The sequence below is a fragment of the Salvia splendens genome, chromosome 3 (genome assembly GCF_004379255.2).
Source record: "Salvia splendens isolate huo1 chromosome 3, SspV2, whole genome shotgun sequence".
Classification (NCBI taxonomy): domain Eukaryota; kingdom Viridiplantae; phylum Streptophyta; class Magnoliopsida; order Lamiales; family Lamiaceae; genus Salvia; species Salvia splendens.
In genome coordinates this window covers 20,490,537-20,613,261 of record NC_056034.1, presented here as the reverse complement: position 1 = coordinate 20,613,261, position 122,725 = coordinate 20,490,537, and the positions used below count along the sequence as shown (strand labels likewise).

At 39.4% G+C, this 122,725-nt stretch overlaps 9 protein-coding genes and 1 pseudogene across 9 annotated transcripts; 8 read left to right on the top strand and 2 right to left on the bottom strand.

The window, feature by feature from the left end:
- The first annotated feature begins 34,473 nt into the window (after positions 1–34,473).
- LOC121794468 (putative late blight resistance protein homolog R1C-3) lies at positions 34,474–36,970 on the top strand. Its single transcript, XM_042192641.1, has 2 exons — positions 34,474–34,853; positions 34,960–36,970. The coding sequence occupies exons 1-2, from the start codon at positions 34,544–34,546 to the stop codon at positions 36,006–36,008; spliced, it is 1,359 nt and encodes a 452-aa protein (XP_042048575.1). The 5' UTR covers positions 34,474–34,543; the 3' UTR covers positions 36,009–36,970.
- A 1,976-nt stretch (positions 36,971–38,946) lies between these two features.
- On the top strand, positions 38,947–41,802 carry LOC121795418. Its single transcript, XM_042193947.1, has 2 exons — positions 38,947–39,688; positions 41,457–41,802. The coding sequence occupies exons 1-2, from the start codon at positions 39,024–39,026 to the stop codon at positions 41,461–41,463; spliced, it is 672 nt and encodes a 223-aa protein (XP_042049881.1). The 5' UTR covers positions 38,947–39,023; the 3' UTR covers positions 41,464–41,802.
- A 157-nt stretch (positions 41,803–41,959) lies between these two features.
- LOC121795419 (histone H2B.9-like) lies at positions 41,960–42,489 on the bottom strand. The gene has a single exon (XM_042193948.1). The coding sequence runs from the start codon at positions 42,461–42,463 to the stop codon at positions 42,062–42,064; it is 402 nt and encodes a 133-aa protein (XP_042049882.1). The 5' UTR covers positions 42,464–42,489; the 3' UTR covers positions 41,960–42,061.
- Positions 42,490–46,273: 3,784 nt separating this feature from the next.
- LOC121793455 (histone H2A-like) lies at positions 46,274–47,093 on the bottom strand. Its single transcript, XM_042191460.1, has 2 exons — positions 46,782–47,093; positions 46,274–46,673 (listed from the first exon to the last, which is right to left on the bottom strand). Exons 1-2 carry the CDS (start codon positions 46,989–46,991, stop codon positions 46,428–46,430), a joined length of 456 nt encoding a protein of 151 aa, XP_042047394.1. The 5' UTR covers positions 46,992–47,093; the 3' UTR covers positions 46,274–46,427.
- Positions 47,094–53,029: 5,936 nt separating this feature from the next.
- On the top strand, positions 53,030–55,754 carry LOC121795417 (annotated as a pseudogene).
- A 352-nt stretch (positions 55,755–56,106) lies between these two features.
- Positions 56,107–56,466, top strand: LOC121796725. Its single transcript, XM_042195515.1, has one exon. It carries the CDS (start codon positions 56,107–56,109, stop codon positions 56,464–56,466), a length of 360 nt encoding a protein of 119 aa, XP_042051449.1.
- A 17,129-nt stretch (positions 56,467–73,595) lies between these two features.
- On the top strand, positions 73,596–74,096 carry LOC121793622 (histone H4). Its single transcript, XM_042191655.1, has one exon. It carries the CDS (start codon positions 73,647–73,649, stop codon positions 73,956–73,958), a length of 312 nt encoding a protein of 103 aa, XP_042047589.1. The 5' UTR covers positions 73,596–73,646; the 3' UTR covers positions 73,959–74,096.
- Positions 74,097–74,538: 442 nt separating this feature from the next.
- Positions 74,539–77,692, top strand: LOC121795415 (heat shock cognate 70 kDa protein 2-like). The gene is made up of 2 exons (XM_042193945.1): positions 74,539–74,872; positions 75,788–77,692. The coding sequence occupies exons 1-2, from the start codon at positions 74,659–74,661 to the stop codon at positions 77,518–77,520; spliced, it is 1,947 nt and encodes a 648-aa protein (XP_042049879.1). The 5' UTR covers positions 74,539–74,658; the 3' UTR covers positions 77,521–77,692.
- Positions 77,693–78,509: 817 nt separating this feature from the next.
- On the top strand, positions 78,510–81,601 carry LOC121795416 (beta-glucuronosyltransferase GlcAT14C-like). Its single transcript, XM_042193946.1, has 4 exons — positions 78,510–79,172; positions 79,230–79,305; positions 79,388–79,503; positions 80,992–81,601. The coding sequence occupies exons 1-4, from the start codon at positions 78,671–78,673 to the stop codon at positions 81,507–81,509; spliced, it is 1,212 nt and encodes a 403-aa protein (XP_042049880.1). The 5' UTR covers positions 78,510–78,670; the 3' UTR covers positions 81,510–81,601.
- A 9,673-nt stretch (positions 81,602–91,274) lies between these two features.
- LOC121796724 (protein FAR1-RELATED SEQUENCE 5-like) lies at positions 91,275–94,934 on the top strand. Its single transcript, XM_042195514.1, has 4 exons — positions 91,275–91,284; positions 92,523–93,285; positions 93,461–93,719; positions 93,861–94,934. Exons 1-4 carry the CDS (start codon positions 91,275–91,277, stop codon positions 94,932–94,934), a joined length of 2,106 nt encoding a protein of 701 aa, XP_042051448.1.
- The last annotated feature ends 27,791 nt before the right edge of the window (positions 94,935–122,725 follow it).

The following is a 122,725-nucleotide window of genomic DNA, read 5'->3' as shown; positions in this document are numbered from 1 at the left end:
AACAAATAAATTAATCCCACAAGTAATTAAAAGGCATATGGGCGAAAATTAAGTAGAATAGCATAGGGATAATTTGGTTTGGATTTAATTTTGATAAATATCCCAAAGCAATTAATTAAATCTAAGAAAGAAAGTATTATTTCCAATGGATAGGAGGGCCGAAAATTCCAAATAATATGTCTAGAAATATATGCATGATCCCACTTAATTTAATACACACATTGGAAGCTTAATCACATTAACTCACATAACCCACAATAACTAATTTTACATAATTAACTCAAACACATAGAGACTCAATTTCCACAAGAGAAATTCTTATTCAACATCCACATTAATAAAAAAATCCATCAAATAAAAATAAAAAAATAAAAAGTCACAATTTTCCGGGGTGCTACATCCTTTCACACATATAACACATACTTAGTCATCATACTAATCTTGCTCATGCTCCATATAATTACACTATAACAAATACATAACCAACATACAACACGTGCTTAGATCATCTTGTCAATCATTCTCATACTTCACATAATCATATCATCACAATTCATCTTCACGTATAACATTTATTCGCAACATCCCGCTCAACCTGCAAAATTTTAAAAAGAAATGCAGGGCTGAGTACTTGTTGTACTCAATGGGCTCATTCCGAAAACATTTTATAACAGTTATGTCATCCATACCAGTGAACTTGAGTATTACATGTAGTTAAGAAATATCATCGAGAACACAAAAACATTTTCATAGACTGGCCAGACAAAACAATCTCCCCACTTTCTCATCAATCAATCAATCATTCACATCCTCTTACCATAGTGCGACGAAAGTGTGGCCACACTATTCGCCCACGAGACCGGCCGACTTGCAAGGACGGCTCCCGATCCCACCTGTGTACATAGCCTGATAGGGTTTGCGGCCCTACTCAGACCCGAATTCGTTTATCATAGCCCAATAGCCTAATGGAGCGAACTCACAAACTATGCATCAAGCACAATCTCAACATAGCTTTATAGCTTATCGGAGCAAGCTCAAACGAACTAGGCATCAAGCACAATCTCAACATAGCCCTATAGCCTAACGGAGCTAGCTCAAACGAACTAGGCATCAGGCAACAATCTCAACATCGAAACAATCATGGCATGACATAACACTTTAAACCACCCTTGTTACACCACATCATATTTTCAGAAAATAAAATATTTGTAAAAGAAAGCCCACCTCGATCGTTTAAACAACATAAAAACCAACTTATGGAAACTCTTGTTCCTCGAGCTCACGTATCCACAATCACCCTTGCCAAACCACAATACAAATCAGCCTTCCATCAATTCACATTATCATGCATGTCCCAGCATTCCTCTTATCATTCTCTTAAATTTACCTATCCCAACATTCATCAACATAAGAAAAACATGCCATAATATTTCTCAACGTGTCGCACATAATCACGTCATAGGATACCTTCCCAAATCATACATGCATCATATATATCATTAAAACATGGCAACAAGTAATATTTCCACATAACAACAAATCTGGCAGAACTGCACGGTTGGTTTGTAAAATCACCCAAAAATCCATCCGACCTCATATGAAGCTAAAATTTGGTCACAACACAGTATACACCTTCAAGTTTATCCAGTTAAAAATTCTCACTCAAATCATGTCATTTGGTCAGTCAAACCATTAATGCAACTCTCTGGTTGGAACATAAAATTTTGGCAGCACTGCGCAGTTCATTTGAAAAATTCACCAACCTTTCATCTAATGTCCAATGAGGCTGAAATTTTCACACAACTCAGAAGACACATCAAATTTCATCTAGTTCAAAATTTACATCAAAAGGAGGTCATTTGGTTGTCAAATCGAAAACGAAATTTTCTGGGCGAGAAGACAAGTTTCTGGCAGAATTGCGCAATCGACTTCAAAAATTCATTACAAGTTCATCTTTCATCAACAAGGGCTGAAATTCACACACAACACAGAAACCACCTTGAATTTTACTCAGTTAAAATTTTGTGTCATAATTCGATTGTTTGGTTGGTCAAAAGCACGTCGGAATCCACTGTCCGACATCACAGATTTCAGGCTTAAGAATTTCAAAAATAGGGTTTCTTCCTCAATCATCCCAACACCAATTTTTTTTCATGCTTATAACACACAATAATGCGTAAAAGTTTATCACAATCATGTTTGCACATAAACTCACATCGTTTACCAAAGATTCAAATCAAACTTCACATAAACTCATTCAAAATCGCATATTCATCAAATCTCCTCATACAAAACACAAATTCCCACCGATTAATTATGCGATCTATGATTCTGAAAGAGCAGGTTTGCGTAGGTGTCGTTCAAACAAGGACGTATCCTACTGATCAGGATGAACAATTCCCTGCTAAGCCTAAAACCTGGTATCAATAATTCCTCAACCCTCTTCTACTGGGTAGTATAGCGAAGGTAGGGGTCGAATCCCACAGAGATGGTGACGGTTGGAGTGATTGTGGTGATATTCTGGAGAGTTTGGTTAGCTACCACGCTTGGGTTGAGTCTCTACCTAGGCAAGAAATTGAAGGTGGTATCCTACTGGCTAGGAGGTGTGAGAGGATTCTGATATGCAGCTGTGTACGTGGACATGGTGAAACAGAAAATATTCGGTGTGAGAGGATTCTGATATGCAGCTGTGTACATGGACATGGTGAAACAGAAAATATTCGAAAAGTACTGGGTTTCTATTTTGGGCTAAACGGAATATCAGAAGGTAGTGGTAGTTGTGGTGACTAGGCTGACAGGTCTGCAGGGTATAATTAAAAGTGAAGGACGAAAAGCAAAAAGCATTTTTAAAGAAACAAGTGGTCCCCAACATTTGATATGGACTTCATCTTCTTCATCAAACACAAACTAAAATCAGATAACAAATAAACCAGATTAAACACCATTTAAACACATATTACCAACTCACGATTCCAGATCTACCACTAAAAATTCTAAATCTAAGATTGAACACCGAAACTGAAACTCCGCCTACTGGTCAACATAAACGAATATATGAAACACATAACCACACCTTGCATGAAACAAAACTCTACGCAATTAAACAGTAAACGAGCTATACTAACTCGGAGCAATAAACCACGGAAATGGAAACACACGATTCGATACTCAACTCAACCAGAAACACTAGATCTAAACTAACTGGGCAGAAGGGAAAGAAAATCAGCGAAGTGAACTGAACAGAAAACAACTTCATAGCATAAAACATGTTCGGATCTTCAATCAAAGTACTTCTAAGCAGCGAAATTCAAAAGTAACAAGATCCAACGCAAAGGAAAACAAGCAATTTAAACTACGAAAGCGAAATAAAAAGTGTTTTGCCACGCCGGGCGATGGAACTTTCTAACTACGATCTTGCTGACTGGATGAAGAACGTCTGGAACTCCAGAGGCTTCTGGAACTCAGGTGATCATGGTTGTGGCGAGGAATGAGGCTCTGGACTGGGCTGAAGGACTGAACTACCGAGAGAATTCTACCTAAGAATGGATGATGATGAATGAGTCATAACTTCTCTCTCCAAGTGGCTTCCTTTTATAGGGAGGCTAACCCTTGATTTTAGGGTAAAACCTTGTGGCGAGATGACTTCTTTGCCCTTAATTGTGGTATCAGTCCCAGCTATCCTTCTTCTCCATCTCGAGCCATTTTTGCATGTATACTAGTCAGTACGTAATCGTTCTGACGCCCTTTTCACCTGAAGTATCTGAAGCTTTGCCTATTGGCTAGAACACTCAACCTGCACACTTTGAGCAACTGTTTTGCAGATATAATCAATTATGCACATCATACTGGCCAGTAACCAAGGCCTAGAATACGACTTATCAGATTCCTACACTCACTATATGCATGAGGGAATCAAGAACAAGGATTCAATGGAAAAGATGAGAAAGAGAATTCAAATATACCTTTCTTGTTCAAAAACAATCGGTAGGAAAGATAATTGATGTGATTCTTCGATGAATCTTGAATTTCCAACTCCAAATTGATGCAAGAACAAAGGATTGGTGAAGAATTGGTGGAGAAGGAGAGGAAGAGAGGAAAAAACGTGTGGGAGAGAGGAGAGGGAGAGAAAAAGGCGTTGAAATAATGGGGCTAATGTTTGGGTGTCTTCCTTTTTATATTCTAGGATTAATTCCACCCTTAAATAAACAAAAATAAAAATAAAACAAATTGTGGATTGAAAATATGGAAAAGGGACGTGTACTAGGGGAGTATATTTAAAAAAATATATTTAAATCCTCAAAAAAATAGGAATAGGATTTAAATTGGTAATTTCTTGTAGGAAAAGACTCCCACAAAATAGGTAACAAATAAATTAATCCCACAAGTAATTGAAAGGCATATGGGCGAAAATTATGTAGAATGGCATAGGGATAATTTGGTTTGGATTTAATTTAGATAAATATCCTAAAGCAATTAATTAAATCCAAAAAAGAAAGTATTATGTCCAATGGATAGGAGGGACGAAAATTCCAAATAATATGGCTAGAAATATATGCATGATCCCACTTAATTTAATTCACACATTGGAAGCTTAATCACATTAACTCACATAACCCACAATAACTAATTTTACATAATTAACTCAAACACATAGAGACTCAATTTCCACAAAAGAAATTCTTATTCAACATCCACATTAATAAAAAAAAAAGCCATCAAATAAAAATAAAAAAATAAAAAGTCACAATTTTCCGAGGTGCTACATCCTTTCACACATATAACACATACTTAGTCATCATACTAATCTTGCTCATGCTCCATATAATCACACCATAACAAATACATAACCAATATACAACACGTGCTTAGATCATCTTGTCAATCATTCTCATACTTCACATAATCATATCATCACAATTCATCTTCACGTATAACATTCATTCGCAACATCCCGCTCAATCTGCAAAATTTTAAAAAGAAATGCAGGGCTGAGTACTTGTTGTACTCAATGGGCTCATGCCGAAAATATTTTATAACAGTTATGTCATCCATACCAGTGAACTCGAGTTTTACATGTAGTTAAGAAATATCATCGAGAACACAAAAACATTTTCATAGACTGGCCAGACAAAACAATCTCCCCACTTTCTCATCAATCAATCAATCATTCACATCCTCTTACCATAGTGCGACGAAAGTGTGGCCACACTATTCGCCCACGAGACCGGCCGACTTGCAAGGACGGCTCCCGATCCCACCCGTGTACACAGCATGATAGGGTTTGCGGCCCTACTCAGACCCGAATTCGTTTATCATAGCCCTATAGCCTAATGGAGCGAACTCACAAACTAGGCATCAAGCACAATCTCAACATAGCTCTATAGCCTATCGGAGCAAGCTCAAACGAACTAGGCATCAAGCACAATCTCAACATAGCCCTATAGCCCAACGGAGCAAGCTCAAACGAACTAGGTATCAGGCAACAATCTCAGCATCGAAACAATCATGGCATGACATAACACTTTAAACCACCCTTATTACACCACATCATATTTTCAGAAAATAAAAGATTTGTAAAAGAAAGCCCACCTCGATCGTTTAAACAACACAAAAACCAACTTATGGAAACTCTTGTTCCTCGAGCTCACGTATCCACAATCACCCTTGCCAAACCACAATAAAAAGCAGCGAAATTCAAAAGTAACAAGATCCAGCGCAAAGGAAAACAAGCAATTTAAACTACGAAAGAGAAATAAAAAGTGTTTTGCCACGCCGGGCGATGGAACTTTCTAACTACGATATTGCTGACTGGATGAAGAACGTCTGGAACTCCGGAGGCTTCTGGAACTCAAGTGATCATGGTTGTGGCGAGTAATGAGGCTCTGGACTGGGCTGAAGGACTGAACTACCGAGAGAATTCTACCTAAGAATGGATGATGATGAATGAGTCATATCTTCTCTCTCCAAGTGGCATCCTTTTATAGGGAGGCTTACCCTTGATTTTAGGGTAAAACCTTGTGGCGAGATGACTTCTTTGCCCTTAATTGTGGTTGATCAGTCACAGCTATCCTTCTTCTCCATCTCGAGCCATTTTTGCATGTATACTGGTCAGTACGTAATCGTTCTTACGCCCTTTTCACCTGAAGTATCTGAAGATTTGCCTACTGGCTAGAACACTCAACCTGCACACTTTGAGCAACTGTTTTGCAGATATAATCAATTATGCACATCATACTGACCAGTAACCAAGGCCTAGAATACGACTTATCAGATTCCTACACTCACTATATGCATGAGAGAATCAAGAACAAGGATTCAATGGAAAAGATGATAAAGAGAATTCAAATATACCTTTCTTGTTCAAAAACAATCGGTAGGAAAGATAATTGATGCGATTCTTCGATGAATCTTGAATTTCCAACTCCAAATTGATGCAAGAACAAAGGATTGGTGAAGAATTGGTGAGAAGGAGAGGGAGAGAGGAAAAAACGTGTGGGAGAGAGGAGAGGGAGAGAAAACGGCGTTGAAATAATGGGGCTAGGGTGTGGGTTTCTCCCTTTTTATATTCTAGGATTAATTCTACACTTAAATAAACGAAAATAAAAATAAAACAAATTGTGGAGTGAAAATATGGAAAAGGGACGTGTACTAGGAGAGTATTTTTAAAAAATATATATTTAAATCCTCAATTAAATAGGAATAGGATTTAAATTGGTAATTTCTTGTAGGAAAAGACTCCCACAAAATAGGTAACAAATAAATTAATCCCACAAGTAATTGAAAAGCATATGGGCGAAAATTATGTTGATAGCATAGGGATAATTTGGTTTGGATTTAATTTGGATAAATATCCCAAAGCAATTAATTAAATCCAAGAAAGAAAGTATTATTTCCAATGGATAGGAGGGCCGAAAATTCCAAATAACATGGCTAGAAATATATGCATGATCCCACTTAATTTAATTCACACATTGGAAGCTTAATCACATTAACTCACATAACCCACAACAACTAATTTTACATAATTAACTCAAACACATATAGACTCAATTTCCACAAAAGAAATTCTTATTCAACATCCACATTAATAAAAAAAAGCCATCAAATAAAAATAAAAAAATAAAAAGTCATAATTTTCCGGGGTGCTACATCCTTTCACACATATAACACATACTTAGTCATCATACTAATCTTGCTCATGCTCCATATAATCACACCATAACAAATACATAATCAACATACAACACGTGCTTAGATCATCTTGTCAATCATTCTCATACTTCACATAATCATATCGTCACAATTCATATTCACATATAACATTCATTCGCAATATCCCGCTCAACCTGGAAAATTTTAAAAAGAAATGCAGGGCTGAGTACTTGTTGTACTCAATGGGCTCACGCCGAAAATATTTTATAACAGTTATGTCATCCATACCAGTGAACTCGAGTTTTACACGTAGTTAAGAAATATCATCGAGAACACAAAAACATTTTCATAGACTGGCCAACAAAACAATTTCCCCACTTTCTCATCAATCAATCAATCTTTCACATCCTCTTACCATAGTGCGACGAAAGTGTGGCCACACTATTCGCCCACGAGACCGGCCGACTTGCAAGGACGGCTCCCGATCCCACCTGTGTACACAGCCTAATAGGGTTTGCGGCCTTACTCAGACCCGAATTCATTTATCATAGCCCTATAGCCTAATGGAGCGAACTCACAAACTAGGCATCAAGCACAATCTCAACATAGCTCTATAGCCTATCGGAGCAAGCTCAAACGAACTAGGCATCAAGCACAATCTCAACATAGCCCTATAGCCTAACGGAGCAAGCTCAAACGAACTAGGCATCAGGCAACAATCTCAACATCGAAACAATCATGGCATGACATAACACTTTAAACCACCCTTATTACACCACATCATATTTTCAGAAAATAAAAGATTTGTAAAAGAAAGCCCACCTCGATCGTTTAAACAACACAAAAACTAACTTATGGAAACTCTTGTTCCTCGAGCTCACGTATCCACAATCACCCTTGTCAAACCACAATACAAATCAGCCTTCCATCAATTCACATTATCATGCATGTCCCATCATTCCTCTTATCATTCTTTTAAATTTACCCATCCCAACATTCATCAACATAAGAAAAACATATCATAATATTTCTCAACGTGTCGCACATAATCACGTCATAGGATACCTTCCTAAATCATACATGCATCATATAAATCATTAAAACTTGGCAACAAGTAATATTTCCACATAACAACAAATCTGGCAGAACTGCACGGTTGGTTTGTAAAATCACCCAAAAATCCATCCGACCTCATATGAAGCTAAAATTTGGTCACAACACAGTAGACACCTTCAAGTTCATCCCGTTAAAAAATTCTCACTTAAATCATGTCATTTGGTCAGTGAAAACATTAATGCAACTCTCTGGTCGGAACATAAAATTTTGGCAGCACTGCGCAGTTGTTTTGAAAAATTCACCAAACTTTCATCCAAGGTCCAATGAGGCTGAAATTTTCACACAACTCAGAAGACACATCAAATGTCATCTAGTTCAAAATTTACATCAAAAGGAGGCCATTTGGTTGGTTAAATAGAAAACGAAATTTTCTGGGCGAGAAGACAAGTTTCTGGCAGAATTGCGCAATCGACTTCAAAAATTCATTACAAGTTCATGTTTCATCAACAAGGGCTGAAATTCACACACAACACAGAAACCACCTTGAATATTACTCAGTTAAAATTTCGTGTCATAATTCGATCGTTTGGTTGGTCAAAAGCACGTCTGAATCCACTGTACGACATCACAGATTTCAGGCTTAAGAATTTCGAAAATAGGGTTTCTTCCTCAATCATCCAAACACCAATTTTTTTTCATGCTTATAACACACTATAATGCTTAAAAGTTTATCACAATCATGTTTGCACATAAACTCACATCGTTCACCAAAGATTCAAATCAAACTTCACATAAACTCATTCAAAATCGCATATTCATCAAATCTCCTCATACAAAACACAAATTTCCACCGATTAATTATGCGATCTACGATTCCTACACTCACTATATGCATGAGGGAATCAAGAACAAGGATTCAATGGAAAAGATGAGAAAGAGAATTCAAATATACCTTTCTTGTTCAAAAACAATCGGTAGGAAAGATAATTGATGCTATTCTTCGATGAATCTTGAATTTTCAACTCCAAATTGATGCAAGAACAAAGGATTGGTGAAAAATTGGTGGAGAAGGAGAGGAAGAGAGGAAAAAACGTGTGGGAGAGAAGAGAGGGAGAGAAAAAGGCGTTGACATAATGGGGCTAGGGTTTGGGTTTCTCCCTTTTTATATTCTAGGATTAATTCTCCACTTAAATAAACAAAAATAAAAATAAAACAAATTGTGGAGTGAAAATATGGAAAAGGGACATGTACTAGGGGAGTATTTAAAAAAATATATTTAAATCCTCAATTAAATTGGAATAGGATTTAAATTGGTAATTTCTTGTAGGAAAAGACTCCCACAAAATAGGTAACAAATAAATTAATCCCACAAGTAATTGAAAGACATATGGGCGAAAATTATGTAGAATAGCATAGGGATAATTTGGTTTGGATTTAATTTAGATAAATATCCCAAAGCAATTAATTAAATCCAAGAAAGAAAGTATTATTTCCAATGGATAGGAGGGCAAAAAATTCCAAATAATATGGCTAGAAATATATGCATGATCCCACTTAATTTAATTCACACATTGGAAGCTTAATCACATTAACTCACATAACCCACAACAACTAATTTTACATAATTAACTCAAACACATAGAGACTCAATTTCCCCAAAAGAAATTCTTATTCAACATCCACATTAATAAAAAAAAAGCCATCAAATAAAAAAAAAGTCACAATTTTTCGGGGTGCTACAGTTGGAGAGTTTGCATTGATTATAGGATGCTAAATGCAGCCACTATGAAAGATCACTTCCCTTTGTCTTTTATTGATCAAATGCTTGATAGATTAGGGGGATATGATTACTATTGTTTCTTAGATGGATATTCTGGTTATAATCAAATTGCAATTGCCCCTGAGGATCAACATAAGTCTGTCTTTACTTGCCTGAAGGGGCTGGATTTGGTATATGTTTTTTATAGCTCTTCTTTAAATGCAAATTCTTAGGTCCAGAGGAATCGCTAGCGCACATGGTCTAGGAGATCGTGAACTTTCAGAATGCAGTCGCTGTCACCGTAAATCCCGTTTTAAAACCTCAACCATCTACACTATTGGCTAGTATAGGGAAGTCGGGATCGAATCCACGAGGATGGAAGCGTTAGAATGCATTGAAAGAACTTTTTGATGGTTGGCTGGTGCAACGCAACACGAGGATTGAGTTTTAACTACTAGGCCTGGGAATTGAAATCTAGTCTATTCTAACTACCAGATCTGGAGAACTGAAAGTACGTAAAACATAAATGCATGCACGATTCATATCCAAAAGCAACTCGAGAGTATTCACCAAATTCCTGGGTCAAGTAAAAGAGTTTCCTAAAACAGTTAAACACACAGCACGCAAAGTAAACGACAAGATCAGATTTCTCTAATTTGTTACTTACAGAAAGCTGCAATTAACAAACTAAAGCGTCTCGATTGTAACTACCGATCAACTTCATCTTCTCCAACAAACAAGCACGAAAATAACAGTACAGAACATGAAAACAGAGCATACTTCAGATTGAACGATAAACACTTCAATTAAACTACCAGCTATCAGATCTAATCTACTATACTAAGTAAATAAGCAGCAACAGAGTTTTCCATTCAGATCCACACACACGTACTTCATATTCTAACAATTAACAGAAATATAAGCTAGATCCACCAGAATCATCACCAAGCAAACCAGATCCACAACTTTCAACATCATTCCAACTCCGATTCAATCTCAATTCAGTAGATCAACTCCGATCAACAAATCAATTGCGAAAAGCATCCAACACAGTAAATCAGACCAGCAAGCATCAGAATCAAATGAAAACTGAAAACGAAACTAGATTAACCATAAATTGTAAACGAGTCACAAACAATCGCCAAATTTCTGGCAAGGGAATCGGCGAGAAAAGAGTAAGTGCAGAAAATAAATTGTTTCTTCACTCCTTCTCGGAGTGGTGTTATACCTTCCAAATGAACAAAACAAAAGCACCAACTAACTACCCCAGATCTCCCATTGAACCAAGTGCGTGAGCTAAGTGAGTGAATTTCCAGAGTGAGCCAAAATAACCAAGGAAAATTTCTAACTAAGTGCCTCCTTTTTATGCAATCTTCCTGGTATTTATAGGCGTGGCTCGGATCCCTAGGGCAGCGGTCTTCTTGATTTGACGATTGTGCCCTCGAGGATTTCGCTCCTTTTTCTTCACTTTTTCTCTTCTATTTCTCTGCCCTGGTAACTGTTCTTCGTTCTTGAGCCTGGCAGATAATTCACGCACCTAGACTTATAAATGCATGTTAGCACCGTAGAAAACACAGAATTTATATATAAAATAGATGCATGAAACGAGCCTTATCAAACTGCTCACACTTAAACCATACTTGCCCTCAAGTATGAAAGACAAGAAAAAATAAATAAGGCAAGTTTCAATGCATCCTCCCCTTTGAACCATCCTAAAAAAACGAAAACTCCTACACCTAGACACAAACACAGAAATCACAAAACAAAGAAAAGAAAACACATAAGCGCATAAACTGGTATTTTTTTCCTAGCAGCCATCCGCACAAGTTTAAGGTCAATCCAAGCATATACAGCCTCAGATTCTTCTCCCTCCCTTCTTTTATCCAGTCAAGCTGCCAGTTCGTCAAGATAGCCTAAATTTTGCCTCTGTTAGATTCACACGATCACTCATTCCTCACCAGGGACGTAAGGATCATTCGCTCTTTGATCTGCCATACCATTGATGCCTTAAGATTGATGCCACATAATAGTTCCTTAAGGTCTTTCGTTGGGGTTGTAACGGGGCTAGGGGATTACAATGTTTATCGGTGAGAATCCTATGGGATCTAAGTTCAGTAGTATAGGTAAAACAAGATGCGGACATGTGAACTTAGGGACAACTTGGTAACAACCTTCCGTGTATGATATCATCTTTCCCAACTTTATGGAGATGTTTCCTGGCTACTTAGCCTTATTTTCCCTACTTAATTTCACTGGGCCATAAATTTTTTTTTCTGGGCCTGATAACATATATATCTTTATTTCTTTTCTGCTTATATTCTAACTATTCTTTTTCTTGGGTCAAGTTACAACTTTCCTTGCCCGTTTATTATTTCTAACTTTTTCTCATTTTCCCCTTGTTTCTCAATGTATCTTCTACCCCTACCATCGAGCTACTACATCCCTGCCCCCTTGTTCACATGGCATGAAGGTTAAAGGTTCCAACAAATGGATTTAGTTTAGTACAAGCCCAAAGAGTTCACTAGGGGGTGCCTTTCTAATGAGGCAGGTTCAACAATTTCAAAAGAATTAAGCTCAAAATGGTTATCCCTATTGCCTTCAGTCCTTACTATCTATGTCTTTTTTTCTTTAGCATCAATGGCAGCCACTCTCTTTTCTTTTCTTAAGTGTTTAGTAGAAAGTGTTCTACTCTAGGCTTATAACTCACCTTTAAGAGGGCTTCACAGTAAGTTTAAATTCAGACGTTTTCTATCGTTCTTGCTTCTTCCAACTGACTTAGATTTATTAAGGAAAACGGGATTCACAAATTACCATGTATCCTCTCTTCAATTACTCTCCCTAAGGGGCTTTTGCTATTTATTATACCAGTTATGCAAACACAGAACCCAAAAAAGAACTTCTACTGACTCCTAGACCTAACAGAATATGTACAAGACACTAACTGCACTAACTGCTCCCCCCTTCCACTTCATTTATGCTTGTCCCCAAGCAATCCTCATGAAGTACAAGACACAAATCCCCCCTGTCTCTGCAGCTGTCTCTTCCACACGCTTGAGATTTCTCTACCGCCTTCTGACCTGTCTTTCATCCCTTGAGATTTCCTCTTCGTCGGACGTCGCATCGTTAAGAACAACGATATCGGCTTCTACCATCGTCTCTTCTTTATCTCTCTCTGTAGGATTAGCCCCACCCAAACCAGTTAACGACTCTGCGTCCTCGGGGTTTCCCAACATCCTTTCTAACAAGACCTGTAGTTCATCCACTTTCACCTCTTCTTCTCGTTCAGTCCGTTCTTCCCCGACACACCTGCCTCCTCTGGCTCTTCAGCGCATCTACCTGTTAACTCCCTACCAGATGTACCTTCTGCCCTGACTCCCACACCTTCTACTCCCAACTCATTTGGGGTTTTTTGAAGTGAGTTCAGCGCTCGGGCTGTGGAAGTCTCAACTAAAGTTTGGGGTCTTGGAGGAATTGTTAAGGGGGTTAAGGTTTCGGTTTCCTTCCCCCGTGACTAAGTAGTTTGCTAGGTTAGCGAACCATGGTTCCACATTCAGCGGGTACTTCCCTTTATCATAAATTCCGGCTCCAGTTGCGGCCATCACCTTATCCCAACGGATGATGCTTGAAGGTTCCCCTTTGAAGTATAGATGTTCCTCTGGGAACGCATCTGATATAGCTTCTTCAGTTTCCCCTTGGAGAATTCTGCTGAGGTGGTCAGCTACCCTGTTCTCGGTGCCCTTCTTGTCTTTCAATTCCCAGTTGAACTCTTGAAGTAATAACACCCATCGGATCAGTCGTGGTTTGGACTCCTTCTTCGCCAGTAAATACTTTATCGCTGCATGGTCGGTGAACACGATTACCCTCGACCCCAGCAAGTATGGTCGGAACTTCTCAAAGGAGTAAACGACATCTAGCATTTCCTTTTCCGTGGTGTCGTAATTTTTCTGGGCTTGATTCAGGGTCTTTGATGCGTAGAAAATCACGTAGTTCTTCCCTTCAATTCTTTGACCTAGGACTGCTCCAACAGCAAAGTCACTGGCGTCACACATTATCTCAAAAGGATAATTCCAGTCTGGAGCTCTGATAATTGGGGTTGATACAAGCCTTTCTTTCAGAAGTTGGAAGGCCCCTGACATTCCTCGTCAAAGTTGAAGTCTACGTCATTCTGCAGGAGGCGGGTAAGTGGCTGTGCGATTTTTGCAGAGTCTTTAATGAACCTCCGGTAGAATCCAGCATGGCCTAGAAATTTCATAATCTCCTTCTGATTTGTAGGGTATGGAAGCCTTGAGATCACGTCCACCTTCGCCTTATCCACTTGAATACCCTTTTCCGAGACAACATGTCCCAGAACAATCCTCTCATGCACCATAAAGTGGCATTTTTCAAAATTCAACACCAGATTTCTCTCTCTACATCTTTGTAGCACCAGATCCAAGTTGGCGAGGCAGGCTTCAAAAGAATTCCCGTAGACTGTGAAGTCATCCATAAAGATTTCGATACATTCCTCCAACAGGTCTGAGAAAATACTCATCATGCACCTCTGAAAAGTGCCTTGCGCATTGCACAATCCAAAGGGCATCCTTCTATATGCGTATGTCCAAAACGGGCATGTGAAAGTCGTTTTTTCCTAATCTTCTGGATTAATGTAAATCTGAAAGTATCCACTATATTCGTCCAGAAAACAGAAAAACTTCTTGCCTGCCAATCTTTCCAACATTTGATCTATGAACGGTAATGGAAAATGGTCATTCCGCGTGGCCTCATTCAATTCCCGGTAATCTATGCACATCCGCCAACCGGTTACCAATCTTGTGGGTACCAACTCATTTCTCTCATTTGTCACCACCTGGATTCTCGACTTCTTTGGTACCATATGGACTGGGCTTACCCATTTACTGTCGGGAAAGGAGTATATGATTCCCAACGACAGCAGCTTGAGCACTTCCTTCAGGACTTCTTCTCTCATATTCGGGTTCAACTTCCTCTGCGGGTCTCGGTGGGGTTTCGCTCCTTCCTCCAAGCGAATGTGATGCATGCAGAGGTCAGGGCTTATTCCTTCCAGGTCGGATAGAGTCCATCCTATGGCTGTCGTATTCTTTCTGAGCACTTCCAGTAGTTCCTCTCCCTGCTCCCTGGTCAGATTGCTATTGACGATCACTGGGAACGTTACGTTCTCTTCCAAATAAGCATATCTGAGGCCTGGGGGCAGTGTCTTCAACTCCTTCTTCACTGAGCTTGTCTCCTGAGGCAATGGATTCTTCTTTACCTCCTTGGTGATTAATCCTTCAGGTTCAGGCAAATTATCCACCTTGGCCACACAAGCTGATCCCTTAGACCTGGCAGATTTAGGATCTTTACAAAATTCCAGAATTGCCTCTGCTAACTCTGCATCTGTCATTCCAAGTGTATTGACTGCCTCAAACCAATTAGCCACTTCCTTGTCGATGGAATGACTCAATTCTGAATTTTCCACTTGTTCCTGCATTAATTCTGTCTCAAGAAATTCTTGGACCTGTGGGTTAATCATATCTATAGCATGCATATTTTCTATATCCAGTGGTTTCTTCATAGCCTCATCAATGTTAAAAGTAAACTTTTCTTCATGATAATCTAAACAAATGGTTCCATCAAACACATCAATGATTGTCTTAGCGGTGCGCAAAAATGGTCTTCCTAAAAGCACTCCGCTTGACTCAGCCGACTAGTACTCACTCATTTTAATAACATGGAAATCAGCAGGGTACAGAAAATCATGCACTTTAACTATTATATTTTCCAACACGCCCTCAGGACTGATGCATGACCTATCAGCTAATTGAATTACCACCTTCGTATCAACCATCCTTACTCCTTCCAGTTTCTTATAAAGCGAAAGCGGTAAAACATTTATTGATACACCTAGATCGCACATGGCATGCTCGACCTTAATGTTCCCAATTGAAATGGGGAGAGTGAACATACCTGGATCAGTACGCTTAGAAGGCATTCTTCTTTTCTGAATCACTGCCGATACGGTTTCCCCAATAACAATTTTACCGTTGGGTTTGGTCTTCCCGGCGATGAACCCTTTGATAAACTTACTGAAGATGGGCAGCTTTAAAGCTTGGAGAAACGGCAGATTTATTTCCAGCTTCCCAAAAATTTCCATGAAGTCCGTTGGATCCTCCTTTTTCTTCCTAGGTTCACCTCTGTGGGGAAAGGGTTTCACTTGCCTTTCATTGTTGTTGTTTCCCTTGGAAGATTCTCCCATATCTCTCCTGATTTCTTCCACCTCTGCCTCAACTCCTGGACTTGGGAAATGTTGATCAGCTACTCGGGGTATTGCTTTCTCACTGTTTGTACTCTGGTCATCACCCTTTGTTTTGACTTCCCCTGTTTCGGTTTCCTCTGTGCACAAATCGAACCGGCCCGGCGGTTAACCGTCGGTTCGGGCCCGCCGGTTCATAAACCGGGACCGGAACCGGCGGTTTGAACCGTTTGGCGGGTTGCCGGTTCCAACGGGCCGGTTCAGGGTCGAAGGATGCGTGAACCGTGAACCGGCGGTTCAAAACCGGTGGTTTACCGGTTTGAACCGGCGGTTCAACGGTTCAAACCGCCGGTTCAACCGAATTTTTTTAAAAAAAATATTTATAAAAATTGATTTTAATATTTAAAATCAATTTTTATAAACAAATGAATACAAGAAATTCGTAATAGCCCATATATATTTGATGGGCTTGCGAATTTATGAAACCATTCTTGGTTGTTTCTCTTTTATAGAGACATCCTTGAATGTTTTATGTTCCACTTTCGATGTGGGACAAACTCTTTCTTGGTTGTTTCTCTTTTATAGAGACATCCTTGAATGTTTTATGTTCCACTTTCGATGTGGGACAAAATCATTCTTGGTTGTTTCTCTTTTATAGAGACATCCTTGAATGTTTTATGTTCCACTTTCGATGTGGGACAAAATCATTCTTGGTTGTTTCTCTTTTATAGAGACATCCTTGAATATTTTATGTTCCACTTTCGATGTGGGACAAAATCATTCTTGGTTGTTTCTCTTTTATAGAGACATCCTTGAATGTTTTATGTTCCACTTTCGATGTGGGACAAACTCTTTCTTGGTTGTTTCTCTTTTATAGAGACATCCTTGAATGTTTTATGTTCCACTTTCGATGTGGGACAAAATCATTCTTGGTTGTTTCTCTTTATAGAGACATCCTTGAATGTTTTATGTTCCACTTTCGATGTGGGATAAAATCATTCTTGGTTGTTTCTCTTTTATAGAGACATCCTTGAATGTTTAATGTTCCACTTTCGATGTGGGACAAAATATGTTGAAGTACTTTCTTTTATAACTACATGTTTAGAGCATTCATTCATGTTTTTCCAATGTGGGATACAAAACTTTCTTTTGTCTTATATTTTTCTTCATGTTTTGTATGATATATATAAACAAAATTATTATTCAAATATATTCTTGATTGATAAAAATAAAGAATTATTGAGAAATATGATTTGTATATAGAAAATATTTATTTGTGTAATAATTATTGTTAGGTTTATACAATTTGTATAAGAATTATTCTTTCAATGTGTATAATATTATTTATTAGTTAACATATACATAAATTTATAAACATAAGCAAATCATTAATGATAAATAAAATATTAAGTAGCGTTTATTAATTTTTGTAAATAAAATATATTCATTATAAGTTGAAATACACTCTCTATAATTCAATACACTCTCTATAATTCAAGTAGTGTTTTCCCTTTAATTCAATACACTCTCTTCCAATTTAAATGCTCAAGTCCAATATTAAGTATTGATATTTTAAAAATCAAAAGGTTTAACTTTAAGTAGTGTTTATTAATTTTTGTAAATAAAATATATTCATTATAAGTTGTAATTTTTAGTCTAATTCAAATTTATTATCAATAAAATTGTAATTTTCACCTTATTGTTTGAAATTTGTTTAAGCACATTTTCACCTTATGGGCTATTATGAATTTCTTGTATTCATTTATTTGTAAAAATTGTTTTTAAGTATAAAAATCAATTTTTATAAATAAAAAGTATTTTTTTAAAAATTTTCAGTTGAACCGCCGGTTCAAACCAGCGAACCGCCGGTTCATGCCAAAAATCGGCGGTTTTAAACCGCCCGTGAACCGGCGGTTTTTTGAACCAGAACCGGAACTGCCGGGACCCTTGGCGGGCCAGTTCCGGTTCATGCATATGATGAACCGTGAACCGGTGGTTCATGAACCGGAACCGGCGGTTCGGAACCGTTGTGCATGCCTAACTTGGACCATCATACTCTCGCCCCGATCTCAGGGTTATCTGGTTGATGTTCGCCCTATCTGGTGGTTTGACCGAGGCAGGGATCCTTCCTTTGTTCCCTTGCATCTCACTCAAAGAAGTTGCGATCTGAGAGAGTTGTTTTGCTAGCATGTCCATGGCTTCCTTCTGCTCAGTTTGCGCATCTTGAAGCTTATGCACCATGTCATTGTTGGACTGCATATTGTTCTGAATGTGCTGTTGTGAGTTAACCAGATCATTCACTAATTCGTCAATGTTTTTCGGCTGTCTGGAACTCTGCTGGCTAGTGTTTGCCCCTTGAGGGTGGTTTGGGCCATGTCCCTGATTCGGCCGAAAGTTCCCTGGACCTCCTGGGTTGTGGTACTGTGGATTCTGCCCTTGTTGACCTTGATGGTTGGGTTGAGAGTTCTGAGTGTTGCCTTGGTAATTCCTCTGATGCGGCGGCACGTATGAACTTGCTGGGTTGTTCTGATTCCTATTCGCCCAGTTGGGATGGTCATTTTGCTGCCGATTGCCTCAATTGTTCCCCTCCTGATTTCTGTTTACCCAGTTCAGTTGTCTCTCCTGAGGGGTTGAATAGTTGTTGTTCTGTTGTTGAGGTGGCAAATTCGGATCATTGTCAGACCATCTGAAGTTTGGGTGATCCCTCCAGGGAGCATCCATTTGCCTTCCCGGGTTCCAACTTCCATGAGGATTCCAGCTCCCCATGGCATTCGCCTGAGCTTGGATATCTCCCTCGTTCTGCTGACCTTAGCACTGGTACACTTCCTCCGGACCTGGCGTTTGTTTGATTTTCTCTCCTGTGTCTGAGGAATTATTCTTTCCTAAAGCAATCAGAATTGATTTCTCCAGCTTATCTATCCTTGCATCTATTCGGTCTTCACTCTGCACATTCACTGCCTCCACACTCCCCCTCTTAAGGATGGTGCGAGGAGAGTCGTACGCCTTCTTAGCATCGATTAGCCTACCCAAAATTTCTCGGGCTTCGCTAACTCGTTTCTTGGTAAAATTTCTCCTGCTCGAAGAGTTTAATAAATCCTTGGATTCCGGATTCGCCCCCTCATAGAAAATGTTGTATACGTCTGCTTCGCACATCCGGTTGTTAGGGCAAGAATCGAGCAATCCATTGAAACGTGACCAATACTGACTCAGCGCCTCATCATAATCTTGTCGGCACGCCAGAATCTCCTTCTTGATTGCATTCGTCTTATTCGATGGAAAAAAGTAGTCCAGGAATAGTAGCCTGAAATCCGCCCACGGGCTTATAGAGTTTGCCGGCAGCCTCAGTAGCCAGGTGTTCGCCTCTCCCTTCAATGCGAAAGGTAGAGCACGTAGCCTATAATCTTCCTCGATCGAGTCAGGTGGCCTCTTCTGAATGCTATAGAGTTTGCAAAACTCGTGTAAGAACTCGTATGGACATTTTATCTTGTGGCCGTAGAAGTGTGGCATGACCGCCAGTACATTGGTCTTGATGTCTATCAATCTCTGAGCTGAGGTGATCACTATTGCTTGTGCCGGCTCTCCGTTCAGATGAGCATTAAGCGAGCCGATCTCTGGATCATTGTATGGTTTAGCCGTCATTCTGACTGTTTCTTCTTCTTCTGAGTCTGCAGGCGACTCAACTTCCTCTTTGATGGGTGGAACTAGGTCTTCGTCACTTTCTGAACTCAGCTGGACCGAATCTCCTATTATCAACCCAGATCGGGTGGTAACAGGGGAGACTGTTTTCTTTATCTGCCAACCAAATGAGTTATTCCAGTGTCCAGACCTTGAGCCTCTGCTCATAAACTGAAAAGAAAACGAAAAACAACAAATTAAAACTATGTACGCCAAAAATCTCTAGATGCAAACATAAACAACGCCATCCATCCCCGGCAACGGCGCCATTTGAAGTGGCTGGATTTGGTGTGTGTTTTTTATAGCTCTTCTTTAAATGCAAATTCTTAGGTCCAGAGGATTCACTAGAGCACAGGGTCTAGGAGATCGTGAACTTTCATAATGCAGTCGTTGTCACAGCAAATCCCGCTTCAAAACCTCAACCCTCTACACTCTTGGCTAGTATAGGGAAGTCGGGATCGAATCCATGAGGATGGAAGCGTTAGAATGCATAGAGAGAACTTTTGGATGGTTGGCTGCTGCCACGCAACACGAGGATTGAGTTTTAACTACTAGGCTTGGGAATTGAAATCTAGTCTATTCTAACTACCAGATTTGGATAACTGAAAGTACGTAAAACATAAATGCATGCATGATTCGTATCCAAAAGCAGCTCGAGAGTATTCACCAAATTCCTGGGTCAAGTAAAAGAGTTTCCTAAAACAGTTAGACACACAACACGCAAAGTAAACGACAAGATCAGATTTATCTAATTGGCTACTAACAGAAAGTAGCAATTAACAAACTAAAGCGTCTCGACTGTAACTACCGATCAACTTCATCTTCTCCCACAAGAAAGCACGAAAATAAACATAACAGAACATGAAAACAGAGCATACTTCAGAAACACTTCAATTAAACTACCAGCTATCAGGTCTAATCTACTAGACTAAGTAAATAAGCAGCAACAAAGTTTTCCATGCAGATCCAAACACACGTACTTCAGATTCGAACAATTAACAGAGATCTAAGCTAGATCCACCAGAATCATCACCAAGCAAACCAGATCCACAACTTTCAACATCATTCCAACTCCGATTCAATCTCAATTCAGTAGATCAACTCCGATCAACACCGATCTCAACTCCGATCAAAAAATCAATTGCGAAAAGCATCCAACACAGTAAATCAGACCAGCAAGCATCAGAATCAAACGAAAACTGAAAACGAAACTAGATTAACCATAAACTGTAAACGAGTCACAAACAATCGCCAAATTTCCGACAAGGGAATCGGCGAGATAAGAGTATGTGCAGAAAATAAATTATTTCTTCACTCCTTCTCGGAGTGGTGTTACACCTTCCAAATGAACAAAACAAAAGCACCAACTAACTACCCCGGATCTCCCATTGAACCAAGTGCATGAGCTAAGTGAGTGAATTTCCAGAGCGAGCCAAAATAACCAAGGAAAGTTTCTAACTAAGTGCCTCCATTTTACGCAATCTTCCTGGTATTTATAGGCGTGGCTCGGATCCCTAGGGCAATGGTCTTCTTGATTTGATGATTGTGCCCTCGAGGATTTCGCTCCTTTTTCTTCACTTTTTCTCTTCTATTTCTCTGCCCTGGTAACTGTTCTTCATTCTTGAGTCTGGCAGATAATTCACGCACCTAGACTTATAAATGCATGTTAGCACCGTAGAAAACACAGAATTTATATATAAAATAGATGCATGAAACGAGCATTATCATTGCCCTTATGGGATATATGCTTATAAGAAGATGTCTTTTGGCTTATGTAATGCTCCTGCCACTTTCCAAAGATGTATGATGGCAATTTTTCATGATTTGATTGAGAATGAGATGGAGGTCTTTATGGATGACTTTTCTGTTTTTGGGAAATCTTATGATCATTGTCTTGACAATTTGGCTAAGGTTTTGCAGAGATGTGTAGAAACTAACCTTGTTCTTAATTGGGAGAAATGTGACTTCATGGTGAAAGAATGTATAGTTCTAGGTCACAAAGTGTCTCTTGCAGGGATAGAGGTTGATAGAGCCAAGATTGCAGCCATTGAGAGATTGCCACCCCCATTCAATGAGAAGGTCGTGAGAAGCTTCTTGGGACATGCAGTCTATAGAAGATTTATCAAGGGCTTTTCGAAAATCTCTAAGTCTCTTTGTAAATTACTTGAAAAAGATGTGAAATTTAATTTTACTTCTGATTGTTTGCAGGCTTTTGAAGATTTGAAGAAGGCATTAGTGAGTGCTCCCATTCTCATCACCCCCGATTGGAGCCAACCATTTGAAATCATGTGTGATGCAAGCGACATTGCAGTTGGTTCCACCTTGGGGCAGAATAGAGATAAAATTTTTAGATTAATTTATTATGCTAGTATAACCTTAGATTCTGCACAAGCTAATTATACGACCACAGAAAGGGAGATGCTTGCTATAGTTTATTCTTTTGATAAATTTTGAGCTTATCTTGTTGGGACTAAAACCATTATTTACGCTGATCATGCAGCAATTAGGCACTTGTTTGCAAAGAAGGACGCAAAACCAAGACTCATCTGGTGGATCCTACTACTCCAAGAATTCGATGTTGAAATAAGAGTTGAAAAGGATATGAGAATGTAGTGGCGGATCACTTTTCTCGGTTGGAGCACCCGGTGGAAGGAGAAGATCTATCACGAGAAATCAATGAGGACTTCCCCGACGAGCATCTATTCTTCACTTAAGCCACTTTTCCATGGTATGCCGACATTGTTAATTATTTAGCAGCCAAGGTACACCCTCTCGATCTCACTCCTTATCAAAGGAAGAAATTTTATAGAGATGTTAGATCTTATTTTTGGGATGAGCCCTACTTGTTCAAGATATGCGCAGATACTATATTAGGAGGTGTGTACCGCAAGAAGATTGGGCAGCCATAGTAGAAAGATGCCACTCGTCGCCAACTGGAGGACACTTTGGTGTGCAAAGGACCGCCATCAAAATCCTACAAAGTGGGTTCTATTGGCCAACCATCTACCGTGACTCTACCAGTTTTGTGCTCCAATGCAACGAATGCCAGCGCATGAGGGGAATATCAAAGAAGAAGGAGATGCATATGAACACCATCATTGAGGTAGAATTATTTGATGTATGGGGATAGACTTTATGGGACCATTTTCAAAATCAGGAGAGTGTCAATACATTTTAATTGCAGTTGAATATGGGTCTAGATGGGTGGAAGCAATTCCTACCAAAACTAATGATTCTAAAGTTGTAACTGCTTTTGTGAGGAAAAACATTTTTAGTAGGTTTGGTACACCCTGCGCTCTCATAAGCGGTGGAGGATCTCACTTCAACAATAGGTGGCTAGACAACGTATTAGACAAATATGGAGTCAAGTACAGAATCACCTCGACATATCACTCCCAAGCCAATGGGCAGACCGAGCTTGCAAATAGGGAAATCAAGTCCGTCCTACAGAAAATATTGAGCACTAATAGAAAGGATTGGGCACACCGTTTGGATGATGCATTGTGGGTATACCGTACCGCATACAAATCTCCTATAGGTATGTCTCCTTATCAATTAGTTTTTGGAAAATCATGTCATTTGCCTTTTGAGATCGAGTATAGGTCTTATTGAGCGATAAAGAAGTTGAATCAAGATTTTCAAAAGGCCGGCGAGGAGAGACGTCTCTTTCTCAATGAGATGGGCGAATTTCGAATGGAAGCCCACGATAGCTCGTCTACTTACAAAGAAAAGATGAAGGCTTACCATGATAGGATGATTAGTCCACGGGAGCTCACCTTGGGGGATGTAGTTTTGTTGCACAATTCGAGACTCTCTCTTTTCCCCGGAAAGTTGTAGTCCAAATGGACCGATTCGTACATGATCAAGAAAATCTATGATAGTGGGATGGTTGAGTTACTAGCTCCGGATGGGAGGTTGTTTCAAGCCAATGGTCACCGTGTGAAGAAATACTATAGTTCGTACAAGGTGATGGAAGAGGAAGTGGCACTAGAAGAACCACCCAAGGAGTAAAGAAGGGGAAAGTCAAGCTAATGACTATAAAAGAGCGCTTGTTGGGAGGCAACCTAGCCATTTATGATGTTCAATCCGGAAACCAACCAGCTGTGCAACATCCCCCATCAACAACCGTTATTGATGAAGAGATGATGGAGTTTCCTCCTTTGGAGTTTTCGGTCCATACAAAGAGGAATATGGCCGACGGAAGGCTGACGGAGACACAAATCCCAGCTTCTGTTTCTTTGTCTGCGCTACCGGTGCCAAACAACACCAAAAATTCAAGGGCAGACATGATGGAGCAGGACCGACAGATTGAGGAAGGAAAGACGCCGTCGACTTCAGTTCAAAATGAAAATACCGAAGCTACTCCCGAGAGCCAACCTAACATCTTCTTCGGTCGGTCCATGGCTGATGTTTTACGTTCGGGTCAGCCGGCGGAAGGTCCAGTTTTGCTAGATCGTGAAAAAGGCGATAAAAAGGCGAAGTCCGCATTGTTGACGGTAACCGTGCTTATATTTTTCGGCTAATGAAACTTCTATTCTTGCAGGCCGTTTAGGACCTGCCATCGTCGGAAAATTTTCTCACTCCATCCCCCTACCCACCAAATCCAAAAGGCCTTAGGTAATCTCAAAATTTTTTGAATGCAAAACATATTTTTATTCAACTCTCTGATATGCGTGATTATGTGAAGTTGTTGAATGGTCCTAATAATTCTCCTGTTTGGTATGTTGAACATCATCCTATGCGGGTGTTTAAATGGACCCCTGACTTTGATCCTTTCTTTGAGATTCCTATTGTTGCAATTTGGTGTAATATTCTTGCTCTACCTGTGCATCTTTTTGAAGAGTCCTCTTTGATTGCTATTAATGAGATGCTTGGTAAACCTTTTTTTTGAACACCTATATGAAGGAGGAATTTATAAATAAACTCCTATAGAAAGGAGGAAATTACAACTGATGTCAAGAGGGCTCGAACTCGGCACCTCATACAATAATGTCTAAGCTCATTGCCACTAGGACAAAGGCTCTGGACGAGATGCTTGGTAAACCTGTGCAAGTTGATCATGCCACTATTACTAGATCTCGTGTTTCCTTTGCTCGCATTTGCGTGGAGGTTGATTTGTCGCGCCCTATTCCTGAGGAGATTGATATTAGTATTACGGGTAAAACGTGACATTGAAGGTGAAATGGGACAAGATCCCTTTATATTGTTCCGAGTGCAAGCACGTGGGCCACTCGGTGATGACTTGCTATGCCTCTGGGAAACAGCCTATGCCTCCTAAGAGGGATTATTCTCACGGGTCGCCTCCACAGAACTGGCAGAATCCCAACATGGGAGGTGAGTCGCGTCATGCAGAGCAGCCTAGTATAGGTCTGCCTACAGAGAGGCCACCTGCTGAGGTCAGACAGCAGCCACATCAAGAGAAACGCACCCAGGAGAAGGAGGTTAGAGAGACTGCCCCTGGCTGTGTCTCACATCTCGGGTCTTCTTCAGCAGCCGCAGAGGGTGCACAGGTTGCACAGGATGCTGGTTTCATTGTGCCCAAGAAGAAGAACAAGACCAAGAGCGTTGCTAGTCTCGAGAGGCAGCGAGAGAGGCGTCGTGAGAAGAGATGGGCGCAAGCCTCCTCGGTGAGGACAATGTCAGACGTAGAGGGCAGCGGGGTGCTGAGGCAGATGAGTCCTCACTAGAGAGTGAGTGGGGATCTAGATCGCTTTCACCTACAATGAGACTTGGCCTCGGGTTCGGCCCCCTAGCGATGGTGTTGCATGACAACAACATGTTCGGGGCCCTGGAGAACTTCCCCTCATATGAAAATGAGGAGGAGGTTGATGCTCACCACGATTCCACGATGATAGATGCTTCGAGCAGGCGGATTCGATTCACGGAGCCAGCGGTGCAGTACGTAGGATACACTTCCCCTCCCACAGAGGGTACACCAAAGAGGGCGAGGCTTGCGACCTCGGGAGTTCACCGAGTTTCCCATGATTAGTCATTTCATGATCTGGAATGCCCAGGGGATAGCGAACACTATTACCCAAGGCACTCTGAAGAACATGATAGATATGTATAGTGTTTTGTTTGCCACGGTGCTTGAGCCCCAGCCGGATCCCTAGCCTTCTTTTTTTAGTAGGCGATTTAGGTTGCAGTTTAGGTGTTCAAACATAAACGGCAAGATTTGGATCTTATCTCACAGGGATTGGCAGGTCGAGGTCATTGACGACTCTGAGCAGGTCCTACATGTCCGAGTTACTGCTGCTATATTCCCTTTTTTCAATCTATCTCTACGTAGTGTACGCTAAGTGCTTGAAGGAGGGGAGATACGATTTGTGGAGTTAGCTTAGGGACATCTCCTTAGCTACTGACGGGGCACCCTGGCTTGTTGGAGGCGACTTCAACATCTTCTTGCTTGAGGAGGAGAGACAGGGTAGCACGACAGCCAGGCACGGAGAGATGATGGACTTCGCTGATGCAGTCGCGGACTGCCAGCTTCTAGACCCAGGCTTTGATGGCCCACCATTCACCTGGACGAGGAATGGGCTCTGGGAGAGGTTGGATATAGTCCTTCTAGGAGAACACTGGACTACCGTCTTTGCAGCTACTAGAGTGACTCATTTGCCTAGGATCTCTTCAGATCATGCCCCTTTGCTTATGCGGTGTTAGCTCACTACTCAGATTCTGAGGCCTTCCTTTAGGTTTCAGAACATGTGGGTTCGTCATCACATTTTCAGGGATGAGATTGCTAGAGTGTGGGTGGCGGAAAAGGGTTTCTTCAATATGCTTAATTTTCAGTTCAAACTCAGCAGAGTCAAGAGTTTTCTCAAAGGATGGAACAGAGAGGTCTTTGGGAACATCTTCGAGAGGCTGAGGGAGGCAGAGGAGGCAGTTACCGTTACACAGGCGACTTACGACGGGGATCCCACAGGAGCCCATAGGAGTGAGCTCAGCCGATGCACCGCCCTCTATGTACCTCGCACTAGGATGGAAGAGGATTTCTGGAAGCAAAAGGTTGCCATTCGATGGGCGGCAGAAGGCGAAAGGAATTCCAAATTCTTCCATGGGTGGGTACGACAGAAGCGGGTGAAATCCCGGATTCACGCCATTCAGAGGAGGATATCAGACAGTCTGCGGTTGGCTTCTTCCAGCAGCTGCTCACGACAGACGTTGAGCACTTGGAGCAGCCAGACCTTGATCTCTTGCGCAGTCTCCCATAGTCTGTGGACCGCGAGGGCCTCTGTACAGTCCCCGACTCGGATGAGGTGAGAGCGGCGGTCTTTGGCATTAGTGGAGACAGTGCTTCAGGACCGGATGGTTTCTCGTCCCTGTTCTTCCAGCACTGTTGGGACATTGTGGGAGCAGAGGTGGTAGCAGCAGTGAAGGACTTCTTCTTAGGAGCTCCTATGCCACGCAGCTTCACAGCCACGACCATCATTCTCTTGTCGAAGAAGGTAAGCCCGGTGACCTGGGCGGAGTACAGGCCGATTAGCCTTTGCAATGTGACCAACAAGATCTTGACATCGCGTTTGGCGCCGCTGCTACCTCTAGTTCTGGCGCCAAACCAGAGCGGTTTTGTCAAAGGTCGATTGCTTAGTGATAATGTGCTCCTGGCTCATGAATTGTTTCCATGCTGGTCGTGCTTTTATTTCTCCATACTCTCCGCATGATGTCTTATCTGGCATCGTCTCACTGATATTAGGGGTCAGGTGCATGGTCTCATTAGATGGTCCATCGGCGAAGGGCGGATTAGTTTCTGGGATGACGTGTGGGTCGGGGATCGCCCCCTTAGGACCTACTGTCCGCCTGGGACTGACCTTCCTGCCGCTGAGGTCTCTAGGTTTTGGCATGATTATACTTGGCATGTTGAAAAACTGCATGATTATTTGGCTTTGTATGGTGTGTCTCTATATGTTTTGGATATTATCAGGGTTGTTCCGATTGAGGTGGGCAGGCGAGATGTGATGCGATGGAGTCTGACTGGTAATGGCGAGTTCTCGACGGCCTCAACTTGGGAGCTCATCCGGACACGGTCCCCTAGACATTTCGGACTTCGCATGGTTTGGAATGCTGGGCTGACCCCGACTATCTCTATCTTCATCTGGCGCCTCCTCCTCCAGAGGGTCCCTGTTGAGTGTTATGTTCAGACTCGTGGTATCTCTCTCGCATCCAAGTGTCTGTGTTGTGTCTCTTCTTTTTCAGTCGAGTCGCTTCAGCATTTGTTTGTATCGATTCCGTTGGCGAGATCTGTTTGGGACTATTTCGATGGCTGGTTCCCTTATATTAGCACACACATTCACATGTGCACCGATATTGCACTTAGATTAGGTTTTTGGTGGAGGTCCTCTCACAGGGCTTCCACCTTACACAATAGTTTTATTATTCCCTGCTTGGTATATTGGTTCATTTGGACGGAGAGGAATAGTTGCAAGCACCGCAGCATTTCTTTTCGTCCATCCCATGTTATTTGGCAGGTGATACGGCATTTGCGGACTTTGGTGGCGGCGGGTGTGCTAGTTCCCCTTCATTGGCGCGGTTGCACCCCGACTATCGACTTCATGCCTTCAGTTCCTCCTCGCCGGTGAGTTCTGAGGTCCTTGAGTGTGCTTTGGCATCCACCTGACGATCCTTGGGTGAAGCTGAACACAGATGGGGCTTTTTCTACCTCGACGGAACAGGCTGGTGGTGGGGGAGTGGTTCGTGGTTCAGACGGCTCTCTCTTGAGGGCCTTTTGCACGCCCCATGTAGCTGCGTCGGCCTTCGAGGCAGAGCTTCTTGCTCTTCTTCATGGGTTGATGATGGCTATGGAGTTCTCATCACAGGTTTGGGTCGAGATGGATGCAGCAGCAGTGGTCGCAGTGTTCACTTCAGGATGCGGTGGAGCGGCGGACGTGAGACATCACATGGCTCGCATCTGCATCTTGCTCTTACAGCTGCAGGTTATGTTCTCTCACATCCACCGAGAGGGTAACTGGGCAGCCGACTTTCTTGCAGGTAGGGGGTTCAGACCCCTGCCATCACTTTCTATGATGCAGACACAACGCCTCGATTTTTGAAGTCCCTTGTGAGGATGGACCAGTTGGGCTATCCAAACTTCAGATTCATATATCGAGATGAATGATTACTACATTTTGTTATGGTTTTTTATTTGTATTTTCTTGTTTTTGCTTTGGGCTTCGCCATCTCTTGGTCATCACCCATGTTATTATCATATTTTCATTCCTTTATTTAGATGGATTGTACCCGGTCTGTGGGGATATCCTAGGTGTTATGTTAGTGGTTTATATATGTATTCATTTTCAGAACCAAGTCACTTTTGGGCTTGGTCACTGTATGATACTATTTTGTCTTTGATATAGACAGGTTGGGGGTCCGCCTAACCCCTCGCCGTGATGGTGTTTGAAAAAAAAACCCCAGCCATTTATTTCAATTTTTGCTTAATTTTTTTAGTACATTTTGGTTTAATTTTCGTTTTTGTGTTGATGAAAATTTTTGCAGGTTTCTGGACTCTCGCCAGCGACCGCTGCAGTGTCCGCAGCGGCCCGCTGGCCACCTTATGGAACGATTCTGACGCTTCGCCGCGACCACTGGTGGACATCCAGTGACCGCTGCCCAAATTCAGTTTCTAGCGTGATTTTTCGAATTTTTTCGAATTTTCACCCCGTCCAGCCACTACGCGAAAAATTTTCGAGGTACGTTTTCCTTTTAGTAGTTTACTCACCTCCCTACCGACTCTACAAATTTATTTTACACTTTATTGTAAATAAGTTTGGGGGGATGAAGTGGTGGACCGTGAGTCTAGGTGTTTAGTTTTTAGGGTTTTAGTTAAAGTTTTTGTTTTAAAATCCCAAAGGTGAATCCATGTCATGAACTTAAAACACGCACGCTTAGGGACACATTAGACCGAGTTGCCAATGATATGAAGATGGTTTGCTGAAAAGGTGCATAATTAGTGAATTGCTTGTTCGCCTTGAATCATGCTTATACCTTGTGAGATTTGAGCCTAATTTCTTTCTTGTGTGATTTATCTGCATTTATGTATATGTTTCTAGAACTTACTCCTAGTCTGCCTAAGTTTACATAGTGTTTAAGTTGATTTAGGAGGATGTTAGGCCATCTTTTCTTAGCAACTTTTATTCCCAAATTTTCGACCCTCTCAAAAATATTTCCCTTTAGAGCCAACTTTTGAGCCTTTAAGCCTATTCTTTGGAAGCTAAATAAATGGGGACAAATCCTTGGATTAGTATAGTTTTTATTTATCTTTTGTAAAGGAATTAGAGAAATAAGGAAGAAAGTATAAAAAGTAGTGTGCTTAATGTAGAAAAGTGGAAGTTGTGAAATAGAAAATTTCAAAATGTGTGCTTGATGTATAAAGGATGCTTATAAAAAAAGAAAAAGAAAAGTTGTGAAAGGTTGTAAAAGAAAAGAAAAATCAAAGGGTTGGAAGTGAGTTGAAGGAGAAAAATAAGTGTTAAAAGTGTCTTGGGTTTTTAGAAAAGTGGAGTCATTTTAACTCTACTTGGGATATTTTTATTTTGAGTCACTATTTAGCTAAATATTCCTCACCTACCAAAGAGCCTACATTACAACAAAAACTAAAGACCTTTCGGACTTTTGATGCTTAATCACATCTAATAGAGGAGGGATTAGACTTTGAGCAAGCCTATGGTAAACTTTGCATGATGCATGATTTGAGTGTTTATACACTTAACCTTTATACAATTTGAGAGTGAGAGAAAGAATCACTTCCTATCTTTGGAAGTTTGGCACATGTGAGTGCATGAATTCAAGGTGTTCCACGAGTTAGTAATGAAAGTGTACTAATAAGCCTTCTTTGATTTGATTGCGTTAATACATGCTTGATCTGTCTTTTCCATACTTTGAGGCAATTATGACGTCTAGTCCTTATGCATTCCGTGCGTTTATTTTGTGTCTTTATTGTTTTGTTCGAGGACAAACAAAAATTTAAGTTTGAGGGAGTTGATACGCTTGGATTTTGCATTGTTTTAATGCCTTTATTTGGTCTATTTTTTAAGTCAAAATCACAATTCATGTCCATATTTTGCATATTTTCTCTATTTTGGTATTTTGACGTGTTTTTGTGAGATTTGTGCATATTTGAGCCTAAAAGGACAGCAAAAGGTTGAAGTTGGAAATTTGGAGCTTTCGAGATGCCCAGCAGTCCGTTGCAACACGCACAGCGACCGCTGGGGCCCAACGACCACTGAGCCAGTAGCGATCCGCTCCGGAGAAAGTTGTGCTGAAACAAAGAACACGCCCAGCGACCGTTAGGGAGTGCGCAGCGACCACTCCAAGAGTTTACGAAGCTACGGGATTATTCACAACGACCGCTGCAACATAGTGTAGCGACCGCTATCCAAGAGGCATAGCCTACGGATCAATGTGCAGCGACTACTAGCCAAGGTGCAGCGCCCGCTGCAAAAACGCGGTGCACGAATTTGACCTACTTTCTCCCCAAGATTTACCAAACTTATCCATCTTTTACCTTATTTCATGTTGCTTGATTTTTCCTCTATAAATATCCCCTCAAACCTCTTCATTAGTATCTTCTTTTTGCCTTATAATTCTAGAGCATAAATTTGAGAGAGTTCTTCATTGTGCAAGAGGTTGAAGAAGGAATCAAGAGAATATCAGGGCTACAAGGATTCAACCTTTGGGTTTTATTGCTTTAGTTTTATGTTCACTTTATTTTCCCTTCATTCTATGTTTTTAGATTATTCAATTATGTGTAACTAAATTCATAGGATTCTAGGGATGTGTTAGTAACGACTTTGGTTATACAATTCCGTTTTGCTATTTAATATCCGTTTTATTATTACTTCGTTTCTTCCCTAAGTTGTTCCATAATACTTCACGTTTGAGTGACACATTCTGTGATAATTAAATATAACTTGCTACATAATCGTGAGAGGAGGTTGGCGAGTTAGATCCACTTCGTAGACACTACAATTAGCTTCCCTTAAAACGGCACTGTTAATTGAGAGTGGGGACTTTTCAAGGGTCTTAGGAGCTTTTAGGAGTTACGGATCTAGGATTGACAACCCTAGTGTTAGTAATCTACGCTTGTGCCCCATGGGCAAAACTTATGTGACTTGTTCTATCGAAGTATAAAATGTGCTAGGGTATTGTAGTTGGAATTTGTATAACCATAACTGTGAACGCACATCCCTGAAATTCTCTTATCTCTCATATTTTACCTCTTTAATTATTTGCAATTAGTTGTTTATTTGTTTTCAAGTTGTTTTTAATTTTCAAAATCTCCAAAACTTTTAGTTTTTCAAATAGTGAACGAAACTTAGTAGAAGGTAGTCAATCTGTGATTGTTTTCCCTGTGTTCGATATCCGGTACTGACCTTTAGCTATATTATATATACTCTGTATACTTGCAGGTTTATTTAGTCCTAATAAAAAGTGCATCATCGGCCCTACTCGAACTGTGAGTGAATCACGTTATAGTTTTACCGGGCTAGAAATTTTCAACCATAACTCTCTAAATGTTACGGTCTAGTTGGATTAATCCACGAGTTGCAAAGTATAGTGACATTCCTAGTTGATGCATCGGCCATCGATTTTTAAGAAGAAGACCGGATCTTCCCAAATCTTGCAAAGCCTTTAACGATGATCGCAAGTAAATTTTACGTGAGAGACTCAAGCAGTATTTGCATTATGTGACAAAGTTCAATTAATTCATTAATGTTTGGTTCAAATTTTAAATGTCACATTACATGCACGAGTATTTATTTTTTAATATAACATGATGTAAGCAAACTGGCTTTGGATATTTGAACAAGCATCACCTGAGTTTAAAATGTAGAATATGTAACCTGTCAGTTCATGATGATCAGTAAATAAACCCTATCTTATGCCATGTTTAAACTAAACAACCTTGATTAGTTTTATGTAAAAAATAATTTAAACTCATGTGGATCTGAATGAGTTGTTTTTCTTTCACAAGGTCCCTAACCCTTTCAAAACACAATACTACTACATTTTTCGAGGTAATTACATATTTCATATAAAATGTTTTACCTTTGTTTCAATTTAGTACAAAAAATATTAAGTTTACATATTTGATACAAAAAGTTTACTTAGTGTTCCAAAATAATACATTCCGTTAAGTCCCTACTAACACCGTTACTTCCAATTACATCATACATACAAAAAGTTTCATCAATGTTTAAAATTTATACAAATTTTAAATTAAAATTTTCCATTAATTATTTCAAACACAGTTATTTTTATTACTCGCAAAAATGAAAAACACATAGAAAAAAATCACCACTCTTCACCATCAAATTAGCAAATTGAATCTTATTGTCGAAGCTTTCTCATATGACAATGGAGAATACAACTGAAAAGATATTGAATCTTTTTTGTAAAAGTTAAATATTGACTTATTGACTGTTTGAAGCTCAAATTAGTCATTTTGGAAAGATGAAATATGGTCTTATTTTATATTGTGCTCCATAAAGAATACAATAAAAAATTAGAGTATATTAGAGTATATTTCATACAAAAAGTTTACTTAGTGTTCCAAAATAATACATTCCGTTACGTCCCTACTAACACTGTTACTTCCAATTACATCATACATACAAAAAGTTTCATCAATGTTTAAAATTTGTACAAATTTTAAATTAAAATTTTCCATTAATTATTTTAAACACAGTTATTTTTATTACTCGCAAAAATGAAAAACACATAGAAAAAAATCACCACTCTTCACCATCAAATTAGCAAATTGAATCTTATTGTCGAAGCTTTCTCATATGACAATGGAGAATACAACTGAAAAGATATTGAATCTTTTTTGTAAAAGTTAAATATTGACTTATTGACTGTTTGAAGCTCAAATTAGTCATTTTGGAAAGATGAAATATGGTCTTATTTTATATTGTGCTCCATAAAGAATACAATAAAATATTAGAGTATATTGAGAGATAGAATTTTTGTAAACCACGCTCAATTGCTAGAAGAATTGATATTGACTGTTATTTTTTTAGAGTGCTTAGTTATATTAAATCTCTAATTATTCTTTTATTATGATGATAAGTTGGACAGATCATAAACTAAATAACAGTGTTTAAAATATTTAAAGGAATGTAGTATTAAGTTAAAACATTAATATAACTTTTTGTATGAAATATGTAAACTTAATACTCTTTGTACTAAATTGAAATAAAAGTAAAACATTTTATATGAAACATGTAATTACCCCACAATTTTCAGTAAAGTTTATTATTTTGATGATAACAAATTTTAACAACGACGTTAGTTTTTGCATAACTTTTGATGTTTTTGGATTTTATAAATTTGGCACGAGAAACATAATTCATTAAAGCCGTCTATAACTAATTTATATTATCCTTTTTGAAGTGGCCAATTAATTCATTCTTATTGTGAACGATTATTTTAAACTCAATTTGCCTCAATTATTTGAAATCCATGCCAACCCAATTTTGGATTATCTAATTTTTCAATTGGTTGTTAGACAAAATAATTAAATAACTTAAATTAAGTAAGACTAATCTACAATACTATTCATCAAAAATTAGTTTTTTAGTTTCTTTTCTTTGCAAACATAGTCTTCTTCACCTTGCTAGTCTTTGAGAAACCACCTCTGTGAATTGAGATTGAGTGAAATGGCTGCCTATGGAGCTCTAGTTTCGCTTATGTATATTATAGATCAAATTCAAACACATCCACGCCCTCCTATTTCCATTGACCAAAATCAGGTTGAATCTCTCACTCAACTAATTAGTTCCTTGCAAAAATTTCTTGAAATCTATTATCCCCAACGTGGCTACACTGAAGAAGAAGATGAGTGGGAGAGTTGCATTGCTGAAGCAGCTTACCATGCTGAAGATGTGATCGAGTCATATATTGTGGATCAAATTCGTGCTCGGTTAAAAATTGATGTACAACACATCATCTCCTTTCAATTCTATCAAGGTCTTGTTGATTGCCTAAAGCCTTGTACACAAAATCATGATTTTGGTTTTCAAGTTACTTGCTACTAATCCCATAATTTTATAATCAAGTTATTTATTTTCAACAGGCCTGCAGAAGGTGATAGAAGACATGAATTTGATCAAGATTGAGATTGAAGAGAAGGTGGTTGTCCAAGATCAGCTTCACGTCATGAAGTCGGTGAATCCTGCTGCAGGCTCGTCTAGATCTACTTCGACTCGTAAGAATGTCACCATGATCGGTTTCGATGATGTCTTATTGCAAATGCTGGACAAGGTCACTGGAGGAGGACTCAATCTCCAAATTCTCCCCATCGTTGGAATGGGCGGGATAGGCAAGACCACCCTTGCTCAGATTACCTATGTAAGTCCACTTGTCCACTATCATTTTGATATCCGTGCTTGGTCTACAATTTCTCAAGAGTATAATGCACGAGAAATTCTTGGACAAGTTCTTGGTCAAGTAGACAAGGGGAACGAGGTTGATTTGAGTGAAGATGAACAAGGATTACATTTGTACCAATATTTGATAGGTAGGAGGTATTTTATTGTGATGGATGATATGTGGAACATAGAAGCATGGGATCAAGTAAGGAGATTCTTCCCGAATAATAAAAATGGGAGTAGAATAGTAGTGACGACAAGGCTATCAAACTTGGCATCTCAATTTAACTACTCGAATGGTCTTCATTTGAAATTTTTGGATGAGTATGCTAGTTGGGACCCATTTTGCAAAACTGTGTTCGGGGAAGAAGCTTGTCCTCTTGAGTTGGAGGACGTTGGGCAAAAGATAGTGAAAGGCTGTAAGGGACTTCGGCTGTCAGTTGTTGTAATAGGGGGGCTTTTATCAAAATCTGGACGTACAAAAGAAAGTTGGGGATTGTTTGAAAAAAATTTAAGTTCAATTGTAAATTTGGAGGAAAATCGAAGTTGCTTGCAAGTATTATACATGAATTATAATAATTTGCCGGTTTATTTAAAACCATGTTTTCTCTGTATGGGAACATATGTTGAAGATGCTGTGATTCCAGTCTCTTACCTCGTACCATTTTTTGTTGCTATGGGATACGTAAAACCAATTATTGGCAAGTGTTTGGAAGAGATATATAGTAGAAGAGTATGTAGAAGAACTTGTTGATAGAAATATGCTTATGGTTGAAAAATACAACCGTTGTGGGAAACTCAAATCGTACAAAATGCATGACCTGTTGAGGGATGTGTGTTTGAGAGAAGCTCGGAAATTGAAGTTTCTATGCGTGTTGGAAGCGCATAGCATTCCACAGGGCATACATTCTTATCGCCGTATTGTTCAAGTTCTGAAATCTGCATCTCTTGTTCGTTCTTTTGCTGGTAGAGCTTCAAAGAACTTGAGCGAGTTAACTCGCGTCTTCTTCGTATCGATGTTGATGAGTATGGATTGTTGCCTCCACAAGCTCGATACATCCATTGGGTGCGAGAAGTGAGCTTTCCGCATTCCCTCAAGAAGTTGACATTACAATGCACCAATCTTCCTTGGGATGATATGAAGATTGAAATAGGTTCATTGCCCCTTCTTCAAGTTCTCAAGCTAAAAAAGAATTCAAGTGGGAAACAGTGGAAGGCCAATTCTTGTTGATTAAGAATTGTGATATAGAGTGTTGGATCACAGACAACACCCACTTTTCACGCCTTGAGCACCTTCATCTTCGCTATGTACAAAGGTTGAGGGAGATTCCTTCATGCATGGGAGACATACCAACACTTCACTCAATTAAGTTGAAAGGTTGTAGTGCTTTTGTGGAGAACTCAGCTGAAATAATAAAGCTAGAACAAGAGGAACTCGGCAATGAAGAGCTTCAAATCATTAAAGTTCCCACAAATCCAAGAAACTCTTTTATCGGTAATCCAAGACTATCGGAATGTGCTGAAAATAATCGTCGCGTCTTCGAATTATGTTAGTAATGCATAATGTAACATCCTAGAAATAGCCTTGGTTGAAATTTATTGTTCCTACCGAGCATTTGGCGAACTAGAATTTTTCTGTAATCAATTTAACTCCGTAAATAGTCCAAGTAATTATATTAATTTGAATTAAAGAGTATTAAGTATTATGCATTGTAAGATTACTGGTAATCGTGTCATTACTATCTCTTACCCAATTCCCTTGTAGAAATAAATAAATAAATATTCACGAGTTAGAAAAGGAACAAATTACCATCAACAGTTGTATTGTGAAACTATATTAATGCACTCCCGTTGTACCAAGTTAGATGTACACGTTACTTTTTAGTTTATCTCATAAAAAATACTTCATCCTTCCACGAATAGGAGTCACGTTTTTCCATTTTAGTCTGTCCGCGAATAGAAGTCTGTGTTCATTTATACTACTATAAATGTTAATAGGTCTCACAGTCCACTAACTCATTTTTACTCACATTTCATTTAAAACTAATAAATACAAGTGGGGTCCATATGCCACTAACTTTTCCACCCACTTTTCTTAACATTTCTTAAAACATGTGTCGGAAAGAAATGAGACTCCTATTTACGGAAGGAGGAGTTATCACGTTTCATTTATTGGAAAAAGTTAATTCAACTTATTATATAAAAATATGCTATTTTTTACTCTACACTTAACACACACGGTAATGTATCTTCTAAAAAAATCTCAGTGACATCTATGTTAAGACGGAGGAGTATATAATATTGAGTATACATCATTAATTATTTATTATCTTTAACACACAAAGTGCTGTATATTCTAAAGTTCGGATCCGTACGCAATTATCTCCCAATAAAATTGTTTAGTGAAACATATATCATATACGGATAGCACCATTAGTGACTTAAGAGATAGTATTTGGTGAAAAACATCAATAATATATTTCATATAGGTGACCTTTTTTGTCGGGAAATAATTATGAAACAAATCCAAAATTTATAGTTTTTCGGCTGATTTTTGGAGTCGCAGGACTCAAATTTAATCAACTTCATGACGTAGTATTTTCATTTCACAAGATTATAGTATTTGAGTATGTGAAAGTGTTCTCAATATAATACTCCCACCGTCCCATAATAAAAATCACATTTTGTCATTTCGGTCTGTCCCTCAATAAGAGTCACATTTACTTTTATCATAAATGGTAAGTAGGTCACATGTTCTACTGACTCACTTCATTCACATTTTATTATAAAATCATTATAAAAAATGGACCTAATATTCCACTAACTTTTCCTACTTACTATTCTTTATATTTTTTAAAATTCGTGCAAACAACAAATGTGACTCCGGTAATAGGACATAAGGAGTAGTTGGTTTCACATTCAATTTGTTAATTTTAGGCTAAATCCAATGTCGTGTGGGCTGAATGGACGAGAATTGCAATCCGAGCATCCCATGGGCTTTTACATGCGGCCCACTCAATAAATAGTGTAATTGTAAGTAGTTTATCTATGCTATGCATGAAAAATGATCCTTGAATTACAAGATAGTAAATGTTTGTTATCTGTTCTTTGTTTATAATGATATTTACTATTTGATTAAACGGCAAATGTAGGAGACCAATTTTAGACTTTAAAATACAATTGACCATTAATTTTTTCACATAACATTAAATATGGAATAAAATATAATAGTATTGTTTATAATCAAAAGCTATCATCTGACACCAAAAGTTTTTTTTTGAGCAAATATATATATGATCAATTTGATCTTTAGTCCAAATTTTAATTTAATAAGTCCAATTCTTCCATATTTTATTCTTCCTATTTGTGACACAGTTTCAGGTCAATCTTTAACCACATCAAAACAGATTATTATAACTCGTATTCCAAGTTATCAATAATGGACGAATTCATCGTGGCTCTAAGGAAATAATATCTTATAAATGAGAGACGAATTCAATTGATCATAATCAAACGCAATCACTTTGATAAAAAGAGAAAAAAATTAAAACTCACATCACTACATCAGGCCTCAGGGTAGGCTAGAACTCGAATTGAAGGAAAAAATATTTTATTGTGTAAATTTATAATAGAATTAAAAATAAATAATGTACTACTCCATTTTTCATATAAATATCTTCCTCAGACGACGGTCTATCGCAAAGTACCGAAAACTAAAACCCCAAACCCCTTTCCAAAACCCACCCCTCCCACCTTCAATCCAATAGACATGAACGGCAGCGGCGGCAGTGGCTTCGACTTCAACTCCTCCACCGCCACCCCCAACTTCGATAACCTGCTGCTCCAGTCCCTCATGTCCCGCCTCCAACTCCGCTCCCCGACGCCCAATCCCGCGCCTCCCTCCTCTGCCGCCAAATCCCTCGAAGACCTCCTCTTCTCCGATTTGCTCCTCAACCTCTCCGAATCCGAATCCGATTCGGAAATCGACGACTCATCTTCCTCCTCCAAAACGCAATTAGCGAAGGAAGAATCCAAGCTCGAGAAAAACATCGTCCGTACCATTCTCAGCGGCGAAATCGAGAAACTCAAACCTAACTCAGGCCAGGCTACTGCAATCGGAGAGCACCATATCTGCGTCGGTTTTCAGGAGGAGACTGGTTCCGATTATCGGGTTTGGGAGTGGCACGGGCATATTATGTTGTTTGATGAGGAGAATGGCTACACTCCGGAGTATATATACGGCAATTACTTCGAAAGGCTTGTCGCGCCAAAGAGGAAATTGAACAAGATTGTGAAGATGGGGAGTGGCGGAGATGACGACCGTGAGAAAGACAAGGTGGGGAATGTAGGGTTGAAGGAGCTTATTGAAGGTGGAAATTCAGGGAGTGGACGAGTTCTTCATCGGAATTTAAATGCCAATTCTGAGCCGCCGAGGTTTGTATGAGATGAACACTTGTTTTCCGTTATCATGTGTTCTGTTTTATGCTGGAAGATGCACATGATTGAGCTCGTAGTAATGGTTGTAGTGATATAGTAAGCCGTTTGTTGATGCATGCTTGTTTGCTCAATGCTTGCCAGTAAGGTAGTTATTAATTACGAGACACGCTTCAACTTTTCGTGCGACCATTTCTTGACATAGAGATGTTTTACATAGGGTTTATACCAGCTACCAACCCTTTGCAATCATGTACCAATTTGATTATATTTATTAGGTGTGTATTTCGTACATTTATCTAGTCCGTCTTAAGTGTTCTTTGTTCAGTAGTTGAATTGATTTTAGGAGTTCTTGGTTGTTGGCTGCAATACATCTTTATCTATGCAGTCATTTGATTGATCTAATCGCACTTAGACGGTCATAAAAGAAAAAAATCAGCCAGGTAAAGTGCTGGATGAGAAACGATCTAAAAGATTCATTACATCACAGCTTTCACTCGGAAATCTAGTTTGGTATTCATCTAAGTATGATGTGCATAATAATGATTTCCTAGTCTTAGGGGATGGGTGACAAGGTGGTCTATGTAGTAATTTTCTAGAATTTGAAACTGATATGGAACCGGCTCAGTGAGTATTACACTAGGTGCATGAAATGCTCGCAAAGCAGTTTGAGGGTTATGAAACTTTCTTAGAAGGATGTTATTCGAACAGTAATGATCATTCTAGTAGACTAGTAGTTTTCCTTTGTTGGATATTAAGGTGTAAAAATAAGGCAAGATGCCAAGTGGATTATCATGAACATTTTGCACCAGATATTGCTTGGGCAGGGCGTCTTCTGTGGTTTGGGTTCCTTTCATTTCTGTGAATAAAAGTGTTACTGTCCTGCTTTTAATGCCAGTGCAACTGGTACTTCATCCTTAACTCTATTGGAAGTTGGAACCATGCTGTAGGATTAGTTACTTCATCCTTACTGGAAAATTGCTTACTTATTTATACTCCCTCCAACTCACTACAAGTGATTGATATTAATTTTTTGGTTGTCCCACTACAGGTGATCAATATCCATTTTTAGCAAAAAAATAACACTTTTTTCTCTCCTACTTTATTTTCGCTTTACTTCTCTATTTTATTCTCTTTCCACTCAACTCAATAAATATCATTTTATTAAATCTCATTAACGAAAGATATGCATCACTTGTAGTGGGACGGAGGGAGTATAAACAATAGGTTATCTTAATTGATTTCCTTGCGAACCATCTGCCGGGTGGATTTACATCCATAGTTTAAAAACTGGATTCAGATGTAAATGGCATAACTAATTTTGAGGTAGCTAAAATGCAAATTTGCCTTCTTTTAAGTACAAACGACCTTTGTGCAGTTGTCACTTACATGACCATAGTTAGCCAGTCAAGTCGATGTGCATTCATACAGTCCTTGACATCTTCTCGTATGGGGAATTTGTACAAATCACATAACTAGGATTCCAACAATTTCTTGAATGTTAACTGTTGTCATGTTTCTAATTTCCAGACTGATATACTCCACTTCTGAGATATGTGGAAAGAGGAGCAAAGTAATCATGACCGTTATATGGAAATTAGAAAGGACTTCTTATACAAATGCACAATATCTCTGTGGATGAGATTTCCTGAACTCCGCATGCATGCAATTTCATGCCTTTTTGTTTAATAGCTGGGCACGTAGCTGTGTTTCAGAAGCTTATTTGCGGTTGCCTAATGTTCAATGTTGCATTTTACATCAATGGCAGGTTCTAGGTAGGAGATCGATAAAAATCAGAATCATGACCGTTATATGGAAAAGAAGAGGGAAGCAACGGATTAGTTTCATTGTGGTGAAGTTTTGTGCTTTGTCTTCGTTGAGTTTGTGTCGCCAATTGGATGCTTCTGGAGACGGGTACTTTCTGACATTTTATTGTTTTTACAGTACAAGAGTAGCAGAAACCAGATGCTATTACTTTTAGACCATGTTTAATTTGCTTTGCTGATGGCATGTGGCTTTTCGAATACTATATTGCGGTCTCATCTATGTAATAATTTCATAAATAAATGCTTGAATTTGTTGGAATGCAATGGCTCATCACATTATATCATAAATCATCTCCTCATTAGCTTTCAGTGTGTTTATGATGTACACAGCATGTGTCATCTACGCTTTCAATAAAAGCTATGAATACTTGATTTGTTTTCCTTTACCTTGACGCCATGTTCGTAGTATCAACCCAATCAAAACCAGAACATATAGAATTCCACGTAATCCGAAATTAATTTTATTAGGAATGTCATTTTTGGAAATCCAGAATGTTGATATATAATCCATGGCATGAATGATATGAAGAGAGTAAAAATGAGGAGGCTAGGAGCTAGTGAATTTGGTGACGGCCTTGGTTCCCTCGGAGACAGCATGTTTGGCGAGCTCGCCGGGCAGGACGAGCCTGACGGCGGTCTGGATCTCGCGCGAGGTGATGGTAGGCTTCTTGTTATAGCGGGCGAGACGCGAGGACTCCATGGCAAGCTTCTCGAAGATGTCGTTGATGAAGCTGTTCATGATCCCCATGGCCTTGCTGGAGATGCCAATGTCCGGGTGCACCTGCTTTAGCACCTTGAATATGTAGATCTTGTACGTCTCCGTGCTCTTCTTCACTTTCTTCTTCTTCTTCCCGACCTCCCCACCGCCCTCCTTCGCCCCAACGCTCTTCTCCGGCCGCGGTGGTTTCTTCTCCGCCGTAGCTGGTTTCTTCTCCGCCTTTGGCGCCATTTCAGGATACTTGTGGGGATGATTGATTTCAGGGGAAAGCAGTTAGTTGATTTCGTTGCAGAGCTGCTGGGTTTATTTATAGAGAGAGGCTTCAATATCTGCCATACGGAATTACATTCTATTTAAGATCCGTTTCTTTGGGTCCTTTGGGTCTATTGTCCATTCACTTCGCCTACAATTCCGATCAAAATGCAATTTCTAATTTAAGAAATGCATTTGGTTTTCATAGAGTTACATTTACATCTTTGAAAATTATAGACAAGACTAACTCAAAAACGATAATTATTAACTCTCAAGGAAAAGCAGTAATCCCTCCGTCTCATAATAGATGGCATAGTTGGAGAATGACACGTAATTTTAGGAGATATTGTTTTATGTGTTAGGTGAAGAGAGAAAAAATAATATATTTATATTAATGTGGAATAGAACTTTTTTCCAAAAAATGAAATGCGACATCTTTTGTGGGACAAACTAAAAAGGAAAGTGTAACATCTATTATGGGACAGAGAGAGTATATAATAAAGCCAAGGAGAATCGTATGGTGATGCTTATACTACGTCATATCATTCGAATTTGTAATTTTTATGAATGTTTTGAAAAGTTGTTGCTAAACGAATCGGAATGGTAATACTCTCTCCTTACCAACTAAGTTGATTTGTATTCTTTTACGATTACCAACTAAGATGAGTCATTTTCCTTTTTGACTAAAAATAGAATATCTAATCATTTTTACTTTACTTTCTCTCTTGTTTTACTCTCGGTGGTCTCTTCTACTTATTCTCTCTTTTATTTTATTCTATCTTCCTTAAATCTATTTAATAGTCTAATTTTTAATTTTCATGCTTAAAAGAATTGTCTCAACTTAGTTAGGACAGAGTAAGTATATATATAAATGTGTGAAAAGGTGCTGATTTTGTTAGTATTAGGAAATACTCTCTCCATCCCATTTAAGGGAAAATATTTCTAGTTTGACACGAGATTTTATGTAGTGTTGTTTTATAAATAAAAGTAAAGAGATTGGTCTTTCTATATGGGGTGAAATATTTTAAAAAGAAAATTGTTTTATTTAGAATGGAACGGAGGAATAAGAAACTGTGAGGCTTTAAGTAAAGTTGCACCAGCCGCATCATCTTAGTGATATTATGAAAAAAGAATTATACGTCCCAAAAATGCACAAGTATGAAATAAAAACATTTCTCGAGAAACTAGTCAACAACATTTATTGAACTGTTATATGTTAACATATATAAACTTTTAACAATTCTCTATTTGGAATTTATATTAGGAAATTGAAACTACTTATCGAACCAAAGAGTCGCTTGATATAATCGTGTTGTGAATGTGATACTCCCTCCGTCCAGAACGGTTTTGTCACGGTGGTTCCTAAAAAGCAGTATAACTTTTAAATTTTAGAATAGTTAAATAATACATTATCCCTAAATAATATTTTATTTATAACTTATGCGATTACACTACACTATTAATAATGTGGAGTCCACACTCCACTATCACTACTTATACTAATATTTATCTTCATTTTTCTTACTTTACTAATTATACATAAAATCCGTGTCGAATCAAATATTCATACTTTTCAGGGACGGAGGAAGTAGTATACTTGTGTGATTAATCTCAGAGCAGCACTGCAAAAGCTCATTACCCAAACCCATTATCGTTCCATATTTCTAGTCCGCCCTGCTCCGATGTCTTTTTGTTCGGGCCTCAAAGACGAAATGTCCTTATAAGCATCCTTTGGTCACGTTTGTCCTCTTTCTCTCTAAAATTCGGATTTTCTAAGTCTCATTCCCCCTCTGATTTATTGTTTGACCTCACATGTCAACGACTACGATACTTGGATTTGAAGTCCGACAGGCTAAAGGAGTTTGAAAAGTGTTTTTTTGTGATATTGAGAACTGTTACCAATCGAATTATATTTTTTTTGAAGTTCTGTGTGGTTGTTTCATGTCAAAATCTATCGTGTGTGATCTTGTGTTGGTGATTTTGAGTCTTTTGTGTTGTAAAATACTACCACCTCTGTATTTTAACAATAGAAACTATTTCCATTTTTGGTCGTCTCTCTTCAAAATAGAAATTTTAGAATCTTTCTATTTTTGGACATGGACCCCACAATCCACTAATACTACTTTCACTACTTTTTCTTTTCCTCTTTCTTACTTTATTATTTTTCCATTCTCTTTCTTACTTTACTAATTTTTCTCTCTTACCTTACCAACTGTGCATTAAACCTCATGCCGTTTCAAATGTTTCTATTTTTCAAATATCGAGGTAGTATGTGACTGTACAATTCTGAGCCTGCTACACTACTTTACTTTGATCACAGGAGGTGTTTGGTTTTCCTTTTAGGAGGATTAAATGCATCAATACAATCAATTTCTATCGTTTAAAGGCCATTCCTTTAGTTATGCTAACTAGTTTAAGAAAATAGGAAAGTTGAATTACCTAAAAGACAAATCAAACACAAGAAATTGAACTCCATAAATGATAATGGTCAAATCAAACATTTGTTATGTAACATGAATGCCATGAAAATAGAAACTTTAACAAGAGTTATTCTTTTTGTAATGAAATAAAAAAGCCTAACCAAACACCCAAACACCTCCTTATTCGTATATAGACATGCACAAACCGAACTGAACTGGCGGTTAACCGCTTGTTCATAATCCGGAACCGGCGAGGCGGTTACGAACCGCCGGACGGTTTGGTTCAGATTCAAGAATTTGAGAATCCGGAACCACCGTTCAATGGTTCAAAGTAGGTTTCAGGCTAGGGTGCAGGCTTTTCATGTGTAGTGTTGCAGAAAAATGGTCAGAAACTGTGGACTGAACCGGAGGTTTTGATCAGAAACCGTGGACTGGGACTCCTATTTGCGAACGAACTAAAATAAAAAAACAAGACTCATATTTGCGGACGGAGGGAATAACTTGTAGTCTTATTGAAATTTTAAATTTTATTTATGCGTCTTTTGTAATAAATAAATACCAAAAAAACAAAAAAAAATTGAACCGTTGGACCGGATCAAAACCGGCTGTTTTTTTGAACCGAAACAACTTGCCGGCCCGGTTCAGGTTCAAGATTTTTCTGAACCGTGAACCGGCAATTCCAGGACAGAACCAGAATTGCTAGTTTTTGAACAGTGTGCAGGTGTATTCGTATAGATCTTTGCATGTATTACCATGTTGTAAAGCTTTGTAGCCTTTATTGGTTGTATCTTGATCTCAACTTATTCACGATGGGTAAATAGTAAGCCAAATTCCTCTCGCCTAAACACTACTCTTTCGATAATACTGGTTATACGGATATACTCTCTAATTCCAACATCAGGTTCTTTTGTAAACATATGAATCAACAAGAAGAACTACATATTAGAAATGGACCACTCACCCCTTAAAAGGCCTCATAAGGGGGAGGGTTATCCACACTTATATAGATTAGATGGGATCTTCACCAAGTCGATATTGCCCCCTCACGTGTGAGCCGGAAAGGACATCGGTCTTCCATCACGTGGGTAGGCAATGCAAGAGAAACCATCATCGATGTGGGCCGGAAAGGACATCGGTCTTCCACTAGTGAGGTAGATAAGAGATAAAGAGAAAATCATCATCGACTTGGGCCCGCTCTGATACCATATTAGAAATGGGTCACTCACCCCTTAAAATGTCTCATAAGGGGGAAAGTTATCCACACTTATATAGATTAGATGGGATCTTCACCGAGTCCATGTGAGACAGAATTTAGAGAATTTAACATTACAAAAATATGCGTTAACATAGTTGTTAAACAGTTGCAAAATATTGAGTGAAATGCTTAGAAAAGATATGGAGTATTTGCTGAGTCATGGCAAACCAGGATACAACTACAATTATAAACACATCCAATCCTACATACCACCAAAACAGAAAATCAACCTCCCAATCCCCAAAAAAACATGACATATCAACGAAAACTAAGCAGCGGCCTTCTTAGGTGACTTGCCAGCCTTGGACGGCGACTTCTCAGCGGCCCTAGCCTTCTCCGACTTCTTCGGAAGGAGCACCGGGTTAATGTTCGGCAGCACTCCGCCGTGCGCAATCGTCACTCCGGCGAGCAGCTTTCCGAGCTCCTCATCATTCCTCACCGCCAGCAGCACGTGCCTCGGAATTATCCTGTTTTTCTTGTTGTCCCTCGCCGCGTTCCCTGCCAATTCCAACACCTGAAAAAAAAACCCCTAATTTCAATATCCAACATAAAACCTAAAATGTAGATTGGCTGAATTAGGGATAAATGTATGAGGAAGAGGAAGAGAGAGAGAGTGGAGCACCTCAGCTGCGAGGTACTCAAGCACAGCAGCCATATAAACGGGGGCACCGGAACCCACCCGCTGGGCGTAGCGGCCCTTTTTGAGATAGCGACCGATCCTTCCGACGGGGAACTGGAGGCCAGCCTTGACGGACCGGGAGACCGCCTTCTTCTTTGGACCGCCGCCCTTCCGGCCACCAGCTCCCTTCTTCAATTTACCTCCAGCTTCCATTTCTTGGAGCCACTAGAATGTAATCGGCGAATTCGAAGAACAAAAATGTGATTATGCGAAGGTAGAGCGAGATGCGGTGCGAGTCAAATTTACTTGGAGCTGCTGTTGGTTTAAGTAGCAGAGTGGGATCGAGATGAGATGAAAAGGGGGGAAATTTTGGAGCGTCGGATTATATTTATCAACGGCATAAAATAAAGAGGGGGGCGATCCGCACGACTTGAACTGGACCAATCAAATGTTGCTCTTACGGCAAACACGATGGGATGAGCGTTTGTTGGGAGCATCCGCAGGACGGCGTCCGTGCCGCTGGCGCAGTAACCCCCTGTCCGCTGATGTGCTCTTGCCGCCAGCACGGTGCTGCTCGATGCATTGAGCACGTCCGTGTCCCTGAGTAGGCGACGTGGCGCGTTTCTATTCGCCAACGGATTAGCCGTTGGATTTTCTATTGCTTTTTTTAATCAAAATAATACCAAAAATTTAAAAATATATGTTTTTTCGATTCCCAAAAATATAGTCATTTTATTGCCCCTTTTTTTAAAAAAAAAAATTTAATATCAAAATCATTTATAAATACACACATTCATCATCCATTTTTCAAATCAAATTATCTCTTATTCATATTTTTTCATACAATTCATCTACATCTTCCTCTCTCACTCAAACCCTCTCTAAAAATTCAAAAATGGATTTCAACGATATCATTACGGAAGCGGAGCGCGAAGAACAAGAATAATATGAACAATATCGTGCCGACTATGAAGCCTATGTCGCCGCCGCTACCCCCGGCCCTCCTCCTCGACCAACTAGATCAAATCACCGCTACGTCCCTCGTGACCGGGAGGGAGCCCACAAAAGGCTCGTTGCCGACTATTTTTTCGATCAGCCGCGGTTTCTGGAAGATTACTTTCGGCGCCGTTTTCACATGTCAAAACGGTTTATTATGCGTATTATCAACACATTGTCTGCCCGTGTTGAATACTTTCAATCACGTACAGATGCAACCGGTCGACAAAGTCTCTCGGCGTTGCAGAAGTGTACTTGTGCCTTCCGACAACTTGGTACTGGGCAAACGGCTGACCTCTTCGATGAGTATTTGCATGTGGGTGAGTCAACTAGAATCCTATACCTCAAAAATTTTTGCGACGGCGTTCGTTCCGCTTTCGGTGAGGAATTCCTTCGGGCACCCACCACCGAAGATTGTCAGCAGTTGTTTCATCTTCACGAAATAGTTCACGGTTTTCCCGGTATGCTTGCCAGCATTGACTGCATGCATTGAAAGTGGAATAATTGTCTGAATGCTTGGAGGGGGCAACACTTAAGTGGCCACAAAGGCGGCGGCCCAACGCTTATCCTTGAAGCGGTCGCCGACTACCGCCTATGGATTTGACATGCATATTTCGGTGTTACCGGATCTAACAACGACTTGAACGTGCTCTATTCTTCACCACTCTTCAATGATGTTTTGAATGGTGTAGCACCGGTCAACAAAAATGCATACCACATGGGTTACTATCTCTCCGATGGTATCTACCCAAGGTGGTCGACTTTCGTGAAGACGCTCAGCAATCAGCAAGACCTGAGATGGATTCTTTATTCACAGCGTCAAGAGTCTGCTCGGAAAGACGTCGAAAGAGCTTTTGGGATCCTTCAAGGCCGATTCAACATTGTGAACGCTCCGTCTCGGTTGTGGTACATTAAGAATATCGCCGACATCATGTACATGTGTATTATCTTGCACAACATGATTATAGTTGACGAAGGACCGAGGGTGACTAACTTTTACGACGAGGATGAAGCCGGAAGCTCAACCGCGAGGTCTCTCCCACGCCGAGGTGTGCATACGACGGTGCGTGAGAGGATCGAAACACGACACACAATGCGCGATACCAGAGCCCACATTGAGCTACAAGAAGACCTAATCAAACACATTTGGGCAAAATTCAGCCACGAGTAGTGGGTTTTCAAAATTTTATTAATTTAATTATGTCATTTTTAATTTTTAGGACTTTAATTATTTAATTTTGAATTTTTAGGATTTTAATTATGTAATTTTTAATTTTTTAGTAATTTGTAATAGTATTTTGCGTATTTTTTATGCATTTTAATATGTGGAAATGTTTTTATTTTAAATTGAATAATAGAATGGTGGGACCCTTGAACATATCCTTGCGGAAGAGCATGTATGTGGGTGTTGTGCTATTGGGGAAGAGCATGGAGTAAAAAATGAATAAAAGTGGGTCTGGGCCCACTTCCATGCTCTTTGGCAAGAGCGTGGATGGGGATGCTCTTAGTTTCATTCCTTTAAAAGTGAGCTTCTCTTTAGAGCAATATTCATAACAAGGCACCGATCAACGCTTATTGCGGGGAGACCGTAGATCAGAGAACGCTGCCCAAGTGGGCGTTGTCGAGAGCGATCGCCGCGTGCTTAAACACCAACAATGGTGTGACGGACAATTAAAATGAATCATAGAGATCGTGATGTGAAAATTGAGATGAACGGAAGATGAAATGCTAAAGTTACAATAGGAAATTGTCATATTTCTATTTTAATAAATGGTGGGTGGGGTACATTAAATTTGAATAATATCAAATCAATACAAGGAGTTAGAGATGCCCACGGTTCCGGAACTGGCGGTTACGGTTCGGTTTAGGAAATTGTTGAACCAGAACCGAACTGAGAAGGTGTTTCGCGGTTACAGTTTCGGTTCCAAAACCGGTGGTTACGGTTCGAAACCGCCAGTTTTCCGGCAGATTTTTACGGTTTTCACGGTTTCGAGTCACCGGTTTCCAGCGGTTTTTGGCGGTTTCGGCTCGGTTTCACGGTTTTTCGCGGTTCCGGTCTAGAACCCAAGGCTTCGGCACGGTTTCGGTTTCGGAATTTTGGAACTCGAACCAAACCACGATTCCAAAAGTGACGGTTTCGGTTCGATTTAAATTCCACAGTTTCGCGGTTAACTACTCGAACCGAAAACCTTGGGCATCTCTAGAATGTAGTACTAAATTTCCATATTGATATAAATTAAAAAAACGACAAAAGTTATCCAGTTGCAGCTAAATCGGCAACCTTCAAATCAACTGAAATATCGCCTCTAACTCTACGCTTTTTTTAGCCGTCGAAATCGAGAATTTCGTGCTTCGCCCGACTGGCTTTCAGATTATCCGACTATCTTTCTCTCCAACATACCCAACAACCCCGTGTTACGATCACAAATTGTAGAAGGAAGATCGCCGGCCGACGCTTCGTGGGAGTTGCCGACGGGATTATGGCAAAGGTTCTCGTGGTTCCTTGTGGACAAGGAACCCTAAGAGGGGGGTATTGTTGCATGCATGATTATAATAAAGTGATCCACATGCATGCAACTTAGGCACGCACAACATGCATGCTGCAATTGTGTTAAGTTGTGACGTGGCATTAGTAAGAGGTAATGGCCGGCCAATGAGAGCGAGGCAATGACGTGTTATGGACCAATGAGAGCGAGGCATGTGGAAGACAACTAAAGCGGGAAGAGAGGCGAGCTAAGATGATGAGTATAAAAGTGTAGTTGCTGCTCTTATTTTGGATTTGTCGTTGATTGTGTAGTGTTAAGCTGTGAGCTTCGGAGCTTAGGTCGTGGACCGAGAGTTCTTCTTCGTTCATTCCTTCTTATCGTGTAATCTTGTTGTTGATTCAATAAAACGTTCTTTCTTTTGATCATTCACGGGTTGAGGCTGCGTTTTATCGTTGAGATCGAGTATGCGAGCTAAGACAGGGAAGTTGCGAAGAAAAATCGTAACAAATGGTATCTAGAGCCAACGTTCCTCGGAAAATGACGTCGGCGACGCGATTGACGGAGGAGGAGGAGATAGAGTTGGAATGGGAGAGTGTATGGGAGAGGATTAAGGACAGGATGGAAGCATCATTCTGCAAAATCAAGCGAGAACAAAAGGCTGATTTCGATGCATTGAAGAAAGCAATTCTAGATCTAAGCATCTCGAGCCAAGGCCGATCGATGGAGACAACGGATGCGAGTTCCGGCAATTGCAAATCACAATTGGAGCTTCCTAAATTCGTCGACGATCGGGATTTTCACAAATCAATTGATGTTGATCGAGCAATTGCTGATGAAGATCTAATGGAGCAACATAGCAGTGAGAGTTATGAAGAAATGGATATAGATTTGAAGATCGGAGTGGAGGATTGCATAAGAGTGTCGACGGAAATTGAGGATATTGAATTTTTGAGGAGTGATACTCAACATGATGAAGTGATTGGTGGTAAGATGGGGAAACAATTTGATATTGAGGTGGAGAGTGCAGCGATGTGGCAACCGAGGCCCATTGTTCATTTTGAGCTGAGATTTGGTGTTGATGCAAGGGCTGTTGAGAGGTTAGATCATGGAACCATGAATGGAATTGAATATGTGCAGCACATTGTTGCATTTTCATGTTACAGAACTTGTTCACAAGCAAAGGAATTTAAGGAAACTGAACGCCTGCCAATTGCTCGACGAAATGCCTCACTGAGAGAGCTTGCTGTCGCCTTGAAGGTGGTGACAAATTTGATGAGGCTGTCAATTCGATTTCCTAAACCTATGGTGAAGATGAAGATTATGAAGTTTGCTAGTATAGTTGGCTATGAAGAAGAGGAAGAAGAAGAGATTAAAATGTCAGCGATCGTGTGTGGCAAGAGGTCCTACTTCGAGGACATCGACGCCGGGGCGTCTTCACCGGCCGCTGCATCGCTGCCAGCTTACAAGAAGCTCCGATGTTCTTCTTCCACGTCGCCGGTTCGGTTCACGTACTCTCCGCCGGTACACACTAGTTCGGTTGATCAGCTCAAGGATTTGTTTCCTGAACTGGAAATCCAGCTTTTAGAGAAAGCTCTGGAAGAGTCTGTCAATGACTTGGATTTGGCTATAAAGAAACTTCATGAGTTTTGTCGTGGACATGTGAATGAGAAGATTGACACAACTGAAGAAAATGCAACCATGGAAAAAGTTGCATCACAAACCAGTGGGGATTCAGTTCCTTTGCAGGAGCCTCAAACTCAAAACAATCTGCCGGCAGATGGTGCAGAATGGGTGGATTTATTTGTGAGGGAGATGATGAGTGCTACTAGTATAGATGATGCAAGATTCCGAGCAGCCAGCATACTGGAGAGTTTGGAGAAATCTATCAGCCCTCGGGCCTGTGCTGAGGCAGCTCAAAACTCTTATAAGGAAAATTTGATGCTGAAGGAACATATCGAGGTTCTTCTCCGGGATAATGCCATCCTCAAACGTGGTGTAGCCATCCAGTACGAGATTCCTAAGCCAACTGTAAAGATGAAACATGAGAGGCTTGGTTCGGAGATTCCTAAGCCAAGTGTAAAATTGAAGGTATGGGAAGGTAAAGCACGAGAAGCTTGGCTCCATGATTCCTTGTGGACAAGGAATCTTAAGGGGGAGGGATTGTTACGATCACAAATTGTAGAAGGAAGATCGCCGGCCGACGCTTCGTGGGAGTTGCCGACGGGATTATGGCAAAGGTTCTCGTGGTTCCTTGTGGACAAGGAACCCTAAGAGGGGGGTATTGTTGCATGCATGATTATAATAAAGTGATCCACATGCATGCAACTTAGGCACGCACAACATGCATGCTGCAATTGTGTTAAGTTGTGACGTGGCATTAGTAAGAGGTAATGGCCGGCCAATGAGAGCGAGGCAATGACGTGTTATGGACCAATGAGAGCGAGGCATGTGGAAGACAACTAAAGCGGGAAGAGAGGCGAGCTAAGATGATGAGTATAAAAGTGTAGTTGCTGCTCTTATTTTGGATTTGTCGTTGATTGTGTAGTGTTAAGCTGTGAGCTTCGGAGCTTAGGTCGTGGACCGAGAGTTCTTCTTCGTTCATTCCTTCTTATCGTGTAATCTTGTTGTTGATTCAATAAAACGTTCTTTCTTTTGATCATTCACGGGTTGAGGCTGCGTTTTATCGTTGAGATCGAGTATGCGAGCTAAGACAGGGAAGTTGCGAAGAAAAATCGTAACACCCCGCCAGATGTTTGTTTAATTGCCGCAATGGCTTTCTCCCCTTCTCTCAACCTCAAGTGCCACCCATGGACTTCTTCCCACAATCTCATTTACCGCTTCGCTTCTTATCCTTCAAGCCCATCAAACATAATCACATTGCAATTTTCAAGAAATTCAGCTAAACGGCCGTCGGCAAAGCTCTTACCCGCCGTCCCCTCGGGTATACCTAATGTTCTACTGTCGCCGGACTTTACTCCAAAGCAACTTTTGGATTGCCTTCGCGGCGAAAAGGATGAAAAATTGGCCCTCCGCCTCTTCCAGTTGGCCTCGGAGCAGCCAAATTTTGTGCCCGCGTTGCCTGTATACGAGGAGATTCTTGAAAAGCTAGGGAATGTGGGGTCCTTTGATTCCATCAGGAAAGTTTTGAATCATATGAAGCTTTCGAATATTGATGTTGTAGAGCCCGTATTCTTTATCTCGATTGGTAGTTATGCAAAATTTGAGCTGTATGATGAAGCAATTAGTGTGCTTGGTGTGATGGAGAAAGAATTTAGAGTGAGGCCAGGAACTCATGCCTATAACTTTCTAATGAATGTTCTTGTTGATGGGAATAAGTTGAAATTAGTGGAAAGTGTGCATTTGAAGATGATTAACAGTGGCGTTAAACCTGATATTTCGACGTTCAATATATTGATAAAGGCTTTGTGCAAGGCGCATCAGATAAGGCCTGCGATTTTGTTGATGGAGGAGATGCCTATGTATGGTTTAGCGCCGGATGAGAAGACTTTCACCACGATAATGCAGGGTTACATAGAGGAAGGGAATCTTGAGGGGGCTTTGAGGGTGAGGGAGCAAATGGTGGCGGCTCAGTGCCAGTGGAGTAATGTGACTATAAATGAGTTGATCAACGGCTTCTGCAAGGAGGGCAGGATCGAGGAGGCTCTGATATTTGTGCAGAAGATGGTTAACGAGGGGTTTTGCCCGGATAAGTTCACGTTCAATACTTTGATAAGTGGTTTGTGCAAAGCAGGGCATGTGAGCCATGCTCTAAGAGATCTTGGATTTGATGCTGCAAGAGGGGTTTGATCCCAATGTTTTCACATATAACACGGTGATATCTGGACTTTGCAAGAAGGGTGAAGTCAAAGAGGCAATGGAAGTTCTCAATCAAATGCTTTCGAGAGATTGCTCTCCAAATGCTGTCACATATAATGCCATTATCAGCACCTTGTGTAAAGGCAATCAGGTAGAAGAAGCTACCGAGCTTGCACGCAGCTTGACTAGCAAGGGTATTCTTCCTGATGTATCGACTTTTAACTCTCTCATACAAGGTCTTTGTTTAACCAGCAACTTCAACATTGCAATGGAGTTATTCTCCGAGATGAAGATGGAAGGGTGTGAACCAGATGAGTTCACTTACAACATATTGATTGACTGCCTGTGTGGCAAAGGCAAGCTTGAGGAAGCACTGAGGCTACTTAAGGATATGGAATCGAGTGGCTGTGCAAGAAGTGTGATAACTTATAACACTCTGATTGATGGGTTCTGCAAGAGCAGGAAAATTGAAGAAGCAGAGGAGATCTTTGATCAGATGGAACTTCAAGGGGTCTCGAGAAATCTGGTCACGTATAACACTCTTATTGATGGTCTCTGCAAGGCCAAGAGGGTGGATGAGGCTGCTCAGCTTATGGACCAGGTGATAATGGAGGGGCTGAAACCGGATAAGTTCACTTACAATTCCCTCCTTTCCCACTTTTGTAGAGAAGGAGATATTCAAAAGGCTGCGGATATTGTGCAGACAATGACTTCAAACGGGTGTGAGCCAGATGTGGTGACTTATGGAACCTTGATTCAGGGGCTGTGTAAAGCTGGAAGAGTCGAGGTTGCTACGAGGCTTCTCAGAAGCCTCCAGATGAAAGGAATGGTTTTGACTCCGCATGCTTATAATCCTGTGGTGCAGGCGCTTTTCAGGAGGAGAAAAGTGAAAGAAGCGATGCAGCTCTTCAGGGAAATGGAGGAGAAGAATGATCCTCCCGATGCCATATCGTACAAGATTGTTTTCCGGGGGCTCTGCTCTGGTGGCGGCCACATAGGCGAAGCTGTTGATTTTGCACTTGAAGTGGCTGAGAAAGGCTATCTCCCGGACGTTTCTTCATTCAATATGTTGGCTGAAGGGCTTTGTTCTTTGAACATGGAGGAAACACTAGTGAAACTCGTCGACAAGATAATGGTGAAAGCAAGATTTTCACAGAATGAGGCGGCTATGATAAGGGGTTTCCTTAAAATCCGTAAATTTTCAGATGCATTGGCTGGTTTTGGCCGGGTTTTGGAGAGCCGAAAACCCAGAAAAAGTTACTGGCGATGATAAACGTTGGTAGAGTTATGTTAGGAGTAAATTATCTGCTCTCAGGAGGTTCTTGAATTGCAGAGGTTATGAAATTTTGGTGCTGAAAGGTTAGGGGAAACGATTGAGGTGCCGAGGCTTGTGTTGAAACAGTCGGAAGGTTTTATATAAGTTGGTATCCAAATGCAAGGAAGTGTTGCTGTAATTTGACTTGCATTCAACTCTATAAATTGTTGGTAGGTTATGTCAGTCTTTCATCTTAGACTAAATTATGGGTACCCACAGTTGATGGAATTGAAATCCAGTTGATTTAATAATCGCTTTGGCTCTCCTTGATGACCTGACCACCCATTTAGCAAGTGAGATTATGTAAATGCTCACTCAGAAAGTTACCTAGGCTCTATTATATGCATATTCTTCTTGATTTCATGTTTTTCACTTGTTACCACAAGCACAAAAACATACTACGAAAGGGTTAGAACAACACATCCATATGCTGACATGGAAGTGCAGCACAATTGTAATTTATATTACTATCAATTTTGTTGTTTTATTTTTTACACAATGAAAATAATTTTAAATTGTATATTAATTTAGAGAGAGGGTGGATATTGAGGAGTTAGTTAGAGGGCCATTCGCCACTACCCTAACCAACTCAACTAACAAAACAATCCATTCTTAAAATTAGTTGAGATTAGGTCGACGATCATCTATCTATTTATTCTATTGTACTCAATATAATTTCATTTTCAATCTATTGAACAACAATTCGTGCACTAAAATGGCAAACTCAATACTGGAAAGGCTACTGCCGCGTCCAAGGTGGCCCGTGCTAGTCTACGCCGCCACGTGGACGACTATATTGACGGCGACGGTGGCCATGGCGTCCTTCACCCCCGAGATAGCGTTTGTTTCGGCTGTTAATCCAACCTCGCAGCCGTGCAGTGGAGCGGCAGCCTCCGTTAGGCTGCCGTTAGATGTTCCGTCTGAGAATTTGTGCATCCATGCTTCGCTTTTTAAGCGGTCGAGAATCGATATGTTTGTGCCGCCTATTTTCGCAGCCACCATTGTTGCTTGTTCGGCTTTTGTTGTGAAAGCTATGGGATTATGGGAAGAAGAAGAAGAAGATCAAGATAATTAACCACTTCATTTTTTTTTGGTTCTATTGATTGTTTTCAAATTAACATAATGATATGTATGGTATTTTTGTGCATGTATTCCGTCCATATGTGCAGATATGTTTTTATCAAGTTTGTGTTAGCATTGTATTCAAGTAAAATTGAATTCATTATTAATGTGGTAATCTTTCTAGTTGAAGGGGAGTAAAATACCATTGTGATCATATTAAGCTTAGGCTCTACGGTGAATTTGAATCTATAAATGCCATTAGAATCATTTTAAAATTATGTCATAATTTTTCATGGAATGAACCTTTTTTTATTTTTTCCTCTTAATTAAGAATTGAATAATATCTATTATTGTGGGGAGTGTTATATTGCTAACTGGAGTATTAAAAAACCTTAATAGGGGTATTAAGGTCAATTTACAACAAATTAGTTATAATTAACTTTTGAAAAAATATCTCATAACTTTTAAACGCATATAACTTTCTCGATTTAAATTATTTTTTCGCACAACATATATCAAATTAAAGATAATTTCATAAGCATTCTAACGAGATCTCACATGCATATATTCCGATGTCAAAATTTGAAAAAAAAAATTGAAATTTTTTCATAAATTTCGTTAACAGCTTTATATCAATACACGACACATAATATGTCAATACAATGCATGTTCAATGTCAATATTAAATTGTATTGACATTGTCATGTCTTTGTGTTGATGTATTTCATACATTGTATTGACATTGTGTTCCTAAACCAGTTGTTATTATCTTTTTAATATTAAAAAATGAAAAACGAAATTACACATGACAAATTGTAGACCACAAGATTTTAAAAATCTTATGATCTTAAATTAGTTATAGTTAACTATTAAATGATGAGTTAACAATTGATCATTTCCTTATCTATTGTTACCATGTATAGAGAAAGAAGGTGGTATTGGAATGGTGGGATTCAAACACTCGATTGATTCAATTTCATTCTAATTGGGATGGTGAGTGATAAAAAATTATTCTATCCGTTTCAATTAAATTGAATTATTTTAAATTGAATTGTTCTATTTGAGGTCTTAACTAAATTTGGTTATTTTCTTTTTTTTTTAGCCAAAAACAAAATCAAATCATTAATCACTTAGTACTTTATTCTATTATCTAGTTTACTCTCAATTTAAAGTAATGGTTTGGTGGTTTTCAATAGCAAGTAAATTATAACAAATAAAGTTATGTTGATATAATTTACACCTTTTATTCTCCTATCACTAGCATCAGTGGCAGGAATTTTGTCTAGTAGGGGGAGTTCACTAAATTTTTTATATAGTCAAAAATATATACTGTATATATTATTTAAAGAAAATTAAATACTTTCTCTTTATTATGTTTCCACTTTTTATTTTGAAATGACTTATATACATACATTATATCATTTCGTTTTTGTTATTTTTAGTAAATAAACCATGCATTCTTAAAAAAGTGGACTTAGATTCAAAAAATTTCCTTTCATATATTTCAAAAAATACACGTAGAGTTAAAAGAAAGTGCAAAATAAAGCATATGAGAAGTAATAGCATATAAATATACACAATTATAAAAACTACTACTCCCTCCGTCCCACTTTAGGAGTCTCGATCACTTTTGCACACTCGTTTTGTAAAAATCATAATAAATAGTTAAAGTGGATAAATGGTAGAGTAAGAGAGAGAAAAATGTCCTCGTGTTCTCAAATTTTTATGAAGAATGATAAAAAAAAATTTGCACGATTGGTTTAAAACTGAAAAGAAAAATCAAGAATTGGAAAATTGAAAATGCTAACAATAAAAATCAAAACCTAAAAAAAAAGGTTCCAATGCTAAACTAAATAAACAATTAGGGTAATACTATGTGGCCAATAGAATATTTTGGTCAATATACATAACAAACAAATAATAAATTAATAAGTATATTTAATGTTTATGTGTCTTTACAAAACAATCCTTTATTAATAATATTAATATTAAATTCTTCAATGGAGTTTGAGTAATGGAAATTGGTGTCTGTGGAATGGGTCCGAGGAATGGTTGGAGTGGGGATTTGGCGGTATAATTTTAATCTTTTATTTAGCCTAATTTTAGAATTTATTTATTTTTAGACACTTTTATAGTACCGTTTAAAATAAAAATAATTCATAAATTAAGTTATAATATTTGTATAATATTATATTTTAGTATTATCAATTGTAAGGGTTATATATTTTCTCCGTCTTATGCTATTCGCACTTTTCATTTTAAGTTGTAAATTTATGATTGAATAATTTGCGTAATTAAATTAGTATTTTAAATTTAATAGAAGAACACTTAATAATGGAACAAATAAATACTAGTAATTTTTTTTAAAATTGAAATAATACAAATAGTTTGGAACGAACTAAAAAAGAAAAGTACGAGTAGAATGAGACGGGGGTGGTATAATATAGTATAGTATCTTATGGATTGATATGGTTAGTATTTATTTATATACTAGGTGTTTACGTTTGTATATTAGTAATTAGTATGAAAATTATAGTATAATTGAATATTATATTATTATTAATATTTTAAAATTATAAATTTTTTTTTACATATATGAATTAGATATTAATCAAGATTTGCTCTAAAATTTCAGAACAATTGAAATTAACATTGAAAGTCCACATCTTAGTATCAGTTGAGACCCAAAATGAGTTGAATAATTTAATTACTATTATTATTATTAAAACCGCATAAATGACACAATTAGGGCTAGGAAAATATATCGAAATATCGAAATACCGCACTTACCGTACCGAAAATACCGAATTTTCGGTATACCATTTTAGGTACGGTAAAGGTATGCATTTTGTATATACCGCGTTATACCGCATCATGCCGCAGATTTGCGGTATGATGCGGTATAACGCGGTATACCGCAAATACGGTATATACCGTATATACCCCAGATATACCATTTATTATTTATAAAATATATTATTATATAATTTTATTAAACATAATTAGGAGGAATTCTTGCTGCAACCCTAGAAGTCATTATCTCCGCCACCACCACCAAATTCTCCCTGAGAATCCAAAATTGAGACACCACCATCACCATTTCTTCCTCTATCCAGCACGACGCATCGAGCTCGACCATTGCTTAGCGCCGCTGAGCTCCCCGCCAACAATCCTGTGCGAGGCTTGTGTCGAAGAACACCAAGAAGAAGTTCAAAAGGCGTATCGTTCCAACCCTTGTTCTCCATTTTCATTTGATAAACTGTATTCGTTTTTTCATCGCCAGACCAGATCAAATGCTTCCATATAAAGAACCCTAAACCGTACTAAATCCCTAAATTCTACTCTTCTGAATCTGATCCAATCCTACATTGATTCTCTTCCCTTTCTCTCGCCTGCGTCGCCACCACCTCGCCTACGTCGTCTTGTCGGTCTACTCCTCCACGATACAGTCTCTTTTCCGATTTCCACCACGGCTAATGTTTCCCCTTCTTTGTCATCTCAGGTGTTGAAGATGGAGAAGATGAAGGTGGAGAAGATGAAGAGGGAGAAGAAGTTGATGAGGCTGGGGTTTGAGGGTAGGAAGGAGGGCTTTATTACTAAGGAGTGATGAATGAAGGTGTTAGACTTTATAACTTTGTGTTTTGATATCTCAAGTGTTCACAAATGATTGGTTGAGTGTGGATTGTGTTTGATTATTTGTGTGAATTTAGAGTTCCTTTCTGGGATGTTCATTTGCTTCACCCTTCTTTATTGTGCTTGCATTTGGTATTGGTGCCTTGGTGGTGTGCGTTTTTGTGAAAGTTGTGTAGGGTTCTTGTTTCATGGCTGTGTAAGATTCATCAACTGTTTTCTTTAGAACTCGAAGAAGTAATCAACACTATGATTTCGAGCATATAAGTTTGAGTTAGATATTTCTCAGAATTGTGTGTCCATGGCATTAATGTTTCGAAGTTAATTCTAATACTCATATTGGTAGAGTATAAATGGTGTAGGATTATGCTCATTGAAAAGAATTGCTTCAGCTTGCCTGGATATTTATTGGAATGCCATAGCTTTCTGCGATTTTCATTGCCTTCACCCTTCATTGCGATATAAGTTGGAAGGACTTAGTTTTTTCTTTTGGTTTTTTTCTCTGGTTGCCTTATGTTGTTGGTGATGTGGCTGGGGCTGATGGAGGTGGTGTTCGTCGGAAATATGACTAGGGCGGTGTTGTATGTGATGAGGAAGTATGGGTATCTTGAGGAGAAGGAGAGAGGGGTGATTGTATATGAGGAGGAAGAGGATGAGCTTTGATTGATGGCTGTAGTTTGATTAGTTTTAAGTTTTTTTTTCTCTTTTTTTGGTAAATGGATTATTTGTATGTTTTGATCTTATGTTTTCTTTGTTGTAAATTTGCATTGATTGTTAAGCAGCTGATATTTTTAAAGGGAATGGCAGCTTCTGTAAGTATAACTTGAATCAAGGATTGTCAAAAATTAAACTTTCGGTAGGTTTTGTCATGCGGTACGGTATATCAAAATGTCGGCAAGGTAACGATATCTAAATTTTGGTATACCGACTTTTCGGTATACCGGTATGCGGTATACCGAAAAAAGCGATACGATAAAGGTAAGGTTTTTGGCCATACTGCACTTTTCGGTACGGTATGCGGTATGACCATTTCGGTGCGGTATACCGTACCGTTTCAACCCTAGACACAATTTAAGTTTTCAAATTATTACTAACATTATCTTTTTATAAATAATTGAATTATAAACTATAATATGTCTCAATGTAATGTAAATATAGATATTTGCATATATATATTTTTTACATTATTATGGTGTATTGTAACGAGGTCTGCTTATTATGTCAATTCCAGTTAATCGGTTATAGATTTTGGGTGTCAAACCCAAATCTTAATCGGTTCCTACACTAACTTGTCCGTTGATAACTGGCCGATTAGTGTAGGAATCAAAATGTCCAAAAGCAAGTAGTAATATTCAATAACTAATACTCTCTCCGTTTCGCCATAGTTGAGTCATTTTACCATTCCGGGAAGTTTCTTTATAGTTGAGTCGTTTCTAAAAAAGGAAATAATTAGCAGATTTAATGGTGATTTATGCAAATTCTAAACACCCCTAATTACACTTAATTAATGTAATTTAATGAAGAAAACCATCCGCCCTTTTGTGTGGCTCATTTTCCACATCTGTCGTCTCTCTCTACACAACAACTCTCTCTTCTCTCTACCCCAATTCTGAAACCCTAGATCCAGATCCGCCGCCCTCATACTCTCTCATTTCGCCCACCCCACAATGGGCCGCTCGCCCTACCCCGGAGGCGATGGATGGATTAACCCTCGCCTCACCCGCGTTCCAGTCGGCACGCGCGGTAGAGGGCAGATTTCGTCCGCTTCCCGGAGAAGAGGTCGTATCTCGGCGAGTTCCCAGGGGAGAGGTCGTATTTTGAGCAATTCCCGCCGTAGATCTCGACAATCAGCCCGAGATGATGAAGGGTTAATCCACCATCTATTCTTGTTCATCTGTCGGTCCCACATCGCGAACCCGCCGGAAGCGTAGGTGTCTCTCCCCTGACCGGAGGCCTTGCGGGTGGTGTCGACGGATCCTGAACCCCGACCGGTTGCGTAATTGGCGGTGAAGGCAGCGCATCCCCGACTGGAGGCGTACCTGGCGGTGAAGGCCGCGCCTCCCCGACCGGAGGTCTTGCTGGTGGTGAAGGCGACGACATTTATGAGGTGACTGACAACCCAGTAATGTCGGATGAAGAATTTGTAAGGCGGTATGTCGTCACCGAGGCCGACAAGGAAGCATGGGAGAGAAACAAGGCAGAAAGGGAGGTGAAGACACTCTTCGGTGAAAATTGCTTGGATCCGTAATATGGGTGAGATCTTTCTGTATGCTTACTTTAGGGTTATAGATTGTCATTTGTGTTTTGATATGTGATCGTTTGTTATGTTTGTGTGATCCGTGATATGTACTCTAATTGAATGGGTTGTCTTTGGTTTATATATCTGCGATTAAGCTGGTGATGTTGTGATGTTGTGAATTTGGTTGGTGATGGTGTTCGTGATGTTGTGAATTTGGTTGGTGATGGAGTTGTTGATGTTGTGAATTTGGTTGGTGCTGGTGCTGGTGATGTTGTGTTGTTGTGAATTTGGTTGGTGATGGTTCTGGGGATGTTTTGATGTTGTGATTTTGGTGGTGATGGTGTTGTTGATGTTGTGGTGTTGTGAATGTGGTTGTTGATGAATTGTTTGCACAGTTACATGCATTTAGATAAACATAATCCATGATTTCTGCATAGTTACAACATTGTACAAATACAAAATGCATCATTTCAGCCTATTGACTGCCTATTCAAAACACTAGCATAATATGTGCATTCATGTGTATTCACTGAATGCATCATTCATGCACAAAGGCAGCCTATCCAAAAAACACAAAAGCTTCTTCTATACCTTCATAATCCTAATGACTGAGCAATCATCTCCAATCCCCCTGGTTGCTCCCTTGGTCCCGCAGATAAGCAATTGCTTGCATAGCCAGCTCCACTGGAACTTCTAGACCCATTGGAAGTTGATTAGTCCTCCTTAAATGTGCTTTCCCTATGTGGGGCAACTTGTAGCTGTTATGACCCTGGACTTTCATGATTTCCATGAAACAGCCTTGAAGACTTAGGAAAACATTGTCCAAAGTCTGTGGCTGTAATTCATTGAATGATTGCACCATTACATTAACTAAATCATCTACATTTTTTCATGCAGTCTGAGTTTGCAGTGATTGTATTGCTCTGAACCAACCTAAATCATTAACATTAGTGTCATGTGAGTTAGGTGGTTGTTGCACAAGTGATATTGAGAAACCACTTTGTTGTGCAGCTTCTTTGAAAGCTGGATCATTATCTTTGATGTGTGGTCTTGCATTGTCTTGTTCTTGCATTGTCTTGTTGTATCTTGAGAACTTTAGTTGCCCCATCAGGCCACTTGGCTATGATGGCAGGTAATATCTGTTCCCAAGAAGGTGCCATGCATTAAAAACTCATTTACACAACATTACAAAGCTTCATTACTAGTGTATCATGAGTATGTAGGTACACTGGTATGTAATGGCTGATGTGCACACATTAATTGCATTACAAAGATGCAAACATTACCTCATTTGCACAACATTACAAAGCTTCATTACTAGTTGTCACGACCGCACTTCCTAAGGATAGAAAGCACGGTGGATCGGGACTAGTGGGGGAATTAAGAAGCGGGGAAGAATGGGGAAAACAATCAAGGAAGTACGACATATAGATCAAAAGACGAAGTTCCATTATCAAATCCAAGTTTCAGTCATGAAGTAACGTAGTGTGAATGACATAGTTCAACAACTTAAAAAGAAGTACAAATTTTTAAGACTTAGAGTAGCGGAAGCAATTGAGAGTTTGACTACTACTATGTATGAAGACACAATAGCAACCGGAACATTTATTGAATACTGTCTTTGTCCAAATGCTCAACATCCTCCGTCCCCCGTCCATGCCCAACCTGAACATAGGGAAAACATATGCAGGGGCTGAGTACTTGATGCACTCAGTGAACTCATGCCCGAAATACATTTCATCAATTAAGTTATGTCAAGCCATCGTTGAGTGAAACTCGGGTTTTACTTTAAAAGGCCGAGAAACACTAAAATCATTTCCTCATCATTTCAAAAACAATCATTTCTCCTTGATTTACTTAAGAAACTGCCATATATGTTCTTTAGGGTGCCGTGTAGGGGGCCACTTACCACGAGCACGAAAACCGGCCAACCCGTTCGATGACTCATGGTCCTCATCGTGTACACTAGTCCGAGTAGGGACGCACCCTTGCTAGGACCCGAATTCGATTAAACTCATAGTAGGGACTCACTCCCCACTAAGCAATCATCAACATCAACATCAATCTCATCAACATCCTGTGAACGAGAATGTGACCGCAAACTCGTTCACTAGACCGGACGACCCAAAAGACGGCTCACGATCCCCATTGGTGTACACTAGCCTGAGTAGGGACTCACTCCCCAGTCAGGCCCGAATTCGATTTCAATAGGTCTAGTAGGGACAACTCCCTTGCTAAACAAACAGATAGGCATTTCTCCAAAACAAAAACATGGCATGACATACCCTTTGCAAACTTTATTTTTCCTCAAAAACATATTTAAAACATAACTCATTTTTCTGTCAAGGTCGAGCATCATCATATCACATCCACAAAGTTGAGCAATTCACAACCACTCAAAAGCTATCACTTTCACAATCAATTCACAACATATGACCATCACTTTCACACCTTAAACACATATATCACATCGTCATGGAATGAAATAATACTTGGCAATCACACTTAGAAAGCAATTCATCACTTTAAAAGATGCTCAAACCGGATATAATAAATCGCAAGCTCTTGAAATTAATTTAGTTCGAATGCTCACAAAATACTTAGTTAGAAAGCCCACCTCAAAAGCTTAGGATTTCCGTAAACAGTTCCTCGTTCCGACTTTTAGCGTGCGTGCGAACCACCGTTTCGGAAAATACATAAAGTTCTCATCAAATCTCGGTAACGAAGGTATTTAGAATGCATGCACTCTAATTTAAGTCTTTTATTTCGTTTTCTCAGTTTTCGTGTATTTTCGATTATTCGGCGGCCGCCCAAGGCGTCGCTTGCGGCGCCGGTCGGCCATTTACGCTTATAACTCCTTCGTTGACTCCTCATAATTTTCCTCCACGATGTCGGAATAAATTCCCAAAAATTATTTAAGCGTATAATTAAATTATCGCAACTATTTCTCTTCGCAATTATATTTATTTCGCACTTGGAATAAAATTATTCGCCTTTCGAAATTCTGGGATTTAATTAGTTTGGCCCAAAGATTTAATTACTTAGCCCACCTTATCCCTTCAAATTAATTGGTGAGACCCAACTACTAATTATATACCCACCTTATATCTCCAAAACAAAACAATTTCCCAACAAAAAAAATATGAGGCCCAATTCAAAAACAAACAAAAGAGGCCCAATCCTCATTCTCTCTCTTATTCTTTTCCTCCTTCCCTCTCTCTCTTCGACATCTCCCTCCCTCCTTCTTCTTCTTCCTTTCTTTTTTTTTTAAAAAAGCCACCGGAAATCGATTCCCCAGCCACCGGAAATCGACGGGAGGTGCTGCTACCCGTCGGAGATGCTGCCGCCCGTCAGGAGCTGCTGCCGTCCGCCGCGAGCTGCTGTCTTGCCGTCCGCCGAGAGCTGCTGTCTCGCCGTCGCCGCCTGCACCGGCACCGCCGCTGTCTCGCCGGAAAGAGGAGACGTCGCGGGTCGTCGCCGTGGGAGGTCCAGCCTCCGGGGCGCTGTCCGCACCGGGGAAAGTCGAGCGCGGCTGTCCGCCGCTGCCCGTCGCCGGCGGCGGCTTCTTCTTCTTAACAACCCCGAACGACCCCGATTCAACCCGCAAGGTACGTTTTTATTACAAAGTTGTGTTCTTTCGGGCTTTCGATTAAGTTCGGTGAGTGTTCGGTAAATTCTTAGTTGTTGTATTGTTTGAAAACTTGTGGAAGGTGAATTATGAAATGATGTAGGCAATATATATACATACAACAATTCATGCTTTAGGATGGGAGAGAATTATACCTTCAACTTGGTTGGTTTTGGTGGTGAATGAACGAGAATGGTGAAAAAGGATCCTCCTCCTCTTGCCTTCGATTTCTCTCTCGGCTCCCTCTCTCAATCTTTCTTTTTTTTTTGTGTGTAAATTGTGAGGAGTTAGAGAAGAGGTAAAAGAAGAAGTGGTGGGTGACTCTTGGTTTGTAGGCATTGATGGTGGAAGATAGAAGGTGAAGAAGTGGAGATTTGGAGGGTCTCCACTTTGAAGGGGGAGGGGCGTCGACTAGGAGGGAGGGAAGGAGAAGAAGAAGAGGGGGGGGGGTCTTTGGGCTTGAGTTAATTTAATTCCATTTTGTTGCCCATGTTAGAAATATTATGGTTGAGTTAGACTTTTAAATAATTAGGGCCCAAGCTATTTTTTAGGTAGACAATTGGACTCTAATTAAATTTTGCAAAGCCCAAAATAAATTCATACTTTATATTTTCGTATTTTCCTTCGATAATTAAAATTCACGGGTCTTTATTAAATTTTGTTATTTCGTTCTTCACAACCAAAAAAATTAAAGTACGTTTAACGGCACAACTTATATTTGGTGTTGTTCCAAATATAATCCTTTCAACCATTCCTCGATTTACGCACGTCGTCTTCCATAAAAAAATATTCATTTCCACGTATTTCATTCGTCTTGCTAAATATAGCAATATCGTCGTCATTCCTTCAACGAGACCTTCAACATGTCTCTCAAAGTTCATAATTAAATAAAATAAGTACGTTCCTTTTCACATTAAACACATAAACATACTTTTTCTCAAATCACATTTATCGAGAAGCATAGTATTCGAAATAATTTTATCAATTATCTCGTTACATAAATTAGATTCGTACTTAAAAGTACGGGTGTTACACTAGTGTATCATGAGTATGTAGGTACACTGGTATGTAATGGCTGATGTGCACAAATTAATTGCATTAAAGAGATGCAAACATTACCTTGTTGATCAAGCAGTCCCTGGTCACATCTTTTGTGATACTCTCTATGGGTTTTGTCTCCAAAGTGCCTGTCATTCTGTTCTTGCTTGACCTTTTGGCTTGAACTTGTTTGGTAAATGAAAAAATTCCAATTTTTCCATCAAACAAGACTTCACCACTAACACCAAACAAGGGCCTACAAACTGCACACATGAACATAATTTTTTATATGAACTGCTTATTTTTACATGTTCTATGAGGTTCTTCATCTCCTGGAGCAAGATAGAATCTTTGAGCTCCTTTTGTCATGTAGAACCACTTTTCATCAATGTGTATGGTGTTGTAGATGTTCCTGAACTTGATCTTGTTCAAGATCTTGTCTAGTTCTAAAGATTCAACTGTGAATCTTAGTCTCAACAACTTGTTTACAGCTGTTAAGCTGGGCTTAATGGCTGAAGTGTGTGGCCTAATTAGGCCAGCTCCAAACAGTGGCTTTTGAACAACCCAAACCGGCTGCCACACTTAAGAGATTGCATCTCTTTGAGAAATGCATACTCTTGAGTACCTCAACATCCAGATGCAACCTTTTGGGGTAAGACCTCACTTTTTTTAGACTTACCAACTGCATTGATTCTCCTCTTTGTTGTTGTTTCTTTGCAGCATTCCACCACCGTGTACAGGTTTGACGAGAGATTTTGAATTTGAGCTGTGCCTCCTTAAGTGTGCCGCGAGGAGGAACAATGTCGATCCACCTTCCAATGATGAATTAAACCACTTGGTTCTTGAATTTTGAGGAGTACTCTTGATGCCCCATTATGAGCATTCAAGGCAGTGGTTGAGCATTCAAGGCTTAGAGAGCATTTACTCCATTTGGGTGGTTGAAGTCTTTAATGTGTAATGGTTGGTAGAAGTGGAGTATTAATACAGTGAATGGAAAGTGACGCCACATTTATTTTTCTCCAATATGTAGTGGCGCCCTAATTTGGGTGAATTTTTTGTAAATTGATTGACCATAATTTTGAATTGTTACATAATTCTCTTTGAATTAATAAAAGAAGACCTTTCATCTACTCTCTGTTTTTGCACGTTGTAGATCTATTTTTCCTTTTTATCTACAAAATTTAAATATTGAATGTGGATAATTAACAAACAAATAAATCATTTAAAAAAAGAATTTTTTTTCAAGTTTAAATAATTATTCAAATCAAAATTGAAATTCAAATGTAAAAAAATCCACCTACTTCATCTACTTTATTATCTATCCACTTAAACAATTAAACATTTCTTTCTTAGACTCCGTGCCGAAAAGTTCCGCCTCAACTATGGCGAAACAGAGGGAGTACTTAAAAATTCAATAATTAATATATTATCAAATAATATCTATCTAATAATCCATGCCTAAAAACCTAAAAAATCATTAGAAATTAGGAATGAATTCAAGATCAGTTAAAATTTTCAATTACGTGGAAATATCATTAATCTTCGATTCAAATTTTGTAATTTTGAATTTCAATATATTACATTATATTAGGAGAATCAATTGTACACTGTATTAATTGAGTTTGTTTATGACAATAAAGATTCGTTATTTTGTAGGACTTTATTGTATCATTTGTACCTTTAAATGACAATTCATTGGATACAATTGACTACTACATCTGTTTAATGCTACTCAAGTTTTTTTTTTCTCTTCCCAAACTACTAATGTTATTTATATTTAAGTAAGAATTATGATATTTACTTAATTTATTAGAGTTAATTAAGTGTCATCATATTGTACTTAAAATACTAATTTAATTACACTAATTACTCAATCTTTAATTTATGATCCAAAAAGAAAAGTGTAAGTAGCACGAGACGGACTACGGAGGGAGTATTTATTTTCAAAAATATTTTATTTTTTTAAATAACAATTTATATATTGCTATGGTTTTGAACTTAAGAATTTGATTTCCAAATATCTTAAAGCTGACATAAATCAAGAGTGTGCACTAGCAATAATTTACATAAGGTATAATTACTTTTGTTTTCTATATATAGGATTTTTGATTGATTTTATTTTTCATTTACTAGTTAAGTTTCTCAAATGATTTTCAACTAAGGGTTCAAATTCAGTATAATTGAACAACTAAGAATTCCTATTAATAACTAAGAATTCCTATTAATTTTTAGATGTAATATAAAAATTTAAAAATTTCTAATGGATCATATATTCTATTAATGATTTAATTAATTTTGATTTGATTGAATTTTAAGGGTTTCAATGGATTTTTTTTTATTATGAATTACAAAATAGTTTGTGTCTCAATTTTTTTGTGAACCATTCAAAATTTCAATTAATCTCCAACCATCAATTTTATATATCGTTTAATAATAATATATTTTCTATATATACTTTTAATATTGGAACAATCTTTTCTCAAAAAGTTTGATTTAGTATATAAATTAATTGTATAGTACTATAATGTTTACATTTATTTTGCTTATAAGTTATTTAAATATTAATGTTAAATATAATACTATACTTTAAACTATTTCATTTGTAAGTGAATCTATATACATAATCAACAATTATAAAATTTTAATATCATAAAGATATATATATTATGATTTAAAAATAGTTATATATATTAACCAATTAAATAACAAAATATAAAACAATAAATAAAAGTTTACAAAAAAACCGAATGGAAATCTGACATAAGAAACGAAAATGAGCTACATAGACAAAGTTGAGTGTTTCCAAGATGATTTGATGACTTAGTCTTCTACATTATTTGTGGACAAAGGGTAAACTAGTCTTAGAAAATTGTTACTTTTAAGATGAACTAATTCCAAGTAAATCAGCATTAAATCTAACAACTTTTTATTAATACTTATTTTATTTTTATGGCCGATCAAATCTAACAACTTTTTATTAATACTTATTTTATTTTTATGGCCGATCGTATTATGGTCATTTGACATCACTCAAAGAATTAACCTTTATATCTGTTGCATGTTTGCCGAGACCAATACCTAAACAATAACTGAAATAATGATTATAGGGCATGCATCATCTTCTTCCTTAAGAGCATCTCCAGTGAGCAAATGTCCCATTAGGACATCCACTAGGACATCCCAAAAACACCTCCTGCCACGTCACTAGGACTTCCCATCCCACTGCCACGTCACTAGGACATCCCCTGCACAATCCGCCCTTCCCATCGCCCTTCCCACTAGGACATCCCGCAATAAAAAAAATCATACATTTACAAATAAAACAATTTACATTTACGGAAATAAAATTTGACCGAGAATACGAACGGGAAAAATTAACAACTTCATCGGAAAAAACATACATGATTCGAAAAAAAAAATTACATACTAATAAAAAAAACTTCATACATTATCACGTCAACCCCTCCGAGTCCAAACCTCTTCGATGATATCCTGCTGAAGTCGAACATGGGCATCTATTTGCCGCATGTCGGCAAATGCACGCAGCCGCGCGACCTCTCCATGAGGTACCCCCATATTCACATTCGCGGTGGCCACGCCGTGACTTGGACCTGCACCCGTATCATCTTCGTTGGTCCACTGAGTCAGTTCCGCAGCTTCATTTTCGACAATCATGTTGTGCATTATGATACATGCGTACATGATATCGCCGATGTTGGGAATATACCACTGCCGTGCAGGACCCTTCACAACCGCCCACCGACTCTGGAGCACACCCCGCTCCACATCCTTGCGCGCTGCTTCCTGACGGCTCGCAAAGTATGTCTTCTTTTGTCCGAGCGGATGCTTGATTGACTTCACAAAGACGGGCCAGTTTGGGTATATCCCATCCGCCAAATAGTACCCCATATTATGCTGGTTGCCGTTGGCGACGAAACTGATGGCGGGACCAACGCTATTGCACTGAGCGTTGAACAGGGGCGACGACTGGAGAACGTTGATGTCGTTGTTGGACCCGGCGACTCCAAAATAAGCATGTCATATCCACAGCCGGTAGTCAGCTACAACTTCAAGGATCATCGTGGGATGCTTGGCTTTGAAGCCGGTAGTGTACATCCCCTTCCAGGCGGCGGGGCAGTTCTTCCACTCCCAATGCATACAATCTATGCTGCCCAACATCCCAGGGAACCCGTGCACCGACCCATGCATATCTATCAGCATCTGGCAGTCTTCGGGGCTCGGACTCCGAAGATACCGCTCCCCGAATATCGCTCTCACGCCCGCGCAAAAATTCTGCAGACACTCGACGGCTGTCGACTCGCCAATGTGGAGGTACTCGTCAAACATGTCGGCCGCGCCTCCATACGCCAGTTGTCTGATTGCGACAGTGCACTTCTGCAAGGGCGTGAGTCCGGGTTTGCTAGCTGCATCCTCTCTGATCCTAAAATACAGGTATCTTCTCTCTAAAGCACCCACGATGTGCAGAAACAGCAGACGATGCATCCTAAAGCGTCGCCGGAATAAGGCTTCCCCAAAACGCGGTTGCGGAGCGAAGTAGTCCGCATACAACCGAATATGTGCAGCAATGTGGTCACGGGGTACTTGAGTTCGACGATGGATCGACCGAGGTACCGCCGCCTGCTGCCGCCGCTGCAACCTCTGTTGTAGCAGCCTCTCTATCGCACCTTCAACAGCGACCTCCAACTCATTCTCGCTATCACTTTCACTAGACATTCTAGATATACTTGAAAGTAGAGATGTAGAGAGAGAAACTTGTTAACACAAGTGGTGCGAATGAAATAAAATTCAACGAGCCGTATATATAGAGTTTTGAAATTTTTTTTTTTTTAAAAACGGGACGTCCGACTGGACGCCACAATGGCGGACACCCGCCCGTCGCGCCGACGTCCGAGGACACCCGACGTCCTCACGGGACGTCCGTATCCGACCTTCGACGCTCCAATGGAGGACGTCCCCAACGCCCTTCCGCACGTCCGACCCGACGTCCTACCGGAAGGCCGCCACTGGAGATGCTCTAAGATACCCAAAACCATTTCTTGTTGTTTTCTTTGAAGTTCTAAGATTTTCAAATCAGCCCCTATTATCCTTCAGTTTTTCAAGGATTTAACCTTCTAACTGCATTAATTTAGTGAGGGCTAAACTTAGTTTTCCATGATTTTGAAAAATTTATAAGTAGAAAAACACAAAAAAAAATCCTTTTGGGTAGGGGCTTAAGTCCTCCTTCTCTTGTTACTAGGTTCACCCCTGATTAACATACCTATATACCGGTATTGAATTGTAGCAATTTATTTTATCTATAATCCATTAGAAGTCCTGATTTACTCTTTCCATAAATAGCATTTCACTAATCCCATTCCACACACATTTTATAATAAACTTAATTATTATAAAAATGAGACCCACATTCTACTACTTACTATATTTTTTTATCAACTTTCATTTACATTTCATAAAATCTGTGTCGGAATCAATTTGGACTCCTAATATGAGATGGAGGGAGTATACAACAATACGATAATACTATAAAGTTCATGGTTTTTAATTAATACATGATCATGTACTCTTTGGTGGTGTTCGGTTGCCAAGATAAAATAATACCAAGATATAATCTAGGATTGAGTTGTGGGATTATTTTAGTCGTAGGGGTTAGCTATAACTAATTATTTCATGATTATTCATCTAGAATTGTGTTGTGAGAATGAATCTCATGAACCAAACACACTACAAATTTAATCCCGGATACAATCTTGCAAACCGAACGGCCCCTTTGATTACTACAAATGTCTTGCGCGAGGGATGAACTAGTGTCAATTACTGTTAGTATGTTTATACTTTAAATTTTAGTGCACGAGGGATGAACTAGCGTGAATTATGTTAGTATGTTTATACTTTAAATTTAATGTTATGCAAATTGTTCTAAAATTTATATCAACATTAATATGCATAATTAGGTTTCAGTTGCTAAAAATGAACATGAATTCAAACATTTGAGTGTTTGCATAATAAAAAAAATATGTAGCGCTTTGAATCTTAACACAATTATTGATTTGTGACCACAAATACAAACAAAAGGAGCCATATTAAAAAATAATAAATTAAAATAATACTGTTCATTTCTCGACTTAATTATTAAGCCTTATTATAAAATTGGATTAATATTTGATACTATCATAGCAGGTATTGATTGTATAGCATTCTAATTTTTATTCATAATGTAATTAATTTTGGATTTATTTAAATTAAAAATAATGTTACTACATTTGTTATAAAAAAATGAATTTTTGATTCTGAAATTCCCCACCCACGACTCCAAGTTACAAGTAGAGTGGAGTGGACCATTTTGAAATATTCAAATTTCCTAGTGAATCTACTTATCTCTAACATTAAAAAACCATAATCCGCACCAAGCATCCATCTGCCAACTACCCACCGTTGATCCATTTCTTATCTACGGTATAAAAAAGCCCTGCGACCTTAACACGGATAGCCATCTGTATCCATTCCTTAAATCTTTAATCCAACGGCCGTCAATAAAATCCAATTCCACCCGTTTCTTATATAAACGCAGTCGAGTTTTTAACTAACCATTCACCTACTTCTACACTAAACTGAAGGATTTCATCTTGAGCAAAGGAAAATGTCTGGGCGCGGCAAAGGAGGAAAGGGTTTGGGAAAGGGCGGAGCTAAACGTCACCGTAAGGTGCTTAGAGATAACATCCAGGGGATCACGAAGCCGGCCATTCGCCGCCTGGCTCGTCGTGGAGGGGTCAAGCGCATCAGCGGTCTCATATACGAGGAGACTCGTGGCGTCCTCAAGATCTTTTTGGAGAATGTAATTCGCGACGCCGTCACCTACACTGAGCACGCTCGCCGGAAAACCGTCACCGCCATGGATGTTGTCTATGCTCTCAAGAGGCAGGGCCGCACTCTCTACGGCTTTGGCGGCTGAGATCTTAGGAATGCTTGTAAATGCCCTAGAATTTGGGGATTTTAGTGTTACGTTGTTTCAAAATATTTAGGTTTTAACTAGATTGTTACTCAGATCTTAACATTTGAAATTGAAATGAAAGTTTCAAATTTCTTTTTATTAATTGTTTTAGCTACTCAATTACTGGATTTGTTTCAGACTAATTATATTGGTCTGATTCAAAACTCTCAATTTATTTTACTGCCATCTCATCAAATTTGTTTAATAAAAGAAAAAGTCCCATTAAAATAATTCGAATTTTCCTAAACAGCACTCCTCACCAAATAAAATAATTCCAAATCTGTATTTTCCAAAACAGCACTCAACACCACAAAAAATATCCGAGAAGCGGAAGGGCAAAAAAGGAAAAGGCTCTGCTCGTGGTGGGCAACTCTGAACCAATCAACCAATCAAAACCCACTAGAAAAGTTGAATCAATCCATCACCGTTGATTATTTATCCTTATTACCCATCCAACGGCTGACAACTAATTCTTTGTTTCGAACATTCTGGAATGCGAACCTGAGCTTTGCATGCACTATATATACAAGTATAAAATCTCCCGACTTACACTTCATACTCGTCGAAAGTAAACCCTAACCCGCCCCAATTTTGTTATTTTTCTCACACAAACCACAATTTTCTCTATCGCCGAATTCATCAGATCTAGTGTTAGAAAGTCATGGCCGGAAAAGGAGAGGGTCCAGCGATCGGGATCGATCTTGGCACGACATACTCGTGCGTCGGCGTCTGGCAGCACGACCGCGTGGAGATCATCGCCAATGACCAGGGCAACAGGACCACTCCGTCTTACGTCGGTTTTACCGACACTGAGAGGCTAATTGGTGATGCGGCTAAGAATCAGGTCGCCATGAACCCTATCAACACTGTTTTCGGTAAGAATTATGATGTTTTGGAAAAAATTAAATTAACATCTAGTTCTGCTGTTTTGATGTGTCACTGTAGTAGATCTCTGTATGGTGAAATGTTTGATTCTCCTTGTTGAGTTCGGTTTGTAACAATACTGGATCTTACAATGCTGCTAGAATTTGATATATACTGTTCAATTCAGCTTCTATTTGTTATTTTTGGATTACATATACCAGATATGGTGTAACGTTTATGCTGAGCATGCCTTATTAAGCATTTGAAGTTGGGGATCTGTAATGTTTTGATTTTTTGTTTGAGTTTGTGAATGTTAGTATTTGAACCTTAATCTGATACAGAAACTGCAAATGTTGGCCTTTCATGTCGGGTGTGAGGGTTAATTAACATATGAGACGAATTTGAATATCACCGTATATTGTTTGGATTTCGACACAATTACCATATAATATTGTTAATCTCATCATTATTATTTATCTACTCGGTTCATAAAATTTAATATATGCTCTCTTAATTGAAGTTCCACGACTGCACATTAGATTAACATGGCATAGTTACTAGTTAGAGTAGTGTTAAGATTTTTAAGGAGTGCAGATTTGTGGTTATCAATGTTGTGCTTAATTCTTGGTGTAACTGGTCATGATATTTAATTTAGTCTTCATGTTATACTGTTTGTTCCGATATGCGGTCCTTTCCATGTTCCTCTCTGTCTATTAGGTTGAGTTTCTTTCTCTGTTTACTTGGCCTTCCAACCATAGCGTGAAACTAATTTTACCATCTTTTGGCTGCCATATATTTCCAACATATGTAAACAGGAATTTCAGTATCAAACCATGCTGGTTCCATTTTTCTATCTTTTGTATGTATGGTGTTTGTCTTCTAATTTTTTAGAGATTAATATCAACATTTTTGCTTGCTTATTTTAGATGCTAAGAGGTTGATTGGAAGGAGATTTAGTGATGCCTCCGTTCAGAGTGATATTAAGTTGTGGCCTTTCAAGGTCATTCCCGGCCCTGCTGAGAAACCCATGATTGTAGTTAGCTACAAGGGTGAGGATAAGCAATTTGCAGCTGAGGAGATCTCTTCTATGGTTTTGATGAAAATGAGGGAGATTGCAGAGGCATATCTTGGTTCTTCTGTGAAGAATGCCGTGGTCACTGTTCCAGCTTACTTCAATGATTCTCAGCGTCAAGCTACCAAGGATGCTGGTGTAATTGCTGGCCTTAATGTGATGCGTATTATTAATGAGCCTACAGCAGCAGCAATTGCCTATGGTCTTGACAAGAAGGCCACAAGTGTTGGTGAGAAGAATGTCTTAATTTTTGATCTTGGGGGTGGAACTTTTGATGTTTCTCTTCTGACCATCGAGGAAGGTATCTTTGAAGTAAAGGCCACTGCTGGTGACACTCACCTTGGAGGTGAAGATTTTGACAACAGAATGGTGAACCATTTTGTTCAGGAATTCAAGAGGAAGCACAAGAAAGACATCAATGGTAACCCAAGGGCTTTGAGGCGATTGAGAACTGCTTGTGAAAGAGCAAAGAGGACCCTCTCATCCACTGCTCAGACCACCATTGAGATTGACTCCCTCTACGAGGGTGTTGATTTCTACTCCACTATTACTCGTGCCAGATTTGAGGAGCTTAACATGGACTTGTTCAGGAAGTGCATGGAACCTGTTGAGAAGTGTTTGAGGGATGCCAAGATGGACAAGAGCACTGTTCATGATGCTGTTCTTGTTGGTGGCTCCACTAGAATTCCCAAGGTTCAACAGCTTTTGCAAGATTTCTTCAATGGGAAGGAACTCTGCAAGAGCATCAACCCTGATGAGGCTGTAGCATATGGTGCTGCTGTCCAAGCAGCTATATTGAGTGGTGAGGGTAATGAGAAGGTTCAGGATCTTTTGCTTCTTGATGTTACTCCTCTCTCTCTTGGTTTGGAAACAGCGGGTGGTGTCATGACTGTGTTGATTCCGAGGAACACTACAATTCCAACCAAGAAGGAGCAGGTATTCTCTACCTACTCTGACAACCAGCCTGGTGTCCTGATCCAAGTATACGAAGGAGAGAGAACGAGGACCAGGGATAACAACTTGCTTGGAAAATTTGAGCTCTCAGGAATTCCTCCTGCACCGAGAGGTGTTCCCCAGATTACAGTGTGCTTTGACATTGATGCCAACGGCATTCTGAACGTGTCTGCGGAGGACAAGACTACAGGGCAGAAAAACAAGATCACAATTACCAATGACAAGGGCAGGCTCTCGAAGGAGGACATTGAGAAGATGGTCCAGGAGGCCGAGAAGTACAAGTCTGAAGATGAAGAGCACAAGAAGAAGGTGGAGTCGAAGAATGCACTGGAGAACTATGCCTACAACATGAGGAACACTGTCAAGGATGAGAAGATTGGCTCCAAGCTTTCTGAAGCAGACAAGAAGAAGATTGAGGATGCTATTGAGTCGAGCATTCAGTGGCTAGATGCTAACCAGCTTGCAGAGTCGGATGAGTTTGAAGACAAGATGAAGGAATTGGAGAGCATTTGCAACCCAATCATAGCCAAGATGTACCAGGGTGCAGGTGGAGAGTCTGCCATGGATGATGATGATGCTCCTGCTCCCAGTGGAGGGGGTGGAGCTGGTCCTAAGATTGAGGAGGTCGACTAAACACTCCCGCCGCTCTCTTTGGTTTATTATCATATATGTTAATTCATGTTGATAGGCTCTTTGGTACCTCAGTGGTACTAAACATTTAATATTTCCTTATTGCTACCATGCACACAACTATGGTTTTGCCTGAAATATTTACCTCTGCATTGCATATGAGGTTTCGGTTTTAGTTATCGTGTCATTTGTGCCATTCCGCCTGCTGCTTGCGTGCATGTCTTAGAAGCTCTTTTTAGTTTATTATCATACCTTAGTAGTACTAATGATTTTTAAACGAAGCTGCGTGTAGCACGAGATCTGTTAACATGATTGGAAGGATGTATTCGTGCAGGATAATTAGCATTATAAGATGTCATTTAACTATCTATCCACCATTGAGATTTGGGGTTCTGAATAGGTAAATATCGAGTATGGAATAGTTGCTCCAACAATCTCTAAAAATGCATCAAAGTAGTAGTATTGTTGATAAGATGTGATGACATGTTATAGATGGAATTAAATATAGATCAACCTTCCACTTAAAGTTATCAATTGTGTTTGTGGGTCGATTCCAGTTGCCGCCTCCCTAAAAGATAACGTCTAACTAATTTATAAGTCCTTGTAGACGGACTCACTATCCTTAGTAAGTGTGGTGGTGACAATGCAGGCCTGAAAGAGTCTTGCGAAGTGGACCGCAACCAGCAGATGATGAAGGAATTGTGGCGCGTCAAGCCACAAGCCAAATTGAAGTCTGCTTCGAATGAGAATGACGCAGATTTAGGTGTCACCGATTGCGAGATAGGTCGTCAGTGGGACGGAGGAGGTGTTGCTAATTTGTATAGGGTCCATTTCCAAGCCAATTTTGTTTATGTAGGATTTAAAAATCAATAAACAAATATTTGAACTAAAATCATAAAACGACTGTATATTAGAAAAAAAGAAGGAATTTACTAAAAAAATAAATAATAATAGTATGCGTTTGAAAAGATAATATCAACAACATTGTTTTCAATATCGAGACTGTCGCCTATCCATCCGACCAGTTGAATTTTTATTCACAGCAACACTTCACCCACTTCTTCCCTCTCCCTTCTAATCCAAGTTTTCATCACTTCATTTCTCCGATTTTCTCCCAAAATCAGCTCTCCGCCAAAACTCACATGATTCAGTAATGAAACGAGCTCATATCAACCGAAAATGTTCATTGCCCCTAATTTTCGCTTCCATTTCAGCCCTCATACTCATCTTCATCTCTATTCTATCCCACCTCAAACCCAATAATTCCTCTTTCCCCACCCCCATCTCCGATCCCCCAGACTTCCCCCAATTGCCGCGATTCGCCTACTTCATTTCCGGTACAAGCGGCGACGGCGCGAGGCTGAGGCGGCTGCTTCAGGCGTCGTACCATCCGCGGAATTACTATCTCCTCCATCTCGATTTGGAGGCCTCCGACTCCGAAAGGCTAGACCTCGCCAAGTATGTCAAGTCTGCACCACTAATTCGGAGCTTCAGGAATGTGATGGTGATGGGGAAGGGCGACTTGGTCACTCCCAAGGGCCCCACGGAGATGGCCTCCACGCTCCACGCCATCGCCCTTCTGCTCAAGCAGCCCAACCGCTGGGATTGGTTTGTCAACCTTGGTGCTTCCGATTATCCGCTTATGCCTCAGGATGGTGAGTTTTTTGGTGTTTGATTTTGTAGATCATCTCTTATTTCTCACTTTGTTACAGATTTGCTGCACATTTTCTCCTACTTGCCGAGGGATCTGAATTTCATTGAGCATACTAGTGACTTTGGTTGGAAAGAGTGAGCACTAAACTTGTACACATTCACTTGTATTGGTGTTTACATATCTCTTCTATAATTCAGTTTTATGTTTTATATGCAGACACCAAAGAGCTAGGCCTATACTAATTGATCCTGGATTGTATCACTCAAAGAAATCTGGTGTTTTCTGGGCCAAGGAGAAAAGATCATTGCCTGCTTCTTTCAAATTATTCACTGGTATTCCTGAAATCTTTTTACACCTTTCTACTGATTTTCCTACTTTATGTCTATAAATCTCAAGTCTAATAACTTCCATAAATATCAATGCCCATAGTTATATCTTATGAATGAGAATGAGATACAGTGTGTGATGTAATTACTACTTATAATCAAATACTACTAATATTTATAAAGCTCTGGTAATGCTTCCTCTTGGCATTGACATAAAACTTGATCCTTCTATGCTATCAGTTGCATTTGATTTCTGTGTTATCCTATCCCATCACTTGGGTATTAGTATTACCTCAAAATATCAATATGATCAGTTGTTTCCTGCTTGCTTTAGATATACATTAATATTTGAATCTTGTGTATACCTATAATTTACCAAATTTTTGAGCTATAAGTTGTAGTCTAGACTTTGCTGTATCAATCTTGGCATATTATGTGAAAGATAAAGACAATTGTCCGTCAGTTGTTATATTTAAACAGCTGCTTTGCCAGGCTTGGCTTATCATGTTACTTATGGTCTTATAACGGCTCGTGATGAGAAACAGCATCCTCTTGTGTGGTCATCAGTTCTCTAACCTCTTATGTTTTTAGATCTACCAGCTCATAACTATTTAAAATAAATAAAAATATAATTCTTCCTTGGTTCAATTTAATGGTGGATACCAAATCTAGCCATGTTTAAGTTGTTTTTTTTTTAAATTTCATATCTTTTATTTAACTTCTTTATATCATGAAGGTTTGATGATGGATAATCTCGTATATACAACCTATTCGTCTTTCGCTTGTGAAACAGTTACTGTAGCTATATCATTATGCGACCCACAAAGTGTTGTGCAGGTAGACTGCAAAAACAGTCTTGTGCTGTTTTAGTCTTGTATAGGGGCTGCCAATTTAGCTTCTACAACTCCTAAAATTAGGATATTTATAACAATTTTGCTCAAAACTTGTGTGCTTCTATGCTTCTCTGTTTGTTATTGTTCATGTTCAAGTTAGGTGACTTGTAAATATATTGCATCCTTTGACTATTATTACAACTAAAACTACTTACTTTTGTTATTGCGACACAAAGTTGGGTACGATGTGTGTAGAAACAACTGTATATCCAATGTGGAAGCAAGACTTGTTATGAGTCCCACCAAATCCCCAAAAAATTAAGGTCATGTTACACTCACTGACTCACATAGCTAATTTTGGAATTTGTAAATCATTCTTAAATTACACTATTATAGGAGCTGTATCGACTAATGCTAGCTTGACGTTAGAACTAAGTTACACGGCCAATTCGCAATATATGTTACTGTGCACTCTTGTTTATATTGCTTAAACATGTTCCATAACTAATCATACACTCGCAACACCAGTGTTCCTATCAGCAACGCTTACGCACAGAACTCAATAACTTGTCTCTCCATCGGCCTTACAATCGTGTGTGTTGGTTTCATAGCATTTTGCTTTAGGAATTACCAGTTTCTCTTTCAACTTGGTTTTTCTCAGGTTCTGCCTGGGTGGTTCTTTCAAGGTCGTTTCTTGAGTTTTGCATCTGGGGATGGGATAATCTCCCACGCACTCTCCTCATGTACTATACAAATTTCCTCTCAGCTTCAGAGGGATATTTCCACACCGTGATGTGCAATCACAAGCACTATCAGAACACAACGGTTAACCACGACCTGCACTTCATAAAGTGGGAGGACACTAGGAGGGAACAGGCCGTGAATTTGACCCTAGACGACTTTGAGAGGATGGTGGAAAGTGGGGCCCCATTCGCTCATAAAATTGGGAGCGACGCTGTTCTTAATAAAATCGACAGAGTTCTACTGAGAAGATCAGCCAGCCAGTTTACACCCGGGGGTTGGTGTATGGCTAGTAGCTATGGGCGTAAACAGGAGGATTCTTGTCTGGTTTATGCTAGTTCAGATGTCACTAAACCATCTTCTAGTTCGAAAAGGTTGGAGATGCTTGTGACTCACCTGCTCGATAACGATCAATTTCGTGGAAAACAATGTAAATAATCTTTATTATCCTTGTCCTAACGATGAAGCAAGCCCCTGTCGATAAACAAAGAGGTAAATGTGCAAGCAATTGATAATATCATCATTGCGTACTCCCTTCGTCCATAGTCAAAGTATTACTATATTTTATACTATTAATTTGTGCTAAAATATGATTTGGTAGTTGAGTATTAAGCTAAGGTAATTATGTTGAAGCGTTACATGTTGGATGTAATGCAAGCAATAGTAATGAAATATTGAATAAAACAAGAAGTCATGTAAAACTACTCGCAAGTGCCCTCTTTTAATGCTTATAACACCATAATTCAAAACTAAGACTAAATCTACTCCCTTAGATTTTGAAATGAGTGGATAAGATTAAATATCACAAATTTAAAGTAGACAAAATATCAACAAAAGGGTAATATCGTTATTATGTTATTATATGATAATTTTCGTAGATGTTTTTTTTTATATCAACATAGTATATTACAAATATCAACAATATGACATGAGAATATCAACACAAGTACAAGAAAATATAACACAGTTTTATTGATATTTTACGTACATTATATTGAGATTTTGCATACACTATATTGAGATTTTTTTTCTAAAATCTCCTTATTAACATGTACGAAAATTGAAATATAGTTTATCAAATTTCATCACCCGAATATTGTCGGAACATATGCAATTGAGATCTCGTTGGAATCCTTATAGAATTATCTTTAATTTGATATATTTTTTGCGAAAAAATAATTTAAATCGAGAGAATTACATAAATTTAAAGTTATAAGACGATTTTGATGAGAGAGAATTGATATTAATACCTTTTAAGTTTATTTAATAATTTTTTTAATTTAAAATATAATTGACGTGACATTATTTCAACCATTAGATCTACCAATCTAGAGATCTAACGGGATTACGTGAAAGGGATGAACATATTGAAGAAACATTCTAATTCTCGAAAAGAGAGCCGTTTCTAGTTAACTCCAAGAAACATTCTAAAAAAGATTATAAACCACTGTTTACGGAATTCACTTTATAAATGAGTGTTTAGTCATAAAATCATAGTAGACCACTAGTAGTAAATTTAATGAATTGTTTTTTTATCCTAGGTATATTTATGGCAAGCCTATGGCTAAAAATTAAAGCTGCACTCAAAAATCTAAATTGACTAAATTTATTACACTAAGTCAAAATTGAATTTTTATATTTATTAAAAGACTTTTTAGTGCTAACTCAATATTTTTTTTTGGAATACAATATTATAGTCGGGATATTAATTCTTCTAAGTGTGACAAAATTCTGCATACAATAAAAGATGATGAGTAAACTCTATATAACACTACTATGTATCTACAATTCACAACGCCGAATGACAAGAGGTAAAATTAGCATAGAGAGACAGTGAGAGAGTGATTTAAACAACACTAAACTAGGAAAAAAAAGGAACTCCATAAGTCTACAGCAGTTATGTAATAAAAATAATTGTGCTTATCTCACCACTTGTAGAAAGACACTCGGCTCCTGATCGCCTCTTCCGTACTGCCTATATAGATGCACGAGAGAAACTGTATAATGCTAGAATTGCTAACTCAATACTTAATTGCTAACTACAACTAAATAATAGCCCTTAGATATTTAAATCAATGACCTAGATTATCCATCCCGAAATGTCAATACGATAAAAAAAGTATAGAAGGTTATTAAGATTAATTTACAACAAATTAGTCGTAACTAACTTTTGAAAAATATCACATAACTTTAAAACGCATAACTTTCTTGATTTAAATTATTTTTTCACACAACATATATCAAATTAAAGATAATTTCATAAGGATTCTAATGAGATCTCACTTTCATATGTTCCGATGTCAAAATTTGAAAAAAATTTAAAAATTTTCAATTTTTTTCGTACTTCAATAAATGTCAACATAATATATAAAATATGTCAATATAATATATGTAGAATGTCAATCTTAAAGCAATGTGTTGACATAAGGATGTGTTGACATTCTCAAATCATTGTGTTGATATTTTCAAAACACTATATTGATATTTTCATCCAAAACCCTAATTTAGTAGTTTTTTTATCTTTTTCGATTTAATTAATAAAAATGAAAATTAGACGCGACAAATTTTTGACCACTAGATTTATAAAATCTGATGGTCTTAAATTAGTTGTTGTTAGCAACTAGAGAGTGAGTTAACAATTGATCACTCCCATTCTGTTATCTCTTAGTATATTTTAGTTTTTTTTTTGTTTTTTTTATTAATTTTTTTTAAATTCCCCACCGATTAAATCTCTTAGTATATTTTAGTTCAAAGCTAAAACTTTCATTAAAACTTAATTGTCAAAGATCTTTTGACCAAATTTTAAACTTAATTTTAAATTTAAATAATCCAATTAACTTAATTAATATTAATCTGATCAACCTAATGAAAACTAATAAGGTTAATCGAGTTATATGGATTCAAAATTAAGTCACTAATTTGGTTAAACCCATTTGTTCGTTAAGTTTTTAATGGAATTGTTAACTTTGGACCAAAACTTATCGTTTAGGACCAAAAAGTAACAAACTTAATGCATAAGACTAAAAACTTTTTAGGACAAATGTAAGAGACCAATGTCGGACTTTAGTCTTTATTTTATTCATTCATTCCCTTAAGTTATGTACTCCCAACTCCATCATGAACCGTATTTATTTTTGGATGTCCCCAAATAATGGAGTTATGTTGGTTTTTTTCTTTTCACAAAAATTGTACTCCCTCCGTCCCATTATATATGGAACATTTGAGAATCGGCACGTATTTTTATCTAGTGTTGTTTTGTGAGTTAATGAAGAGAGAGTAAAGTAAGAGAGATGAAAAAGTAGAGATAGAGATATTTCCATTTTAGGAAATGTTTCATTTTTAATGGGACAAACAAAAAAGGAAAACGGTTCATTTTTAATGGGATAAAGCGAGTAATCCATATTCTCTCATCTACTTTATTTTCTTTTAACTTAATTTTTAAATATTAATTTTTTATATTCCATGTCTAAAAGTAATATTTCAACTATTAGGGCACCCACAGTGGGGCGGACGATAGGCCGCCCGATGCCTCAGGCGCGCCATCGTCTGCCACTGTGGGTGCGCGGACGATGGACGATGCGTCGTCCTCGCCCAACAGATAGTCCGCGGAGGAAGCGCGGACGACATGGCATCGTCCGCACCATATCGAATTTGTTGATGCCCAGTCGAATTTGTTCCTAATCAGTTTTTTTTTGCTTTTTCATCTTTAGCTTTGAGTTCAATTCGTAATCAATACCTAAGGTGTTATCTAATGGATTCTTCATCTTATTCCGAGTCGACGTCGACGAATGGTGAAGGTAATTTGGATTGGTTTTTATTAACATGACTTTTTTGTACTTTGTTGGTGAATTATACTCTGTTGACATAAATGCACAACTGTTGATATTTGAATTGATGTTCTGTTCACATAAATGCAATTCTGTTGACATGATGTATGTTACATGTTAAATATTCTATATAGTTATACTCTTTGTTGATATTTTGTTGACATTACAAAATAGTTGTATGCAAAATGCACTCTCCCCTGGCTGAAGAGCCCCTGCTGTGGTGTTTGTTGGTGGAGTAAGGTGTTATGGGTAGGGTTGACAGTCCATGATAGGATGTCTACGATGTTGGTGTTGGTATGTTGGTGCTGCGTATTTTGAGATTTTGATTCTGGTGTGGGTCAGTTAAGATATGCTAGTTGACATTATGTTCTGGTTTGAATTGATGTTCTGTTGACATAAATACAAATATGTTGACATGATGTATGTTACTTGTTAAATATTCTATGTAGCTATACTCTTTGTTGACATTTTGTTGACATACAAAATAGTTGTATGCAAAATGCACCCTCCCCTGGCTGAAGAACCCCTGCTGTGGTGTTTGTTGGTGGAGGAAAGGGTTATGGGTAGGGTTGAGAGTCCATGATAGGATGTCTGATATGTTGGTGCTGCTTATTTTGAGATTTTGATTCTGGATTCTGGTGTGGGTCAGTTAAGATATGCTAGTTGACATTACCTGTTTTAGGTTGTTGACATATTTTCCCATTATGTTGTAGGATCCGTTATTCCAATTTGCAACGCTGAGTTGAGGCTTTATGAAGGTAAAAAATTTTCTTCACTTGAGGAGGGAATTTCCTTTTATGAAAAGTATGCTCAAGAGGCTTGTTTTGATTGTCGAAGATTTGGAAATAGGTCTAGTGGTGGTGTTATTACTTTTCAGTATGTTGTTTGCAACAGACAAGGTTTTCATACAGTTGATCCGTTGGATGTCGATGTAAGTATATCTGAGGATGTGAACGTGTCAGATGATGATGAAGTAACTTCAAAAAAGAAACGCAGACGTGGCACAAAAAGGTGTGGATGTGGAGCAAGGATCAGTTTCAAGTTTTTTTTTTTTTTTTTCTGATTGTGGTGTTAAATATTATCTTGTGCATCAATTCATTGAGGAACACAATCATGCTATGGTTGACAAAGATCATAAGCGATTTATGAAAGGAAATCGCAGTATGAATGATGTTCATCACAAGTTTGTTGAAGATTGCACCAAAGCTAACATCGGTCCTACTTCAACTTTCAACTTATTAAAGGAGTTTTCGGGTGGTTATGATGTTGTTGGGTGTACGTTGAATGATGTTAGGAATTGTTCTCGTGATATTAAAGAGAAACTGAAAGAAGTGGATGTTCAAATGTCCAGAGCCTTTGTCCTAGCGGTAAGGAGTTTAGACATTATTTCATGAGGTGCTGAGTTCGAGCCTTCTTGACATCAGTTATAATTTCCTCCTATCTATAGTATATGAGTTTATTTGTAATTTCCTCCCTTATATAGGAGTTAATTTTAAAAAAAATGATCCTAAATCAGATGCAAGAGAAGAAGAGAATTTGTGAAGGCTTTTTTTTACAAATATCAATTATCACCCGATGATAATAAGTTAGTGAGCTTATTTTGGTCTGTTGACATTTGGTTATAAGTTGTTGACATTTCAATACAAGTTAGAGTCAGGCTTGCCTCTGTGCTCCTCGCTGATGAGGGCGTCCAGGCTGCCCCAGTCCTGGCTGGAGGGGTAATTACAATTACAATTCATGCTTTAAGGTTAATTACAATTAAAAATTATGTCAACTATATATACTAGCCATGTCAACAACTAATATAACTATGTCAACTATGGTGCATATCGTGTCAACGGCACATACATGTCATGTCAACTACGGTACAAGCCATGTCAACTACACGTACAAGCCATGTCAACTACACGTACAAGCCATATCAACTGCACGTACAACCATGTCAACTACACGTACAACTATGTCAACATCAAACATTAATATCACTTTTTGTTTACTTCTTCTTTCTACGACTAAACAACTCCTTGTACTTGTTGTTTAGCTCAAGCAATTTGTCCATGTATGCTTCTATCCAATCATGAGCCAGTTGTAACATCGGCGACCTCTGGTTATTGTAAATTGATGAAATCATCGTGTAGCAATACCTTCCCCTGAGTATCTGGGGAATCTTTACACTATGCGCAAAGAAGCCAATATCCCATTCACTGCCCTTTTTGCCAACATAGGTCTCTGTGTGCCTCATCAAATAGACACCACAGTCCTTTCTTGTTCGTGCTTGTGGCCCACTCTAAAGGCAGAAAGTTGATTGAAGACTTGTTTATATTTTCTGAAATATCTAACATTTTCTTCTCTATGAAGTATGCTTCAAACATATCTTTCTGCAAAATATATAAATAACTAAATCAAACTACACAAACAAAGCATTGTAACGTGATGTAGAAATTATGTCAACCAAATGTAGAGAATATGTCAATAACATAGATAAAAGCATACCATTAAACCAATATCAATGTCATACTTCTCGAACGGATCCATATCTTTATGTGGCTTGCTGTTATCTATTATCTCAATTGTGTTTTTCTTCATCCAATATACTACAAGATAGTAATGGAAATTTGCACAAACTGGGAAGAAGACCAGTATGACATGAAAGATAAAATGACATTAAAGATAAAATTATATCCAAAGAACACATGTTCATATTCTTACGTAAATGTCATTGTGAGATCTTATTACCAAATCAATTTCTCTCCAGTTGAAATATGGTCTTCTTTGAATCTCATTATCTATCTGAGAAATGAAATTCTTCTTTGCTGTCGAAGCATCCCAATTATCCAGCCGATTTGTTACATTGAAATTCTGCATTTAACATGTTTGGTTAAGGAGACGTCTGATTCAAACAATTTACATATAATTTAAGATTACTTACACATGGAGATGTAGTCAGAAAAAAAGCGTGAAAGTGATGTTGTGGGCCTTTCTTTTCCTCTGTTGTTCAGGTGTGAAGCCCATGCGTTAATTACATCTGCATTAATTTCTTCATGGGGCTTCAGTGACGAAAACAATTCCTTAGTCGCCCAAGCAAAATCATCATCATAAACGCATGCATCTCTGAAATGAAGTTATACAAACGACATAAGAACAACATTCTTCAATCATGTTAACTGCACAGCAAACTAAAAATATTTTTTAGATCAATGAAATAATTAAATGATGCATACTCGTCTACTCCTTCTGTTTCTAGTATGTAGTAGTAGACATCTTTTTCATAAGCTTCCAGGTATGTTTTTGTATGTACAACTCTTATGTCAACTGGAGAGCCTATGAATGGGTCAGAATGCGTTTCAACATGAGACTTTTTCACTCTGACTTTTGGCACTGGAATCTCCCAGAATGGAACAACATTCTGTTGTCAGTGCAATAAAATTCATGTTAGTTACAATTAAAATTATGTCAAATATGGTGCATCTCGTGTCAACAGCACATACAAGTCATGTCAACAACGGTACATATCGTGTCAACTACATGTACAAGCCATGTCAACTATGTTACATACTATGTCAACTACACATAGAACGATGTCAACTACAATTATAAGTCATGTCAACAATAATCATAAGCCATGTCAACAACAATCATAAGCCATGTCAACTACACACAGAAGCTATGTCAATAGCTATTGTATGAAATGTCAATAATCTTAAAATTTAAACAAATCCTTAACTGGAAGGTGATGCTTCCAATTGCGATTCTACCATGGCTAATCAACAAAAAAATTCAGCAGAAATCGAATTCATAAGAAAATAAATCCAGATTTGTTTTAATACACTAAAATCGAAGCAATATACTTAAAATTTGAATCAATTGCTGAACCCGAAGAAGTCGGAACCACCGCTGATGTAGAACGCCGATTCTCTTCGATCGGCGCTTCAACCGATTTAGCTACAATCAGTGCTTCAGCCGATTCTTTTCGAATTTGGTCTTCAATCGTCATTGTAGAAATTTATGTTTGAAGGTTTACGATTTGAATTTTGAAGATCAGCAAATTTGTGTTTGCACAATTGTATGATTTATATGAAGATCAGAAGATATTTCAGCGAGAGTTTTAGAGAGGGTTTTAGAAAATGATTTCAAATCTAATTTTATGTTTTTCCACCATTTGATTAATGAAATGACACTTATACCCCCGTGTTGACATAATGTGATAGTTGTTGACATTTAGTTAATCTGTGGCTGATATTGCATCTCAATTTAGCTAAATAATCTCAACCTAACAGGACTATATATATATATATATATATATATATATATATATATATATATATATATATATATATATATATATATAGGAGAGCATTATTCTCCTTTTCACATCTTAGATCTTTTTTCCTTCTTAATATTACGCGTTAGATCTAAGGCATCAACGGATCAGATTGATTCTATAAAACTGGTTCCGTGTTGCATTATAGAAGGTGGTTGTATGCATTACAGGGTTATTATTGACATTTGTCTGAAAAGTAACTGCCACATTTTGGTATCTGCGAATAATGCACCACATGGTCACGAGTAATGCATATAATTGACTATATAATGCACAATATGTGAACTGCAATGCATACGAATAAGATGTACCATGTTATGATGTTTGGACACACGTTTCTTGTTTCCCCTAAGGGTTTAATAAGCATAGGGGCTAGGGTATAGTACGTAGACATGTATGTAATCTTCACAAGGTAATGAGTAATGGATATAATTGACTATATAATGCACAATTTGTGAACTGCAATGCATACGAACAAGATGTGATGTGTTATGATGTTTGACACACGTTTCTTGTTCCCCCTAAGGGTTTAATAAGCTTAGGGGCTAGGGTATAGTACGTACGCATTAATAACAAATTATAAAACGATACGAATAATTCATCAAATTGTCACGAGTAATGGATGTTATTAACTATATAATGCACAATATGTGAACTGCAATGCATACGAATAAGATGTACCATGTTATGATGTTTGGCACACGTTTCTTGTTTCCCCTAAGGGTTTAATAAGCTTAGGGGCTAGGGTATAGTACGTAGACATTACTAACAAATTGTTGTTATTGGAATATACGTATGTGCATTATTTGGTTTAGGTAGTGCATTATGTAGCTGTTAATTGTCATTATCTCAGTATATTATGCATTATTAGAGGTATTGTGTATATGGGTTAATCAACGGATTGAAGATTACATACGTGCATTTAGTAATGTCTACGTACTATACCCTAGCCCCTATGCTTATTAAACCCTTATGGGAAACAAGAAACGTGTGTCAAACATCATAACATGGTACATCTTATTCGTATGCATTGTAGTTCACATATTGTGCATTATATAGTTAATAACATCCATTACTCGTGACAATTTGGTGAATTATTCGTATCGTTTTATAATTTGTTATTAATGCGTACGTACTATACCCTAGCCCCTAAGCTTATTAAACCCTTAGGGGAAACAAGAAACGTGTGTCAAACATCATAACACAGCACATCTTGTTCGTATGCATTGCAGTTCACAAATTGTGCATTATATAGTCAATTATATCCATTACTCGTTACCATGTGAAGATTACATACATGTCTACGTACTATACCCTAGCCCCTAAGCTTATTAAACCCTTAGGGGAAACAAGAAACGTGTGTCAAACATCATAACACAACACATCTTGTTCGTATGCATTGCAGTTCACATATTGTGCATTATATAGGCAATTATATGCATTACTCGTGACCATGTGGTGCATTATTCGTAGCGGTTTCCAGCCATTATTAGATTACTATTGTACCCTCATAATGCACAAAATAGGACAAATAATGCAACACGGGATTAATTACCCAATGTTGATCTTGACCGTCCATTTCTCTTATCTAATGACTGATATTAAGAAGGAAAAAGGAGGAAATATAGAAAAAGGAAATGAATACATCCATATATATATATATATATATATATATGGATGTATTCATTTCCTTTTTCTATATTTCCTCCTTTTTCCTTCTTAATCTCTACCGTCAATTACATCAATCCGATGGATGCAAAATTTCGCAGATCACATTAAATTATAATCAATTAAATATCTAAAAAGGGCAAATTTGGTAAATTATTATGTTGCAGTTATGGAAATTCCATGATTCTCTCCTTGAAGATATTCACGTTCTTTTTTCACATCTCACGTCGAAGAAGAAAGAGTTTTAGTCAGGCGTACAGGTTTTTTTTATTCCGATTATTAGCAGCAAGGTTTCAATTCTCACAATTCTCAATTTTGACGTGAATCAATAAGTGGTCTTTCAAGCTTGTCTAATTGGCGTTGTAGCAATCGTTTTTGGCAGTAATAATGGAAGAAGGTAATTCTGAATTAGCCGTATTGTTTTTTGTTTCGGATGTTAGGGTACTAGTAGTAGCAGTCTGATTATTTGATAGTTAATCAGCAAGTAATTCGTGTAGTGTGTTGTCATGGTATTATATGATCGCTTGCTGTGATTATTTGATCGCTCGTTGTGATTTTTTAAGAACAACAATGTTCAAGATAGAGTAATTAATCAGCGACGAATTTGACGCCTTCCTTCAGGGTTTCGCTCTCGGTATATCTACAGCAGTTGGTTAAAACGATGCATGTAATGCACAAATTGATCACGTATAATGAATATTTCAGCATATATAATGCATAATTCCTGAGCAGCAATGTATAAGGTCTAAATTTTTTGTCTGTGTTTCGATGTTTGACGCACGTTTCTTGGTTTCCCTAAGGGTTTAATAATCCTAGGGGCTAGGGTATAGTACGTAAACATTACTAACAACGTGTACGAGTAGTTTGTGTTTGACCTTTAAATAAATCACGTAAGTTTCCAATGCACATAGTATACCTAATAAAGTTCGTACAATTAATGCACCAAATCAATATGCGTAATGGATTATATTGTCTGTATAATGCATAACATCTTATTTGCAATGTGTATGTTGTACCAATTAAGATAGGACCGCTAGTATGTCTCGTTTGTCTAGGGATTAGTTATCGGTTATTAGTTTTGATGTTTGACGCACGTTTATTGTTTCCCCTAAGGGTTTAATAAGCCTAGGAGCTAGGGTATAGTACGTAAACATTAATAACAACGTTTAAGCATAGTTTGTATTTGACCTATACATAAATCACGTAAGTGTCCAATGTACATTTTATGCTGAATAATGTTCGTACAAATAATGCACCAAATGAATATGCGTAATGGATTATATTGTCTGTATAATGCATAACATCTTATTTGCAATGTGTATGTTGTACCAATTAAGATAGGACCGCTAGTATGTGTTGTTTGTATAGGGCTTAAATATCGGTTATTATTTTTTATTTTTTGCACACGTTTCTTGTTTCCACCTAAGGGTTTAATAAGGCTAGGGGGTAGGGTATAGTACGTACACATTACAAACAACGTTTAATAATATCATGCATTTTACGTATACAAAAATCACGTAATTGTCCAATATAAATATCTTACACATTAAATTAATGAAAATTGTGCATTAATTGTCTGCTTACTACATTGCAAAGTGGTACTTTTATGCTGACCCCCTTTTTAATTATGTACAGTGGTCGTTGTACCAGAATGTTCTCCCGATCTGAAGCCTGTTGTAGGTCAGAAATTCCAATCCTTGGAATTCACTTTCGCTTGCTACGAGGTATATGCCCGCGCTGTTGGCTTTGATACGCGCAAACAAGCTATGAGGAAGGTTGATGATGTCACGACGTGGTATCGTGTTATATGCAATAGGGAAGGAAGGAAGAAGGGTGATGAAGATGACCAGTTGAATGCCCGTTCAGGTTTCACTATCAAGCGTAGCAAGTTATCTAAGCGGTGTGGTTGTATGGCTAGTATATCGTTTAGGTATTTCTCGGAAGATTGCTTGTCAGGTTACATAATTGAGGAGTTCAACGAGATTCATAACCATCATATGGTTGAAACGGAACATCAGCAATTCATGTCAAGTAATCGCAAGTTGGATGATGTACATCATAAATTCATCCTCGACTGTTCCAAGGCTAATATAGGACCCACGCTCACATTTAAGGTATTGAAGGAAATTCTTGGTGGGTTTGACCTAGTTGGTTGCACTATTGGGGATATCGGGAATGCCTCACGGGACATCAAAGCATACGCACAAGGATTTGATGTACAAATGGTGTTGGATGATATGGCTAAGAAGAAGGAGATGTCCGAGGCGTTCACCTATTACTACGAAGTTAACGAATCCTACCAGTTGGTTGCTCTGTTTTGGTGCGACGGTTTGATGAAGCAGAATTACCACATGTTTGGTGATATTGTGTCCTTCGACTCCACATACAACACAAACAGGTTGAAACTAACTAATGTGTTGTTTACCTTGTAGTTTATATCACTGTTCTATACCGTGTGCATTATTACTGTACATCACTGCATTATGCAATTCCGCACATTGCATTATGCAATACCGCACATTGCATTATGATCTGTTTACATCTCTGATGCCACGTTAATATGATTTATTCAGGTACTGTATGATCTTCACCCCTTTCACTGGAAAGGATAATCATGGTAGTTCTGTGACATTTGCGGCCGGATTGGTGTGCAGCGAGAAAACGGGGGCTTTTGCTTGGTTGTTCAGACATTTTGTAGATTGTATGGGTGTAGCACCGAGGATGATTGTGATCGATCAAGATTTGGGTATGAGATCAGCGATTGAAGAGGTCCTAGTTGGCACACGTCACCGTTGGTGTATGTGGCATATAATGCATAAGCTGGCTGTCAAGGTACCAAACAGATTGTTGCGGGACGAAGATTTCAAAAAGGAATTTAACGCTTGTGTTTGGTCGGACCTAGTTGAGCCGGATGAATTCGAGGAGGAGTGGAATAGATTGGTCGAACATCATCAGCTAATCTAACATCATCAGCTAGAGGACATCGACTGGTTCAACACATTGTATGCGTATAGGAAGTACTGGATACCTGCGTATTTCAGAGATTTTCCTATGGGATCGATGATTAGGACTACGTCCATATCTGAATCAGAGAACAGTTTTTACAAAAATTTTCTGAAGCCCCGAGCTAACATAGCCGAATTCTACTTGAATTTCAACCACGACATAGAATTCCAGCGGAACAGTAGAACAGCTTTGGACTACCACGATGCCACTGCCATACCCATACTAGCAACTACTCTGCCGTTCGAGAAACATGCTTCCACGTTGTTTACCGATAGTATGTTCAAGAAAATACAACAAGAAATTGTGGAGGGTAATGACAGATGTCGTGTGCTGGGTTTTATGTCCGGAGAAACGGTTGACACATACAAGCTTGGCGATAGCAAGCGTAATGCATACTTTGTTCGTCATGACAAGACTGATGATACTTACTCGTGCGAATGCAAACTATTTGGTCGGCATGATTATTTGTGCAACCATATATTTTTCTTGTTTCGGAATAATGAGGTGAAAAAAATCCCGGATAAATACTGTGACAACCGATGGATGAAGACTCCCTTAGCCAAGGCTGTACATGGCGAGTTGCAGGATCCCGTGCATACCCATTCCTCCTCTGACGATAGGCAAACTGTGTCTAAGCAGGCGATTTCGATGTTTTATGGTTTTCTTAGACGATTTGAGACCGACATCGATGTATTACGTGCATTTGTAGGTGGCGTTGAAGAACTTGGTAACTCTCTTCAAACTGGTACTCCGGCAACCTCAGCTGCTGAGAAGAGTCGTATGGTTGAAGAGTTTTATGGAATGGTAAGGCCTGAATCTGTTGCGGTTCATCCTCCGGATGTCGTGAAGACGAAGGGCCACACCAACAGCTCTGCGAGTCGTCTGATTTCGAAGAGAGAGAAGGCTATAAAGGATGCCACAAGGCCTCTTAGACGGTGTAAGGCGTGCGATGAGATGGGTCATCACGACTCTAGGAACTGTCCACTGCTTAAAGAGATGACGATGGAGAAAGATGCGCGCAAGGGTAAAAGAACTGCTTGAGTTATGTTATTTAAACAGTGCATCACAGCTTTTGTTTGGGCTTTATTAGTATTGTTGTTCAAATTTGTTGATGTACTGTTATAAGTTGAAACAAGTGGTTGTTGCATTAGTAGAATTTTTTGGTTAATTATTGGATTATATATAAGTCGAGTACTGTATATATGTGTGTAGTTAACTCAATGACGCCATGGATACTTGTGTTCCCTACTGCATGCAAAATAATGAACATTTGTTGATGCATAATGCACGCTTTTAGTTCAATAATGCACACATAACCAGGATAAATGTAATCTACCAAATACAAAAGTACGTAAGACACTAAACAATTACTCGCCTGTAAAGGACTACACAAAACCAACTTACGCATATAAACGGGATAAATCTCATAATGCATAATATATTGTAAATAATGGTTTAATAAGTATTCGTAATGCACTACATAAACAAACGTACTGCACGTAATACATTTATGAATAAGTGCATTATTTGTGTTATACCGTGCATTATATACTGTGTTATTTTGCATAACTTGGAATACATTAAGGATCCTTTAAGTAAATGCACAACATCAAAACAGTAAGGCACACAACATTTGTTGATGCATAATGCACTCTTTTGAATAAATAATGTACATATCTACTCTCCGTAACTATATCCACTTTTCCAAAAACAATGCATCACATAACATAAGTAATGTCAAATTTTGGGCCCTCGAGGGAACCCCAACGTGAGGTGCACATCCTCCTCGTCCAGAGTAAGGTATTCACCGCCGGTGAGTTGAATTTGGCAGCGGGCCAGATGTAAGGCGCTCAGAACCCAATACGCCGGGATTTCCTTAACGTCGAAATCAAGGGCCGCCCCAAATCCAAGATCTGTGACAACCCTTTTCTGTCGGGGATTCAGCTGCTTCAGGCAGTCAATGAATTCGGACGGCGTTCGACGGGAGTAGAGTCGATCTTGTTTTCACCCTGTAAGTGGTTTAGGCTCACCCTGACTACCAGAAGTACCAGGAGCTATCTCGGCTAATCTATGCCTAAATTTCTTTGCAAGCTCCACGGGAATAATGTCATCGACCGCATCTTCTATGTCTACTCTAAGCTGCTTATCTGAAATGGCCCAAACAACACATCATGAATAGAGTTTACAGAATGAGTAATGCATATATAACAACATATTATGCTTAAGTCATAACAAATAATGACTTAAGTATGTTTCTTAACCACCACAGATAATACCAATACTAATGTTTAATATTCCGACTATAATGCATATATGATGGTACATAATGCACAGTTTAAGTTCAATAATGCACATAAAAATTTGTCTTGAAACCAGTTTGTATAACACACAATATACACTACATACACCTCTGAAATGCACCATATACTGCAACATATGCTATTATTATTTTACATAATGCACTTTATATCTAGAAAAACAACATCAGCTGAGATAAATCGGGATAAATACGTACAACAAGACACACATGATGCATTACAAACAATTAATGAATAAAACCATACCCATAACAAACACGATGCATTAAGTCATAACAAATAATGACTTAGGTGTTTTTCTTAACCACCACAACTAATACCAATAGTAATGCTTAATATTCAGACTATAATGCATATAACATGGTAAATAATGCAGAGGCTAAGTTCAATAATGCACATAACTATTTGTCTTAAAACTAATTTGTAAAACACACAATACACTACACACACCTCTAAAATGCACCATATACTGCAACGTATGCTATTATTCTCTTACATAATGCACTACATATTTAAAAAGACAACATCAAAAGAAATAAGTCGGGATAATTACTTACAGCAAGACAAACATGATGCATTAGGAACAAATAATGAATAAAACCCTACCCATAATGCATAAGATAAAGCAAATAATGATCATTGTGGATGCACATTTAATCATTTTATATCTAATCATCAAACAGATTCCTCTGCAACAATCTGAGGCAACAAACCAATACAACCAATGACCAATGTTAAAAGCAACATAATGCATACATCATGATACATAATGCACTGTCTAGCATAAAAAATGCACACAAAATTCTTACATACTGTATTCTGCAGCACACTATCTACTCTACATAATGCACAATTTAAAACACACAATGAATCTCCAAACATATACATAATGCACTAATCCGAACAACCAATATATGTATATACTCTTAAGCACTACACATCCAAATACCCCTAAAATGCATTCTTTACTGCAAGTCATGAAACTAGACATCTAAATAATGCTATGCATATTCATAAACAGTGAAAACACAGAAAAAATTTTAACGAAGCAATTGACCTCAACACATTTACATAACATGGTCCAGTAATCCCCTTTTTACACTGTATAATGAGCAACAAATAGACATGCAAGTAGCAATCCTCACAAACAACAGATACGATATTGAAAAGCACAACCAACGAGTGAAATATACCTGCATCCTGTGATGCTTGAGAGCGCGGACGTCCTCTTTTTGGCATATTTGATCTGGCATAAACCAAAAAATATAAGATACCTGAATCGAGTCGTGGTTAACCCAACACAATGTCCAGCACTGATAATCAGAGACAACCCTAGACGAATAAGTGGGTAATTCCGATTTGCAACAACCTAGGCATATGCAAAGTTGAATGTTTTACATTTACATACCTGCGAGATTTGTTGAATATTTGACGAAACGCGTCAACGCCTGTCGATTTGTGGCAGATGTAACCACCGGTGGAGTGTAATCGCCGAAATCTGGGGCGGAGGCTGTCAATTCCTCAACTTTGGCGAACGACTAGGGTTTTAGAGAGTGGAGGGAGTGGGGAGAGTCGAATCGGTTGCTGGAGTAAAGAAGGAGAAAATGAAGAGTCGGATGATTGCAAATCGCTTAAAATTCGCGATTGCCAAAAATATGGCGGTTCCATTTTCCCAACTTTACTATATTACCCCCATAATGCACAACGAAAGGTTCTATAATGCAACACGGAAATATTTATTAAGGATTAACGTGGTCCGTTGATTGAAAGGATCTAACGGTTATTAGTAAGAAGAGAAAAGGATCTTAGAGTGGAAAGGAGAATAGTGCTCCCCTATATATATATATATATATATATATATATATATATATGGATGTATTCATTTCCTTTTTGTATCTTTTGTTCTTTGTTCTTTTTAATCTCAGCCCCACGATTTTGTCATCCGACGGTTAGATTGGTGCCACATATCATTTAATAATGCAGATTTTCAGTTGAATAATGCACACCGACTAATAATGCACCATTATAGTGTAATAATGCAGATCATCTGGACCGTTGATGAATGAGATCTAACAGCCCATATTAAGAAGAATAAAAGATCTAAGGGATGAATAGGAGAATAACGCTCCCCCTATATATATATATAGGGTTGTATTATATACCAAACTAGTTTTAAACACTAAACGCCAAACACATCATTATATAATAATGCGGAGTTCATTACAACTTTATTCGTAGTTCATTATAGGGAATTCTAAGATTTAAAAACAATGACATAATCATGCATAATTTAGAAATCTGAAGTTCATTATATGTTTGTTATTAGTTCATTATAATGAACTCCATGTTATCATATAATGATGTTGTTCGGCGTTTAAGGTTTAAGAGTGGTTCGGTATTGATCACAATCCTATATATAGTGGGTTTTGATCCATGCAAAACCATTCTTAATATAAAAATGCAGAACCAAGCATACAAAAGTCATTTTTAGGTCATTGTAAGCTTATTTTTACGTCATTATTGTAAGGATGACATGAAATGATCTTAACATGACCTCAAACCCAAAGTTTATAATATGGCCTAAAACTGCTTTACAATGACCCTCAGTGTTTTTGTTTAATTATTGACCATTGGATTGTCAAATCTCATGGTCAGGATTTGGTCTGGATTTTGTATTGAGATCAAGTTTTGTATTGATCATTTTCTTATATTGTAACACCCGTACCTTAAATACGAAATTAATGTTATGTAACGAATTAAGTGATAAAATTATTCCGAGATGCTGTGCTTCTCGATAAATGTGATATGGAAAAAAATATGGTTTATGTGTTAAATGTGAAAAGGAACGTGCTTAATTGTTTAATTTTGAACGTTGGGAGACATGTTGGAGGTCTCGTTGAAAGAATAACGACGAAATTGCTATTTTTAGCAAGACGAATGAAATACGTGGAAAGGAATATATTTTCTATCAATGGATAACGATGCACATAAATCGAGGAATGGTTGAAGGAATATTATATTTGGAACAACACCAAATATAAGTTATGTACGATTTCCCGTACTTTAATTTTTGGTTATGAAGAACAAGATAACAAAATAAAATAAAGACCCGTGAATTTTAATTAACAAAGGAAAATACGAAAAATAAAGTATGAATTTATTTTGGGCTTTTCAAAATAAATTAGAGACCAATTAACTACAAATTAATTTGAATCCTAATTATTTCTTTTAATCAACCAAATAATGGTACTATTTTCTAACTTGGGCTTCCAATTTATTTTGAGCCCAAACCAAAACCAAGTTAAATAAAGAAAAAACTTGAAGCCCAAATGTGGAATTGAATAAAGATGGACCAAGCCCAAAACCCTTTCTTTTTCTTTCTTTCTTCTCCTTCTTTTTTTTTTCTTTTCTTCATGGCCGACGGCCTTCCTACTCATGAAGGAGACTCTCCATTTTCTCCACCTCCCCATCTTCCCCATCAATGCTACCATCCAAGAGCCTCACCACTCCTCTTTAATCCATTCCCTACACACTTGACATTACACCACAAAGAAATCAAAGAGAAGGAGAGAGAGGGAGACTTTCGAGAGAAACGGCCGAGAGGAAGGAGGGAGAAGAAGGAGTTTGCTTTCACCATTTTTGTTCAACCATCATCAAGTTTAAGCTCTTGAGGTATACCATTTCTTTCTTCCTCAAAGCATGAGTTTAATATAGCCTTGCATGATGCATATAGCCTTGTTTTCTTCCATAACCAATTCAAGAAGAAACCAACTAAGAATCAACCGAACGATTGCAGCGCGTAACCGAAACTAAGAAAGAATGTAACTTTATAAACATAACGTGTGTTGCGTGACGTTTCGGAGTGGTTTCGGAGGAGGAGAAGCCGCCGCCGGTAGCGACGGCAGTAGCTCCTCTCCCCCGTGGCAGCAGCGGCGGCGTCGTGGCGACCCAGCAGCGGCGTCGCGGCAGCATCGGCGTCACGGCGAGGCAGCAGCGGCGGCAGCACGGCGAGGCAGCAACGGCGACTCCTTGGCGAGATGGCAGCGGCTGACCTCGACCGAACGGCGACGTGGAGTGAATCGAGAAGGCGATGGGGAGACTCCAGCTGCGACGGCGTCGAGCCGGAGAGAGGGCGACGGCGGCTCGCTGTTCGTCGTCAGAAGAAAAAAAAATGGGGAGAGAGAGAGAGGGAAGAGAGAGAGAGAGGAAGAAGATAGAGAGAGATTTGGGCCATGTTTTTTTAAGTTGGGCCTTGTTTTTTTTAAACTTTTAGTTGGGCCTTATAAATGATGGCAAAATTTATTTGATTTTGGCCTCTCTTTGAATTGATGGGGCTCACCAATTAATTTGGAGGAATAAGGTGGGCTAAGTAATTTAATCTTTTGGGCCGTCAATAAAAATTAAATCGGGGGAAAATATTTAATTAAATCTCGGAACGTTTTAGAAGGAAGAATAATTTTACCCTAAGCATGAAATGATATGTTTTCAAAGATAAAGAATTTCGATAAATAAAGTACGCGCTTAAATAATTTTTAGAAATTATTTTCGACGTTATGGAAAATACGAGGAGCCAACGAAAGAAAGAACGAGCGTAAGCGGCCGACCGGCGTCGCACGCGACGCCTTGGGAGGCCGCCGAATAACCGAAAACGCACGAAAACCGAGAAAAAGAATTAAAAGATGTTAATTAAAGTGCATGCATTCTGAATATCGTCGTTACCGAGAATTTATATGAATTTTATGTATTTTCCGAAAAGGTGGTTCGCACGCACGCTAAAAGTCGGAACGAGGAATTTTACGGAAATCCTAAGCTTTTGAGGTGGGCTTTACTACCTAAATTCTTTTATTTTGAAATGATATGTTTATGGTGAAATAAGGGTGGTTTAAAATAGTATGTCATGCCGTTTTTATGTTTTGAATTGCCCATCTGATTGTCTACTGGGATAATATCCTACTAGACTTTGATAGTTAACGAATTCGGGTCTGACTAGGGAGTGAGTCCCTACTCGGACTAGTGCACTGATAGGGATCGTGAGCCGTCCCCTAGGTCGGCCGGTCCAGTGATCGAGATTGTGGCCACAGTCTCGTTTCACATGATGGTTCAGATATGGTATATGATGGAGGATGATGTTAGTCCGCGCGGACACTTTTTAAAGAAATGAATTTTAGTGTTTCTCGGCCTTTGAAAGAAAAAAACCCGGGATTCACTCGATGATGGCTTGACATATCTTAACGATGAATGTTTTCGGGCATGAGTTCACTGGGTGCATCAAGTAGTCAGCCCCTGCATATGTTTTCTCTATGTGCAGGTTGAGCGAGGTCGGGAGGCGGAGGATGTTGAGTGATGATTCAAGAACTGGTCCGGTTACTATTATGTCTTCATACATAGTAGTAGCTAAACTCTCATTTTGCTTCCGCTACTCAACGTTTTAAGAATTTCTTTTATTTCCATTGGATTTTCAAACTATGTCGTTCATGTTATGTACTTTCGAGATTTGAAACTTTGAATTGATAATGGAATTTCTCCTTTTGATCTACATGTTGTACCCCCTGATTGTTTTCCCCCTTCTTCCCCGCTTCTTAATTCCCCCACTAGTCGCGATCCACCGTGCTTCCTATCCTTAGGAAGTGCGGCCGTGACATTTATATATATATATATATGTGTATATATATATATATATATATATATTTATATAGGGTAGTGATCTATGGCAAACACTCCTTAACCAAATAACTAGAGAACAAATCATAGCCACAAGATCAAGAAAATCAAGGGCTAGTATTAATACATGTAATTTTCTAATTTAAGAAGAAATTAGTTCCCTCAATCACAAATTTACTCCATAATAACAAGACGGGGGTATTATGGTAATTTTGTAAAAGCTGTAGAGAAGAATCGACTTCTCTCTATTCTCATGGCGTCGCAATTGCAGGCAACCACGCCGGAATCAGACTGGAAATCCGACGTTTCAGCCGACGCTTTAGAAAATGATTTCAAATCTAATTTTATGTTTTTCCACCATTTGATTAATGAAATGACACTTATACCCCCGTGTTGACATAATGTGATAGTTGTTGACATTTAGTTAATCTGTGGCTGATATTGCATCTCAATTTAGCTAAATAATCTCAACCTAACAGGACTATATATATATATATATATATATATATATATATATATATATAGGGGAGCGTTATTCTCCTTTTCACATCTTAGATCCTTTTTCCTTCTTAATATTACGCGTTAGATCTAAGGCATCAACGGATCAGATTGATTCTATAAAACTGGTTCCGTGCTGCATTATAGAAGGTGTTTGTATGCATTACAGGGTTATTATTGACATTTGACGGAAAAGTAACTGCCACATTTTGGTATCTGCGAATAATGCATCACATGGTCACGAGTAATGCATATAATTGACTATATAATGCACAATATGTGAACTGCAATGCATACGAATAAGATGTACCATGTTATGATGTTTGGACACACGTTTCTTGTTTCACCTAAGGGTTTAATAAGCTTAGGGGCTAGGGTATAGTACGTAGACACGTATGTAATCTTCACATGGTAACGAGTAATGGATATAATTGACTATATAATGCACAATTTGTGAACTGCAATGCATACGAACAAGATGCGATGTGTTATGATGTTTGACACACGTTTCTTGTTTCCCCTAAGGGTTTAATAAGCTTAGGGGCTAGGGTATAGTACGTACGCATTAATAACAAATTATAAAACGATACGAATAATTCACCAAATTGTCACGAGTAATGTATGTTATTAACTATATAATGCACAATATGTGAACTGCAATGCATACGAATAAGATGTACCATGTTATGATGTTTGACACATGTTTCTTGTTTCCCCTAAGGGTTTAATAAGCTTAGGGGCTAGGGTATAGTACGTAGACATTACTAACAAATTGTTGTTATTGGAATATACGTATGTGCATTATTTGGTTTAGGTAGTGCATTATGTAGCTGTTAATTGTCATTATCTCAGTATATTATGCATTATTAGAGGTATTGTGTATATGGGTTATTCAACGGATTGAAGATTACATACGTGCATTTAGTAATGTCTACGTACTATACCCTAGCCCCTAAGCTTATTAAACCCTTAGAGGAAACAAGAAACGTGTGTCAAACATCATAACATGGTACATCTTATTCGTATGCATTGCAGTTCACATATTGTGCATTATATAGTTAATAACATCCATTACTCGTGACAATTTGGTGAATTATTCGTATCGTTTTATAATTTGTTATTAATGCGTACATACTATACCCTAGCCCCTAGCTTATTAAACCCTTAGGGGAAACAAGAAACGTGTGTCAAACATCATAACACATCACATCTTGTTCGTATGCATTGCAGTTCACAAATTGTGCATTATATAGTCAATTATATCCATTACTCGTTACCATGTGAAGATTACATACATGTCTACGTACTATACCCTAGCCCCTAAGCTTATTAAACCCTTAGGGGAAACAAGAAATGCGTGTCAAACATCATAACACAACACATCTTGTTCGTATGCATTGCAGTTCACATATTGTGCATTATATAGCCAATTATATGCATTACTCGTGACCATGTGGTGCATTATTCGTAGCGGTTTCCAGCCATTATTAGATTACTATTGTACCCTCATAATGCACAAAATATGACAAATAATGCAACACGGGATTAATTACCCAATGTTGATCTTGACCGTCCATTTCTCTAATCTAATGGCTGATATTAAGAAGGAAAAAGGAGGAAATATAGGAAAAGGAAATGAATACATCCCTATATATATATGTCCTATTGGCTCTATATTGTTAAGTTTCAACTTAATATTAACCATTAGATTAAGATTTTGGACGGACTAGATGCTGAGGAAAGATCATGTTCCGCGTTACATTATTAGGTGGAATTGGTATATTATAGGGGTACAAATGTAAACAAAGCATTTATATCACATGTTTAAAAACTGCAGGTCCAATAATTAAGGGATTTTTTGGAAAACCGATTCACATACCCTTCTCACTCATCATTCTGCTCTCTCTCATCAACCACGTTCCCTCCATTCTTCACTCTACAAAAAACCTGAGCCGCCCCAAATTGGCATCGAGAAGAAACTTCTGCCACCGTCTGTTGCCGTAAAAATGTGGTCGAATCATCGGTCATCTCCAATTCAAGGGCTCCAACCGCTAAAGTAATGCAATCGTCCGTTAAAAAACACCGGTCATCTCCAAAAAGAGGGCTTCGTCCACCGAAGTAAGGTAAACGTCCGTAAAAAAATCACCGGCTCCGTCCGCTGAAGTAACGATTAATAATGTAATCTTCTAGTTCATGAAATTGATGTATGCAATTAGTGTAAATTTGCATTCAAAGCTGCCGGATTAATCGATTTACTATTTGATGAACTAGATATTTTATCTGTTTGTTTCATGCCATTTATACATTTTGTGATTGGAGTGATTGGTTGATTTTCTTGTGTAGTACTTTGATTTTTAGTCTATTTTTTTTATCATAACAAATGTAGTTCTGTCATCAATTTGGATGAAGAGCTTTAGATTTTTCAAATTTCATTTTCTGGTTTTATTTTGGTTTATGCATCTGAAGGTAGTTTCGTTCCCAATATACAGGTGATTTCGATTTTGGTTTGCTACATTATTTAATTTATGCTCATACATTATCTGCTCTGTCAATTTACAGATTAGGGTTTACACATGTCTATGCCTTTGAAATTGTTAATGTCAGTTGTTTTGAGTTCATTAGTCTGTTGCTTATTACATTATTACGAGGTTAAATTTACATTATTCGGCGAATTACATTTTGCTCGTATTTCTTTTACATTATGTGTGATTGAGTGTTACATTAGACATTCTACATTTATATTATTTTGATCTGATATGCTACATTATTGTGTGCTATACATTTAGAATGCATTGATACACTTTTGAATAATTCCCCCAAGGGTTTAGCAATCCATGGAGCTAGGGTATAGTACCACGTTTATAAAATACGAAACATCTATCCTTAGATGTTAATCAAAAAAAAAAGAGAAAGAAAAGAATTGTTATGACTTTTCCTTTTGGAAATCGACAGGTATGCACGGTAACACGGATGGCGTTCTTTGCGCGTTTTATCTTTTCTACCTTGCTTTGTTTATTTTTCTGCGACTGGTTGCTAAGGGGACTCACTTTTATGTAGATGGCGATCATGATCCACGCACCGTTAAGGGGAAGGTACGTCGAGAATGGATTGCGGGCGGTGGAAATGTATCGCGGGTTCGAGAGGGACGAGAGGGCCCCTTTGATATCTTATGTCGCCGATTACTTGACATTATGGTGGGATGCTCATGGCTGTGGAGTGAGGCACTATGAGGGAATCAAGAGATTGATTGATGGACTACCGGCACCTTGGAATAGGTGGGCCGACGAGGCTTCACGGTCATACGTCTGGCATAAGCTTCCCGACTACAGCATGCAAGGGGACATGCATGGTTTTGTGAAGGTTCTCTTGAAAGCACTGGTTGATGCTCGTAATGGACCACCCCCTATGCTCCTCCTAGGAAGGAGGCATCCTCATCGAGTCGCAGCCCCTACAGTGGGGGTGGGTATGAGAGTGAGACGCCGCAGCCAAACTTCCCCAAGAGGAGAAGGCTTGGGATGCGCACCTCCGCACCTCCCGCGACGGAAGTTCTTGTGGTCGATAAGCATATCGACGTCGCTACTTATGTGCGGGAGAATGATGAGGAAGAAGAGGAAGATCCTCTCGAGGATGAGGAAGACCCCGAAGAAGAGCCCCTTGAAAGGGAGGTTGAGGTTGACAGCGAGGAAGGGGCGAATTATGAGAGAGCTCCCGAGGAGTAGTGTTTCTTTACCGTTTGTTAGCTTTTGAACGTTTTGTTTTGGCGAACTATGTAATAGTTTCTTTTGACGTTTGTTTTCTTTCCTTGTTTCAAAGACCTTGTGGAAACACGCACTTGTTGGTTTGAAGTTAATAAAGTTTCCCGTTGTTTTATCGTTGTGTTCGTTTTACTTTGTTGTGTTCGTTTGGGAAAGTTGGTGTTATAGCCTTTGGAAAAGTTGTGTGGTGTGGTGTGGTGTGGTGTGGTGATGGTAAAAGTTGGACTTTAGTACTAACGCATGTGTTGAACAGAATGCCTCCCCGACGTGCAGCCGTTCACCACGAGAATGAAGCAAGCAACGAGACCCAAAGCAGTGTGGGTCCTGAAGGACAACCACCACCACCACCTCCACCACCGCCACAGCCGGAACGGAACATCGAGAAGGAGTTCCGAAAGGAACGTCCTCCCGTGTTTGACAGAATGGGAGATCCAACCAAGACCGAGACCTGGATTCGGGCCATAGAACGCATCTTTAAGTTCTTAAGGTGCACCGACCAGGAGCGCCTCTCGTGCATGACTTACCAGCTCACCGGGTCCGCAGAGTTTTGGTGGGAGACTAAGCAGCGGACAATGACACAGGAACGGTTAGACACCCTGACGTGGGAAGACTTTAAGGAGGAACTGTATGACAAGTACATTCCAAGGAGCTATCGCAAGGCTAAGGAGGCCGAGTTCTACAATCTGAAACAGGGGCGGATGACTGTGACAGAATATGACCGTACCCTATGTGACATGTCTCGGTATGCACCGGAGCAGGTAAACACAGATGAAAAGATGGCGGAAAAGTTTTGTGCCGGTCTGAGGCACGAAATCAGGATGGCTTTGGCATGCCGTGGAAGACTCTCGTATGCCGAGTCATTGTCCCGTGCATTGGATGTGGATGAAGCGATGCCACGGGAAAAGACAGTTACACCCACTACTCCGACACCGCCGACCCCACAACAGAATTTCCGGGACAAGAGGAAATGGGATGGGAACCGCGCACCCTTTGACAACAAGAGGTTCCAGAGTACCCCAAACTCTTCCCAGGGAAAAGGAAAGCAAGCTGCTCCATTCCAAAGTGGAGATTTCCGCCAGAGAGCACCTCTTTGTGCCAAATGTCAGAGGAACCACATGGGAGAGTGCAGAGTCGGGACCAGCGTGTGCTATAAGTGTGGGGGAGTTGGACACTTCGCCAAGGAGTGCCCAAGCAACAATAACACTGGAGGTGGGGGAACACCGAACTGACCTCGAGGGAATCCTACACCACCTCAGCAGCAGCAGCAACGTCGCCAACCATACCCAACTCAAGCTAGAGCCTATGCCTTGGGACGCAAGCAAGCTAAAGCCCCACAGGGCGAGCCAAAACAGGAAAATCTAGCAGGTATAGGAACACTACTTGACATGCCTGTTGCTGTTCTGTTTGATACGGGTGCGTCGCACTCCTTTATATCGCACTCTTGCGTGACTGCTTTAAGACTGCCTGTTGTTGAACTTGAACGTAAGATGAATGTGAACTCACCGGTAGGAGGCCTTGTAGAAATTTCACAATCTTGCTCGAACATAGAACTCATGGTGGGAGAACTTAGCTTAACGGCTCACAACTTGCATGTTATGCCGATGGAAAACATCGACATTATTCTGGGGATGGACTGGCTAGCTGAAAACTATGCCACTATCCGATGCCAAGAGAGACAAATCTCATTACAAACCCCGGGGAAGGAGCCCTCTACCTTCCACGGAATTTCGATGAATCAGCGAACTTGTGTGATATCGGCACTTCAAGCAACTACGATGATTAGAAAGGGGCGTCCGGCCTATCTTGTGTATCTATAGGGACATGACAAGAAAGAGAGGAAAGTTGAAGATGTGGCAGTGGTACGTGAGTTTCCCGACGTATTTCCCGATGCGTTGCCAGGCCCTCCGCCTGATCGACAGTTGAAGTTTACTATCGATCTGAAACCAGGAGCCGCACCAGTGTCGAAAGCACCCTATAGGATGGCGCCGAAGGAGTTGGAAGAACTCAAAATCCAGCTACAAGAATTACTGGACTTGGGTTTTATCCGACCGAGTGTGTCGCCATGGGGAGCACCGATGCTGTTTGTGAAGAAGAAAGACGTGACACTGAGGATGTGCATAGACTACCGGGAATTGAACAAGTTAACTCTCAAGAACAAGTATCCTCTGCTGAGAATAGACGACCTATTCGATCAACTTAGGGGAGCAGGAGTATTCTCGAAAATGGATTTAAGGTCGGGATATCACCAGTTGAGGGTACGAAGGGAGGACAAACCCAAGACGGCATTCCGAACGAGGTATGGGCATTATGAGTTTGTAGTAATGCCGTTTGGACTGACAAATGCACCAGCAGTATTTATGGATTTAATGAATCGAGTATTCCATCCATACTTGGACAAGTTCGTCCTGGTGTTCATAGATGATGTACTGGTTTACTCGAAGAATGAAAAGGAACATGAGGAGCACCTAAGGATCACGTTGGAAACACTCAGAACGGAAAAGTTGTACGCCAAGTTCAGTAAGTGTGAATTCTGGCTAAAGGAAGTGAATTTTCTGGGGCATATTGTGACGGCCGAGGGGATTCGAGTTGACCCTGCAAAGGTGGAGGCCGTACAACAGTGGAAGGCACCGAAGACCCCAAACGAGATCCGGAGTTTCCTTGGACTGGCAGGATACTACCGGAGATTTATTGAAGGATTTTCTAAAATCGCAAGGCCAATGACTCAACAACTGAAGAAGGGAACCAAGGTCAATTGGACACCGGAGTGTGAAACTAGTTTCCAATTGTTGAAGGAGAAGTTGACCACTTCACCTATTCTAGCCGTGCCGGAACCGGGAGTAGACTATGTGGTTTACACCGATGCGTCGAAGGTTGGACTGGGTTGTGTTTTGATGCAGAATGGTAAGGTGATTGCCTATGCTTCGCGGCAGTTGAGGCCACACGAGTTGAACTACCCTACTCATGACTTAGAACAAGCGGCTGTTGTGCACGCGTTGAAGATTTGGAGGCACCATCTCTATGGAGTTCGGTGTGAGATTTTTACAAATCACAAGAGTCTGAAATACTTCTTTGAACAGAAAGACCTGAACATGAGGCAACGCAGATGGCTCGAACTAGTCAAGGATTATGACTGTGGCATTAACTATCACCCGGGCAAAGCAAACGTAGTGGCGGATGCTTTGAGCTGGAAAGCTCAACCGCAGTTGGCTACTTTTCTCACTCAAGAAACGGAGTTGATTCGCGATTTTAGCAAGATGCGGTTGGAGGTAGTGAGAGCTCCGGAGACCGTGAAGGGAAAGATTGCCACCTTGGTAATTGCATCCGATCTACGGACAAGGATAATAGAAGGGCAGCGAAATGATGAAAATCTGGAGAAAGTTCGACTGAAGGTGAGGAAGGGCGACCAAGAAAAGTTTAGAGAAGAAGCTGATAATGCTCTCACCTACGAGGGGAGACTGTGTGTGCCAAGTGACGAAGGACTCCGAAATGAAATCTTGACCGAGGCACACGAGACTCCATACACCGCTCATCCTGGAAGTACAAAAATGTACCAGGACTTGAAGGGATCGTTCTGGTGGGATGGAATGAAGAGGGACATAGCTTCGTTTGTGGAAAGATATTTGGCATGTCAACAAGTAAAAGCTTTACATCAACGACCCTATGGGAAGTTGCAACCGTTGGAGATTCCGGAGTGGAAGTGGGAACATATCGCTATGGATTTTGTGACGGGTTTGCCAAAAACCCGGCAATGGAATACGGCCATTTGGGTAATCATAGGCCGCCTCACCAAGAGTGCGCATTTTATACCCATCCCTATAACACATGGATCCGACAAGCTAGCTCGGATTTATGTGAAAGAAATCATTCGGCTACATGGAGTGCCAGTGACAATCAAGTCGGACCGAGACACCAGGTTCACTTCAAGATTTTGGATAAGTTTGCAACGAGAGCTTGGTACACGACTAAATTTTAGTACTGCTTTCCATCCACAAACCGATGGACAGTCCGAGAGAACGATTCAAACTCTCGAGGACATGTTGAGAGCCGTGGTTCTTGACAGAGGAGAAAATTGGGAAGTTGTACTACCTTTGATCGAGTTTGCCTATAATAACAGTTTCCAGGCGATAATAATATGGCCCCATATGAAGCATTGTATGGAAGGAAGTGTAAATCACCACTCTACTGGGATGAGGTTGGTGAAAGAAGAATACTCGGGCCAGATTCAGTAGAAGAAATGATTGAAATTGTGCGATAAATTCGTCAGAGGATAAAAGAAGCTCAAGACCGACAGAAGTCGTATGCTGATGTCCGACGTACAGATTTACAGTTCAATACGGGAGATAAGGTGTTCTTGAAAGTATCTCCGTCGAAGGGGATAACGAGGTTTGGTGTAAAGGGGAAGTTGAAGCCACGATACGTAGGGCCTTATGAAATCCTTGAGAAGGTGGGACCCGTAGCGTATAGGTTGGCACTACCACCAAGTTTTGGGACTGTGCACAATGTTTTCCATGTGTCTCAATTACGAAAGTATATGTTTGATTCCAAACACGTGGTGCATCAAGAGGAAATGATTTTAAATCCCGACTTGAGTTATGAGGAAAAGCCCGAAGTTATTCTGGACAGGGAAGTGCAGGAATTGAGGAATAAATCGATCGCGTCCGTGAAAGTACTTTGGAAACATCATGGTCATGAGGAGGCCACTTGGGAACTCGAGGATAAAATGAAAGAGAAATACCCGGAGCTTTTCGTTACGAATGAGTAAATTTCGGGACGAAATTTCTGTTAAGGTGGGTAGAATGTATCACCCGTACCTTAAATACGAAATTAATGTTATGTAACGAATTAAGTGATAAAATTATTCCGAGATGATGTGCTTCTCGATAAATGTGATATGGAAAAAAATATGGTTTATGTGTTAAATGTGAAAAGGAACGTGCTTAATTGTTTAATTTTGAACGTTGGGAGACATGTTGGAGGTCTCGTTGAAAGAATGACGACGAAATTGCTATTTTTAGCAAGATGACTCAACTTTATTTTACCCAATTAATACCCGCAAGTGTACGGGGTTATTGTAGCATTTAGCAAGCAAGAATATATCGTATCCCACAGAGACAAATAAGTGTCAACTTAAGTACCACGAACCAATTTTAACTACTATCCAGACAATCAGAAATTTTTGGTTTTAAAACTAACAACTACTAAAAGCATGTAAAGTCAGAGAATAAAATAGAACACTTAAACACGAAAGCAATTAAGAAAGCTGTGTAAGATGGTGGAGAAATATGCAGAATTCAAGGATCCGATGCACAACTCATAGCCTAACCCAATTGAAATCGATTTACCATTTAAAGTCTCTAGAATTATTGAATCAATCACACATGTAGATTAAACCCCCTCCCGAGGTGAGAAACCTGTAGATTAAGTGTAACAATTGAAGTCCCCTTCTAATTCTTAGACCTAACTCCCAATAGATCGATTAGATAACAGATTCCACTCAAAACCTCAACTCTCCCGAGTTCTATTGAATTAAGGTGTGAATTATTCTTCTTTCAAGATTAATTATTTCATCTCCCGATTACTCTAAGAAACCCTACACTCCCAATTGGTGATCAAGCAATTGTTAGGAAAAAGCACAAGAATAATTCAAATAATTACAAGAGCAAGATAAAAATGAAGTCAATTGGATTAATAACTATGAATCAATGCATCTTCACCAAGAATTCTACACAAAGTGTTTAGCTACTCATGTTCAAAGTAGAAAACAAACAAAAACTAAAGAAAACAATAGAATTCATGATACGGATTACAATTGGCGGAGGAATCGAAGCTTGAATCTTCAATCTTCTTCCAAGAGTTCTTGATAGAGAGAGTGTGTGTTTTTGCGGCTTGTAGAGAATGAATCGAGTTGCCCTAGCTCTCGCCTCTTATTTTTCCTCCAAAAATCGCGTCTGGAATTCAAAAAATCGTCAAACTGACGGACCCGGCCGGGTGGAATTAATGTGCTTGAAATTCACCCGGTCGGGTGAAACTCTCTGGAGTCTTCATGCACAAAACTGGTGACCCGGCCGGGTGAAATTAATGAACTAAAAATCCACCCGGTCGGGTAGCACTCTTGGCAGTCGCGCGCGACTTTCGTAGATCGGCCATATCTCTCTCATCCGAACTCCGATTGGGGCGTGTGAGGTACCCACGCGAAGCTCTTTCGATGATGAAGACAATGGTAGTCTCAAAATAGGATTTGGACCCCATCTTGATAGGCAGATTAATATTTGAAGCAGACCCCAGCCTTGCCTTGGCTCATTTCGACCCTTTTTTTTTACCTATTTTACTTCAAACACTAGATAAACTCATCAAAGCACCTTTATAGTGAAATATGGACATAAACTCTAAGATAATGCAATGAAAGCACACAAAAGACCATGTTTCATGTCCAATAAAATAGTAAAAATCTGAGTTTATCAACTCCCCCAAACTTAGACTCTTGTTTGTCCTCAAATAAGAATAAGAAATCATGAAGAACATACTCATGCATAGAGGTGGAATTGATGTATTGCTTCAGACAATTTTTTTTCAAAGCAAGCTCGAAGGTAGGAAACATACAAAAATCAACCAAACATTAATTGAAGCTACTGTCTCGTATATCACTTGGTGTCAATGCTCTCACAAGGTTTAGGGAGTGTGATTTTTTTCTTTTTTTCATTTTCCCTCTCACTCAAGTGTATAAGAGATAATATAAACACTCAAATCAAGTAACATGTAATGCTTACCATAGGCTTGCTCAACGTCAAACGTCTCCTCTGCTCGTATGTGAAAGTGAACCTAAGATCAGAAAGGTCTTTATTCGGGTTGTAATGTAGGCTCTTTGGACGGTAGGGAACATTTAGGCTATAGTGACTGAAGAATATACTTGAAGCACACAATCCAACACTAACCATTTCCAAAACAAAACTCAGATAAGCTCGATTTCAACATGCTTCCTCCTAGCCTCCAAGACCCACTTATTGCTGTCTCCAACATCACAATTTTTCATTTTTTCATCATTTTTTTCCCTAGACTTCGTCTAGCTTATACCTCCTATTTTTATTTTTGTTTTTTTTTTCTCGAACCCCTTCCTTTCACTTACTACCATTGTGCTTCCCTTTTCTCAAGGCTTTCACTTTAGAGAGTGATTTAAGATATTACTTTTCAACAATCAAATACATTTTGGCTATGAGAGCTAACTAGGGATTTACAAGTGTATGAGGATAATCAAAGAATGCCTAACTTCATCTCCTAAGTTCACATCCACTATATATAGACTTGACATGACGAGAAACAAGTTCTAGAAGTAAAAGCATGTACCCAATTGTATCACACATGAACAAAATATGGCTCAAATCTCACCGGGATTAGCATTGACCAAGCAAACAAGCACTTCACTCACAATTAAATCATGAATTGATCACGTAGGTCCCTAACCATTCTAACCAGAATTTTCAAGACAAAACAATTATCATCATCGGCTATCAACCCTTCTCTTAGCACAAATTATCTTACATTCATCCATATTCGAATTCGAGTCCCACAGGCGGGACTTACACCAAATGACACCAAAAATCCAAAATTAACTAAAAGAAGAGAAAGAAAAAGAAAAACAATAATCTCAAGAACATAATCTTTAAACAAGCAGGGGAAGGAGCAACCGATCCACGTCAGAACCCCCCAAACTTATTCAAGACAGGGAATAGAATAAGTTTGAAGAGCAGTGGATGGTTGAGGTACCTCTATTCCGAAGGCGGCGGGAATCTCGCGTAGTAAGCTTGATAGAAAGCCTGTTGTGCTGCATCACTAGCGTCGAGGCGAGTGTGCAGGTTTTGCAGTTGTTCTCCATAGTGATCAAGCCGGTTCCCAAAGTTGTCCAACCGGGTGTCGCACTGGGCTCTCCAAGCCATTGCCTCCGCATTCGCCTGATTCCAACGGGCCTCTTGTTGATCATGGCTCACCTGAAGCGAGCGTACTCCTGCAGCAATTTCCGCCAAATAGTCGTCCCTGGGCGGTCTCCCCCGCGGTCTACTCCTCTTGGGCCGACTGCTTTGACCCACTTCAAACTCCGAGGCGGTCTCCTCACCTTCCTCATTCATGGCCGCCGGCGCATCTTGAATTTGCAGAGGCTCCTCGGGGATATTAGGCTGCGGCAAGTAGTCCGGTTCCATAAAGACCGACCTAGCGTCTGGGGCACCTTCTCCTTGAGGAGGGTCATTTTCGATCTTCTCCATATGAGCCGGGGAGTTCAATTTCCAGTTCTCTTGGTAACTCCATCCTCCGACTGCGAAGAGCTGAGGGTCGGGGAATCTGATGAACATCCCCGATTCTATCCTGAAATACCCCACGCCCCGGCTATCAACCATTATAATGGCCGCCCTCTTGAGCGTATCCCAGTCCAGTAGGGTGGGTCCTTGATCCTGTATCCGATTTTCAAAACTGACCCCAAATTTATATGCGAAAGCTGCCACGATTCCCCCACAACAGAGCTTTCCCGTCGTCCTCTTCGACTGTCTCTCCAAGTGCTTAATCATGTAATGACCCATGTTGATCCTCCTTCGGCTGAGCATTCCCCATAGTAAGAATAGCATCTCTGATGAAATGCTTCCCGCTTCTGTGTGGCCAAAGGGTAGGTAGACCAGGGCCTTCGCCATATATCTCAACACTGGGTTTCTGATGGCGTTGATTTTGGCCCTCGATGGATTGAAAGCCGCTTCAGTGGTAATCAATCGCCAGAACTCGTCCCTCCTATAATCCGCAGGCCGAGGGTCCTCCAAAAGGCCTTCTTCACCTTCTTCCCTCAACTGGAAGAGCTCGTTCATTTCATCGACGGTAAGATCGTGCGCTTCATTCATGAGTCGGAAGGACATCGACTCAATCCGTTTCCCGGAGTACTCCACCTTGAGTGTGGTGAAGAACTCTACAGTCAGGGCCCTGTATGACCCGAACTTCCTCGCGAACAAGTGCGTGAGATGGCCGGCCTCGACGAGGATGTCCCAAGAATGTTTGATACCGAGGCCTTTGAGTGCGCTTCGACTCGGATATCTAGATGGCATGCTATCCAATGCCGCTAAAGCATCCCATTTCTTCGACTCACCTTTGTGGAGTGTGACACCCACTGTGCGAGGTTTTAGGGCCATGTGATGGGTACCTAGAATGAGGCATGTTAGAACAACCAAGTAAGGGAGATAGACTCAATCCCTATGCATACCAAATAAACAAGTAAGGCAAAAGCAATTAGGAAGATAGACTCGATTCCTACAATTACTTTCATCACAGACAATACCGAGGAGATAGGCTTAATCCCTCAAACAAATCACACAATGAGGGAGATAGACTCAATCCCTAAAACTCACAAAATCATCTACAACCCCCAATATAGAATAATGACTCAAACAACACTTTCATCAACATTGATCTCGCAAGCAATAGCAAACTCATAACTTAAACACCAAGCATCAATTGCAACAATTTAGCTCATGCACTCGTACAAGTGAAGCACCTAACCAACATCAATTCAACTTGCATAAACTATAACATTCCTACCCATCACAAAATACAACTCCATATCGGGCCAAAATACTCAAACACGGGATAATGTGAGATGGGTGTGGTGAATTTTTGATGGGGGTGTGAAATTAGTGTGAATTTGTGTGTGTTTTGTGTGAAAATTGAAGAGGAAGAGAAGAGGGGGAAGGCGTCGGGTGAGAATAGGGAAAGAGAGGCCGGGTGTACCTGTTTTATACTAGGTTTCGCCGAGTCGGACCCGGCCGGGTGGATATATTGTACTTGAAAATCACCCGGCCGGGTAAAACTCTTTGGACCCTTCCTTCACAAAAGCAACGACCCGGCCGAGTGTATATAATACACTTGAAAATCACCCGGCCGGGTGAAACTCTCTGGACTACCTCTTCGTTATTTTGATGACCCGGCTGGGTGGGAATATTTGGCAAATAATACACCCGGCCGGGTGAAAACTTCTGGGCATTTTTTTTTCGAGTTTTTCCACAGCTAATCCTGCACAATGACAACTCCCAAGCAAAACCAACTCCACTTTTGATAGACTACTTAACACAAAAAAACAACTAAGACCTTAAACAAAGAAAATGAAAACAAAGAGACTCAAAAGAAAAGAAACACACAAAAAACGATAAAGTTACCTACTAGGGGTTGCCTCCCCCGAAGCGCTTTTGGTTAAAGTCGTTAGCTCGACATCTCCACAGCAGATTACTGGGGCTCCAAGGAGAGTTGGAACACTTCTTCCTTCTGCTCCATAGTATGAAACGTCTTCACATTCTAACCATTGGCCGTGAACACTCTCCCATCATCAGCTTCAAGTTCTAAAGCTCCATTCTTCATCACAGTTCTAACTTTCAAGGGGCCGGACCACCTCGACTTAAGCTTTCCGGGGAAGAGCTTCATCCGAGCATTGAATAACAATACCAAATCTCCTGGGAAGAACTCCCGCTTGTCGATCATCTTATCATGATAAGTTTTGAGGCGCTCCTTGTAGATGGCAAAATTTTCGAACGCCTCATTCCGGAATTCATCGAGCAAATTCAGATAAGATTGTCTTTCCTTTCCCGCCTTGTAGTAGTCGGCATTTAACTGCTTCACTGCCCAATATGATTTGTGCTCAAGCTCCACAGGAAGATGACAGGATTTCCCAAACACCAATTGGTAGGGTGACATGCCGATTGGCGTTTTATACGCCGTTCTATACGCCCACAATGCATCATCGAGCTTCAAAGCCCAGTCCTTTCTATTCGCATTCACCGTCTTCGCCAAGATGCCTTTGATCTCTCGATTGGCCAATTCAGTTTGACCATTGGCTTGAGGGTGATATGGGGAAGTGATTCGGTGCTTGACACCATATTTACTCAACACGACTTCCAACCACTTGTTCTTGAAATGAGAACCCCCATCACTAAGTAAGGCTCTTGGCGCCCCAAACCTCGTAAAAATGTTCTTCTGGACAAAGTTGATCACCACCTTGGAGGAGTTGACCGGAGTAGGGATTGCTTCCACCCAACGGGACACGTAATCGATCGCCAAAAGGATGTATTGATGGCCATAGGATGGTGGGAAGGGACCCATGAAGTCAATCCCCCACACATCGAAAAGCTCTATCTCCACAATAGTTGTCATCGGCATTTCCTTCCTCTTGGAGACACCCCCCGTTCTTTGGCATTTATCACAATGAAGAACGAACTGTTGACAGTCTCTATAGATGCTAGGCCAATAAAATCCGCATTGAAGTACTTTCATCGCCGTCCGATTAGCTCCAAAATGTCCTCCACTAGGACTTGAGTGACAGTTTCTGATCACCGCTTCCCATTGCTCATTGGGAGTGCATCTCCTAATCACCATATCCGCGCATCTTCTAAATAGGAACGGCTCATCCCAAAAATAGAGCTTGACATCATGAAAGAACTTCCTCATTTGATGCTTGTTGAGGCCCTCTGGAACCACCTTGGCTACTAGGAAGTTCACAATATCTGCAAACCATGGTACGGAGCTCTGAGCATAGAAGAGATGCTCATAAGGGAACTCCTCATTGATAGGCTTCTTCAAGTTCTCCCCTTCAAAACAATGCTCCAATCTAGATAAGTGATCGGCTACCACATTCTCACACCCCTTTCTGTCCCGAATCTCCAAGTCAAATTCTTGTAGCAAAAGAACCCAACGAATTAATCGAGGCTTGGCATCCACCTTAGCAAACAAATAGCGAATGGCGGCATGATCTGTAAAAACAATTGTCTTCGCTCCAATGAGGTACGGTCGAAACTTGTCGAAAGAATATACCACAGCCAACATCTCCTTCTCCGTGGTAGTGTAATTTGCCTGAGCTGGATCTAGAGTCCGGCTTGCATAGTAGATCACTCTAAACACTTTATCCCTCTTCTGCCCCAATGCTGAACCCACGGCCACGTCACTGGCATCGCACATAATCTCGAAAGGTTGTGACCAATCTGGAGCTATAAGTACGGGAGCACTCACCAACGCCTTCTTCAGAATTTCAAAGGCTCACAGACATTCTGCAGAGAAGTTGAACTTGACATCCTTGGCTAGCAGATTGGAAAGGGGGCGGGCTATCTGAGAGAAATCCTTAATGAATCGCCGATAAAACCCCGCGTGATCCAAGAAACTCCTCACCGCTTTCTCACTAGATGGTGGTGGCATCTACTTGAAGTTCCCCTTCTTGTTGTTGGGCCTGCCTCTCGACTCTAATGTTGAATGACTAGACTCAGGAGTAAGCAAGTGTGCACATATGAGAATTAATGCAAGGCTCGGTCCAGACACAACGCTCCTTAAATCCACTGGATCACTGGGTCCAGGAACTCAAGAGAACTACAGTGTTTTTGTCGTTGGACACACTCGACTCCCCTTCAAAAATAAATCCCTCAACCCGAATACTATGAATTAGTATAGGGAAGTGGGGTCGATCCCACAGAGATGGATTCGCAGGGTAGTGCTAAGAGACTATGGAAACAAACGGCTGCTGCCACGCAAAGGGGTTGAGATTTTAACTACCACTAGATCTAGGCAAGAAATGTAAACGCTAGACCTAGGACACAGAAAACTTACTGGAATCAGACATCAAATCCGAAAGACACAATCACTTCCTTGACTGAGTAAATAACTAACTGATTGAGACTAGGTAGAAAGAATAAAACAGCGGGGAACATGATTCCAAATATAGCAAGTACGGTAAAAAGCTACAGATAACAGATCAGCTCCAGCTAGCTTCGCATGCAAAGTTCCTAACAGATTCAGAAACGCAAATGCAGAAAACAGAGCATACTCCCAGATTCGATCAGAATATAGAAATTGAGATGCCGGAAACTTGCTACGAATCGGAAATAAACCAGATCTACGTAAACTAGGCGGAATGAAATGAAAACACGTAAGCTAGGCATGAAATTTAAACACTCCTGCTCAGAATCACGTCGGACGCTTAATCCACTCCGGATCCAAGCAATCCAAACTCAACAATCAACTAAATCAACTCCATAACTCCGATTCTAACAGATCTGCTCCGATCACCGCCAAATTCAATCAATCTAGAACAATCTGCAAACAAATCACAAATTCCAGCAAAACCCCGCCTCCGATTCATCCAAAAATAGAACCATTCTTCAGATCCAAACGAAAAATATCAGCAAATAATCAGAAACCAACTGCAAAAAAATAAACAACTCCGACAATCCAACTCGACATCAAGCGAACTCAACCAGCAAACCAGAAATGAACACAATAGACATAAGCGAAAGTAAAAATCTGGAATAAAACAGGAAATATTGGTTAACAAAAGGAAACCGAGCTTCGAACAGCGAAGCTCGGCGGAATCAGTGTAAATAGCAACGGAAATGTAAATTGTTTCTTCGCCCTTGAACTAGGACGGTGTTACAACCCTTGAACCACTCTTGGAAAGCTAAAACGTGAACCCCAGCCAAGTGCTAACTGGAATCTCTCGCGAATTTGGAGTCAAGTGTGTGGAAAGGTGAATCGAGCAAGGGGCTATTAGTGAGGCCTCCACCCGAGAAGGTCCCTCCAGCCTGCATGCTTCTCCCTTTTATAGATGCGGACATAGCCTTCTAGAGTTTTCATAGAAATCCCTATTCTACCCTTCAACTCCGAGGCTTCCTCCGTCTAGCAATTTTCTTCCAATTGTTCACCCTTTCGCCAGTTTCCTAGGACCATGCAAGCGTCCTCTTCTTTTCCTGGATCTGGCGAAAAACTTCACATACCTGACTTAATTCAATGCGTTAGACCCAGTAATTTCATGAAATGAACCCCTGGACCGATGCATGAAATTAGCCTTATCAAACTGCTCACACTTAAACCATGCTTGTCCTCAAGTATGAAAGACAAGAAAATAGGAATAAGGCGAATTTCAATGCATGGTTACCAAGTAAAACTTTTTAAAAATATGAAAACAAAACAAACTCCTAAACCTAAGCAACTACGGACTTAGAAAAGAAAATAACACAAAGAACAGAAACACAACAAAACAAACAAGCATGAACTAGTTTCGAATTTTTAAGCTACTATCCCCACAAGTTTAAGTTCAATCTGATCGATTACAGTCTTCAAATCTTCCCCCTTCCTTCGTCTGCCTAAACGGTCTGTCAGTTAGTCAAGATAGCCTATTGATTTCCCATCTGTTAGGTTCGCTCGATCACTCATTCCTCACCAGGGATGTTAGGATAAAAAACGCTCCAAAGTTAGAGTTATACCACTGATGCGTCGGGTTATGAGAGTTTTCTCCCTATTCTTCCTCCTTTCCTATGAATTTCCCTGGGCCAGGCTATTCTACCCTTCAACTCCGAGGCTTCCTCCGTCTAGCAATTTTCTTCCAATTGTTCACCCTTTCGCCAGTTTCCTAGGACCATGCAAGCGTCCTCTTCTTTTCCTGGATCTGACGAAAAACTTCACATACCTGACTTAATTCTATGCGTTAGACCCAGTAATTTCATGAAATGAACCCCTAGACCGATGCATGAAATTAGCCTTATCAAACTGCTCACACTTAAACCATGCTTGTCCTCAAGTATGAAAGACAAGAAAATAGGAATAAGGCGAATTTCAATGCATGGTTACCAAGTAAAACTTTAAAAAAAAATGAAAACAAAACAAACTCCTAAACCTAAGCAACTACGGACTTAGAAAAGAAAATAACACAAAGAACAGAAACACAACAAAACAAACAAGCATGAACTAGTTTCAAATTTTTAAGCTACTATCCCCACAAGTTTAAGTTCAATCTGATCGATTACAGTCTTCAAATCTTCCCCCTTCCTTCGTCTGCCTAAACGGTCTGTCAGTTAGTCAAGATAGCCTATTGATTTCCCATCTGTTAGGTTCGCTCGATCACTCATTCCTCACCAGGGATGTTAGGATAAAAAACGCTCCAAAGTTAGAGTTATACCACTGATGCGTCGGGTTATGAGAGTTTTCTCCCTATTCTTCCTTCTTTCCTATGAATTTCCCTCGGCCAGGCTACGATTTTTTTTTTCTGTATTACAACCCCTTTCCCCTGGACTTCGTCCAGCTTATTCCTCCTATTTATTATTATTTTTATTTATTTTTTTTTCCCTGGACTTCGTCCAGCTTATACCTCCGGTTTCTGGACTTCGTCCAGCTTATTCCTCCTTAACCCATTTTTTTTTCTCCTTCATACTCTACTCCCTAAGCATCAAGTGATAGCCCATTGTTTCATGTTAGCTCTAAAAGTGTTTAGGCTTATAACTCTCTTTATAGTAGGGTTGTACAGCTAGGTTATCTAAGGCGTTTTCCATCGTCCTAACTTCATTCAGATCGCATTCGGCTTATTAAGGAAGAAAGTGTCAAAGTTGATCTGCTTTCTCTCTTCAATCACTCTTACTAAGGGGATCTTGCCTTATTATCTAGCTAGCTCATGCGAAACACACATCCTAAGACACAAAAATGATACTTACTCCCCCCCCTCCCGCTTCACTCAAGCTTGTCCCCAAGCCATCGTAGTGAAGGGGGGAAAAGGGAAGTACTAACTGCAGACTGATAAAGCAAACAACAACAAACACAAATACAGAGCAAAACTTCTCACACTTAGACCGAGCATCGGGCTAAGTGGGAGAAGGCGCAACAAACAAACTAAGGCATGCAAAAAAAACAAAACACCCCCTTCTCACACTTAGACCAAAAGTTGGGCTAAGTGTAAGAAAGGCAACACATATGTACAATTACAGAGCATGCTGACATATAAGAACACAAACAAAACGGAAAATAAAATAAAAAAATAAGGGTTACTTGGCTCCGTGGAGGGTTCAATTCGGGGTCTGGCCCCCGCGAGGGCCAGACTTTGGTGGCGCTGTCTGGTGGGTCACCTTAGCTTTCTTTCTGGCTGGCAACTCCGGCTTCTCTTGTCGTTCTTCTGTCGGGCGGGGTACGGCTGTCTTCAATATCACGGGCCGAGAGGGAGATGGAGTAGTCCGGGGCCTCGGGGCATGCGGTGGCTTCTGCGCAGTCAGACTTCCTTGACCTGGCGTTGTAGAATCGCCGCTAGGCTTCGGAAGTTCCTTCGGTGTCTCTGGGAACCTTGCTCTAAGCCACTTTGTCATTGCCATCATCAACTCAACACCTTCCGTCATCTTTTCAGTACATCTGGTCGATGTCGCCACAAGATCAGACATGCGCCCCTTGAGGGCCACCATTTCCTCCCTAACCTTCCGAACTTCTACTCTTATTTCTTCTATCTCCGTTCGTACTCCGGCGACTTCCTTCCTCACTTTCTCAGCCTCACTACTATCCTTCCCTTTACCCCGCAGGGACACAATTTCAGTCCGAACCATCTTCATTTCTGACCTCATCCAACCAACCTCCTTTCGCACTTCCTCTACTTCTATCCTGGCTCCTGCTTCCAAACCAGTAGTATTCTTCACTTCCACCACATCGGATTCCTGTTTCACCTGAGTCTCTGACTGCCCAACCTCGTAAAAGCATACTTCCCTTCCGCGTGCGATCAGCAACCCTTTATTGAAAAAATAATCCATGTTAAAAACCTCAGGGGGCGAACACGTCTTTACCTCTCGGCATG

What these genes read in the sequence shown, in the direction of transcription:
- LOC121794468 (XM_042192641.1), top strand. Translation starts at nt 34,544, where the DNA reads ATGGCTGCCTATGGAGCTCTAGTTTCGCTTATGTATATTATAGATCAA. An exon ending in CTCCTTTCAATTCTATCAAG is followed by an intron (nt 34,854 to 34,959) that starts GTCTTGTTGATT and finishes TATTTTCAACAG; the next exon opens with GCCTGCAGAAGGTGATAGAA.
- LOC121795418 (XM_042193947.1), top strand. Translation starts at nt 39,024, where the DNA reads ATGAACGGCAGCGGCGGCAGTGGCTTCGACTTCAACTCCTCCACCGCC.
- LOC121795419 (XM_042193948.1), bottom strand. Translation starts at nt 42,463, where the DNA reads ATGGCGCCAAAGGCGGAGAAGAAACCAGCTACGGCGGAGAAGAAACCA.
- LOC121793455 (XM_042191460.1), bottom strand. Translation starts at nt 46,991, where the DNA reads ATGGAAGCTGGAGGTAAATTGAAGAAGGGAGCTGGTGGCCGGAAGGGC. An exon ending in TTGAGTACCTCGCAGCTGAG is followed by an intron (nt 46,674 to 46,781) that starts GTGCTCCACTCT and finishes TTTTTTTTTCAG; the next exon opens with GTGTTGGAATTGGCAGGGAA.
- LOC121796725 (XM_042195515.1), top strand. Translation starts at nt 56,107, where the DNA reads ATGGCAAACTCAATACTGGAAAGGCTACTGCCGCGTCCAAGGTGGCCC.
- LOC121793622 (XM_042191655.1), top strand. Translation starts at nt 73,647, where the DNA reads ATGTCTGGGCGCGGCAAAGGAGGAAAGGGTTTGGGAAAGGGCGGAGCT.
- LOC121795415 (XM_042193945.1), top strand. Translation starts at nt 74,659, where the DNA reads ATGGCCGGAAAAGGAGAGGGTCCAGCGATCGGGATCGATCTTGGCACG. An exon ending in CCCTATCAACACTGTTTTCG is followed by an intron (nt 74,873 to 75,787) that starts GTAAGAATTATG and finishes TGCTTATTTTAG; the next exon opens with ATGCTAAGAGGTTGATTGGA.
- LOC121795416 (XM_042193946.1), top strand. Translation starts at nt 78,671, where the DNA reads ATGAAACGAGCTCATATCAACCGAAAATGTTCATTGCCCCTAATTTTC. An exon ending in TCCGCTTATGCCTCAGGATG is followed by an intron (nt 79,173 to 79,229) that starts GTGAGTTTTTTG and finishes ACTTTGTTACAG; the next exon opens with ATTTGCTGCACATTTTCTCC. An exon ending in TTCTTTCAAATTATTCACTG is followed by an intron (nt 79,504 to 80,991) that starts GTATTCCTGAAA and finishes GGTTTTTCTCAG; the next exon opens with GTTCTGCCTGGGTGGTTCTT.
- LOC121796724 (XM_042195514.1), top strand. An exon ending in TCCACATACAACACAAACAG is followed by an intron (nt 93,286 to 93,460) that starts GTTGAAACTAAC and finishes TGATTTATTCAG; the next exon opens with GTACTGTATGATCTTCACCC. An exon ending in TGCATAAGCTGGCTGTCAAG is followed by an intron (nt 93,720 to 93,860) that starts GTACCAAACAGA and finishes TAACATCATCAG; the next exon opens with CTAGAGGACATCGACTGGTT.